Source organism: Aythya marila, assembly GCF_965140915.1.
Source record: "Aythya marila genome assembly, chromosome: Z".
NCBI lineage: Eukaryota > Metazoa > Chordata > Aves > Anseriformes > Anatidae > Aythya > Aythya marila.
Genome location: NC_139080.1, coordinates 12,721,181 through 12,865,359, shown reverse-complemented (window position 1 = coordinate 12,865,359; position 144,179 = coordinate 12,721,181). Strand labels below are relative to the sequence as shown.

General features: G+C 37.9%; 1 protein-coding gene across 2 annotated transcripts; it reads right to left on the bottom strand.

The window, feature by feature from the left end:
• Window positions 1–57,861: 57,861 nt before the first annotated feature.
• On the bottom strand, window positions 57,862–122,740 carry SLC1A3 (solute carrier family 1 member 3). 2 transcript variants are annotated; one of them, XM_082784097.1, is made up of 10 exons: window positions 122,638–122,740; window positions 120,842–121,116; window positions 99,228–99,365; window positions 75,509–75,713; window positions 74,069–74,111; window positions 66,232–66,527; window positions 64,103–64,336; window positions 61,828–62,022; window positions 59,613–59,747; window positions 57,862–58,345 (listed from the first exon to the last, which is right to left on the bottom strand). In XM_082784097.1, the coding sequence occupies exons 2-10, from the start codon at window positions 121,020–121,022 to the stop codon at window positions 58,141–58,143; spliced, it is 1,632 nt and encodes a 543-aa protein (XP_082640223.1). In that variant the 5' UTR covers window positions 121,023–121,116; window positions 122,638–122,740; the 3' UTR covers window positions 57,862–58,140. The 2 variants fall into 2 exon arrangements, with proteins under 2 accessions (XP_082640223.1, XP_082640222.1); XM_082784096.1 differs by lacking the exon at window positions 122,638–122,740 and having other exon boundaries at window positions 120,842–121,188.
• Between the last annotated feature and the right edge of the window lie 21,439 nt (window positions 122,741–144,179).

Genomic DNA, 144,179 nt, shown 5'->3' with positions numbered 1-144,179 from the left:
TCAAAAAATCATGTTTTTTTTTTTATTGGTCATTCAGTGCCACCACTGGTAATGTCCAATGCAAATGCCTTGGCAAATGAACCCCTGATATTTCCCTTGTTGTGTATTTTTATCAGTAATACAATATATTTTTTTTTAAATCATAATTTAGAAAAGAGATTACTGCAAAGGAATTTGGGAAGAATTTTGTTAATATTTTTTCTACCATCATTTTCCGAGAAATAGATTTATTCAGTTCCATCTTCTGAAAAGAAAAGAGGTAGTTTTATTTTTAAAGACAATATCATTTAGTACAAGAAAGTATGATTTGTCAAATATACGCTGAAAGCAGAATACCTCCCTTCTATTCATAGCTCTTTGCAGAACCACAGAACAGTTTGGGTTGGAAGGGACCTTAAAGACCAGCTAATTCCAACCCCCCTGCCATGGGCAGGGACACCTTCCACTAGACCAGGTTGCTCAATGACTTGAGCACTTCCATGGATGGGGCATCCACAGCTTCTCTAGTCAACCTGTTCCAGTGCCTCACCACCTCTGAATAAAGAATTTCTTCCTGGCTCGTGTTGAGCCTCTCATTCACCACTACCCCCAGGTCCTTCTCCTTGGGGCTGTTCTCAATCCATTCCCTGCTCAGCCTGTATTGGTGCTTGGTTTGCCCTGACTCAGGTGCAGGACCTTGCCCTTGGCCTTGTTGAACCTCATGCTCTTTGTACAGGCCCACCTCTCAAGCCTGCCCAGGTCCCTCTGGATGGCATCCCTTCCCTCCAGTGTGCTGACTGCACCACACAGTTTGGTGTCAGCAAAAAAACTTGCTGAGGTTGCACTCACTCTCACTGTCCACGTCACTAACAAAGATGTTAGTCGAACATTTAGATGTTAGATGTCAGTGCCAGTCCCAGTACCGACCTCTGAGGAGCACCACTTGTTACTGGTCTCTGCTTGGACATTGAGCTCTTGACCACAACTCTTTCAGTGTGACCATCCAGCCAGTTCCTTACCCTCTGAGCAGTCCATCCATCAAATCAATGGCTCTCCAATTTGGAGACAAGGATAACACGTGGGACAGTATCAAATGATTTGTGTAAGTCCAGGTACATGACCTCAGTTGCTCTTCCCCTATCCACCAAAGCTGTAACCCCATCATAGAAACCCACCAGATTTGTCATGCACAATCTGTCTTTAGTGAAGCCCTGTTGCCTGTCACAAGTCAACTCCTTATTTTTAATGTGCCTTAGCAGAGTTCCCAGGAGGATCAGCTTTAGTACCTTGCCAGGCACAGAGGTGATGCTGACTGGCCTGTAGTTTCTTGGATCTTCTTTGTTCCCATTTTATCCCCTCTTCCAGTCAGTGGAGTTTTCACTAGACTGCCATGACTTCTCAAATGTGATGGATAGTGGCTTAGCAACTAAATCAGCCACTTCATTGAGGACCCATGGATGTATTTCATCAGGTCCCATGGACTTCTGCACTGTCAGCCTCCAGAGCTGGTCTTGAACCTGATCTCCTATAGCGAGCAGTTTGTCATTGTCCCAGTCCTTGCCTCTGCCTTCTAGGGCCCAGGCTATGTGGCTGGAGATCTTGCCAGTGCAAGACTAAGGCAAAAAAGTCACTGGGTACCTTAGCCTTCTTCATATACTGGGTGACCAGGTCTCTCATTTCCTTCTGGAGAGGGTCCTCATTTTCCCTAGATTTCCTTTTATCACTGATGTACTTATAGAAGACTTTCTTGCTGCCCTTGATGTTCTTGGCCGAATTTAATCGTAACAGGGCTTTAACTTTCCTAACCTTGTCCCCAGCTGCTCAGAGAATTTCTCTGAATCACAGAATGGTTGAGGTTGAAATGGACCTCTGGAGATCATCTGGTCCAACCCTTCTGCCAAGCAGGGTCACCTAAAACACATTGCACAAGATGGCATCCAGGTGGGTTTTGAATGTCTCCAGAGGTGACTCCAGAACCTCTCTGGGCAGCCTGTTCAGTGCTCTGTTGCCCTCACAGTAAAGAAGTGCCCTCTCCTATTCAGCTGAAACTGGAAGTTTGTGCCAGTTGCTTCTTGTCCTGTCACCAGGAACTACTGCAAAGAGTCTGGCTCCAGCTTCTTGACACCCTCCCTTCAGATATTGAGACATACTGGTAAGATCCCCCCTCAGTCTCCTCTTCTTCAGGCTAACCAGGCCCAGCACTCTCAGCCTGTCCTCAAATGACAGGTGCTCCAGACCCCTAACCATCTTCATAGCCCTCCACTGAACTCTGTCCAGTAGCTCGATGTCCTTCTTGTACTAAGGAGCCCAGAACTGGACACAATACTCCCAGCATGGCCTCACCAGGGCTGAATTGAGGGACACCGCTGGACATTTCACTGTCCACTCTCTCATTTATCCCACGCTTCCTGAGGTTGCCTCTGAGGATGTTGTGGGAGATGGTGTTGAAAGCCTTGCTGAAGTCAAGGTACACAACATCCACTGCTCTCCCCTCACCTTCCTAGCCATTGTTTGCTTTCTCTAAAGTATTAGAGAAGGCCCAATCTGAGAAAAGATAATAAGAGATAGGAACCTGATTTTTATGCTCTTGTTTTCAAAAAGTTATCTTCAAACTGCAATTTGAACTGTTGGGAGGTGCCTGCTCAGTAACAGCAATTACATTTTAAATTTATTTGTATTGAATTCTGTGTGCTTTTCAGTCAATGGTATGTACCTAACATGTATTAATACCATATTTTTCTGATTTAAGGTACAAGTATTAAACAAAAGTGCTGTGTAGTAACTGAATTTACAGACTACATTTGTACAACTATGAATGCTTAATTGATTATGCTTCTCTAAAAGGAAAAGAAAAAGGAAGGCTGTTATAGGAGGTAACACTAGCCTGAAAATCTGTAATTGTCAGACTACTCTAGAGTAAATATTTGCATACTTTTTACACACTGTTGAGTTGTTTAAAAATGGGTTTCATTAATAATAATAATAATAATAATAATAATAATAATAATAATAATAATAATAATAATAAAAATTATGTTTATTTTTAAAAATTTAATAAAAGCAATAGCAGCAGCAGCAGCAACAGCAACAACAACAATAACAATAACAATAATAATAATAATAATAATAATAATAAATCACCTTTTTCTATCAAGGTCAGCTACCGCCCAGGACAGAGACTCCACAGCCTTTCTAGACACCCGTTCTGTCTGAGCACCCTTGTGGGGAAACTTCTGCTTTTTTTCTGTCTGGGACATCTCCATCTGGAAGCATGGGCCTTGGAACTCCTCAGCTTTCTGCCACAGAACACCTCTGAGAAGATGCAGGCTTCATCTTTGCTACTCCTTCTTCACCTACCTTGACTTTAGCAAGGCTTTTGATACTGTCTCCCATGACATCCTACTAGCAAAGCTGAGAAAGTGTGGGATAGAGGAGTGGACAGTAAGGTGGGTTGAGAACTGGCTGACTGGCCGAGCTCAGAGGGTGGTGATCGGAGGAGCAGAGTCTGGCTGGAGGCCTGTGACTGGCGGTGTTCCCCAGGGGTCAGTGCTGGGTCTGGTCTTGTTCTACATCTTCATCAACGACCTTGATGAGGGAATAGTGTCCACCCTCAGCAAGTACGCCAATGACACAAAGCTGGGAGGGGCGGCTGACACACCAGAAGGCTGTGCTGCCATCCAGCGAGACCTGGACTGGCTGGAGAGATGGGCAGGAGGAAACCAAATGAGGTTTAATAAGAGCAAGTGTAGAGTCCTGCACCTGGGAAGGAACAACCACATGTATCAGTACAGGCTGCGGGATGACCTGCTGGAGAGGAGCTCTGAGGAGAAGGACCTGGGGGTCCTGGTGGATGACAGGTTGACCATGAGCCAGCACTGTGCCTTGGTGGCCAAGAAGGCCAATGGGATCCTGGGATGCATTAAAAGGATCGTGGCCAGCAGGTCAAGGGAGGTGATCCACTCTACTCTGCCCTGGTCAGGCCTCACCTGGAGTACTGTGTCCAGTTCTGGGCTCCCCGGTACAAGAAAGACAGGGATCTCCTGGAAAGAGTCCAGCGGAGGGCCACAAAGATGATACGGGGCCTGGAGCATCTTCCCTATGAGGAAAGGCTGAGAGACCTGGCTCTGTTCAGCCTGGAGAAAAGAAGACTGAGAGGGGATCTCATCAATGTATATAAATATCTGACGGGTGGGAGACAGAGGGATTTGGCCAACCTCTTCTCAGTGGTTTGTGGGGACAGGACAAGGGGCAATGGCCACAAGATGGTGTGGCAGTTCCACACCAACATGCGAAAGAACTTCTTCATGGTGAGGGTGACGGAGCACTGGGACAGGCAGCCCAGGGAGGTTGTGGAGTCTCCTTCTCTGGACATATTCAAGGCCCATCTGGGTACCCACCTGGGCATCCTGCTCTAGGGAACCTGCTTTGGCAGGGGGGTTTGACCCGGTGATCTTTTGAGGTCCCTTCCAACCCCTACAGTTCTGTGATTGTGTCATTCTGATTCTCTCCTTACTGCAGAGCGAAGGAGATTCCGCAGCCAGCCCTTGTGTGCCATGTGCCCTGGCCCCACACCCCCTCAAATGCCCTGGGCTGGGCCCACACTACACACATCAGTACCTTTCCTATACTGGGGAGACAAGAAGGAGACATGGGAGTCCAGACACAGTCGCAAAAATTCCACCAACTAAGAGAGGAAAGTTGTTTTACTTTTTTGTTTGTTTGTTTTTTATTGTTCTTCTTATTGCAATTTGTGGCCCTGTCTTGGTAAGAACGGGTGATGAAGCATCTTGAGTGGAAATAATGCTGCGCTCTGGTGCTTCTTCCTGGTGGACACGAAGTGTTCTGCTTCTTGAGAGGGACAGCTGTCTGTGTTACTGTTTTGAGGGATCTGCTGCTGTTCTCTGTGCACTGCTATGGAAGGCGCAGCTTCATTTGCCAGCAACCTCTCGTTGGGCAGCCTTCTCGTCCTCAGGCTGAGACAGCCAAGCCCAGCACAGCCCTGTGAGTGGGGCCTCCTGCTGTCCCAGTGCAGCAGCCGAAAGGAAGCCAAGTTTGCTCTTGCCCTCTCCTTGGGACCCTGTGCAGAAGAGATAACATTCTGCCCGAGAGGTGGGAATGGGGGATGGGGAAGGAGGCCATCGTGCAGGCAAGCCTGCTAGATGGTTCAGGGATGGCCTCTCCCAGCTGCTGGTGGGGGTGGAGGTTGTGCCGTGTATACGGAGCTTTCCGGGCACTCCTGTATTGGCAATGTTGTCTTGCAGGCGGGAGCCCTGGCACGATGACACTGTGCCCAACCACATGGGTTGGATGCAGATCTGCGTCCATTGGGTTTTTGTCCTCTGGAGCTGGATCCACCTCCACTGGCTCTTCATCCTCTGGAGCTGGATCTACTTCCATGGGCTCCATATCAGCAGCCATGGTCGCTCCGCTTCTGTCGGCACTCTTCCACCTCTACTTCCTCTTGGGTTCCATGAAGTGCTGAGACCCACGGAGCTGTGGGCAGCTCTTCCCCCAGGACCTCGTAATGGCAGCCATTGCTGTCAATCGCTAGAGGGCCTGGAAGTTTAGTGAGTGGTGGGCCAGGCGCAGGGGGTTTTACAGGGCCCCAGAACGAACTTGAGGGCAGATGCCCTTGTGACATCAGGAAGCCTCAGTGATGGCCCCTGTGGTGGTGTGCCATGCCCAAGGCGAAATATGGCCATGTTGGGAGTGGGGTTCGGAGGCCTGCAAGAGGCCCTAACGTGGAAGGAGGCCTGGAGGTGTGGGGAAGAGAGGGAGGTCACTCTGAGGTCCCCCCTTGCTCTCACCTCTAGTGTTAAGGAGAAACCTTCTCACCACTTCTGTCATAGAATCATAGAATCATTAAGGTTGGAAGAAATCTTCAAGACCATCTGGTCAAACCATCACCCTACTACTAATATCACCCAATAAACAGTGTCCCTCACCACCACGTGCAAACTTTCCTTCAAAACACTCCCAGGGACAATGACTCCACCACTTCACTGGGCACCCGTTCCTGACTGCTCTTTCTGAGAAGAAATGTCTCCTTATTTCCATTCTGAACCTCCCCTGGTACAATTTGAGGCCATACCCTCATGTCCTGTTGCTAGTTACCTGTGAAAAGAAGCCTGTGAGAAGAGGCTGACCCCCAGCTCCCCACTCCTTCCTTTCAGACAGCTGTAGAGAGCAATAAGTTCTGCCCTGAGCCTCCTCTTCTCCAGACTAAACACCCTCAGTTCCCTCAGTCGTTTCTCACAGGACTTGTGCTCCAAGCTCTTCACCAGCTTCATAGCCCTTCTCTGGACACGTTCCAGAGCCTCGATGTCCTTCCTGTAGTGAGGGGCCCAAAGCTGAACACAGGTACTCGAGGAGCAGCCTCACCAGAGCAGAGTAGAAGGGGATGATCAACTCCCTGGTCCTGCTGGCTGCACTATTCATGACCCAAATCAGGATGCTGTTGGCCTTCTTGACCATGTTTTGACCACGTTTTGACCCAGTTCAGAAGGAGAACTGAGTCAATGACTTGTGAACAGCAAAATTTTTTCATAGATATTTTATACATAGCTGGCACTTGCATTTGCAAAGAAATTAAATTTACAGGAAGTACAATGGACCTTTGTCAGGGAGTGTAGTGATAGGATGAGGAGTTATGGCTTTAAACTAAAAAAGGATAGATTCAGATTAGACATTAAGAAGAAATCCAACCAGGTAAGATGGGGCTTTGGGAAACCTGGTCTGGTGGGAGGTGTCCCTGCCCGTGGCAGGGGGGTTAGAACTGGGTGATCTTTAAGGTCCCTTCTGACCCAAACCATTCTGTAATTCTGTGACCAGTGGAAAGTTATCTTTGATTTAGGGTGGAAAAAATGTGAAGCAAAATAAAAATATCTTAGTCATACCACTTTCTGATGCTCTGCATCAGAAAAGTATGATGATTCTTTTTCAAAGTCCAAAGGAAGAGCCTACTTTGTATTCCTTGTAGAATACAAAGAACCTACAAGAGCCTACTTGGAATTTCCAGGCAGACGAAAAATATCATCACAGGTTACAACAGTACCAAACTAAAGTGGCAGAAGTGTGACCTGGCCTTAGCTGTGGGCAGAATACTGTAGCTTTTCAACATCAGCTATTCCTTTGGAACAGAATTGGGATAATGAAGTATATTTGTGATTTTGGGAGGAAACACATTGTTCTTTGGGGGACTGGCTGAAAAATTTTGTTTTTATACTCTATGTTGTACAGAAGAGACATCAGTTTATTTAATATGAGCAGTTTTACAAATAGGTAGGCAAGCTACCTGAGAAAACTAAAAACTACATCACATTTTGTGATTGGCTGCTAATAAACGATACATTCTCATTACTTGCTTATATATTGAATAGGTGAGATGACTTGCTGTGTAGAAGAGGATACAAAATTTTGGTACATGCTATGTTTTAAACTGAAGGAGTGGAAAGACAGAGGATTTCTGGGAATGTTTACAACACAATTCTTACAGACAGATATGCAGTCAAGTAAAAGGAAACCCAAAACAAATCACATACACTTTCCTTTTACTGCTACCCAACATGCTTTTTTATGCAAACATATTTGTAAAATGATATTCATTTATTATTTATTTTCTTTTAATTTATTCCTGTCACAGAACAACGCCCTTTCAATATTCTTCCCTTCATTGCATTAGCATTACCAGTTATAACCCTAAGCTAAATCCTACTGATTTGAGCCATAGCAAAGTGCTTTTTGTAATCAGTCTTCTTAAATTCTACTTAAATTTGTTTGCTTTTTCGTTCCTATAAGATCTGCTGGGGTGCATAACAGATTATATTTAGGAGTGGGACTATTTAGCACACTGAAGAGAGGCATACTGCTAAAGATCAAGAGCCTTTGAAGTGACCAATTTGCCCATTTAAATCACATTATGGGCTGTGTATTCTAAACTGTGAGATTTATGAATTACACCATGTGAGAAATGTCAATTTACATTTCTTTTTGTATATTTGTGATAAGGAGGAGTTCATTACATGGATTTTAGCAATAAACTGAGAGTCACTGGAATAATACTGCATTTTGTCTCCATCCACCTGAGAATTATGTCAAATATCTGACTGTTTTATATTTTGGGGTGTCTCATAGTAATTATAGTGAATCATACTTTCATTTGGGAGAAGTAAAAAGAAAATTGAAAGTCTGTAAGTGCCTCATGTTTTTAAAATACTTGCCGTTTGTATTTACTCTTTGCAAAATATATAGCCCTTGGACCATCAGTTGTAGCACAGAAATCAGTACATGCCTTTCATTTCAAAGCTACTGAAAAGTTCCAGCTTAACTTGTTTCCTCCAAAGTAACAGAGTGAAATGTTTGAGGGGACCACAAACTTCTGCTGATGAGCCCTGTCTGTATGTGGAGTGTTTTGAAACTGTTATTTTGACTTTTTGTCCCTCGTTCTTCTCATCCCCACTTCAGACACAGTATTATATTATTTTTCTCTTTTCTCTGTCCTGTTTTCCCCTCTCCTGCAGCTACTGCTGCAGGCAGTGTTTGCACATGTCATTCAGTGTTGAATGGTTTGTGATTATATCCCAGCTGAGAATGGCTGAGAACTGATACATGGCTGTCCCAGTCAGCAATCAGACTGAAGCTTTGTAAAGCCAGTGTGTGTCATTGTGTTCTCAGCGTGGTGAATCAGAGCTTGTGGTTGCACTGGATAGATTTTATACATGTATTGTGGTATGAGAAAAAATGGTTACATATGAGAAAAGTGCTTGTCAAGCTCCTGGAGCCCAGACTTTCACCATTTACCCTGAAGATTCAAGACACAGATATCTCATAAACTGTTATTAATTGTTATCCAGTCCACATATAGACACATACAGAAAGTACCCAAAATATGAATGTGTACACATGCATTCAGTCTCTTAAGAATTAATGCTGGAGTTCTGCCAGATCTTTTTTTTCTCTCTGCAATTGTCTCTGGTGACATCTTTAAGCCAGTTTGTAAGAAAATGACTGACGTGTGCAAGGAGGGCTTTTTTTTTTTTTATTTTTTTTTTATTTTATTTTTTTTTTTTTCCCCAGCCTTCAACAGTTTCCTTTCTTGTGACTGAGAATAAACATTTTGGGTGCTCTAAGAGAAAAAAAAAAAAGAAGAAGTCACCTTTTCAAGGTATATCCATAAACATTAACTTCAGAAAACAATATTTATACAATATCTGTAGTACATGCTCAGTTCTGAAGATCCACAGAAATTGCCACCTGAATGCACATAGTGATATTTGGGATGATGTGAGGCTTCTTGGACTACTTGTCTCAAAAGCACAGGGCCTATGCAATAAGTACTATGGGAGCCTTTTGTAGTTTTTTACATATTTATTTATTTATTTATTTATTTTCTAAATCCCTGATGATCTTTCCAAAAGCTAATCGTTAACATATCGTATTGTTCAAACATGAATATATGTCAGGTTATTTTGAAATGCATTATACAGTTTAGACTAAAATAACTGCACTACCATCATGGTATTTGTTGACCGAAGTTTGGGGCAAACAGACAATTAAAGGATAGAGATCTTTAATGATGAGTATTATTACTTTTCTTGTTTTCTTTGATTGTTTTTGTTTTGCTTCCATGCATTATAGTGGTGCAAAAATTCTGAGAGTGCTCATAGAAGAACTTGTTGCCAAAGTTTGACAGCAGAACCAACTCTCAACATTTAAGATTCAGATGATAAAAAAAAAAGGGGGGGGGGCTTGTAACAGTTGTTTATAAGATGACTTATAAACATTTTTCATTAACTTTTCATTATACCTGTGAAAAAGACAGACGTTAGCATGCCATACATCAGATAAAGCATAAAGTAAGAGGAAAAATACAGGACACTTTTGAGCCCTAATCTGTACCACCTTAAGCATGACTAGCCTCCCATATTTAAGGGAAATGACCTGAAATAGGAGAAAATTCAAAGGTTTTTAAATATTGAAGAAACAAACTTTCATGTCAGCTTTCTAACAGCAGAGGTGGTACTGAGCAACCTGTCTCCTTTGAAAGCAGAGCTTGGTAAATGTATAAGAGAATATATATTAATACTGAATTTGAAATGACACTTCTAAATGGACATCACCATCTCTTAGTGCTTGGACTGCGGTTATGGTGTCTGTAAAGCTGTAATTTTTCTACAAATGTCCCTGAGATTTTGTCCCAGCCATTTTCAGTGCTGGCGTTTTATTCTTCTTAAGCAGTTCTTGATGTAAATTGGTAGATCTGGAAAAGGAATCAGTGCACTTACACATCTGTGAGACTTCTACAAGCACAAAAGAAATCTCTTCAAAGAATATATCTGAATTTGGGACAAAGGTGGTTTCAGAGTTGTTATATGACAAATTTAAATAACTAACCAAATTATCTTTGAATTTCCCTGTAACAACTTTGAAAGATTCTGCCTTTGTCATGCATTCCGATGGGAGAAGCATTCCAGGAGTCCCATGCACTCCATTAGTCTGTCAAAATGGCACTATCCTATTTTATTGCTAATTACTCTTTTTTGTTATACAGTAGCAAAGACATTCTGCATGTGATTTTAAAGTGATTTACTCTTCTTTGTAATTAGATGGTATGACTAAAATATGCTTTATATTATGTCACTGTTTCTTTTAAAGGATGACATTTATGTTGGGGGAGAAGCTCATAAAATAATGACAACCTGCTTTGATACGATCATCCCTTTAGTGAATTCCTATGTTATCAAAAGGCCAATAATTTTTTCTTTGTTCAGAAGTCACACTGTAAAAAGACGATCTACATTTAAATAGTGTACTGTAAGTTATTTGAGAGCTTACAAAAATGCTTGTAAGATATTGACTTTATTATCATTCTCTTAGGAAACACACCTTAGAAAGAGAACACAGGAAACTTTTTTTGGCATTCTCAGCTGGTTTACATGGATAGGTATTTTCCCATGAATGACTCATTTTCTGTAGTTGGGACTAGTTCACAAATATTAAGAGATGAATGAAGATAGAATCACAGAATCATAGAATATCCTGAGTTGGAAGGGACCCTTAAGGATCATCAAGTCCAACTCTTGACACCGCACAGGTCTACCCAAAAGGTCAGACCATGTGACTAAGTGCACAGTCCAATCTCTTCTTAAATTCAGACAGGCTCGGTGCAGTGACCACTTCCCTGGGGAGCCTGTTCCAGTGTGCAACCACCCTCTCTGTGAAGAACCCCCTCCTGATGTCAAGCCTAAATTTCCCCTGCCTCAGCTTAACCCCGTTCCCGCGGGTCCTGTCACTGGTGTTAATGGAGAAAAGGTCTCCTGCCTCTCGACACCCCCTTACGAGGAAGTTGTAGACTGTGTTGAGGTCTCCCCTCAGCCTCCTCTTCTCCAGGCTGAACAGGCCCAGTGACCTCAGCCGTTCCTCGTACGTCTTCCCCTCCAGGCCTTTCACCATCTTCGTAGCCCTCCTCTGGACACTCTCCAACAGTTTCATGTCCTTTTTATACTGTGGTGCCCAGAACTGCACACAGTACTCGAGGTGAGGCCGCACCAGCGCAGAGTAGAGTGGGACAATCACCTCCCTTGACCTACTAGCGATGCCGTGCTTGATGTACTCCAGGACACGGTTGGCCCTCCTGGCTGCCAGGGCACACTGCTGGCTCATATTCAACTTGCTGTCTACCACGACCCCCAGATCCCTCTCTTCTAGGCTGCTCTCCAGCGTCTCATCGCCCAGTCTGTACATGCAGCCAGGGTTTCCCCGTCCCAGGTGCAGGACCCGGCACTTGCTCTTATTGAACTTCACGAACTTCATTACCTGTTAGGTAATTGTACTCTTTGTTTTTTATTGTTACATTTATAATTTTTCACTAGTCTGCATATACTATATATATGACATTTCATTTCATACTCTTCTCCCAGCCTTCCCCTTTTGGCAATAGGGCAGTATACTTGATTTCAGACAAGATATTTATCTAAAAATTAATTTTATCTCTGTACTTGGTTTTTAGGCTAAGATTTCCAGCAACTGATAGCCTCTAATTCAGTTAGATGATAGTATGGTCAGTCTATATATTTTTAGCCAGTATGACATCTGTTGGAACCTATACTATCACAGCAGGAGCTGGCAACGCAGTGGAAGGAAGTATCTCAGTCATTCACTCATTCACCAAGTGATTGGAAGACCCTCTGCCAGTTCAGTAGGCCACAAGGAAAAAATGAGTGGCTTTCTAAGGAAAGAACTGATCCTGGTTTGAAGGACTGTTCATATATCTGTTCTTGTAAGGCCTTGAACATGTCACTCGGGGTGACATCAGTAATACTAGTGAGAGTTTCTTATTAAGGTCATAAGCACACTATTCCAAGGGAATTGAATGGATCACTGGTTGGAGAATCCTAGTTGGCTGAATATGAGCCAGCAGTGTGCTCAGGTGGCCAAGAAGGCCAACAGCATCCTGGCTTGTATCAGAAGCAGTGTGGCCAGCAGGGCTAGGGAAGTGATCATCCCCCTGTACTTGGCTCTGGTGAGGCCGCACCTCTAGTACTGTGTTCAGTTTTGGGCCCCTCGCTACAAGAAGGACATGGAGGTGCTTGAGCGGGTGCAGAGAAGGGCAACGAAGCTGGTGAGGGGCCTGGAGAACAAGTCCTACGAGGAGCGGCTGAGGGAGCTGGGCTTGTTCAGCCTGGAGAAAAGGAGGCTCAGGGGCGACCTTATTCCTCTCTACAGATACCTTAAAGGAGGCTGTAGCGAGGTGGGGGTTGGCCTGTTCTCCCACGTGCCTGGTGACAGGATGAGGGGGAATGGGCTAAAGTTGCGCCAGGGGTGTTTTAGGTTGGATGTTAGGAAGAACTTCTTTACCGAAAGGGTAACGTCTAAACGTCTTTTGAAGACTTCCAGGGATGGTGACTCCACCACTTCCCTGGGCAGCCTGTTCCAGTGCCTCACAACCCTTTCAGTAAAGAAGTTCTTCCTAACATCTAACCTAAAACTCCCCTGGCGCAACTTCAGCCCATTCCCCCTCGTCGTTTAGATGTAGAGCTTAGGGATATGGTTTAGTGGGGACTGTTAGTGTTAGGTCAGAGGTTGGACTCGATGATCCTGAGGTCTCTTCCAACCTAGAAATTCTGTGATTCTGTGATTCTGTAAACACGAAGCTAGAGCATTTTTTTTTTTTTTTTTTTTTTTTTCTGTTGCTCTATTCATAAATTGTGTCCTGAGCAATTTTACGTACTGCAGCCCCGCAAGGGTATCTCTGCAGGCCTTATGAGTTGTTAGGGGTTCAAGTCCTCACATTCTTATCACTTCTCCATGTCTGTAGGCCACATCTTCCACAGAGCTCTGTAAAAGCCTGTGTCTAGCAGTCCACAAGGCAGTTATTTTACCTTGTGTCTATGAGCTATAGTGCTGGCACAAAGTAGTACAACACTTGAGACTTGAGCTGTGATTAAAGTGTGTCTGGATTGTGCTTGGGTAGAGTTCTTTACTGCTGGGAAAGATCCTAGACAACATACATGTAGATGCTGCTCTGAAGCTGGAGATCTTCACATGAACTGACTAACACCAAGTTCAAGAAAGTCAAGGCTGCATTATATCTGCAAAGAAGACAAGAACTCAGCTTGCCTGCCAATTCTATGACAAGTTGTTGTGGTTTAACCCGGCCGGCAGCTAAACACCACGCAGCCGTTCGCTCACCCTCCCCCCTCCCTCTCTGGGACAGGGGAGAGAAAAGGAAAGTGAAGCCCATGAGTTGAGATAAAGACAGTCTAATAAGACAGGAAAATAATAATAACAAAATAATAATAACAACAATAATAATAATAATACAATGGTGATAATAGGAAAGTAATAATAATATGTACAAACAAATGATGCACAATGCAATTGCTCACCACCCGCTGACCAATGCCCAGCCTAACCCCGAGCAGTCCGGCCCCCTCCCCCCGGCTAGCCACCCCTATATATTGTTTAGCATGACATCAGATGGTATGGAATACCCCTTGGGCTAGTTTGGGTCACCTGTCCTGGATCTGTCCGCTCCCAGCTCTTACTGCACCCCCAGCCTGCCTGTTGGCAGGACAGAGCAAAAGGCTGAGATGTCCTTGGCTTGGTATAAGCACTGCTCTGCAACAATTAAAACATCGGGGTGTTATCAGCACTCTTCTCATCCTAAGCCAAAACACAGCATTCCACCAGCTACTAGGAAGAAAATTAGTTCTGTTCTAACTGAAACCAGGACACAAGTTGCGTGAGATATTCAGCAAGGAGCTGAACTTTGAACTTCTGACCCTCCAATACCCTGTGCTTTTGGGAAGTGGGGCCATAAGTAACTGACACCAAGCAACCTAGGATATAGGGGAAGGACCCTCATTGCCAAACCACCAGTGTCCATGTTATCTTCTTCACCATCAGAGACTGTGTAGCTGAGAGCAAGTCTCTGGTTTACCAGGAGCCTAGATTTAAAACATTTTTTCATACATAGCTTGCAGCATCCCAAATACAATCCTATCGAGGGAAGAGGATCCTGGCAAACACCTCATGCAGCAGCTAACTGTAGCCCAGTCAAGATAGTCCAAGGATATTAGCACACACCACTCTTAAATCCAGTCTAAATAGGAAACATATGTCATACATTATCTGCCACAATCAAGTGATCCCAGCTATTGCCAGAAGAGCACCTGAAGAAGCAGGAAGTTCTCAGTCAGTTCAACATTCGTATAGGAGCTCTAAATATGCAGGAAGGAACAGCAAGCGTAGCATCTCACAGAGAAGTTCTCGCATAGGAGGCTACATGCTAGTGGTCTCAGCTAAACTGAAATGATGAGCTGAAATCACTTCTACTGAGAAATAAGCGGAGAGAAGTTTTCCAACAGCATATTGAGGAGCAGCTCTTGCTGGTGAAGCACAAAGAGCCTCATGTTTATTTCTGAAAATCGTAGCACTAAATGCATGTAGCTGAAGCATCAGTGTAGAGAACATACTGGCTGTGGGAGTCAACAATATGGTTTATCAAACCTGGACACATACAAGGCTCCCTCATAGATGATGTGCTATAGCAAAGAAAAGCTTCTCTGTAGTCAGATGTGTTAGCTGCTCATGATTCCCAGTGAGTGATATAAGCAAAAAAGGGTAACACAGCCTCAGAAGGAAGGTACCTATTGATCTCTTTTGTCATGACCGTTATAATAATTACATTTGTTGATATTTTAAATCACTTTAAGCTTTATGAAAGAAAACAATTTCTCATAACGAAAATGTGAATGAATTGAAAACTGCCTTTCTGAAATGCTGTAAAGGACAAAATCTTTCTTTAACAGAGTGAAGCTTCCTGTGAGACTTAGGTATTAATGTAAAATATAGAGAAAAACTGGAAATGAATTTGGAAATAGCAGAATTTGGAAGGACAGTGAGAATTCTGCTTTGCAAATAAAGATCTCTGAGATACAAAAAAATGAGAACTGCATCTAATTAGAACATGAAAGAAAGAAGATTGGATACAAGGACAAACATAATTTCATTAAGAGATGAAGAAATCACACAACAAGTCAATGCTGTCATACAAGAGAATTGTTGTTTCAGCCTTTTCATAACAAGAACAAATGCATAAATCTACCTAGTTTTCTCCATAGTTTTCCAAGCACTGCAGAATCATTGACTCTGAGCACTATGACAAAGCTCTAATGAGCCTGGAGCAAAGAAGGCTTGGATGGATTTCTTAACAGATGTGTGGACTTTGACTAATGAGTGGTTTGTGACTCCAGTTTTTGACTCCAGCTAACTGAAACTGAGGTAGATAGTTTAGGTTGGCATAAGTTAGCATTGCCAAAACAAAGTTGTCTGCTTCTCTTAATTCATTGCTGCTATCAGCCCCTTGTCTGTCCTATGACAGGTGTTCAGGAAACCGTCAGCCAGTGAACTAACATTACTTTTGGCCTGTACTAGTCTTGCCAGGTACTTCACCTTCTGGCTTGAAAGGAGCTTGTACCAGGATGAGGAGAGTGTTACAGAGGCAGGAAGATTACAGTTGATTAAAGGTGTTATTTTATTTTATTTTATTTATTTATTTATTTATTTTATTTTTATTCAGTAACACAAAGACATCCAAATGTATAAGGAATATGATATGATTTCAAAAGAGGAATCCCAATGCTTTTGAGTGAGGAGATGTAAAATATCAGCACAGTCTTATCCAAAAGACCTAGAATTTGCCTTGTTGTCTGTACAGGATGCAAAACAACAACAACAACAACAACAACAGCCATTTAGGATTAGGTATCTTTAATAAACCAGGATATATTCCATGGAACATCACATGTCTCAAATCAACAAGGATTCCAATTGGATATCAAAATAATTGGAAGTCTTGTAATTAATTTCTTGGTGCTACACTGAAGTCATGTAAACTACGTCACAGCAAGAAATTAATTACATGATTTTCAAATGGAATCAAGAAATAAAAACATCTCTGTGTTTGCTAAGATACGTGACTACTATTAAACAAAGCTGTAGCAATATAACTGGACAAACATGGTAAAACCAGATATGCTAAGAATTACAGACAAGAATTTCAGAATAGGGTCTTTGAATATGAGCATTACATCAGGTGTGATTTTCAGCTGTGCATGAAAGCAAAAACTTTTGGAATCATCAGTTATATGAAAAAGAAAAAAAGGAGGGAAGGAAGGAAGGAAGGAAGGAGGGAAGGAAGGAAGGAAGGAAGGAAGGAAGGAAGGAAGGAAGGAAGGAAGGAAGGAAGGAAGGAAGGAAGGTAAGAAAACCACACACAAAGATTGTGGGTTTTTTTTTTTTTTTTTATATGTTTCTTTTTGTGTGTCTTTCCTTCTTTACAGCCTGAGTAGCAAGACACACTGACAGTTCTTGTAAGGTAAAAATAAATATCACTTAATTCTTGGCATGTGCTGTACTAGATGACAATAGTGGGCTACAGAATGTTGTGCTAGGTATGAAAGAAAAGAACTTGTCACTGAAGAGGAGCAAATGCCACAGGACTGAATGAGATTAATTTGAGACATGCTTAGCAACAGAGGCACAGGAGAAAGGTGAAGGGTATTGTACATGTGGAAAACAAGAGAGATTATAAAAACTTCATGATACCTATTAACTTACTACAGTTAATTCATCCTTTATTTTTTGAAACTACGTGCTTTCCTCAACATTCCTTGGACTGGTTTTACAAAATAAGGTGAATTACAAAGAAAAACACTGGATGAAGCACTATTTTAAAAATAAACTACAGCAGTGTATTCCAAATCTATTTTGAAATTAATCAATAATACACCTATAATCTTATTGAGTGTAAGTACATGGAGAATGGAAGTCCTTCTCATAACATCATCTAGTTGTTTATATTTGCAGAGCTCTGAATAAAATGGAAAAGATTGCTGAAACAGGAAAATTGACAGTTTTCAAGGGTCTTCTTGGATCTACAGTCACTGGAAGTCCCATTACACTTCTGTAATGCACTATAGCTTTCAGAAAATGTCAGTACAGAATTGTTTGCTAAATGTGAAAAGCAAGCACAGACAGGAACTTCTGAGGCTTGTTTTCAACTAACTACAAATAGAGAAAGCAAAGAATGGCTTGAACGGGAATCTGAAGGGTGGATAACTTAAGACCTCCAATTTTTCTGAGCAAAATTTGAAAATCTTAAAGGAAAAGCACCTAATGATCCAATCTCCAGAGCTTAAGAGAAAAACTGTAGATGGATGCTCAACAGAAAATTTCCAAAGCATCTGGAAGCAGAGCTAGTACTAGGATTATTGAAATGAAATTGCTCTCGATTATGGCATTCTGTACAAAGTAGTATTCTCATTTCACAATTCCCAGGAAATTGTTGTAGGGCTATGTTACAGTCAAAAGCAACTTAATTTCCATCAGATTTAAATAGTCAAATCAGAAACTTTCTGTAGCAATGAATGTGTTGGGTATACTGGTCTGGTTTCTCTGATGGATTCTTATCCCTTCTGACAACAAGACTTGGAAAACTACCATATCACTGGAAAAGAGGATTCTCTGTTCTCAAAGTGTACTGCTAATTATTCATTCCAATTTAATTTTGCACTCTTCTGAGCAGACACACCCAGTCTCTTGTGAAAGATTCAGGAAGTCTGTCTGACTTGCAAGTTCCTGTGTTAGAAATGTGCTTTTAGAATTACAGCTAGAATATGTTTACAGCAGTGATCCATTCCTCATAAACAGGAAGGTCATTTTCATTGTCGGGGTCTTGTTCAGAGGGTTTTGTGAACACCAAAGTAATCTTTTCAGTGCTCTGTTTTAGCTTTATTCACAGGAACTTAGCTGCAATAGGTGTTTTATACACATATTTATCTGAGTTACTGAGATACATGATAACCAGCAAGATCTGCTGGCATTAGTAATGTCTCTTGTTTGTTTTTTAAAGATGGAAATACCATTCTCCACCTTTTTAAATGGGATCTACATTATAATGAAGAAAATTCAGTGAAAGAACGTAAAGACTTTATTCTGGGTTACAAGCTACTCCTTGCAAATACTTGTACCCACATTTTTTGTGCAACAGTAGTGTTTGAATGTGGCACTTCTCCCTTTTGTCACTTTTGAACTTCAGAAGTGTCAGATTACTTTTTTTTTTTTTTTTTTTAAACAACGACAACAACAAACTTTTTAAACAATTTCTTAGGAAATGCTAATGTTCATGTTGTTCTTTGCCTGATGCCTTCCCTCTGGATACCAAAGTAATGTGACAGCAGGGTGGGGAAGCATTTTGTATTTTGAGTATAAGAAGTGCATCCTGCAGATTTTCATGGATAAGGTGTAGAGAAAAAATAGCATGATGGACAAGGAGGAGGTAGAGAGATAACATTGCTTCTTCACATGGGACATCAACTGCTGCTTTTTATGTTTTTTACAGCCATGGTGTATTATAATGCCAGTATATACATATCATACAGTCCCCTGTCATTTTGTAAATTAAATGTTGATATATCTAAAACCTTTAAGTATGTCAACGTTTATTTAAATGGTAAGTGGCCTACCACATCCCACATGAGCCCTCCACAAAGACAATATTTTAATATGCTACTTTCAGGAGATTTTGCTTTGAAATTTCTGCTTCAGAAATTGCTGCCATCTGCATACAATAAAATGACATACTGTTGATCACCACTGACCAGCCCGGATATTTGCAGGTCATTTATGATAGGAGAAGAAGACAGTTTCATCACCAAAGTGAGTAATGAAAGAGAAATGTAATGTTGATAGATAATCCTGTTAAGAGGGAAATTGGGAAGTATTTAAACATCCTGCTTGATACTAACAGGCTATTCTTTATGGTTAGATCTTAGATTAATACTCAGTATTCATAGACATAGCTTCCTTTGTAGTTATGGGCTTCTCTTGAGTCTAAGGTGACTTGCTTTTTTGAAGATGATAAGGACTGAACTTCATCAAAGCAAAACCACATAAGCTTTTAGAAAAAAAAAATATATCTTTTTTTAAGGAACTTCTAATAATGTTTAATTCTATTTGTATTCCATTTTGAAGATAAAATTGATTTTCTATGAAAAGTTGACCAAGTTGATTTTCTAGAGTGTCAAAAAATGAATGCAAATTGTCTTTGTCCAGTTGTAATGAAGGTAAAGTACCTTTCTTAGGGACCCAGAGCTAGGTTCTATTTTGCAGATGAATAGAGAAAAGAATGGTTTGGGAACTGGGCTGCCTTGGGCAGCTCATGATAATGCCAAATCGCAGCCTTTTTCAGCTGGGGTGGAAAGGGTTACACTGCATTCCTGCTGTTTACAGTGGAACAACACTGTAAGCCATCATTAACAGATTAACTCTCAGTGTTATCTTGGGTCTATCTCAATATTGGATCTATGCTAATAAAAAATCTATAAATATGTAGGACAGTCATTGTTTTTAACTACAGCTCTTCATTCTTCACTAGCATAACAAAGATTACATGATTTGGTTGAAATCTGCACAGCCATTTAGGTAGCTGAATGCATCCATCAGACTTAATTGAACTATATAGTTAAAATATTTTGGGGGGAACAGTTGTTTTAATTTGCTACTTTTTATGAGTCCTAATAATGAAAACAATTTTCACATTTTAATTCATCTCTTTTAACTACTTCAGTGCAAAATTGAGAACCAGAGATTCATGAGAACAAAAATACCTGCAGAAGGACACTACCAGTAAGAGGTAGTGGAAGAAGGAAGAAAGGAGTAGTAGAAGGACAATACCATGTTCTATTACAAGAATCTGATAAACTGTATTTTAAAATACACACTTGAGATTAGAGGCATATTTTTAGAACTGTCCTGTGCAATCTGTGCATTTGAATTGTGGAGAAAAATACAAATACCTATGCAGTAACAACCTGATTTTTGACACTATACTGAAAGACCTGATTCAGTGTAAACCAACATACATATTTGACTTCATGTACCTTGATTTACTCATGATACACTCCATTTATTTTTACTTTGCTGAATCAAGACCTGCCTTACAAACAGAGCAGGAAAGAGGGGAAGTCTTGGAGAGTCTTAGGTTCTCAGCTGGAGGAGTAAGAGATTTTTTCAGCATAGATGTGAGGAATGAAGTGAGAGGTCTGGAAGAAAAGAGGGAGGTGGTTTAGAGTGTACAACAGGTAGAATCGATATGTCATTATCCAGCATGAATAGCTGTAAGCATTATGTGTGGGGAAGTATTCAGATACTGGAAATAGGAAAGAAGCCTGGCAGAAGAATTCACAACATTAAGTGAAATTACATTATATGAGAAAACACTATAGAGATGACAAGGTATTTGGAAAATAATTTAACTACAGACATTACTGCTTTTATCTTGCATTCATAACTGAAACACTTTCTCCTTTTCTTCCTCTTAGCATCTTCTACTCTACACTACTTCTTGCTTTTCTTCTTCTTTTTCTTCCTATTGAACATAGAAAATTATTTCTAATATGTGATTTATATGATTTTATGGTATAATGTATTCCATATATTGTGTTGTTAACATATTTACTGGATGTTCACGTGCATTTTTACTGAAAACAGAAGGAGTAAAAACAAAAATATGTTGAGCTATGGATGGACATATTGGAAATGAATATGGGATTCAGAAATTAGTAGGCTCTTAAGGTTCCAGATGGAAAGAATGCTGTCAGCCTGCTCAAGGGAAACTGGCGTGGGACCTGAAACTAAAGAGCCACTGTAACCTTCCACCTTGAAACAGGAGATGCAATACAGAATCCTTTCATGAGGTTAAGTGTTATGTTTCCTGCAGACTTGAAACAAAGAGGTATACCTGGATAAAGAGAAGAACAATAACAACAGAAACTGCAAAGCTTCAAAGAGTCACCACAATGAATACGTTTATCTTTATGATTGCAGCTAGCCTGCATTTACACAGCCTGTGAAGCAAGTCTTACATGTAATCAAGCAACATATAGGGCAGCAAAGAAATACTTTAACCAACACCAACACCACTATTCTTATGGGAACCAGAAGAATATGGTTTTTTTTTTTTTTTTTTTTTTTTTTTTTTTTTTTTTTTTTTTCCTCTGGGGAAAAAAAGAGGTAAGATTTAAGGTGTATTTTAAGATAGGCAGGTGGAGAATCCCTCTAGCATGGGAATTGAAATTTTTCCAAGCACTTGAGGCAGTATGATAACAGTCACTGAATTTCACAAGAGACAAAGAAAGATCTGGAAAAGGGAGTGCGTAAAGCTTTATTAATACTGAAAAATGAATACAAATAAATTTCCTTGGCCTGTAATACAAAAATTGATTCATCTTCTATTCCCATGTATATTTAATTTCTGAGTTGAAGTCTGAGGAGAGTGTCTTTTTGGTGGTTTTAACTTCTGCAGCACAGAGCTACAAAGACCAAAAAAAATATTGATAGGTGTACCACAGAGGAAAACAACATGGTTAAAGAGAGCCAAAAGCATTTAATTTCATTGAGAAATGTCTCATTCCGAACACTTAGGATAACAGCTTCATCAACAGTGAACCAGGAAGCTGCCACACTTGCCAGCATTGCAAACTCGTTTCAATACTAAGAGGAGAGATGCCTGGTGAAACATCTTACTTCCTCAGGGAAAATGGACATGGAAAGGGTAGGAGTAAGCTCAGATTCTGATGATTATTTACTGAAAACAACTCTGAATCATTGGTGCTGAAGATGTCATCCTGACTCAAGACAATGAAGGCAACGAGGAAGTACCACCAAACATTCACAGGTGGGAATACAGACCACATGAGCAATTTCTAATAATACACATCTTTGACACACTGAGCTGTAGTGCAAGCTAAATGCTTACAAACTTGACTGGAGCAGAGAGTTTATAGTTAAGTTTATAGTCAAGTTTAAACTTGACTGGAGCAGAGAGTTTATAGTCATCTTACTAGCATTCTTCTACAGAAATGTAAACATTATGACATCACTAGTATCTTACACAGATTTCTTGACAACACAGTTACAAAGAAAACATAGAAAGAAATGTATTTTCCCTTCTTCCACAGTGATCAGGGATGATAACCTAGATCTAGCTAGTGGAAACTTTGCATTTTTTCTTTGCTAGCTTTATAAAAGCCACATCAGACCAAATCCACATTTAATGTAAATTGGCTTAGTTCCTCTGAAATTAATGACACTGTAAAAAGGCCTTGTCCCCTATATTATAGATAATGCCAAAGAGTCTGTCAGTGCTGCTTGGCTGTTTGAAGTTAGTTGCTTTTGATGAGTGATATATGATATTCCTCCCCCCTAGGTGATAAACACTGAACCTATACATCCCATCCATCCCCTGAAGGCACAAGCAGTGAGAGATCAGGACTGGGAGTCAGGACCTAAGTGACTGAATCTTTTACAGAGCATTGCACAGTGTTTTCTGCTTGAGATGCTCTTTGGAATTTCTTAGACCTTCTTTTATCAGTCTCAAGATAATTAAAGAATCTCTGAAGATTGGTTTAAGATTATTGTCTTTTATTATATTTCAATAGTTTTGCTTGTTTTTAATTTCTTTCTCTTTTATAAGCTAGGGTAACTAACTATATATGATAAGTGTTCATGAATTTATTAAGTGGGATAAATATCTAGGTACTGTTTTATTCTGAGTTTGCTAAATCATTGTGACTTGACTATATATACAACTGCTAAATTTAAAGAGCACGAAGTAAATTTATCACCTGTGACAGAGTACTAAGACATCCTCATAGAACGTTACAAACTAATACTGATGCTTTAAATCCTGTCAAATTGCAAGTTTGCTTATTACCTCTGAAGTATAAAAAATAAGGAAAAATAAGGAGATATAAGGCATGCATAAAATCAAATCCATTTTTTTTAACTCTCCTTCTACCCGGTCCTAAAAAAAAAAAAGCTTGTAGATAGAAACGCAGTTAAAAATCTTTTTTAGTTACAGCACACAAACAAACCTTTGAATGAAATTCCTTTTTCTTTAGTTAGCTCCCAACAATGTTTACATTATTCTATTAGGATATGGGACTCCAATAGCACTCAATATGAACGTTGGAAGTATCTGACTCTTTGCTATTTTTGAACCACAAGCATAATAAATGAATTAGCCTTGAAGATAGTGTAGGGATTCTAAACCACTAATTATGGAACGAATATTCCATCAACATTTTTCAAGAGATATAAATAAGAAAATAACCAATTCACTGGGATTACAGTTATATGGAACACTTACCACTGTAAAATAAATAATGTGGGAGAAAATTTCAAAGGCAGATCTGGGAAACAGGTCTGTTTTCACAGACTTGATGATACAATTGAATGTCAAATTGAACTCTAGACCATCCAGAAGAATATGGGGATGATTTTTGATGATATTTTTTTATTGAAGGTGTGGGAATAAGAAACCATAAAAACAAACATTTTATTGTTTACTAATGCTAGAGTAATAGTAAATTCTGAATCTTTGAAAAACATTCACATATTTTCTAGAGAATTTGATGGAACAGGGTGAGAATATCTGAAAAATTACTAGCTGCTATTCAATTTTTAATATTTCAAATTATTATAAACACAGTTCTTCAATATTTGCACTGCTCTGTTGTCCATAATGTATAATCCTATATTTGAAAAGACTTTTAACTCTGGAGAAATGAAAATAAAACATTAGTTGAGTTAAGAGATATGACATCAGAAAGGACTTACAGTTCATTTCATTCTTCCTTTCTTGATTTAACGGATTTTTATTTATTTTTTTTTTTCTGTAGTTACAACAGCTCTTCCATAACACTTTTCATCCATAGATCTTAGAAGACGATGAATAAAATTATATAATTAATTATGTGGAAGATATGCTTAGTCAAACACAAATCACTGAGTTTAATGTAACGGTCTCTTTGGCCTTGAAAGTCATGGGATGTTTGTACTTAGTTTACAAATGAAGGTACAGAGGATGAAAATGAGTCAGCAGAATGAGATGCAGCAAAGCTGAGCAGAGATGACATAGCTCAAGCCCCTGCCAAATTTAAACATAAGCAAACTACTCCAACAAAAGCTAATGTGACAATTATGGCCTCTCAGTGGCATGGATGACACCAGAATCTCCCCTTCTACTTAGGGAACTAACAACTTTCACGCTGAAAAGTGGCACTTGCTACAGTCAATTGTGTCAAAGTCCAATCGACAACATTTGGTTTGGACATCAATAACATGGAAGACCATAACTACTCATAAGCCATTGCAGTCTGTGGATCAATAAAGTGTTGTTTGCTGACAGGTTATAACAGTTAAGCATGTGATATTTTTATCTGTTGTACCAAAGATTATAGCATCAATGACTTTATAAAGTTCCTTGGGCTGTTATTATCTATCCAGACATTGACTGTGACAGCTGGATCAGAATTTTGCTGTTGTCCACATATACATGCACATTGTGCAGACTAAATGCAGATAAGTCCTGGTGTCACCCTGTACTCTAGGGAACAGGTGCTCCCCGTTCTCTCTCTCTTTCCATCACTTTCTTTAGTTTAACTGAGGAGATCCATGCTGATCTGTGACAGCGAGCAGGCACCACTCAAATCTGTTCCAAGATGCTTGGTGAGGAAAGGCTTCTCAGGTGCTGCTGGTATGAAGACTGAGGTACCAAACTTCATATTGCTGGGTAGCATCAGGGTAACAGGTGGTTTTACGTGTGGAGATGCCTCTCTTTTCCTCTTCATCTTTCTGCTCAGTACTGAAAAAGCACAAAAGTTTTTTTTTTTTTTTTTAGTAAATTATTATTAATGTAAACAGTAGGTACCTAGAACAGAAACTGACAGTCTGCAAAAAATGTCACATATGGTAATAATGTCTACTGGAATGCTGTACACAGAAACTATTTAAGTAATTTCCACCACATTAAAAAACTATTACCAGCCTTACATTTGAAAAAATCTTTGATTAACAATTCTATAAAATGTATTTTTATTATTATTATTATTAGTTCCAGGAAAGGGTACACAAATGTAAATACAACATATTCTAAGGTCTAACCTTTCTAAGGTCAAAAGAAAAAAGAGACCAGTCTTCCCCAGAACAATTCCTGTCCCAGTATCTGCAAAAGATGATCTCCTGAGGAACTAAAAAGAGGTCATTCGCTGAGTTTGGATATCAACACAAACTGTTAGTCAATTTAGAATAAGCTCATGTTGTGAATGGAGGTCTCTTGTGGAGAATGAATAAATAACAGCATCCTTACAAGTCTGAATAGGAAATTGTATCTTAAGGAACTATCTGACCTTAATTGTCAGATAGGTCAGTGATAGACAGGTGATATCTTACACAATTTGTAAGATGACATAGACTAGAACCTCAATGTGGAAGTAAAGAGGAAGTCATTGTAGCAGACAAAACTGGCTGGAAAATTGTTGTAACTTTGGCTCCTCATAAACCTCACTTAGTGAACACCCAGTGATCTCTTTGTAAATTTATCACTTCAGTGTCTTAAAACGCGTTTAGTGCAGTCACCTGAAGTTACTCAGTCCAGCTGTCGGAGGAATGGGGAACTGAAGGAGGTCTGTAATGAGAGGAGAAGCCTGCAAGAGATGCCAAGAGATCTGAAAATAATTAGAGCCACTTATGATTTGAGAAACAACTTAGATCTAAGAGCATATTGCTACTTAAGCAATTATTAATGGGAGTAGAAAGCTATGCCTGTCAAATGTAGGATATTGTTACGCAAACAAATGGCATTACTATAACTGTGTTCTCATTCAATCATGCCTAGGAAAGAGTTTTTCAGCTGGCTAACTACAGTCACTGTCTGTGATTTCTGAATGGAGAAAAGGGTTTCTGTTTTGCTTGACGTGCAGCATTACCACCAAAACTTTGCTCTGTTGCAAGCTGTTTGCAGGCAGAAATGATCCACAAGTGCCTGAGAGCAGATTGGCATTTTGGAGGTCCTTGAGTGATGGAAGAGCCATCCTAATGCCTCTGTGCAGGTCAGACTGCCTCAGAAGCATAACGGATAGACTGTTCCTAAGGTGAAGGCAGAAAGGTCAGAAACGAAATGAGGCTATTCTTGCCAAACCTGAGGTTTGGCCAGACCCAGTACAATAGTCAGGTTCAGACTGGGATTTTTAACATTCAGTATTTAACTTGGCAATGGAAGGAGGAGAGGGAAGGGAGTACATGTGCACCATAGCCAGTGCAAGGACACCAGGAGCAAGGGAAAGTGATCTTGCTCACTAGGCAGCTTCTGAAAAATGTATGCTTGTCTTTTATGTAAAAGAATTTGTGTTGTCACTACCTGTATTTGTACCTGCAAGTACCACAGCTGTTTGCACAGGTTCAGCTGCATGACTGTGAAGAACATATCTTTAGTTATGATGTTTACGTATGTAAATGCTCATAAGAACAGCAAGGACAATCTGAGGTGAGAACTAAAATGAACAGTATGCTCATAAGAATACTAAAGCTACTGATTTTTCTATAAGGCCCAACAAAAACATACTAAGCCATACTTTTCTGAGAGTTCTTCTGTAAGAAAAAAGAAATGTAGGGCACTTGGATTTTATTTTTTTTTTCCCCAAGTATATTTTCTATTAATTCCAATCTCATTCTGAAAGCCTGACTGTTACTATTCTTCAGTGTTATTAAATAACTTGATGCTTAATTTGAAATACTAGTCTGGTCAATTCAATTCATACCTACACGTTGGAGAGAGACCTATGAGACCTTTTAGCTTCCACTAAGATTTCTGTTGATTTCTGCTTTTAACTTTGATAGCATGTTTTTATAAACTCCAGCCCCTGTTTTTCTTAGTTGTCCTGCACTTCATGAAGCAGAGGAACACTCTTCTAGTAGCTGTGCTGGGTCACTACTGTGGATCAGTATCACCGCAGCCCTGTCATCTAAAGATGTGGGATGGAAGAAAAGCAGGACTGAAAGTCATCCACAGAGAAGATGCAGAAGCTAGAAGACCTGCGAGGATCAAAGTGGATTAGAGAATTCCCAATGTCTTTTCAGTCAGGGAAGGAAGAAGACATCAGTGAAGGAAGGTCCTGAACCAATGAAGAAGTGCTGTGTAAATAGTGAATGTTGTGGTTCTGACCATATTACACAGTCAAAAGTTGTGCCTAGGTAGGAAAGGGGTAGAAATTGGTCAGTCTTCAGGATCTGTGCACTACAGCTTCTTTGCCAGAACCTTTGTTAGGAGTATGTTGACCTGGTCCCCTCAATATATTAAATCGCAGGCTTGAAATGTTTCCATCTGTAGACATGTAGAGATGTCCCTATATTTGTCATGCTAATAGGAACCTCAGTAGACACACACCCTCTTGCCTGGAGAGTGAATTTAATGCATCATTCATTGTGATATTAGTAAATTCAGCATCTGGATTTTTGTAAGTTTTGCACTGTATTTAAAAAAAAAAAACAAAAATTTTAATGTGGGTGTCATAGGGTTAGCAGTGTCTAAAACAATGTATTTAAAGGTGCATAAGCTCTTAGTTACTTTTCAGTGTACCATAAAAGCAGTTACTTCCACAAATAATGATTGAGCAGTGGCACAAACAAATTGCAGTAAGATAGCATCATCCCAGAATGACACCGAGGGGGAGAGATAATGCAAATACACGTCTACTACATGTTTGTAACATAGCAGAATTTTAAATGTAATATTGCTGTTCCAAAAACTAGTAATCATGTTCATTATGTGGGTACATGCTTGCATGAGAAAAAAACATAAAACAACGAAGGGGGACTGAGGTCACCTATACAGCATCTCTCAGATTTATCTTCTGGCAAAAGGTAGAACAGGTTACATTTTTTCCCCTTACTTTGCCTAGTAAGAGGTCTTCTCTGATACACATTCACAGTGGCTACACTTTGAACTTTAAATGCAAATTCATGCACTTTGGTTTTTAGGTTGCTTTTCAGCTCTGTTAGCTGGTGGAGTCCAGCAGATAGTTTTGTTTGTACAGTGAAGTAACTATAATCTGCATTGGTTTTTTTGTTTTGTTTTGTTTTTTTTTTTTTTTTTTTTTTTTTTTTTGTTTTTGTTTTTTGTTTTTTGTTTTTCTTAATATCGCCTAGCACCTCTAGAATAAATAATTCCATTCCCTCTCCATCTTTTCCTCTTCACTGTGAGATTTAAGCAAGCACAGGTGAAAATTAAGGCTGTCATTTACAACTGAAAAAGCATACGGCTCTTGTTGGCCCTGTAGAAAAATAGTCATTAAAATGCTCATAAAAGTACAGTATAAAAACTAGGAAAATATATGCTGGTCAGGCAGGTGGAGCATTTGCAACATCTTTGTAATAGCTGCAAAATCTCATTACTTGGAATGAGAAACTATCTGTATGAAACCCAAGCATTTGAATTAGCATATGCTGTTAGAAGTCTTGGTCACCTGACTGAACATGATTAAAGCTCACCATATCTTTCTTTTGGATTTTAAGTCCAAAATCTATTCCAAAAACAGCCATAGACTACTACACATGACATCACTCTTCAAGCAGCTTTGTCCTTAGAAATTCTGGGACCTCAGAAAAATCTATTCCATACTTTCTCTATCTCTTTTACTCTCACGCACACTATTGTGTATCTTTTTTGTTGTTGTTGTTACATCTTACCAGAGGATCTTTTTAAATTATTATTTATTTATTGATTTATCCATTTATCTATTAGTTAGAGCTACATATTACCTTTATGCTCTGAAGAGAAAGCCTCTTGCAAACAAATTAAACAATTAAATAAATAAACGTGCTGTCCTGTTATGTAGTGACAGGTCTCCATTCAGCGTCCCTGCAACACATTACCATAGTGACAGGAGGTGTTGCTAGGAAGTTTTCCAGTGGTTCTTAGGATGCTGACCTGAATGTTTAAACCTTAAAGGGGCCGCTAATGTGTGCCTTTACAATGAGAAGTAAAAGAAATGAAATAATTTGTTGATACTAGCATATTGTTCTGTAATGCTTAGCAATTAAAGCAGTTTTGTAACAAGACCCCAACAGATGTCCAGGGTGATGGACTGGTTTTCTGCTCTGGTACCCTACAGAAGTTTGTAGAGCTCAGGGACAGAATTCAGACAACCTGGCTGTCAAATTGCAAATCTTTGCTGTGCCACTAAAGAAGATTTTCTGTTTTCTCTAGATAAGAGGAAACCAGAAAGCCTTGCTCCCCATGTAGGAAACATGACCAAAAAGCTCATTATTGTATTTGTGTTTGTGTCACAGCCCAAGGCTGGTATTTGACATGAGTTTGTTTAACAACTGAATAAGGGCTAAGCTGAGAACACATTAAGATAACAGGAGAAGAATAAAGCAAGAAAGCAGAATAGGAGCCCTCAATGCCTCTTCTACATGTACCTTATTCCAGCCCAGAAAAGGGATCCATTCTGTTGGTCACAATTACTCTTTGAGTTTTCAACTGTATTGGCACTAATTGGCACTTTGCAGTTAATATTGACACAGTTAAAATTTTTAAACCAGAAAGTATAAAACATTTCTTTAACTATGTTGCTTAGAAAATCAAAACTGAAAGTTTTCATATTGTATTTCTTTAGTTCCTTTTTTTTTTTTTTCCCAGATACATCTTGAAAAATTAAAATAGCTTAGCTATGTATATAAAAAAAAAACTATGTATATAAAAAGATATGATGCATAAGTTGCAAAATCTGCAGGGATTTTTTGTTGGTGTTTTTTTCTTCAATACACTGTTCTTCCACTTGGAATTAAAAATACCATCGAAGCATTCTGATAAATTTTGTGTGTATATGTGTGTTTTTTTTTCTGATAGTTTTTGTGCAAGTTCTATAAAACCCAGCTCAACAATTTCAAATTTAAAATATTAAATAATGTAGTGTTTGGAAATCTAATTTGAAGAGGAGAAATCTAATTATTTATGTTTTATTGCAGCAACATACAAGTGTTGGAAGCATTTATAAAAGAAACTCCTAAGCTTGCAGACAGGCTGAGAGCAATACCATCTGAAATAACAAGTGCTAAAGCTTGCTGCTTTTACATGCTAATGAGAAGTAATGAAACAATTATGCTATTCTACTGTAGAGTCCAAAGTTAGTATATTAGACAGGTCCTGTAAGAAAATTTGTATTTATAGAAGGAACAGTGAGCTGGATCATTTTTCCATTATTCCAATCTTTTCTTTTGAAAAGAGACATCTGTGGAGGAGGCCTACGTAACAAATTTCACAGAGAGATGTTTTTGGCTAGAGGTTACTGAGCATCTTCTCCTTCCAGGTCCCTTTAAAATTATATAATTCCTGATTGAATGACTTTCTCCCTCAGACAGGCAGAGAAAGCTGAAGTTCAACCTGGAGAAGGTTCCAGGGAGACCTCATAGTGGCTTTCCAGTATGTAAAGTGGTTAAGGTGGGGAGGGCCTCTTTGTCAGGGGGTGGAGTTATAGCACAAGGAGTAATGACTTTAAACTGAAAGTGGGTAGGTTTAGATTAGATATTAGGAAGAAATTTTTCCTAGGAACACAGTGAAGCACTGGAACAGGCTGCCCAGAGATGCTGTGGATGCCCCAACCCTGGAAGTGCTCAAGGCCAGGCTGGATGGGGCTTTGGGCAATCTGGTCTGGTGGGAGGTGTCCCTGCACATGGCAGGGGGTTGGAATTAGATGATTTTTAATGTCCTTTCCAACCCAAACCATTCATGATTCAATGACTGCAACAACAAAACTCTGCATCCTGAATTAACTGGTAAGGTTAGGACTGGAAGAGAGATTTGGGAAGCAAAAATAAATACAGTCAGGTTGTCCAAGTTTAATTAAGCTAAACTGACAGTACAGGAGAGCCTTGAAAGTGCACCTCTTTTACTCAAGTAGCCTTTAGGTCCCGTTTGCTGAGAGATGTGGCTATTCTGCCAGGATCATAGGAAGAGATTGGAAGGGGCAAGCAATACTAAGGCACCTAAACACCAACTGGTACTTCAAGCAAAGGACTTTAAGTCTCAGTTAACTCATGCACCTTGAGTTGCAGGTAGATTCTTGCAGATTTAAAGTACAGGTTTTGTAGAGAAGAAGCTGTGAAGAGCTCATAGTTTAGGCTTTATTTCTTATAAAGACAGAATTTCAAACTTAGGTTGTCCTTGGAGGAAGAAATACAAAGCTTTTTAAGAACTAGGTTCCTAAGTAAAAAGTCAGCTGAGATCTCGTGTGTTACTGGTACAGGTTCTGCTCTTTGTACCCCTGGTCCAGTTATTGTCATGTTCCTTGTCCTTAGAAATTCTGAGACCTACCTGATCAGTCACACTGACTACTGTGGGACATGCATAGTTCACCTCTGGTTGGACCATTTAGATGAGAGCTGGTTCAGTACCTGTGAGATTTCTGAACTTGCAGCCATAAATATACTATTTGTATATGGCTCTAAGTGTTGGCTAATTTTCCTTTCCTGCTGTCCCCACAATCTTGTTGTTACTAAAAAGTAATCTGCCTTGGTGGCCCTCTCCTCTATTCAGACTACTGCAAGGCTGACTCTGAGGAAGAACTTGTTCTGAAGTGTGACAGAATATTCCTATATTTATATACGGTAAATCCTGTATCTTTTGAGGAAGTTTTGCATTCAGCTGAGGGACTGTTTATATGTGAAAGAACAGAGAATAATTTCAGGTCCAGATCCTTTAAATAACTGCTCGTCTGCTATGTATATCATTACTCGTCAATAGGAGTCCTGGCTGCAGGAGACCTAGCACGTAGTCAGGAAAATAGAGTATTAGGAACCTCTTCAGTATTGCGGTTTTCTTCTCCAAACAGACTTAAGGAATAATAAAAAGCTGCTTCTGTCAAACAAAATCAACAGTACTTGGAAAGGGCATCTATTATGCACTATTTTGCAATAATAGGACTGCAATTTACTTTAACTGTCCAATGCTGCGCCCCAGAGGTAAGAGAGCATCATCAATGCTCTGAAATAAAAGAAACTGAAGCATAGTGCTTCAGTGCCTTTATGGCCCTTAGAGCTCATTTTGAGCATCATCTAGGACACCTTTCATAACTACTGTGTATCAACTTTGAATATCTTGGTTTTGCATTTGGGAATTACTGTAGGTAGTGTGCTTTGGCCAGGACAAAGGACTTAGCTGCTGCAAGTGCCTCTGCACTGCTATGAAACCATCACAAGATGTTGTCTGGTGATTAAAAGTGAGGAAGTATTTGGGTCTGTCAGCAGTTTCTTATTGCAGTATCTCCTGAGCATGCACCTATTTTGACCCTAGTCCAAGTCCTCAAACATTAAGTGGTGGGAAAATTCCAGGTACACACATGTTTCTAAATCTTCCAGGTACACATGTTTCTAAATCACTTTCCTCTTTTCTCCCCTTTTCCTCACATACTTTTAATGGCCATCAAATTCTGCTGGACTGAACTGAAATCTGAAACAAGCATGGAGCACAGACTTGAGGTCAGATTTACTTTTGAGCTGCTGCATGTTTCGGTAGCCTTTACAGTGACAGATGTGTTCTGCAGACATAGCACTGCAGAATACTTGCAAGCCTTACTTTTACATGGGATTAGTGAGCTCAAGCTTTCTGAAAACCTGCTGAAACCTAGGCAGAGTCTGAGTGTCAGGTGACCCCTCCAGAACCTGAACGTGCTTGTGCTACTCCCACAAGTCATTGGAAAATACACATATTAATGTGTATTTTACACGATTAACGGCTAAATAGAACCTCCTGACAGATGTGAGTTCAGTTTGTGCAAAATACAGTTTCAAATCACAAAAAACAATACCCTAAACATAACACTGCAGTATGCAAAACACTCACCTCTTGGTGTAACTGAGAGTCCAGTAGGCTCTGGTTTGAGTAGAATTAGTTTCTCTTAATGACAGTAAAATGAGCATGTTGTAAGAAAACAATGCTCTTCAGAAGATAAGTAGTGAAAGAAACACTGTCTGGGGAGCAGATCAGGTAGCTGCAGACATGAATTTCTGTTCCTAAAGCATTATTTCGTGGTGTGACCTTGGCTAAATCAGATTCTATGCCTTCATTTCCTCAGATATTTACCCACTTTTAGGAAAATGCTTTCATATCTTTAGATTTAAGATAGCTTCTGAAAGTAAAGCATCATTACTGCTGCAATTCAGTTGCCTTCTGAGCTATTTCTTTCTGTTTCTCTCTGGTAAGCCTAGTCTGATGTACTTCCACAGAGCAAAGCTTGCAGTCATTGTCATTATGGCTTTCTTCCTTTTTGATTGACAAGCAATTTTCTAGAAACTCTTGTCTGTCTGTACGAAAAAAGCACTTAGTATCAGATGTTTACAAAAAGTGGCCGATTTTACTGGCTTTGGGAACTCTGCAAGCCCATGAATGGAATATGCCTCCCATCCTCTTTGATGGTAAACTCTTCCTGGATCTTATATTGTCATTTTATAATGCAATAAATTACAGTTTCTTAAGTTGCAGAGAGGGATCCCAGCCTGTTCTTTGGGACTTCTTAATTATATTAATGTAAATGTTACCATACTGAAACCAAAGAGAGTTTCATTTCTGTAACAGTTTTTGTATGTGTGAAAGTTGTCAGCTCCTTTTGGATCTAAGCACTCTCAAACTTAGAAGAACTCTAAGTGGCGCTTTTGTTCTTGCGCCTGTACTGCTGTGGTTTCACTGGAAGCAGCCTAGAACTTCCTGCTGTTGTGAGTCTTGATGTAAAGGTCCTTCCTTCCTCATATGGGCTTCATGGTCTTAAATGGACCTTCAGACTGTCTAGATGTTAGTTCTGCAAAAAATCCTTCTTTCTGGTTATGGTAATTCTATCTTTTTTACAAACATCCTCTTGCAAGCATGCATTGAAATGGCATTCCTTTGTACCACAAGTCTGAGTTTTATTTAAAACCTAAAGTGGAAAGCCAATTACTCTGCAAGCAAATGACAAAATGAGTTTAGTGTCAATTTTGTAAAAATAAATAAGAAACACCCCCAAATTTCTTTTCCTTTTCCTTTTTTTTTTTTTTTTTTTTTTTAAGCTAACAATTTCCCTGTATCACTGTATCATTTTAATAAGTAATGTTATAAGTTACATATCAATATCCTTAGTTCTAACTGAATAGCCAGCTCTGCAATTAACATGGCTTCAGGTTTGTTCTGCAAGGAAGTATTTTGATATAGGTAGTTTGAATAGATTCTATATAGACTTTTCATGCTAGTGGGAATAAAAGCATCAAATACCCGATTGTCAAAAATCAACAGATGTTCAAAATTAACTTGTTTGTCCTTAGTTACAGTTAGTTACACACCTTTTTCTGCCTGAAAATGTACTGAAAGATCATAGTTCTATCATAGAACCATGATCTTTCATAGATCTGTGTCTAGATCCTCCACACCACTTCAGAGTACAATTTCAGTGAGTAACAACAGGCATTGTTACTGATGCCTCTTCATTTGATTGTTACTGATGCCTCTTCATTTTTTTGCCATAACCTCCAGAATGCCTTCTTTCACATATTCTGTTCAATCCTTTGTATATTTTTTCCTTCATATATTGATGTGCAACCCAGTTTCTTGTCTTCTACTAAAATTAGGAGGATGAAAATGTTGAATGGAATAATATATTTTCAGTTCTGTAAAAGGCTCTTTCATATGCAAGAGATTTTCCTTTAGAGCGCACTATTTCTTCGTTAACATACTTTGTAAAACCAACATCATTACATTGCCCTCTGGTGGCATGAGTTGGTAAAGTATCGTATGTATTGTGAGGAAAATAATTGCCTTGAGGAATTAAACAGATAAAATTTAGTTAATGAAGCAATAATATTATAGTTCAATATAAATGCAGAATTAAACAGCATTTGAATACATCACCATTTAACTGATAGAGATGAGTTTGATTAGAACAATAGCAAACATAATTTTGAAACAAAGCTATAGTCAGTTTGTCTTAAGAACTTCCAGTATGCTCCTTTTTTTTCTAAAAGTCTTACAATATGGTGTTTTAGAAGAGAAGATTGAGTTTTAAAGACCAAGATTATGAGAATAATCATCCTTTTTTGATGAGCACAAACAATATGCTTGCAATAAAAAATGAATAGACGTAATGAAAGGAGTCTCATACTATTTGTGTAAAGGACTTCAAGCTGCAGTAATCTATCTGCTGCAGACAGATTTCCATCTTCATCCATCTCATGAAGAACTCGATATAGATTATGACTATAAGGTCAGTATTTTAAGCTGTTTTATTTTAACCAGAATCCTTGTTGCCCACCCAAAGCTTTCTAGAATGTATTAACACAAAGAAATAATGAACAACCAATGATAATCTGCCACATTCCTTACTAAACCACAGTTTCTTATCATGACCCCTGAATATGATACATTCTGCACAAACATCTAGGAGCATGCCTAGGATATTACATATATTACTTTCTGTGAGAAAACAAAGTGAAATTTTCTTTTATAATCTGAAGTTATTTGATCTGTAAAATTTTACCTCAGTGTTCAAATTACTTGGCATGTGTGTATTCTCAGGATGCTGGTTCTGTACCTGCATCAGCACATTGTTTTCAGTGGGTTGCCCACTTTTTTTTTTTTTTTAAAGGGTGAGGGGGGGGGAATTATGTGTGCCACATTCTTCTCTCACATGGCATGCTCACAACCTGTAGCTGAAATTAAAACCTCTGTCTCTCTCTCTCAGCCCAGAGGCAGAGACTTCGTGGTGTACAAACAAAACATCCGGTGTCAGCTGTTTTCTCATCACATATTGGGGTAGCTGCTGAACAGCCTCTCTCCCCCTCACCACTCCTGCACTCAGCCCCTGCATGCAGACCATGACTTTGTGTGACTGGGGTTCATCTATAATATCGACATGATTTTATTTATTTATTTATTTATTTATTTATTTATTTATTTATTTATTTATTGTATGGGTACAGATACTTAACAGTAACGGGCCATATTTTCACACACACTCTTTCTTGCTGATGCCATGGAGGGAGAAATTTGGCATAGGAAGCCATGCAGAGACTCTCCCAGGAGAGGCAGATGAGCCTGTTAAGCTCATGATTTGGATGTAGAAATGCATTTCAGCGGCTTCCACATCTTCTCCTCCTGCTGCTACCTGCATCTCACCCAGCTACAGTGTGGCACTGCTCTTCCCCTCCCCTTCTGTCCCGGCAGGGTAGTGAGCTGAGGGAGGGCCTGCTGTGCCTAGCAGACCACCCTGCACAGGGGACAGGCAGTGTGCACAACAGTAAGCTTGCTTCCTCCTTTTCCACCACACCACTGCTACTTAAGTCATTTCAGGCAAAGCTGCATCTACCACATGACATCCTGTGGCCTGATCTGTGAGCTTGGCATGCCAGTGTTTTGCTTTACAAGGTCCCCACATCTTCTTGCTGCAAGCATTATGTAACCATTAGAAAAGAAACACAACTTGACCTAACTATACCTGATAGGGAAAAGTGGATTTAGAAGCCAAATTATGGACAGAAACAACTAAAATTAGCTTTTAGATTGCTTTTGACATGAAGCCTTGGGTCATAGGGAACTGAAAGCTTGCTTATGTGCCAATTAATCACAACCTCAGCTGATAGCTTTTAGAAATGTATTGCTTTAAAACATCAAGCAACGAGTTCTGGTCCTTGTTATTGCTTTTAGCATTTCTAGAGCATTTTAAGGTGTTCATTGGCTACAGGCAGTGGGTAAATCCTCTTCTCCAGAAAGAAGAATCACAAACCTACATATGGAACTATTCCAAAAACTATCTTCTAAAATCATCCAAAAAACGTCCACCTGGGAATGAAAGTGAAACCATCAAAGCAGCCAAACAATGCTGACACTGATCTTAGCTACGATTAAAAAAGTGTAGGAGTTTTGTATATATTTCAGATACTTGTGTACAGAGCCCAGCAAGTTATTTTTTCTTAAATATAAAATGAAAATATTTGTGTCATCCAGAAGAAATTAATCAGGTTATTTCTCATTTCTCTTAAAAAAGTGTACTGTACCCAAAGACATTATTTTTTTGAGACTTGCTTAGTGATTTTTCTCTTTCATTGTCAGTTATGAAAATACTGACTTTAAAATTAGAGAAAACAGAGTTGAACACACAGGATGCTTGTGTCCGTGGTCAGGTCAGGAGGTTGGAGTGGATTTAAGTTATATTTATGGTTTTGACCCTCATAGGTCACCCTGGCCACCAGTTTGGTCACCACAAATCTCTGCAGTGGGACTGGTGTCAGTGGAGCCTCCCAGCACATGGGGGAACCAAACACTTCCAGGCACCAGTGGGGGGCACAGGCACCAGTTCAAGGCTTCTGGCCAACTCATGGCTGCCTTGTGAAGTGAGCAGCTGCAGAGGATCTAACAGGTGAGTTTCTAATGATGCAAAGTCAGTAGAGGTCAATGTGCTTTTTAGATCACTTCCAGTCATGGCTTTATAGAATGAAAATCTGAAGAGAATGGAAATAGCCATAAAGTTGCCATAGGTTTTTGTGAGAGAGAAAAGCAAGCCTGTTTGCATTCCTTGTAATTGCTTCATCCTTTCTACGTCCTTCCTTTCTACCTGTTTCTGTTAAACTGAAAAGTGTAGTTAGTATATCTGAGGTAGGTGGAGGAATGCAGCAGTGTTGCATCAGACATAACTAGAAAAAAGCTTACCCTAGTACTTGCCATGAAGCTAAGCCTTTTGGAAGACTATTTTAAGATTATTGGACCAAATCTGAAGATCTGTTTTCAACCCTCCAGCACCTTACAAGCTTGGGCTTGCAGGAATATCATTTAAACTCTCCTTGGAAAGAACCAAACAACTGAGTAACACCATTACATAAAAAGCACAAATAAAGATGATTTATTTGATGTAATAAGTGCAACAAGCAGACCAAAATAAACAACCCTGTCATTGGCAGCACTTCCTTTTTGCTAGCATTTGCCTCCTACTTCTTCTGCTCCATTTTCCTCTCCTGAAAGCTAGGATCATGGCTGCTGCCATCTGGCTTAAAGCCAGCAGGAGATTTCCATTGTATCACAACAGATGTGTTCTTCTCACTTACTCTCTCCTTTCTCCCTTCACCTTCCCCCACTCTTCCTTATTTTTAATGAGCTTTACTTGGCCTGCTGAATGCTCAGAGCTTCACCAACAGCAGAGCAGTGGAGCTAGACCCTGCCCTGGCTTGAGAGATCACAGTTCCTAAAAAGCTCCCGATTCCAGCTGACCTCCTGCCGACCCCTGTAGCCTGAACATAGTACCCCATGTCTCATTTCAGCCCAAGTACCCCAGGATTTACCACAGCAGGATGTTAATCATGCCTGTGGGCAAATGGCTGCAGATGCTGCAGATAGAGTAATGTGTCATTACTGGCAGGACCCTTAGACTAGAAAGACTGATAAAACAAGTAGATCTGCATTGCTGAATTTCCTGTGCTCTTGGTTTCTGTGGGGTGCTTGCATTGGATTTGGGTAAGGAGGATTTTATCTAGCAGTAGATATTCTGTCCAACAACCATGTTTTGACATCATGGATGTGCATTTGTTCTCTTCAGCAGATGCACAATGAAAGAACCATGTGGGCTTTTCCACAAAAGACACCACTGAAGCAGTGAGTGGCAGACACTGGGTGTGATGCTTGCCCATTTCTCCTCCTTACTCTATGAATTGTGCATGCTCAGTGCTCTGAGCTTCCTCACGGAAAAAAAAAAAAGAAAAAAAAAAAAAAAAGAGGACTCCACCCTCAGTCTTCCAAGCAAGGCAGGACACACTGGAAGACAATCGTCAAAAAAAAAGATCTTTTACTCTCTGCATCTAAAGCTCATGGAGTTGAGTTGCAACAGAATGATACAGCAGCAGGAGGAATGAGACATGGCATGTATGAATGCTTTCTTCTGAGCTAAAGCATACATAGTCTTAATCTGATTTTACACTGCTAAGGTAGTAGAATTGGATTCATTCATTCATTATTTATTTATGTATTTATTTTTAATACCTGATAAGCTGTCTTTTTGATTATACTGTAACTTTTACATGCACTTTTTTTTTTTTTCTTTTTTTTTTTTTTCCTCGGATATGTTTCATGGCTATTATTTATCCCTGATGAAGAAGACAAGACTCCAAGTTATGAATCTGGAATACAGTGTGTTAGCGACACCGTACTCAAACATTTCACAAATATCTGTACCTTCCCACTGGAAACCAGCCTCTCCATAGCATTCCTCCTACTTCCATAGACTTGTCTTTGGTATGTTCTTTGGTATGTGAAGTATTTGAAGAGTTGGAAAGAAATCTAGAGGAAGAGCATGTTATACACCTAAGGGCTTATACATGCTTTTTTTTTCAGACTGCCAAGGAAAATCTTGCTTTTCCAATATATGAACTATATAGCACCTGTGTAAGTTCGGCCTGCAGTGAAAGAAAGTTGAACTTACAATTGCATTGCACCTTACAATTGCATTGCACCTAGAGCATTCAGTCATTTCCTGCAGCTCACCCAGGGTGCAAAAACTTGTTTGCCTTTGTCCAAAGGAATGATGTTACTGCAAAATTGATCTAGATGCAAAATATGAATTCTCTTTTCCTGCATGAAATCTGGGCTGAGAATCTTGTGGGGAGGACAGACATAATAGAAAAACTAGGCACAGATCTGCACAGCAATATCTATTGATTTATACTTTGCCCAGCTTGGATTATCGTTTTGTTGTTCATAGTATCTCCAACAAGAAAAACAGACCCCTGACATTATCGTATGTGTAGTTTGTATCCCCAACATTCTCTTCCATGTGAAGCAGCCTACAGGATCTATGTTGTATAGGGGTTGATGAGTAGGGACAGAAGAGTGCTTAAATTGTTTGAACAGAAGTGTCAATTAAATGTCTCTCAGGGCAGAATATATACTGTAATCTCACTAAAATCAGTAGAGGCTGGAAATGAGCTAGACTGTAGATGAACTCAGTGCTTTATATTTGCAATATTCTAATCTATTAATTAACAAGATGCTCTTAACTCTGCCATTTCACTTTTTGGTGATCTTTGCTGATGGTATGTCTTCAGATTCTATCTTCATATTGATAGATCAAAACCCAACCTGAATCCTTCTGATCCACCCTCCTATCATCCAGTCATTTCTCTCCTTGCTTTCTTATGAAGTTAAATGTTCACACACTCTCAGCCATGTCTCTATCTTTGTTCCCAAGGTATTGCTGCTCCCCAGATATTCACCCATTGACTTTATCCTTTTCGTGCTGCCTAACCACATAAATAGGGGCTGCTTTTACTTGGCTTGTGGAGCTTCTGGTTTCTTGGCATGAGTGAGACATAGCTCCACCAGCTGCTAATGATCCTGGGGGATAGTTTGCATATCAATGTGCTGTTGCAGCACTTCTCTCCCATGTCCAGCAACTATTCTGCAGGTTCCAAGTGGATGTGGTGAAGTCAGCCCACCATTGTTTTATATTCTCTCTGAAGAAACTACTTTGCTCTGCACCATGGTGATTTTAGAGGCACCAGTAGAGTTATATCAGACTTTGTGCGCAATCTAGACCATAGAAGATAGGATCTTCTGCTAGAGATCTGTGGGATGCAAAGCAGTTGAGTGCTTTTGGCAAGGCTGTTTCCTGTGGATGTGTTCATTTACAGTTTCTTAGCATTAAATTCTGAGGACAGTAATAGGTTTCCTGTTGCCCTAAGGTGGAAAGAAGTGCTGCAGCAGCCACAGACTTCCCCTGGGCTACAGGGAAGTATGCCAAAGTCACATGGCTGTTCTCTTTGCACAGAAGACCTCCTGGCCCTGACTATGCTAAGGCAAATTTCTGTGTTGATGAGGGTTACATGGCAATAATTTACCTGGCTCTGCCTCATGCTTTGGTTTAGTTGTCCTATTTGCATTTTTCTTCATCCATTTTCAAAGTGCACCTCTGTGTCCCTCTGTGAAGGGAGTAGAAGATCTAATCCTTAATTTTCACAAAGCATTTCAAAGATGCCAACACACGACTGCTGCTGCTATTTTAAAAATGCACTTTCCTCCCTGTCATGCATGCCATCTTGGGCACTTGCCTGTTTTGGGGTTGCTCCCATCAGCACTTAGTGTCCCATGTGGCACCACTGGGAACTGCTGCCCTGCTGGGCCTGCTTACCTTTCTACGTGACTCACGCATTTTTATGCTGCATGAATAATTACTCTCTGAAATTCAAATTGTTCCAGCCTATGTGCGGCAGAGATTTCCTACTTCAAATTAACATTAAATATTGCATGCATGAATCCCATATGGACTCGAAAGGGAGGGGTGGGGTTGCTCTGTGGCATCCACTTCCAATATCAGATGATAGGAAACTAATAAAGGGGTTGGTGACAGGAGCTGGATTTTCACTGACTGGCTAGAAGTGCAATGGAAAATCTTTGCTGTGGGGGAGCTGTGGCTGCAAACATGACTTGGGCACAATAACCTAAGAAGGCACAGATACTTACTTGAGTGAGCTCTAAAGGCTCCAACTGAGACAAATTTGCTGTTTCTGGCAAAAATAGATTCCCCAGGAGACTCCAGTCATTTCAAGACATCTGCTTGCAGATTTAGAGAGGGGATATTCTTAGTTTAGAGAACTCTCCTCCGCCTGATCTCTCCTGGTATAAATGCTGCTTACTTAAAGCAGGAAACCAGAAGAGCTGTGAAATGAGCAAACAACCTGTTCAAATTGCTAGTTACTTGCTGCTCAAGAGAACAATAAATACTTCATTGAAAATCCCAGGACCCACGCAGAAAAGTGAGCACACTGTCCTGGCTTAAAAGTGATGCTGGATTTCACCTCAGGCACAGGGGCTGTGTGTGGTCACATTCCTTCCCAGTTCACTGATGTGCTTAGATAAAACGGGGCAGTAAGCAGGAGATGTGTTCCCATGGATTTTGGAGATTTATAGGTAGATCCTGCAGGAACATCCATGATCGTACATAGGATCATGGTCAATGTCCTTATTGTCCACTCAGCACTTTCTGAAGCCAGATGATTTATTTCCCTTAGAAAGTTACTAAAGGAAGACCTCGGAAGGTCCTTGATCATGTGCAGGGAATTCAGCATAGCCCTCCGCTGCCACTGACTCTGGCAGAGCATAAACAAACATAATTTTGTATCCTGCTCTTTCCCATGCAAAATGTCCTGCAAAACATTTCTGCATTCCCTCTCTTACTTTCCCAGACCCCCTTCTTTTTCTTTCTCTCTCTCTGATACTCAACCCGGTTTTAATGAAGATGCTGCTGCCAGTAAAACAGTGGCTATATTTGTTTAATGAGCCTGTTCCAATGTGTTGTTTAATTGCTCCATTATTTCCTTTGTCAGCACTCTGGATAACAAAGTTATTGGTATTTGACTAATTTTTCATGCTTGAATTAAAATATATCAGTAAATACAATGTCATCTGCAAAGAGGAACTACCAGCAAACTACGGGGATTTAGGGACTTGATTTTTCCTCTCACTCCCTGAGCAGTAATTACTGAGATAAATGAAACTTCTGGGTACTGTTATTTCACATTGAGATTTAACTGCTTGCTTCCTGGACAGGAAGACATCAACTTACTCTTTGAGTGAAGCATAAACAAGAACAGGTGTGGAGATACTTAGTGAAGGATTCACAGGGAAGGCAGCCAGTGGGATGTTTGTGCTAAATGTTATGTCCCTCATATGTAGGTTAAAAAATTAATTAAATCAAGGAACCACTACTAATGTAATGATTTTATTTGGGACAGTATCATCTCCTCCTCTAAGGAGATGTGCTCACAGAGCACTTCAGGTACATATTACAAAGAAGCAGAGGTTTATAGCATAATCATTGGGAAATGAGAACTCAAGACTCCATGAAGAAAACATGCTACAGTCCTTATGGCTGGAGCTATAAGGGAGAGTATAGACCTTGCTCCTATGCTATGACTTCCTTCCCCACAGAGCACCTTTCTGACCTGCATCCATCTCTCCTGAGGGAAGGGAAGGGAAGGGAAGGGAAGGGAAGGGAAGGGAAGGGAAGGGAAGGGAAGGGAAGGGAAGGGAAGGGAAGGGAAGGGAAGGGAAGGGAAGGGAAGGGAAGGGAAGGGAAGGGAAGGGAAGGGAAGGGAAGGGAAGGGAAGGGAAGGGAAGGGAAGGGAAGGGAAGGGAAGGGAAGGGAAGGGAAGGGAAGGGTGTCATCCATAGTGATATCAAGCCTAGCAATCAGAAAATGGTGAGTGGATAAAAGCAGCTTAAAGGTCTTTTGACTTGTTGCAATAAGATACTTTCAAGTAGGAGTGATTCTGAAATTATCTCGAGTAACAAAGACAGGCTTTCCAAAGCCTTTTAAACTGCAAATGACCGTAGTTTCCCTTCTTGTGCAAGCCCAGGCTTCTATAACCCCTTGAGACATCCTGTCACTGATTAGCGTAAAGCATCAGTAAGCCAGAAACTTGGGAAGCGATCTGGGACTGGAACACACCCTCATTATAAAACTTGTGATTGCTGCAGTACAACATCCTTTTTAGCTCATTTCATTTAAGCACAGGACAGCAAAAGTTGAGAGGGGAGCAAATCACTGAAAACCCAACTGTCAAACTTAACATAGTGAACAGCAGAGGAGATGAGGAGACTGGAAACGATGATTGGAAGTTCTGATGAGACAGATAAATGTAGGGGTTCAGGTTAAGATGTTGTAAATCAGGTACAGATGCCACTTGTGGACAGTGCCCTTGCATCAGGTACTCAGGCACTTTCGTCATGGTTGTTCTGACAACAAGACTGGAATTCAAGCCTGTAAACTGATGCAATACTGCTTACAGAGCAGGCAGCAAGAGATTAGTTACCTCTGTGATGGAAAGAAGTAAAAGAAAAACTCCTAAACAGATATATTTTAGGCTCTGAATTATTATTAGAAAACAAAGAATGCCTCCAAAGGAAATCATTTTTGCAGGAAAAACAAACAAACAAACAAACCAAAAAAAACCTGTCAGGTAGTTGCAATTAGTCTAGTAAAATGCTACATTTAACTTAAAAGATAAAATCTAGAAAGTACCAGTACTTTTCCAAGATTTCTACATGGGGAAAGAATACATAGGAAAAGTCTAGGGAATCCATTGCAGCACAAGATGCAAAATCTTGGAAATGGCAAAGCTCAGGTTTCCAAGACAAATCTCTGACTCTGTATTCTAATGATTTTGTACATCTTCATTTATGTTCTTATGTTCTATCTTCTGAACATAACATATCTTTTGATTATCACTTGTTGAATCATGGAGTCAAAATATCTACCTTATTTTAAATGGAATTTTTGTGAATTTGTGGGCAGGCAATGTTAAGTGGCTGTTCATACACTTGAGAGAGAAAATCTCTTGATTTCAATTCTTGCTTAAAGCTGTGTTTGTGTGCTTGTACTCACTGATTGTTTAATATGAATATGGAAGTGTGCATTGAAGTAGAGACAAAAACATGCACATCCAAACCACTGAACAACAGAATGACAGTAGTTCTAGCTCAGTTTAATTTCTTTTCCATGTAGTAGCATAATTTCAAGCACAGGGAGAGACCATGCTGTCTCCATCTGTCCCCATCTGAAGAGCTTTCTCCAAGGCCAGCTCTCACCTCCAGGTGGGTGCACCCTCTGCAACTGTTTAATGCAAGATACTTTCCTTCTGCTTTATCCAAAAGTCATTCAAGGGGAGAACAGCACCATTTTTTTTCTGGCAAGATGCTTTTGGTGGAGAAGCAGCCATTCACAAAGAGCTGCCTCTTCCAGCAAGAGCAGGGTACGAGTGAGCAGTGAGCCAGTCACCACTGGATTAACCTTGTGATGAATACTTGCAGGGAGACTGGAAGCAGAAAGTTACGCATTGACTGAAATTTCATTTGAACATTCCTTGAATAGTTTGGAATACTGCAGAAACTGAAAGGAATCTTGTGCTGCTCATAGACATAATGGGTCTATTATTCAGTTGTCTAAGCACTCTACAAAAAATAGATTTGTATGTGTTAATAGTAATTCTTTTGAAGTAGTCATCAGAAACAGTGGGCATGAACCCCGCAGAGTCCTTGAAGTGACTTAACATTTTAAGTCTGTAGGATGTCCAGGAAAAAAATAAAATAAAGTGGAATAAATAAAATATTTTGAATGGGCAGCAGGTGTATCTATTTGACTGACACACAATGAAAGAATGGCTGCACTGGTTACCAGGCATTGACAGATCTTCTGTATATTTGTTTGTACAGGCACATGTGTGGTGGTGTACGTGTTGCACAAGAAACACTCACTATACTCGTTACCAAGTCTCATTCATGCTTGAAACAGGAATTACAGGATTGCAAGGAAATTATACTGTAAATTATAACAAGTAGGTTAGAACATAAAGTATTTATTAAATAATCAGGAGAAAGTCCCAGAGAGAACAAGAAGAAAAAAAAAATATTATAAAACATGCTGTCAGGGAAGGCTGAGGGAATGAGATTTACTTAAACTGCACGTACAGCTACATCTATCCGTACAGCAAGGGTATTCTAAAATGGAAGGAGATCAGTAGTTTTCTGTTCTAATGAGAAAACAGTAAGAAAAAAAACCCTCATGTTCTATTGATGCAGAAAGAGCTTGAATTGAGGGTTAGGAGATGCTTCTAAACTGGAAAGTAACCCTGGAAGATTTTCACAGCCATCTTAGTTTTCAAGAGCAGGTTAGAAAGACACCTGAAAAAGATAATGTTGCTTGTACCTGATCTTGCATCTACACAGACACTTAGATTCTACATAACTCCCAGAAACCCCAATTGCTATGTTGCCAGTTGATCCTGATTTTAGTAAAATGTTAGGACTTGGCAAAAAGCTGAAGGAAGCAAGATATGGGGAGCAAACCCAACAAGATAAAATGCAGCATGGATTCGCTAGATGTAGATCAAGCCAAATTTCCCATATTATGTTCTTTCTTAACATACCTAATTTTATTGACAAAAACAATTTACTTTGGTATTAATTTCTTTGGTATTCAATCTAGTGTTTGGTATGATGTCTTGAAGAAAATTATTAAGTGAAGTATGTAGAACTGCTCAGGAATTTGAAGCTCTGGTTAAAAGAGAAACAGAGAAGAGTAACAGTGAAGGGCGGATTACTAGTAAAGTCCCCCACTTGAGACAAATCTTAATAATAATTCTATAAATTACTTTAATTTAAAAAGAGGTCAGGTACTGATTAAATGTAGTGAAATTCATTTGTACAAAGTGCAAAGTCATAGCACTTAGGGAGTAATAACAAGTTTTTTTGCTATAAACTGTGAGATAATTAGTTGAAAATGTTTAAAGGATGACTGCATGTAGCTAGAATAAGCTGGAAGTAAAGTTGTAAATGAGATCTTGAAATGTGTCAGTGAGGTATTTAGTAGCTAGTAGGAAGAATTAATGTTCTTGTGCATCCCTAGCTTCCTCTGAAATACCATTTGCAATTCTGGTCACTTATGTGCGAGAAGGGTAAGGGCTTAAATGTAGAAGAGGACTGCTAGCACAACCAGGGGAGCAGATAAATGTAGGAATAAACTAGAAAAGGTTTATTCTTTGTCCAGCAGAAAGAGGGCTGAGAGAAAACAACAAACAAAAAAAACAAAATACAACAACCTCTCAGCAGGGATGGGGATTACAAAGAGCTACATATGTGGACAAATAGATACTAAATGGATAAATGGGTATTAAAGGACAAATGGATATTAAATGGTTTTATGAAAACAGGAAATAAAAAGGAAATTCCTAACTATTGGATAGGTTAATAAACAGCTTCCCAATTATAGTGATAAAGGTGAAAGAAATAGAACAACAACAACAACAACAAAACACAACAACAACAACTAAAACATCTTAATAACTCATAAGTAACTAGAGCCTTGGTAAATTCATGCCAGGAGATGTATGAAGTAGTATCACTGACAACAGGGCACCCACATCACAAGATCTTGCTTTCTTGCCTCCTGTCTTCCAGTAATAAAAATATAAGTCTTCCGCTTTACATACTGCTGTGGTGGTTGGGAACATAAGGACTAACATCCTGGATCAGACCTCCAGTTCATTTCATTTGATAATTTGATTTTGGCAATAACAGCAAGCCAAAGCTTCAGAGAAAGTGCAAAACTGCTAAGGAAAGCATGTGATCTAGCATACCCCTGGGCAATTTTCCTCCTACTCATCACACAGAGACTGGTGGATGCCCTGAGGCATGAGAATTTCTCTTGCTTTTAAAAGTTTGTGTATGAATTCATCTGATGTGAGTATGGATGTTTGAACTGTCTTTATAAACATGGCAACTCTTCTGGATTCTACTGAAATCTTCACCTCAAGATAATCTGAAGTATCTGACTGTAGTATGTGATTTCATAGATTCCCATTTTGCCTTTTCATTACAGAGAAAACATACATGGCATATCTTTCCACTTAATGGAGGTCTTGGACTCTTAATGTGTTCTTTAATAGCACTCCAACTGATGCTGCTCCTGTGATATTTCTGTCTGGCAGGTTCTTCCTGCTGCTAATATAATTTCTTTGGCCAGTCATTAGTGGCATTCCCCAGGGCTCGGTACTGGGGCCGGTCCTCTTTAATATGTTTATCGATGATCTGGATGAGGGGATCGAGTGCACCCTTAGTAAGTTCACAGATGACATCAAGTTAGGTGCATGTGTCGATCTGCTTGAGGGTAGGAAGGCTCTGTAGGAGGATCTGGATAGGCTGCACCGATGGGCTGAGGCCAACTGCATGAAGTTCAACAAGGCCAAGTGCCGGGTCCTGCACCTGAGGTGCAATAAACCCAAGCAGAGCTACAGGCTGGGAGATGAGTGGTTGGAAACCTGCCAGGTGGAGAATGACCTTGGAGTATTTGTTGGTAGTTGGCTGAATATGAGCCAGCAGTGTGCTCAGGTGGCCAAGAAGGCCAACAGCATCCTGGCTTGTGTAAAAAACAGTGTGGCCAGCTGGGCTAGGGAAGTGATTGTACCCCTGTACTCAGCTTTGGTGAGGCTGCAGCTCAAGTACTGTGTTCAGTTTTGGGCCCCTCGCTACAGGAAGGACATGGAGGTGCTCAAGAGAGTCCAGGGAAGGGTGACGAAGTTGGTGTGGGTCTGGAGAACAAGTCCTACGAGGAGCGGCTGAGGGAGCTGGGCTTGTTCATCCTGGAGAAAAGGAGGCTCAGGGGCGACCTTATTGCTCTCTACAGATACCTTAAAGGAGGCTGTAGCGAGGTGGGGGTTGGCCTGTTCTCCCACGTGCCTGGTGACAGGACGAGGGGGAATGGGCTAAAGTTGCACCAGGGGTGTTTTAGGTTAGATATTAGGAAGAACTTCTTTACTGAGAGGGTTGTGAGGCATTGGAATGGGCTGCCCAGGGAAGTGGTGGAGTCACCATCCCTGGAAGTCTTTAAAAGACGTTTAGATGTTGAACTTAGCGATATGGTTTAGTGGAGGACTTGTTAGTGTTAGGTCAGAGATTGGACTCAATGATTTTGAGGTCTCTTCCAACCAAGACAATTCTGTGATTCTATGATTTGTCTTTCTTGGAAAGCCCTGTTGCTGCAGTATATTTTTTGATATAATGTGGTCAGATATGAACAGAGAGGAGCTGCTATTCAGTCCATTGGGGTAAAAACAACTACAAGAACAACAAAAAAGTACCAAAGTAGAAGTATTTTCTGCCTTTATCCATCTTCTCTGAGTATGATTTTTTGATACTGCTTTTTGAAAGGTGTATTTCTGAAAGTTATAGTTGAAAGAGTTATTAAATTGTTGGATCAGAATAAGGAAAAATGAAGAGCAATGCACATAAAATCCAACTTGAATTTCAACATATCATTTGTACTGAGTGCCACATGTCAATGTAATATTATTATTTTAAAAAATCTACAATTTAACAATTTTTCAAGAATAGGAGTATTGTATTGCATAGTACAGTTATTCTACTTGTCAAGTGCCAGAGCTGCTAAGCTTTCACACCTTGTGCATGTACATGTGGAAGACTCATGGCAAGACTCTGTATTTTATTTATTATTTTTTAATTAATTAATTAATTTATTTTTATTTTTATTTTTTTGGCTTCCCTTGCAATAAAAACAGAATTCAGATCAAAATTCTAATTTAAATCTTTCAGGGAAAAATGCTAGAAAAGGCCACACACCTTCAATCTTAAACAGTAAAGTTTCATATGATATTTACACTATCCAAACAAGGATAAAGACCAAGTAACAATGGTTCTGCTGAGGACCACTAGATGTCAGGCTGAACAAAGAATTAACACAGCCTGTTCTGTGTGAATTTCGTCGTTGTGTACGGGATTACTGCAAAACCTATGAATCCTCTTAAGAACACGAGGAGGAAACAAGTTCACAGTCCGTGGACTGTCTTTCTCTTTAGGTCTGTGTATCACATCCATCACTCAAGCTCTTGAACATTAGCAACTATATATTGTAGGGACAGCATATCTTCTGGCCCAAAACACTTTGCTGGAAGGTCTTGAAACTTCACCAATTCACTGCAGCTTTTAGATGCAAAAATTCTAGTGTGTGGAAGCTGACAAATTCAGTGCTGCTTCTTGTCTCAACCAATTCCATCACACCAGGAAGGATGGCTGCCGGCCAGTCTCCAAGAGGTACTTCATGAAGCCCCCTTGCTGAACAGGCAATGTGCACCAATGTACAAAATTTGCCACTTCTAGTTCCAGAGAGCAGTAGACAGGAGGGAAAGCAGAGTAAAGGAGGAGAGAAATGAAAAGGGATAAAAATTAAATGAACAGAACTGCTGTATACAAATGGGTGATTTATTATGTGATGTCAGCTAAATGAATGTTTAGCCCTGGCAAAAGTAGCTGGTCAGGTCAGTGAATGATGGCCCAATGATGAGCTTATAATAGTTTACAGCCCTGACCTGTTAAGGGAAGGAAATCACCAGTATTCCCTTGCATCATTCTTGGCACAGTTGTTAGAATGGAGACATCACATCACATCTGAAACCCCCAGCATATTAATATTTATGATATTTGCAGCTATCATCAATGCTCCCAAAAGAATGTATTAGAGGGGTGCAGAATTGACTCATAAGTCTGAATTGCCACATGCTGCAAAATTTCTGCATACTTTTTGTTAGGGCCCCTTTTCAACACAATAAAAACAGAATGCTCTGTGTCTCACAAGAGAGAGAAAATGTAGCAACTTCATAGCACACCATTGTAAAATATCTTTCTTCTGTTTTTTCTAAGTAACATATTTAATAAAATGCTTTCATAGATTTTGTGGCTTCCCTACTAGGGCACTTAGAGAGCTTCATCAGATCCACAGTGCAGGATTTCCCTTTGCAAAAACTGTGTCAGATTCTTTGAAACATATTTTTTTTATTCACATACTGAGTAAATTCATCCTACTATCTTACACTGGAAGGAAATCAGAGCTGCTGCTCCATAGTTCCCAGTAGCCCCTGCACCTTTACAATACTGTATTTCTTGTGTCCAGAGCTGTGCTTATTTCTGGAGAGTGCTTTACCCAACATGCCACAGTATACTGTGAAAAGTCATGAATGAAAGGAAAAAAGGAATAAGCAAAACTTGACCCCAGTTTTGGTTTTTGATTAGGGCTCTAAAATAGTATCTCTGCTCCAGACTGACTGTAAACAAAGTCCTGCCCATGTTCCTGGAATTATGTTTTACAATTCTGTAACTCTATAGTTTTAGCAGATCATGAACTTTTTGATAGCAGTGGAGTTTCTGGGTGGCTTTGTTGTTGCTAAACTGTGAAAATCCTCATGCAATTTGATGATGATGTTCATTGACAGAAAAGTCAATATTTGATGGAGTAGCCTTTAAGGGATGTTATTTTAATAGGATTCGGTATTGCAGACCTCAGATGTTCAAAAGCATGAGTTGGGCCATTTTAAGGCTGCCAAAAGCATAATTAGGGGCTGTTTTTCTTCTCTTTGTGGTTCTTTATGACATATTGTAAGCATGTTTCTAAACAGCCAGGAAGGCCAGAAGTGTATTTTAAGACAGTGTACCCCAAATTCTCCTGATTCTTACTCCAGGGGTTTGCAAGAGATTCCTGTAGGAAGACTAACATTTGATTTGACTTTCAGGTCCCTTCAAAATGCATGATGTCTATGTACTGTCAATATGTGTCAATAGTTTCCAAGTGTGGAAATCTACCATTCTCACAGTGCTTTGGCAGATGGCAGATCACCAAAGGAAGGCCCCCTTCAAAGTGGACCAGTGAGAGTGGAGGAGAGATTAACAGTTACATTATACTCCACTGTGTTAGCAATCAGTTAGAAAATTAACACATACACCAGCATTCCCCCAGTTCTTAAGAGTATTTCAGGAATGGTGGCAGACTTTTTGCTTAAGAGACATTCATCTCACCTGAGGTGCTTGGATAAAGCAAGGAGAAATGAACACATGCACAGAAGTACCAATGTAACAAGAATGAAGGTGTTCACAGCTGAACCTCTTTAAGGCTGTGCTAAAAAAAGGACAAGATGAAAGACTATATTATTCATGTGAGTAAGCTGGATTGCAATAACAATAACAGTGAAGTGAATGTGGCTTTCTTTTTTTTTTTTTTTTTTTTTTTTTTTTTTTTTTTTAAGAGGGGGGAAATGTTTATTGTAAAAACATTTGCCACACGATGGCGGCACTATCCAATGGGACCAAAATTTTGGCTGTTATTGCTGGGAAACATTTCGGAGTTTTCAGGAGGCTGATTGTTACTGGACCACAGTACAGCTAAAAATGAAGCATTGGCAGCATCTGAATAGCTCTTTTGCACTGTGGATGCTAAGTGGCACAGTGGGTTAGTACCATAGTCTTTTTCTCCTGGAGACTGAGCCCTGCATCCTGACTTGGCCTATAAATGCAAACAAGCTGGGTGGTCTCATCCTGGTCCCTGTTTGTGCATATCACAAAAACACCACACAATTTGGCACGGCCAGGAGCTGCTTCCTGGGAGAGGAGTGGGCTTCAGCTGTGCAGGGAACGGCAGGTCCAGGGCATGGTGAACCATCAGATCTGTGAAGGGAAGCTTGTGTAGCACCTGCTCAGACTGAACTACGGTCACCATCTGGAACCAGTCCTAATCATATTCAAAGTACATTTGCAGTGTAGTTTATTCCATGTGCATGAAATTCGAGTTAGATCTTTATTTTATCCTTCTCCCTATTGCTACTTATGGGACTTTGGTGCCAGCAAGCACCATGGGATTTGACTTCTTTTTATGCACAATTACAGTGAATAAATTTGTTTTGAAGTAAAAGTTGCTTAAACATGTTTCAATTGTCTACAGTGCGGGAGCTGCTGGTCCAAAGCTCCTTTGCTTCAGGGCAAATCCCAGGGTCTGGAAGGCATATAAGGCATGACCCAGATGTCTGCATCAGCTCTGCCGAGTGGGTGCTCCAAAACCTTTATTTCTCTATCAACAAACCTGGTGCTAGGGTGATGGTATTGCTCCAGTTTTACTTACTGAGAACCAAAACAAAGAAAAGATGAGAGACTTGTATAGGTTTATGAAAGAGACAAGGACACTATTGGGACAAGAATTTGGGTTTATGAAAGCCACAGCAGTGGGGTTTCTGGAGTGGAAGCTGTACAAATGAAGAGAAGAGCTAAGAGAGAAAATGGGTGGGATGGAAAGAGGAATACAGTACTGGAGAAAATGGGAAACTGGTTGGGGCACCGGAAAAAAAAAAAAAAAAAAAAAAAAAAAGCAACAAAAACAATGCAGGAAAAGAGTAAAAGTTGGTGAGAAATAATAACTATAGAACTGGGAAAAATATCAGTAAAGGGAGAGGGTTTTTTATTACTTAAAACAAAACAAAACTAAACAAAACCGTAAAAAGTCAATGATACAATCAAGAAAAAAAAAATCTGAACAATCAGGAAAAGCAGAAAAATGTGCAATACCTGGAGAAAAGAAGTTATAAAGAGCAATGAAAAAGTGTTCTTAAAAAAATAAATTGCTGAAAAATGCAGTTTTTGAGGCAAGTACTTGTGAAGGTGTGCCAACATTTATAAACATAACTGATTTTAAAGTGAGGAGCTATTACAGAAAAGTTGAAATATTTCTACTTGATATTTTCTTAGCTAAATTGTTCAATCTCTTATTTCAGAGTAACCATTCATTTTACAGCTATTTATTTTAATTTAGAGTAGACTAAAATTTATCCAGAAATGAGATAAAAGTGAGACGTTTGAAGAAGTGGAGAATGAAATATTTCATTCTTACATATTCTCTTTCATTCTTTCATACTTGAGGCTGACAATTTATTTTATTTTATTTTATTTTATTTTATTTTATTTTATTTTATTTTATTTTATTTTATTTTATTTTATTTTATTTTATTTTATTTTATTTTAATTTCATTTCATTTATTTTATTTTAGCATTATAAAGAAAAAAAAATGTTTCATGATGACCCGGAAACATTATACCCCCCCAGTCTTTCAGTTCCCTCACTGAAGTATAAACTCAATTATTTGTGCAGCCCTAGTTGTGTAATGAGGCATGCTGAAGAACTTCAATTAGATATGCAAGTGCTCCTATAGTAAAATTTTGGAATTTTAGATACATTTGAGTATCTTAGAGACATCTGAGGAGACAGGAGGAAGGCAGAGGGACAGAAAAAGGTTCACGATGCAGGATGTTATCATCTGACTACAGTTCTTTTTATTATCAGAGGGAATCTCACTGCTTCTCTGATGTTGCAAGTCTGGGTTTTCAGCTTGGCATGGAGGTGTAGACATCTCTCTCCATCTCTCTCTTATTCCATACTCCCAGTGTAAGCCGATCTCTTAGTAGAAAGATGCCAGAAAGCCAAAGAATGAGTGAACTATCAGTTCATCTCAATTTTTTATCTTGTTCTGGGAAAGAGGTGATCACACTGGGAGCAAGTTGATCACACATTGTTGATCACAGCAAATACAATTAGCACACTTGATCACACCAGAAGCAGGGTATGCTCTTCTGTACCATTTTCATTGTAACTTTTTTAAACCAAGTACATGTTATAGTGTCAGTTGAAAGAAATGCCCTCAGTTTCTCTTCAGTTGTGCCTGCATTGGAACACAAATTTTACTCATGCAAACCCAGTTCTTCTGAAAGGAAGGCAAAAGTACTTTCTGTGCCAGTAGCTGATTTTCCACATGCATGATCCCTTTGCTTTATATGGGCCACACACTGTCACAGAGACATAAATTCTTCCCTAAGAACAGCATGGCTGTATTGTATCCCAACTTCCATGCCTGTATTGTATCCCAACTACTGAAAAATTAAGGAATACAAGAGATCTTTTTTTCTGGGTGGGGTGAAAAGTGAGTGAGACCACCATGCCAGAAACGCCTCCAAATGATACACTAACCCTCTTTTCTATAGCTCTTCCCATTATAATAGGAATTCTAGAAACAAAGATACCTAACTGGATAGAATGAATGAAAGTGTAGATAACTTGGAGAAAAATGGGAAAAAATATGCTTATGCACTTTATAACTCTATCTCTTCTTTGATTTATTTTATTTTATTATGTTTTAAATCATGTTTGTATTTATATATGGTTGTTGCTCAACGTACTACAGGTCAATTAATAGAGGTCATTGTCCAGTGGTTTGGTGGTGTATGCTCAGGAAGGCAGGGCATCTCCCTGCTGCCTCCATCTGCTCCAGGCAACACAGATTTCCAAATTCAAGTGATTCAGCTCATGTCTTTTACTTCTTCCCACTCCTTCTGGAAAGACATTAATTTCTATAAGATGGTATCTCTGCTAGCTGAAGTTGTTGCCAAATAGACCTTAACACCATCCCAAACCACTTCTGTGAGAAAAACAGTGGATTGTCTAGGACGACTGCAATGTAACAATGCTGTAATATCTTAGTCAAATGACTTCTATTGATTCACATGGCACTATGATATTTCTGCATTTGGACCATGTAATTACACATCCAGAATGAAATGACTACTTCTCAGTTGTTGAATAAACTCAAATATAATTTTTTAATATTTTAATATTTTGCAGATATTAATATGAAGTTATATACCTGAATTTGACTGAAATTAAGTTTGATTAACTTTGGTTCTTTTTATTTTTAATGTTCCTCTCTACCCACCCTTTCCTTTTTTCTGTGCTTTTTTTTTTTCTTTTTTTTTTTTTTCTTGAAACTGTAAGCAGATTTTTAAAATGAGGAAGCTTTGCTATAGCCAGATCCTACTGTATATAATGGCCTGTAATTCCTAAGTTGCATATTATGTGTTTGTTTGTATTGAATTTGTGTGAAGATTCTATTAGAGAGCCTTTGAAATAAATCCCCCAATAAAAAGCAGTAATGTAAAACTATTTTTATTGAAAATACATCTACAAAGTAATGTTTCTCAATCCACTCGGGGTGCATACCAATGCAGAACCAATAAGGGATGGGAAAAGGAATCTTTCTATAATATCTGATTTCCAAAAGAAACAGTTAGTATAAAAGAAGATCACATACTTTGTGACACAATTCATTTTTCTCAGCTGATGTCATAGAAAGACAGCCATTTACATTAAGCCTTTGCAATGTATTTCCAAACAGAATCTTAACAAAAATTAAATTGTTATGCCATAAATTCTACAGTTAACATTTACACACACATTCTGAATACAGTAGCTATATAAAAATATCTCTAATTACATATCAGAAAATGTCTGAATTCTAGATTTGTGTTCTGTTAGAAAAAAATAAATCATACTTGCTTTCTTTCAGCCAGAGATTCATTTAGAGCTTTGCAGGTTTGACTGCTTGATAGTCTGGGTTAAACCCGGCTCACTTCAGTCACTGAAGTCTTCCTGCCCATGCTGTCTCGGCTACTCAACAGGAGAAGCTGGGCAGGAGTTTTCAGTCCTGAAAAAAAACAGTCTTGCCTTGTTACTTTAGACATGGAAAAAGATTTGCCTTCTGTCAAGATGCTGACATATTCACTACGGTCAAGCACACTGTATTTATATTCTTTTAGTGACAAAAGCAACATACTATTTTTTTGATTAACAACTGTGACATTGCAAGGGAATCCTTCATTTTTATTTATTTATTTATTTTTAAACAGGGAAGGCAGAAAGAAGAGAAACTTATGTTTGAATAAAAGTGATTGCTCAACATTATTGTGCCTTTCAATTAATATTTCTTCATTCCCTCAACCATAAGTGTATTATTAAACTTTCCAGTTTAACCTCTATAATAATAGAAGATAAAAAGTAAAAAATATTTATAATTTACATTTCTAGAACAGGGCTTAATCAGAGAATAATATTGAAATGAACTAACAGCCACAAGACTACAAGTGAATTATCCCCTTTTTTTTTCATTCTTTGTTTATCTGTTTCCTGAAAGAAACCTACAATATTGCGCTTTAAAATTCTTTCTAATTAAGTTTTCAATATTTATTATAGTATTTACTATTTTGCATTTTATATATTTTTTTTCCTAGAAAAATGTAAAAAAGCACCCATTAGTTTTGCTTTCTAAAGGGTTGTTTTTTTTATTATTATTTATTTATTTATTATTTTTGAGATGCTGCCAATAAATGCACAAGGATTTTGAAAATTATCATGTAGTTAGGAAACATTCTCCTTGCGAAAAAATGTAAATCCAACTAACAGCTTTATTGCTGTCAGTAGAATGAGCAAGCATTTGGAAGTTTTCCAATCAGAAAGTCCCTTGTTGTCATCAGGGATTCAGATTTAGAATCCAGTCCCATTAGGATATGATCATCTCACCCTTCTGCACTTTCTGCAGAGGGATACCACTCCCTCATAGTCTCATTATTGCTTATTAAGGAGATTAATTGGCATACCCAGAGCATTATTATTATTATTATTATTATTATTTTTCCTCCACACATAGATGAAGATACATTTCCAGTCCCAGAGTCAATACAGCCTAGGGCTTTGCTCCTACAAGCACTTACACGCATCTATTGTTCAGCTGGGTCGTGGTGTTGAAATTATGGGGGCAAATCCAGAGTGGAGGTACATACATAAATGTTGACAAGTCAGTGGGAGCTGACTAGGTGTCTGTCAAGATCAGCTGAGGACAATGCAAAAAACTGCGTCCAGATAAAATCACTTTCTCTGAAGTATTTCAAGTCAGCTGATAAAAGTGCTGATTGTGTTTGTGTTTGTTTGTTTTTTTTTTCTTTGCTTACATCTCTCTTTTTTTAATCCTTTCAATTACAGTCCTTTTTATTGTCTTGCTAGTAATTGAACAAGGATGTAATGCTAGGACAAAAGAACATCAGATGAAAAAAACAAAAAATGTTGTTAATTTACTTAGCTGAATGCAGTTATTAAGTTAGAAGTATTGATTGTGTGCTTATAGATGTTAGGAATTTCACAACAGGTATTTAAAAAAATAAAACCATTTTCAGGCTCTGTTATCTGTTCTTACTTTCCAGTTCATAAAAAAAAAAATCACATTTACAGGACCGAGTAACACACACACTGATTTATATTTTTATTTTTTAACTTAATTGATTATGATTTTTTTATCCCCAGTTATCACTTGTATAGCAGGACCAGTGTTGTTGCCTGTTATTTTATTTTATTTTATTTTTTTTTAAGTGGGAAGACAACATATACCTTGATCACTGCTAATTTGGAATATATTTTCATTAATTCTTTCCAGTGCAAGCATAAAGGGAGATTACAGGGAATAAGTGGACTTGGTAAATGCATGAAATAAATGGCTGGAATAAGTGTGTATTTTTCACACTTGTAGTGTTGGACTCTTGCCTTCTTTACCCTACATCTTGGTTTCACTATCTAATGGTTTCTCACTCTCATTTTCTTGTGAGATCAGCTGGTAAGGTTTCTTCATTTCATTTTCCTCTATCACAGAATTACCCATCTCAGCATCCCTGTTCTTCAGCTCATGCCGTGATAAGTGTTCAACAATTCCTGCTCCGATGGAGTCTCCCAAGACATTGGTGGTGGTACGGAGACGATCCCTAAGAAGAAATGGTAAATTAGCCTTGGCTTTACCACTTGTTCTGGGAAGCATGCAGACTAGTTTAAAAAACCTTTTCATAGCTACTTATTGATACAGTCATTTTAGGTATATTCATTTAACATAACTGTTAATGCCATGATTCCTTCTGTAGTAATATACAATATACTAGGATTTGGGGGCACAAAATATGTAAATACTGTTGGTAACCTCATAGCAAGAAGTAACTGTAATGAGCATGACAAAGGGAGAGTATGACAGATGCTTCTCAGAAGTATTTCTATACACTGTTGGTTTGGGTTGATATCCTCTCAACATAGAAAGCCAATGAAAATGTATGTTATCGTCATTTCCCTCCTGACTATAAAGTACGGTCAGTAATTTAGTAATGAAATCCAGCTGAAATGATTCAAAGTAAACTACAACTCATCCCTCTTAGAAAGCTCTGCCCAGAAGATGCAGGAGGCAGCTTGATGAGGAGTGAGTGGTACTGTTAATGGATGGGTGTCTACTCACTTATGGCTGTGGCATGTGGTTAGATAATTATTTGAAGATATTAACATTCTGAAAAAAGACATAGGCAACTTCTTACAGGGATCATTTGGGAAGACTGAAGGGTAAAAGGCTCTGGAAAATGGGCAAAGAGAAGTTGGAAGAAATTAGTTGTGATTTGGTTCTTGGATTTCTCTATGAGATTTCCCTATATACCTACAAGTGTAGCCATACTGCAAACAGAGGAATAGAAAATCTGAAGGACGCTACGCTGTGGTTGCTGGGTAAGAATTACATGACTGTTTCATTTCTGTGTCTATGGGGAAGATGTAGATTCCTGGATTAGATAGACAACAGGTCTGTAATGAAATATGTCAGGTCTGAACCAGTCAACTTTGAGCCTGATTGATGGAAAGGTTTTCATCAACTGCCCACAAAAAAACAAAACAAAACAAAACAAAACAAAACAAAACAACAACAAAAATCTATAGCAATTCTTTTCTGGTTGAATTACAGCATATCTGAAAGTTCTAGTACGGTAAGGATCTATGCTTCTAAGTAAAGCTTTTGCACACAAGTGGAACCATCAATAAGTAACACCTCTTACCATCTGGTCTAAGAATATTCATTAATTGCAATAAACTGTGATTCTTTTCAGCATTTCTTTCCAAATACCTTCGACAGCAAAAGTACACCACTGGTTGCAGTATTGTCAAAATATCCCTGGCTACTGTACATGTGGTCTAAGCTCTTAATGATGCTGGAAAAGTACTTACAAAAACCAGTCCACTGCAATGATAAGAGTGATATCATCTGTAGGCAAACCAACTGATGTAAGCACAATGACCATGGTGACCAGTCCAGCTTGAGGAATGCCTGCAGCCCCAATACTGGCAGCAGTAGCTGTGATGCTGAGAAAAGAGACCACAAGAAAAATTATTTGATTTTCATAGTAAACACCTTATCATCTGGCAAACATTAACAACACATATGAAGCAAGAACCCATTTACTCAGTAATAAAGAAAAAAATGACTCCATTCCTTAATCCAAGCACTTCACAGATGCAGGGCTGTGTGAATTTTAACCTAAAACGTATACACTAAACCTTTATCCAGAACCATGGACACATGATTTTGTGACTGTAAATACCCTGGAAGATGATAATGGATGGTCAAAAACATAGGTACATGCCACCACTTGCTGAACAAATGCACTCCAGCAGCTCGAACACATTAAAAGTGAATTTGAGGAGATAATTTTGTCATGGAAGACCTAATGCAAAAAGTTTTTTTCTCTGTCTACCTCACTATAGAATCATAGAATCATGGAATGTCTCAGGTTGGAAGGGACATTAAAGATCATTGAACTCCGGCCCCCCTGCCATAGGTAGGGGTGCCACCCACTAGATCAGGTTGGCCAAGGCCCCATCAAGGCTGGCCTTGAACACCTCCAGGGATGGGGCATCTACAGCTTTTCTGGGCAGCCAGTGCCAGTGCCTCACCACCCTTCTACAGTGAAGAATTTCCTCCTAATGTATAATCTAAATCTATCCTCTTTTAATTTAAGACCATTCCCCTCTGTCCTATCAATATATACCTGAGAAAAGACTCCTTCTCCAACCGTTTTATGAGACCTCTTTAAGTATGGAAATGCTGCAATGAGGTGTCCCCAGAGCCTTCACTTCTCCAGGCTGAACATCCCCAGGTCTCTCAGCCTTTCTTCACAGGAGGGGTGCTCCAGTCCTCTGAGCATCTTTATAGCCCTCCTCTATACCTGGACAGGTTCATATCCTTCTCGTGCTGGGTGCCCCAAACCAGGATGCAGTACTTTATGCCAAGTGAATTATAATCTGTCCTCTGGCTGTTGGCATTCAGCCATCAAAAACCAGAAAGCTGGCAGGAACCCTGAATCATACACTCTAGTAACTTGACATAAATATGCTTGTTCACACCTGGTTTAGGAAGAATTTGTTTTTTCAGGTGATTTGGCAGCTAGCAGCTCTAGTATTAATGTATGTGGAATTATTGCCTCAGAGTGTGGAGGCAGAGTTACGCCTTCTGTTGATGAATATTGAATTAAGCTGTTTTTTGTTTGTTTATTTGTTTGTTTGTTTTTTAAGGAGAAAAGCACTTCTGCTGGAAAATCTCCTACATTCCCCATTTACCACTATCTGAATGTTCACTACTGAGTGATAAATACTTTTCTCTCCCTGTCCCTCCCTGTCCTATAGTGTCCCTTTCTCCCCTTGTTGACATTTCTTTCTTTTGCACAGGTACCCATCACCCTTTTCTCTTAAATTGTTTGAGTTACATAATGACATTAATGCAGATCGGTTACATCAACTGCTATGTAGCGTGTTTGTTGTTGTTCTTATTGTTGTTGTTTGTTTTTCTGTTCTATTTCAAACATGAAGGCTTTTGTGCTTGAAAACATACCCATCTTCTCCACTTCTATCAGCTGAACTAATAAAAGGTATTTCTACTCTAAAAGGTATTTCTACTCCTTACACAAGTTGCTCTACTTGTATCCTGAGGCCATGAAGACAAGGAAGACACCACCCCTCCTAGCCTTAGGTTAGCCATGGTACCATGCCACTGTGCTGCTCTTATGCTATGGTTTGGTACATGCAAAGTAAACTATCCAGTTCTGATATCCAGTCCACAGCTCCCAGCAGCTGCATGAATTCTTAATAAAGAAATTTTTAATGACAAAAGAAATTAAAAAGTTATTAAATATTGTTCCTGTTGACTCAGTGTACTAAGTTCAGTGATAGATGTGTTATGCTCTAGTTTTTAAATGTTTACCTAATGGAGAATAAGTGCTGGGGGGGGCTCTTCTGTGCAGAAGATGTAAATCATTATAGTTATTCAGCTACTGTAGCAGTTCTTGTTTTTAGCTCTAGATGCTTTTGTTTAATCCCTCATATAACGGCAAGAAGGAGTCATCACAAAGGTGCTTTTAGTAGATGTAGGTAGTAATGGCTTCTGTACCTGATTGTGATAATCTGCCCAAAGTTCAGATCAAAGTTGTTAACCTGTGCAATGAAAATTGCAGCCAAAGCCTCATATAGAGCAGTTCCATCCATATTAATTGTAGCACCAACAGGGAGAACAAATCTTGTAACTCGTTTGTCCACTCCATTTATTTCTTCTAGACATTTAAATGTAACAGGTAGTGTAGCAGAACTGAAACAAAAAGAAGATAACGCATGATACACTACTTGGTACACATTTTACAAAGAGGAGTGCAAAGTGTCATATGTTATTATAACAAGAAAGATTGTTCTGATTGTCTTTGTTTTTATGTGATCTACCAGAATATCAAAAATAAATAAATAAATAAAGCCAAGGCTTAATTTAAACATTTCTAATAATGCAGATTCTCATAATGTGTTTGGAAAGATTTTCCAATCATTCATTATTGTTACTATGTAGTCTCTAGTCTGAATGTGTCTAACTTCAGCATTTGTCATCAGATTTTGTTATACTCTGGCATGCTAGGCAGAACTATCTATTTTAAAATTCCCACTTCCCATTTTTGATGCCATGGAGTTATGACTGAACCAATCCTAAGCCTTGTTTTCCTGAAGTTGTACAAATTCATCTATTCAAACCTTCACTAAACAGCATATTTTCTCCCTCTTTATTTAATGGCTCAATTGCAAGGGGCATTCTGATAGATGATTACACCACTTTACCACTTAATCTTTACACTCTGCTACATCCAAATAAATAGTCATCCCAGTTAAAGATAAATCTAACTGTACAATTTGCTTCCTATACTATTACCCATTCAGCCCACAGGTTGACAAGTTACATTTCAGAGATACTGTCTCAGAAGGAAGGATAAGGTGGCTATTTTGTAAGAGTGGACAGGGCTCTTTGAAGATGTATAGCTACACCTGATTACACCAAAATAAAGAGTTTTTTCAAGACTCGGTAATTCAAATTACTCTGTTTCTGTGACGTCTTCATTGCCAAGTACTTCACAGACTTTCATGTCTTTGTAAACTTTATCAATCCTGATAAAATAAAAATACTGATAAAGTATTAAATAAAGAAGGGCTGTGGGAGGTTGTGCTAGAAAATGTCATTGATGGCAGTCAACTTACTGTTGAATTTTGAAGTTTTTAAATGCACTTGTAGTGTGCTCTCTTGATCCAGCATCAGTCTATGTTCTTACTCAGAATCTTGAGTAGCTCCAAGTTGAACATTTCACAGACATTGGAAAATATCCTCTTAAAACTATTAACGTTACCCACCAAAGTTTTAGTATCGTAAAAATTAGATATTAATTTTATTTGGCACTATTTATTTTCTCCTAAACTGTGTCACTTGTTTTCAGTTGTATCATCTTCCTATTAAAATCGTTATTAATATATTTACTTTTTAGGCATTCCACAGATTGCAAGGATTGACATCAAAATGCTCAATAAGAAACTTAGTAATCATCACTCTTTACCCACTAAGATAAGGACATTGTTCCTTAAAAGCATTTTTATTGATACAAAACTTAATCAGATTCTACATTAATAATCCTAGTAGCTTCTAATCCAGATCTTCAAAACAAACCCAAACACTAGTGTCTTGAATTTATTTATGCAGAATGGCTGACCAAAAACATCTGTCTTTATGAGATACTTTCAAAATCTATTGAAATGGAAGGTGCTTTATGAAAGGCCATATGGTATAGGAAACATTCGATCATAGCAATATTTCCTTTCATCATAGATGCAAACAGGGTTTTTATTCACATGAGGTTCCTCTGACCTCATCAACAGGTAACAATAGGGGCATTTCTGTTGCAGGTCGTACTATCCATCACTGGCTACCAGGATCTTTAGCACAGAATATCATGTGCCAAGAAGGATTCTCACACTCTCTCACACAATCCCTTCTGAGCCATCCAATTTGCTGTTTTGTTTTCCCATGCACAAATGCAAAGCCTTGTTTGCCAGCTTCAGCCTTTTGTTTACCAACTTGTTTACCAACAAGTGGTTACAAACTACCTACAAATCTCAAAGACCAAGGCAATGTCACAAGGGTTCCAGCCATAGAGTATGCATTGCCAAACATGCCTATTTAATCTCTGTTCAAGCAGTCTCATAAAAAATAAGGTTCAAGTCAGCATAATAATAACCATCTCTATCAGAGAGTAGTGGAACTGCAATAAAGTGCCCAAGTAAATATTGGAATATGAAGTTAACCAATTATATTACACAACATTTTTTCCCCAAAAATATGGACTTAAAATATTGTGTTGTACCTGGAAGATGTTCCCAAAGCTGTGACTAGTGCTTGGATTAGGCCTCCAATAAATACCCAGGGGTTCTTACGAGTGATCAGGAAGTACAGAAGAGGTAAGACAATGACAGCATGAATAAGCAAACCAATGATAACTGTTACAGTATACATGGCAAGCTGACCACCAATCACACCCATATCTTCCATCTCAACAATTTTTCCAGCAATTAAGAAGAGGATTCCAAGTGGTGCATACCTGCAAATAAGAAATTATAATTGATATTGGACAAAAACCACTTCTTCAGCCATATCTTTGGTGTTTATATGCAAGCATGAATGTAGCATTTACTGGTAGGATGACTATAATTATTCAGAAGCAATCTGAGAGTTTAACTGTTTAACTCTAAACGGGTCAACCTAGATGAAACCACAGCAGTGAATATTTCTAATAGGCTCTGGTAAGAGGAATATAGGAAGAGGAGATGTATACTGCACCTTTCATACATGAAATCTTAAAGAACTGCTTAAAAAGCATGAAAATCACATAGCAAACCTGGGTTGGATAGACACCGGAAAAAAACTGCCATGTAAAGATGAGCCTATAGAAGAGCAGTCTCAATTCAAATTCTTCAGTAACTTTTTTAACTTGTAGGAAGATGATCTACCTTTGTAATTCAAGTGTCATCTAAAAGCTAGTTTAGCCAATTCTGGTATAATTCTGCCTGTTTGAATGAAGGCGCATCCAACATCATTGCAGACTATGCCAAGTGCCCAGTTCTGTTCTCTCTCCACTGCTGTTTCCCATGTTACTGGGGAAGGAACTCACACTTCCAATGATTTAAGTGGCTTCTGGCCATTCCTACTGGGGCACTGGATAACACTAGCATGGAGCTGTGTGTATGGCAGAGGTTATGGCTCTGTGGGGCCCTGACAGAGTAGTCTAATCTGCTTTTTCTTATCAAAAAACACAGCTACAAATGAAGAAGGAGCTAGACATAAATCTCTTAAGATTTTCAGAAACACAAATCTGTTACAGCTAGACTTCTGATACAGCATTATTTCCATAAATGCTAACCCATCTTTTCACACTAAGTTATCAGAGCACACCATCATCTAGTGTATCTCAATTGCACTTTTAGCCATAAAATCCACGTAGAAATTTCTCAGATACTACTCAGTGCTTTATCATCTTAAGTTTGCCAGTAAATAATGAGAAAAAGTTTTTTCTTTATATAGATTTTTAAGATAACTTTTACTTATATGTATATTTATTATTATTTAAATATTATAATAATATTTAATTCTTTATATACTATGTATATTATTCTTTATATACTTATATGAAAAAAATATAAGCATATTTATATACTTACATAATTATATATACATATATACTTTTTAGTTTCGCATTTAATACTGCAAAATAAGAGTGTGTGTTAGGGCTTTGTGGTTTGGTTGTGTGTGTTTGTGTTTTGTTTTTTTGGTAGTTATTTTTTCCGTAGTAAAGAAGGCACCAAGACATTCCAGACTATTTTCATAATTAAACTTCTACCTGACAAAAAGATGAAACTTCAGTGTTTAAAAGACTTTATACCTTGTGTTTGAGGGAAAAGTTATTGGTTTTATTTATCTATTGAACACAACAATGAAGTAGCAAAAGTTATGTATGTTTGTGTGCAGTGCAGCTACAATGCAAGGACGTATTTACACTCTACACAAGAACCAGGAACCAGTTGTGTTGGAAAGTAAAGATAGCAAAGTCTTGCTGTGTAGAAATGTGATTATGGGAGACATTTGTCGGTTTCCTTTAATGAAGTCTAAGTAGATCATAAGGACTCTGACAGCATGTTGTTTTGATTACTATCTTTATGAAGACATAGAATGGCCCTGTATAAGCCTGGCAAATTCTGCCATATATCCTGATTTTGCTCAGGGCCAAAAGCCAAGCATTCAGAAAGACCAGGCATTTTTTAACAAATTACTTATTTATACAGAATTACAGTTCTTGGGTTCACTTACCAAAAAGGCTACAAGGAATTTAAAATCTTGTTGTCTGACTTTCTGCCAGACAGATTCTAGCTATTCAGTGCATGACTGTGATGAAAAAAAAATAGTTAGTAACTTAATGCAGAATTTATCAGAGGCACTTACCACATGATTAGAGCTACCAATCTCATGATAGCCTCATTAAGGCTATCAAAGAAGTCTTTTAATGCCTGACCTTGCTCCTTCATGCTTCCGATCACTAAGCCAAAGCTAATTGAGAAAACCACCAAGCCAAGGGCATTCACTCCATTTACAGAACCTGGAACAGGAACCATTTCCTCTTTCATTTGGGTGAGAGTTTCCATTGCTTCAGACACATTGTTTATTATGGAAGCCACTGTGGATGTGTCATTGGGTGGAATATCTACTTTAAACATTCTCTTTTCATAGTTAGTTTTGAACTGGTAAAACAAAAAGAACAGAAATATGGAAATCATGTGAATTATAGCAAATAAAGTTAAAAAAATCACACATTAAATTACTACTATAGGACATTTGAATTCTTTGTGTAGTACTTGTTAGTAAAATGTACTGTGATGAAAACCTGACCTTCCTGAAAACAACAAAAATCTGTATTGACTTCAAGAGCTAAATTTTCGCCCCTTTAGATTCCAATATTTGCTCTCTCTTAAGTATGTTGCAATCAAAGACATTTATCATGCTCATAAGCCTTGTGACAAAATTATTGATACTTAGTTTGCATTTTTATAAATTGTCATTTTTTCATCAACTTTATTTTCAACTGTTAAATAAATATTTTTTGTGTGTGTGCTGTTGGAATACTTTCATGTGCTCTGGAGTTTCCTTACTTTTTCTTCTTTTGAATTACATAAAAAATTAGATGGAATGCAACCTAAACATAACATACATTTTTTTTTTTTTTTTTCCATATTTTAAAACCTGAAATTAGGAATTTGGTATGGCAAAGCCATAGCAAAAATAGGAAAACTAATGTTTTCCCTGCTTTGCAGTAACAATTCATTAATATTTATTGTTTTTGTTGTTGTTGTTAAGGAAAGGGTTCTACTTTAAATGTTTCCATTATGGAATGGACAAATCAATTTCAAGATCTCAGTATGCTACTAAATCTCTTCTTTGACAAGCTGTATTCCACCAAATTATTTTTCAAGGAGAAATATGTGCCCAGAATACTTCCTCCAGGGTTCAAAAATCCCTTCAACCCTGCCCTAATTAAGTTATTTTGAGCACAAAGAATCAAAGTATATCACTTATAAAATGCTTTTAATATATCTCAGGATGCTAAATATTGTTTTAAAGTAATGGAATGCAGGTGTCAAGGTTATTTAGCAACTTGGATTTTTATTTCTTTGGTCCTACCTACAAAACTGAAATATTTGGTCCAAGAGCTGTAGTATTATTAGTAACATTGGGATACTATTGCATAATAGGAGAGTATTTGAGTGAAAGTGAGTTTATGGACTAAGGTGGACCTGAATATCAACACCTAGAAACACTGACCTAAGTTTCTGTTATTTTCCATGCCTGAATAGTTTTGATGTACACTTACAACATATTTGCTGTGTCTAAAGCCCAAAGGCTTTAAGTCTTTCATAATTTCAGGTAATTTTTTCTTACAGGAGATATATGGAAATATTCTGAATAAGATGTCGTAGGATGTAAATCTCTATGGAGCTCAAGTTTTCTTGAGTTTTAAATGAAATTTCCCTAAAAGCTTTAAGTCTTGGTCTGCAGTTAGAAGAGGCAGCTGAATGGTTCAAACAGTTGGCTGGCACAGAAAAGCACAGCTCTACTCCCTCACCCACTCTATCCAATTTGCGATAATTTCTTCTCTGTGCCTGCTCAGGTTTGATCTCCCCACGAGCCAGTACTCTTTCAGCAGAAAACTGATCCAGTAAAAAGATGGCCATTTTTTTGTACACACTATGGAGGTAAATCAGCTTGCTGAGAAATCAGATGCATGCCAGAAGTGGCAAAACACTGAGAGTGGGACTAAACAGCCAGGGAAGGAGGGCATGGGATTACCTCTTTAAGAGACAGAGAGGTATTAGAGTTGAAAATGAAATTACCTAGAAGTTAACAGCAAAGAGATTTTATTTCAGTCCTGACAGGAGTGTTTAAGTATTGCCTAATGCTATATATCTGATGCTTCTAATTATTATTTATTTTTTTAAGTGTATGGATATGATGATTGTATTATATGTATATTTGTATTTCTTTATCACAGTATAAGCAAAACACAAATATCTGAAGTGTGTAATTATGCTGGACTTGTGGGCATGCAGATTAGAAAAACATGAAAAAGTAATCTCCTACTGAGGACTGGAAGTAAAGACTAATAGTCTACAGAATTTCCTGTTTGCATTTTTTGTTGCTGTTTTTTTCCTCGCCTTCTTTCTCTAGGCACACAATAACTGACTTCTGCCTGATTCTCCTCCATTGCCTTTAGATTCTTCTCTCATTTCTATATGAGTAGGTATATGAGTATGTTAAAAGAAACACATTATATGGCTGCTAGACAGTGTTAGATATGTGTTGGCTGCTGACTGTTGGAACAGGTTAGGAGTGAAGTAATAAACTGCTTTTCTTTCAGTGTTACCACTGTCTTTGTTTCTGCAAGGCATTCCCCCCCATGCTGTGTCCCCTATGTTGGAGCTACTAGACTCAAAAATTAGGATGGGGGCCTGAGAATGACTTGGGCAGCAAATACAGTCACGTGAAGTTTCTGACCTTTGAAAACACAGTTAGAGATCATCTTAGGTTGCAATAGGCTTATTCCTTTTTTTTTATTATTATTATTATTATTATTATTATTATTATTATTATTATTATTATTATTATTATTATTATTATTATTATTATTATTATTATTATTATTATTATTATTATTATATTTAAATTTATCTTTAATTATTTCCTGATGATTATGGAATTCTTTCCCAATGGGAGGAAGTATTACATTGTAAGTTAGGTAGATCTCTCTTTAGGTGTATAATATGGATTGTAGGACCTCTCAGCATATTCTGTTTCCATTTCAACTACTGCTGTGCACTCTGTATTACTGGTACACACAGCTGTAAACCTGTTCTGTTGACTCACTCTGTTGGTCAGAGTTAAGTATTCAGAAATGTTAGCTTTAGCCTAGAGAGAACAGTCTTTCTAGAATCCTTTCCAGTGTGGAGAACAGTGGAGAAAGAGTTTATTTAGAATGGCACATTCTAAATGACATATTTTTATTCAAAATTGGAATCTGAGCAACAGAAGTAGAACTTTATTTGCTTTTATTACTTTGTTCACCTTTTCTTCTTTTTACTTGATTAATTTACTTTTATTACTATTTTATTACTATTATTTTTATTTTACTTTATTTACTTTATTCTTATTACTTTATTTGCTGTGAGACAGTCACTTGAGCTGGTGATTCTTCCATTATTGATAAATGAGGGTAAGGATAAATTTGTGGATGTATCTGCCTTCCTATACACAACATTGTCTACCAAAAGTCATGAGAAGATTCCTGGTGAAACAAAAGAAATTAAGAAAAAAACAAATACAGGAACTGCCAAGGAGATATCTACCAAGGAAAAAGTGTAGGTTGAGGTTTATTCTTGTTAGTGATTTTTCAGATGGCACAAAATACTTGAATGCTTGATGACTACAAAATCATTTTTCTGTATGTGGAATGGTGAAAAGCCAACTTTTTATAGAAAGTGATGGGGCTAAAGAGCACTTTCAAGAGGATAGAAGATATCAAAGATTTTGAACTAGGTGAGTAATAGCAGAGCTGATGATTACCACTTTGTCGAGAAACTGGTGACAAACATAAATTTGTGAGTTTTTGAGATCCCTATTTTCAGGGAGATCTCTACTGTATTTTGCTGGGAATCGGTTATCCAAGATCCTGGGACATCTAAGTAAAAATACTTAATTCTCCTAGATTTTTATTTTTTTAGCTCAAACTGACATTTTAATGGCACACTACAATTCTGCATATCCTCACTCTTTTCCATCATTCAATAATGGGTGAAATGAGATAAAATTGCTCACATAAAGCGCTCAGTAGGCACAACTATACAGGGCTAAACAACGTCTTGGTGGTGCTGTCATTTCTGAGGTTGATTGGCACATTTTATCTCCAGGCAGAAACATTTCTGCCTTGTAAGACTTCAGATGCAAAATACTCACAATTTTTCCAGTAATTCACGTATAGAGAGCAAACTAGGAGAGAGGCAAAATACTATTTAATACATGTTAGTACTAATAGTTTTATATGAACTACCTTATCTGTAAGTGAACTATAAAAATTTATATCACTGATCTGATGCCAGGTTAAAATATATCTCAACCAGCCAAAACTATCATGAGGAATAGACAGTATATACTAGTACTGATGTCAGGATGTGTGATTTACAATTCCAACCCCCCGGTAAGTATGAGTTAGGGAAATAATATTAATGAAAAACAGAAAAAGCAAAACAAAACAAACAAACAAAAAAACACTAAAAACACAGTTACTTGATGCACCTTTTAAGTTCTTTAAGCTTTGGCTCACACCCAGTTCCACCTGTGTTGTGAATACAACACAATAACCCTCCTCAAATTTGTAGACTGATTATTCTCCTGATGTCCCAAGTTTGTTTTTTGTTCTTTTGTCTTTTTATGTATTCCCAGAGTACAGCACAAAGAATGATCAGTTATAAAGCGCTTTCTGCCTAACAAGCAGACTGCTCGGCCACATGATAGATAACGTTGAATTTAGCAAAGAAAGAGAAATTAAAAGCTAGTGGCTAGAACTGAAAGATATATCCAATTATTTATTAACATATCCTCTAACTGGGGGTGAATATAGGTGTATGGAGAAGATCTTGAACAAAGTTAACTAATTTTAGTTGTTTAGTTGCATATTTATCTGCAGTTAGTCTTTTCAGATTCTCCTGACACTGATAAAAATCACAACCCCTGAATAGTGAAGGTAGCAACATATGTCATATGGAAATGACCAGCACCACAATAGTGGTGAAAAATTGGTGAGTGGTGAGAAAGAAAGAGAAAAACCTTCCAGTGCATTCTAATTCACATATCTGTCATGAAAGAAGCTTCCTTTTGGAAAAGGCAGAATGTGAGCACCTAATATATCAATAGATGTGATTTGAATGTGGAGAGTGTATGCCAGTGATGGTTTCCATGTGTGCAAAGCTGTTGATCAGTATTATGCATCTGAATTCAGAGAACTATGAGTATTCTGTGTATGAGACAGTGAACTTGGTGTTGCAGAAGCAGATTAGTGACAAATGGATAACCATCCTTCATAAATCTTTTAAGATACTTAAGAGAAATCTGATATGAGCTTTTGGAAAGAAAGTTTGGAGTCAGATGTACAAAGGTATCTAGATACCTATGAATCACAGACATACTTGTTTCTCCTGTAAAATGATTTATTGTAACATACCTAATACAACAAAAAATCCAGGTTTTGCTACCTGATTGAGAAGATAATTCTACCAGTATGACTGATGTTTCAGTAAGCATATCTGCTGACGAAAGGCAGAAGAAATTTTCATTAAACAGTTCCTGTTTATTGAACTGTTTTAGGTTTTAAGCCATTTCTAGCCTTTAAGCTGAAATTAAGCCTTAAGCTTTTAGCCTGTAAGCTGTGAAGTGTATGAGAAATACAATATATGTAATATAAACAGAATCTACAGGACATCTTTAACTAACAACTTAGATTTATGACTGCTAGTCACTGTGCTGAGTTTCTTGCTGCTGTAGGAAATTTTATTGAATGATTGTTATTTTTATTTTTCAAGCGATATATTAAAACTGTTGAGCTAGTTCATTCCCACTACTCCTAATTTAAGATTTTTCCAGCACTTCACATTTAAGGTAATCAAAGGTAAAAATCTTACACTAATTCCCAGTTTTAATTCAGTCATAGTAATTTCCTTGCTCATCTCTGCAATGGCCAATTCACTTCGTTATTGTGCCTTATACTCTTTCTTAGGGTTACACTGTGCTAGGGCATACTGACTTCTTTTGCTTTTGTTGGCTATCTCAGTACCAGGTGTTTCAACTTTCAAATAAAGTAAAGTTGTATATTTCAAACTGTAAATTCACTGTGTAAGTGTGTAAGTGAATTTCAGTTGTAATTTTCAAGTTGTAAATTTCACTATGTGTATCTTGTGGCAAGGTCATTCATAAAAACATCAACACACCCAACATCTCAATTCAGCAACTTCCATAATTTTGGAAGCTGGGCCTCCCCTCCCCAAATTTTGCAGTTCTTAAAATAATCTTATCCCTTGCTAAACTATTTCACTTCCCTCTTAATATTAAAAACTGTGTTCTACAGAAGTCCAAAGAGATTAGAGTTCTTGCACTTCTGTTGTACCCCCCCACCCCCCCTCCCTGAGAAAGAGAAAGAGAGAGAGAAAGAAAGAGAGGGAGAGAGGGAGAGAAAGGAAGAAAGAAAAAGAAAGAAAGAAAGAAAGAAAGAAAGAAAGAAAGAAAGAAAGAAAGAAAGAAAGAAAGAAAGAAAGAAAGAAAGAAAGAAAGAAAGAAAGAAAGAAAGAAAGAAAGAAAGAAAGAAAGAATTACTCTTTTTTGGTTTGTTTTGTTTTTGCCCTATGTATTTTTTATTTTCATTTATTACTAAATCTTTTCTCTTTCCTTCAAGGTAGCCGTAGCCTTCAGTCAAACTTAGATCAGGCTAGTGGATTATCAACAGCTAAAATCAAATCCTAAATATTTTTGCAGTTGCAACTCAAAAGGCTGTATAATTGCTTTCACTGGTTACAGATAATAACTCCTGTACTTGACAGATTTATTAAAAATACTTGCAGCTAGATATGTAGCCTTAAGCCTTAACTCTTACATTATTTTGAGATGAAGATGATTTAATTTCCTGACTTCTTTATGTTCTTTTAATATTTTTTTTCTATTTAGGTTAGATTTTTGCATTTCCATACTGTCCTTTTGCATCATTAACCTGACTTCACCATCATCCCTGCTAAAAACAAAATGATAGTATTCGTTGGTTTTGGATCTGCATCTTGTTTATCTTCAACTTAAAAAAAAAATCTTTAATGTAGAAAGTCACTACTTTTTATTGGTCATGATTTATGCAACTAAAGAAAATGTCATTGTTTCTTTTAAATTCTCTCCTTCTGTAAATCAGCCTGTATTTGGAAGTTTCTGCTTTGTATTTTTGCTTTTTGACTTCCACATTCCAGCTTATTTAATTGCTACAGCAATAACTGTTAAATATTATCAGGTCAAGATTTTCTGGGGGCTCAATATGAAGCAATTAGATTATGATAATACACATTATAGGTTTCCATAATGTCCCATTTTAAAAAGAGGAATGTAACTAGTTACTATCATATATATATATATATATATAATTATTATTTATTTATTTATTGTAGCTTAGTTTAGGATAAGCTAAAGCTAATGAGAGAGGAATATGGGAAGCAACATGGAAAGAACATTCCTACCACAGGCAACAGGATGTTCCCTTGTTTGATTTGCTTATTGATGTCCACAAAGTTGTCTCAGTTTCTAACCTATGCACATTTTCCATGAGACATTCTTGAACACATTCCAGTCTTTGTATGATGGTGCATATCTCAGTATCTCACAACATAATAGAACACTTTTTCTGAAAACTAAATTCCCTTTAGTGATGATTGCTGTATACTGATGACTTTGACATTATGAAAAAAAATATTGCTTTGTTTTGCCAGGTGGATTTTCTTCCCTTCTTACAGCAAATACTGAGATGATAAGATTGAAAACAAAGATCGGACTTGGTTGGGGGTTATTTTGGTGACAGATGGCAGGACATAAAAGGTTTGTTTCTGCTGTAAGTACAAATAAAACAATAGGATATTATTAAAGAGAATGCATTTACATGAAAGTGTCTTACTTTATTATATGTTTTAGATGGATTTTTTTTTTTTTTTACCTGTTTAAAGCAAGCTTCCACCAGATTTGGAGGGAACATATTTCTGTGAAAGAGAAAGAAAACAATATGAGAAGTAATAGGACTCTAGTAATACCTTAGGCAGTGGCAGAGCTAACAAAAGGATTGACCAACTAATTTTCAAAGGAACCCTAAAATGAATATATATTTATGCATACAGTGAGTAGAGCTTTGCATACATCATTGGCCTGGTTAGCTTTATCAGGACAAAATGCTGTAGAGTGGGATAGACCATGTCAATTATAATTTCTGGATCCAACTTTGCATAGCAGGTTTTTTTATGAAGCAGGATATTAGCAATTTACCAAATGAACAAAGCTCTGTGGGTCTGTACTAACTTTGTATTTATTAATTAAAGTTTGTATTTATTAATTCTGTCTGAATCCAGATTAATAAAGAAGTTATTAATATTTAACTCTTTTCTACCTCTCAAACATTTTTTGCAGTCGCATAGCACAGCTTGAATTTCATTACTCAATTTATTGCCTTGTGATTAAAAAATTAAATATTTCTGAATTTGGAGTATGCTTTAATAATAACACGGACATATAGTTACATACATGTGTGTATATTTGTTACATATGGGAGTCTGTTTGTTTGCTTTCCAGAATGGTGATATTTCTGAGGGAATTGGAGGCAGCCTAACTGAACAAATCTGGAGGAATCTGAGTGCAAACCTCTTCATGGGTCTTTCTGAAGTCCCCCTTCCTGGCAGCATGACTCTTGGAGGCCTTTCTCCATGTCTCTGGCTTCTCCAAATGGGTTAGTGGAACACAAAATTTTGGTGGCTTTACCTGTGGAAAAGCTCCTGAGTTCAAAACCTCAGCTTCCCTACTCCCTGGAATACATCTATGACATATTAGCTCTACAAAAGAGGTATTGCAGAGTCTCTGAGCAAGGAGAAAACAAGCTTTTATATCTGTGCCCCTCTATTTCAAGCATTTTATTTGCATGTTCCTGGAATTTATTTCCCATCCATATTATTTAAGAAAGCTGAGTAGATGCACGCAAATTGGCAGCTACCATTCAATATTAATAGCTAAATCAGTGATTCAAGTGAAGTGAGAAAACTGTCAAAAGTTGGAAGTAAAAGAAAGCAGAGGAATTTGGACAATAAGGATTGTGATGTGGAAAGAGGGGAAAAGACCCATGCAGAAAGCAGAAATGTTTCTTTTGTGTGTGAAAGCATCTTTCTTTCTTTGAATATTAAAAGCAGCTTCTTCCCTTGCAACAGCCTCATTTGAATATAAATCCATGTATTGTAGCATTGTAGGGGATAGAAACAGTGATATTGCATAGCTGGAAGAAATTTGGCTAGTTTACACAGGCACTATCTACAATTATCCACTATTTTTCTCATGCAAATCTAAATATTACTGTTGTTGATATTGGTACAGAAAATGTGCAATATCTTAGACATACCTGATTAAATCGAGAAAGGCATCTGCTGCTGTCACTTGCACAATTTTGCCTTCTCTGTGCATGTTTTCTTTTGTACCTTTCCCAGGGTGGATGATGACCACAATGATTATACCAATCAGTACAGCAATGATCGTAGTACTCATGTAGTAGACTACTGCTCGGACTCCCATCTTCCCTGATGCTTTACTATCCAGGGCAGCAATTCCTAGTAAATTTAAGCACAAACATGTTCACCTCATACAGTTGTGAGTAATGACTACAAACTCAGCATAATGAAAATAGGTTTGTGGGAAGAAGCAAAAGGAAGACCTTTACATTTAAAGCTATCCAGCATAAACCATCGCTCTTTTGCAGCTCATACTGCCACTGTTTTCACATCCCACCCCTAATACTTGCTACCACCCATAATACTTGCTATTTCATTTTCTATTGTAAGAATTACAGCTTTTTGTGCTTTGTTTACATTTGTAAAAGGCAACAATTGTTGGTCTGACATGGTGTGGCACTCCCTAGATCCAGTGAGCCAACTTTTATCTTTTTAATAACATAGTTACCTTAATCTGAGAAATGTGACTTATAAATGTGCTGCACCTAACTGGTAATGGTAAAAAAGAGAACCAAGTACTCTCAAGAAATTTGATAATATTTGCTACAGTTAATGTTTATGAAGAGTTTTCTTCAATCCTTAATGGAATGACCTGAGTTTACCTCTGTCCCAAGCCATGGGAGTTTAAAATAGATTAAGTGCTGATAGCTTGTTTCAGAAAATCCTTGCTATTTTATGAATATGCATTTAGAGTCCTTTATAAGCTTTGCAAAACTTTTGACATTAATCCTAATTCTTGGCTGTTCTCAATGTGTCTGGTCTAATGTGAATACTAGGGTGCTCAGTATGGCATCTGCTAAAGTATTTGTTCACCAGTTTGCACCAACAGGGCTGCACAGTGGTTTTTAAATGAAGGTGCAGTTCTGCCAGGGAAAGAGCTCTGAACCTCTCAGGAGTGTCTCATGAGGACTCTCAAATGGAAATGCTACTTCTCTTTCCAAACAGGTGCAATTACTGTTTGTTTACCTAAAGTGCCTCTTAGCACCTTCTTCTTAAAATTTCAAGTAGTCAGTAACTTCACCATTCTTGGTGGCTATACTATCTGTCCTACACCAGTGCTGTTTCTTTCAGAATAATGCTTTCAAAGGGCAGAATGAAGAAAGGGGTCATGGAAGGATCTCTTTGCTGTATTATCTTCTTCAATGCACTGCTATATGGCATTGTCTGATCCAAAATTTTACTGACCACTCACATATTTATCTAGGTGCATCCTCTGAACATAGAGGATATAATGAATGTTGCCCAGCTCCTGCTCTGAGTACCAATCTTAGAAGAGAAAACATTTAAAATAAGGCAAAAGGAGCATGTGAACATGAATAATACAGAAATGTAAGACCAGAATCATGACCTGGCAAAACTAAGTGTTTTCTCAAAATGTTTGTTACTAGATACATTGTACTTCTGTTTTCCTTTTAAATGAAGAAATACGTGCTACTGGAGGTACAGTGAAACTACTTTAGATAGTCACTGATGTAACTGAGGTCAAGGCTGCATTTCAGGCTCTGATCAGTAAAGTAAAAAAACCAATCTCATGCTTCATACTTACCCTTTTAATTTCACCTAGGGCTCTCCTGTTCTCTCAGCAGAAACCATTACAGCCAGTAAAATATGTACCCACAAAATAAATTACAAAGAGAGACCACTAGATTTGCACTCTGAATGGCTTGATTTATGTGTTATTGTAACAGAAGAGTGAAGTGTTAGGAACACAGTAAGAAACTGAAAATGGCAATCCAACATTTGAAGCCCTGGATCCTTCATTTCTCTGCTCAGCTCTTCCATCACTGTCATGGATGATAATATTTATGGTAAGTTTTCATTCATACATTTTGAAATTTTGCGAGGAAAATGGTAAATGCTACAAGTAATAAAAAGTTTTCTTATTTTTGTGAACAAGAAAGAAATCTTGTGGGTGGATGGAGGATAGCTTATTGTTTTCTGAGTCCTCAAAATAATGCAAATGCAAGCATAATTAACCAGTATAGAAAAATACAGCTAACAATTGTTGCAGTCTTTCAGATCTGCTACTGAGTTGTAGTGTTTATATCTGACAGCATTTGTTAGAAATTTTATGTTTAAAGCATTACTGTATAACTTACAAAGAACTGTAATTTTAAAAGTGAAAAATGAATGCATGCATCCTAGTCCAGCCAACTTTGTTTTTATATATTTTAATACCAGTTTTACATTTTTACTTGTTATTTCTAAAATAGAAGCAGTGGGTTGTACATTTTTTCATTTTAGCTAAGATCAGTTTTAACCTTAGTTTACATCTTGAAGATGGAAAGGTGAATTTAATCTATATAATTTGAAGAAAAAAAAAAAAAAAAAGGAAACGCACAGATTTTAAATCGGTTTCCAGAATCCTTCCATTTCCAGGTAATAGATTCAGGATCAGATGCTGAGCACTGCCAGTCTACGTGGCTCATAGGCATACGAGCCTACTGCTTTAACCAATTCTTATCTTTCTTTGTATTCCACACTTGATAGTAGGCTGAGCAGCCTGCACTGCAAAAATCACTAGGAGTCAGTGTAGGGCACTGAAGGTTGCTGTGTTGAAGGATTAAAGCTTGTGATCCTATTTCTTTCTTGGACTGATTCTGGGATCAAGTGGTGAACTGTGTGTAACTGATATGTCAGGGAGCAAGAGTCATGCTCTTTTCTTTGTAAGCTGCTTTCCAGCTTGGTTTCCTATTATGTGCTCTGGCTGTGACTACATGGCCCCTTGCTTTAGGTTGCTCAGTCTCATTTCTGCTCTTGCTTATCATATAAATGACTTCTCAGCTTGAAAGTAGGGAACAGCAGTTCCTCTCTTCTTGGGCTCTAACTGCTCATGGCATGTATAGCAGGAAGCATTCAAAGCAGAGGGATACCAGGCGTACGTATGAACAAAAGCTATATGAGGGGGAAGTAAGCTCTCACTTCGGAGAGTCCTTACTGGGGAGCTGCTGGGCAGCCTTCCCTCCCACCCACTGGAGGTAATGGGAACCCAAGGATGGACATTTGGTTCCTTCTAGGGCCAAATCTGCAAAAGCTTCCAGCACACCAACAGCAAGGCTTAGCTAAATAATTTTTAAAATCTGTTCTTAAAACATGAGAAAATGAAGGGGGTTGTTTTCTTTCTGTTTTAAGATGTTGACGGGATTTTTTAGAGCTGAATGAGTCTCTGGAAGTGTCCTTAATGAAGAAGCAATAAAGTTCGCTCCAAAGCTTTCATGTGTCACAAACCATTGTATCCTCAGCGTGTCTTTTCACAGCCAGCCAGCAAAACTCCCGTTGTCCCACAGGAGATGTATGTGCCCCTTTCATCCCTCTCGCTGCTCTCTCCTCCCCATGGCTTCTGGCTCCTGCCTCTCTGCCTCTCACTGCCTCCTCTCCTCCTCCTCCCTCCCCTCCCCCAAGGGGCCTGGGAAACTTTGCTGGGCCACCGGTCCCCACGCACAGGGATGCCCTGGAGTTGTCAAGGCAACCCCCAGCAGAGCGCCTGTAATTCCTCCTAGCGTGTGCTCGCAAACAACGTGAATGGGAATGATTTTTTAAGTGTTGATGGGGAGGGAGGGAAGGAAGGGAAGAAAGAAGGGGGCAGGCATAAGTCTGTGAGACTGCAAACAGACCCATACCCCTGCCTGTCCTCTCCCTTCACACACTCTTCTCTCCTGAGAAATAAGTGATGAATCAGTCATGCTGTGGGTGAAATAAAGATGTAATGAGGAGTTTCATTTGCCAGGACAAAAAGCAAAGCCTAAGTGGTTCTTCAACAGAGCTGTTGGAGAAGAAATGAAAATATTTTGGGACATAGAAAAGGCAGCAAGCAAGTAAGCAGGGTAGTTGCAAAAGAAGGAAAAAGAGAAAGAAAGGATGGAGGGAAAAGGAGAAAAAATCTAGTTAGGTGATTTGTTAAATTGTGAATTGTTAATTTGATTGCTCTGATTGTACACTTAATTTCATCATGGGTCTACAAATTATCACGAAATGATCATGCAGCAATTTTCTTGAATAGCTACCATATTACTGATTTATGTTAATTATATTTTTATTGTACGTTTGAGTCTAAATTATACAGAATACTGAAATTTCTAAATCTGAGGTGTCTCTATTAGTATTTGCTTTCCTAGACAAAAATTCTTGTGTTTTGTATAAAAGATATATGCAAAATATTTTAAAATTTTGATTACTTTAAAATTAATTTTGATGCACAATAAAGAAGGTTTAAAATACATAAAATGATGAACCAGTTCTGAATGTGTGTGTAGAACAAACTGTGTAGTATGGTCCTCATAAATATTCACTGATGTGAGTAAAAAAAGAGGTTTTCTAAGATCATTATTTTTTTATTATTATCTTTTCCTTATTCAATATCTCAGAATTGTACTGATAGTACTTTCTTGCTAATGTAGATTTTTGTATAAATTTCCCGGGACTAATGTTTCAGACTAAGTTTTTGAAAATAAAGCATTATGAACGGAACATCTTTTTACGGCTAATTATTTTCCTGTTTATTATTTGGAGTCTCTTCATTAGGAAATTGCATTTGCTTGTTAAGACTCCTATGGTGGAACAGCAATAATGGTAACTGTTGATTCAGGAGTGTTGCCCTAATTTTGTTTCTTTTAGGTTGTCTTTCACTCTCCTAATGAAGCAGTCTTAAATGGGCTACTCCCGACCCCCTACATCTACTAACCACTGTGTGATGAGTAAACGCTCAGTATGAGACCATAAGAACAATCTCTTTTGTGTATGTTGATGAGGATTTCTGGAAATGAATAACACTGTGCAAGGTCATAGTAAAATATCCTGACAGAAAAATTCTAAGGAAAAGCATTAGTTAGGAAAAGACAGTGGCAGTATTGCCTGACTTTAATTAACACAATTAATTAAGCTCTAAAGCTTTATTCTAATAGCTGCTGAGCATTCCCAGAAAATAAAAGTCAAATAATATTTAAAGTTTTGACAATTGAGTCCTTCACTGGATCAGGGCCCACATTAGTCCAAACTCAAGATTATTTCTTTTAGAAGCAATAGCAGTAGAACAAAATTGCCAAGAAAAAAACTAAACAATATTTTCAAAAACTTTATAAATTAGTGAAGTTAATGAATTTTAAATTAATACAGCTAATGATTTCCTGAAACCCCATAAAGTACAAGTCTGAAATATAGTTCTGTATGCATTTTTGCATGAACCAATGGGACAAGCTGTCCCCAAATCTCCATTTAATTTATTCTTATATGAATATGGAAATTTAAATAATGAAATTCTATGTTTTAATAATTTTTACTGATCTATTAAGAACATTTGACAAATCTCACAGGAAAATTAGTAATTATGTTTGATCCAAAGTTACATGACTGTGATTAAGCCAAACTGACTAATGAAACCCATGGCTGGGATGTAGTAATGCAATTTAATGAGCCAATTAAGTGTCTAGAGAGGCTCTTGAAGGACCAGTAATGCCCCACAGCTTTGTAGTCCAACTCCACCAGAAAGCTATTCACTTTGCTTTTTGTAGGGTCATTTTTTCTGTCAGTCTTCTGAATCACCTCAGGATGTGGTGATTCATCCTAAGGTCATACAAACACCAAAATTTTTACAAGGGAAGCGGAAGGAGCGCATGTCCAGAGGCAGACAGCTAGCCTTTTTGGCAGCTCTTGGCAGCCATTACTTCAGGTTGTCTGTACTGTTAGACCACATCCTTTGCTATTTGGTAGCAGTGCTTCTAAAGTGAGTTCTGTGTTCCTCACTTTGCAGTGCTTATCTTTAAGCTGTCTCTGTTCTCACCACACAGTTGAGCAAACAACATGCACCAGCTGAACGACAAGGAGAGAACAAAAGGTGTGTAAAAGAACACCTGGGCTCTGGAGAGGTATGGAGGGCCATGGCTTCTCAAGCCAGCACTGCCTTCCAAAAAATCTGCATAAAGATAATTCCAAGAGACCACATAAACACTTAATTGAAGTGTTGTGCCTTTCTCTGTGGATTCTCTACCACTAGAGCAAGCAGAAAGGTTGCATATGATGAGAAAAAAAAAAGAAGAAGAAGAAGAAAAAAAAAACTTCTAGAGGATTCCACCCTACCATATGTATATATTTCTGGTATTCATAAAGCTATTGGCTTGAGTTACACCTGAATGCGGATGCTGGATACCTCTCAGTGATCACTGATGGTGAATCACTCAAAAATTCTGAAAGGTTTTGCACATGCAATAACACAGTGATGCAGACTGAACATCATACTCCCATTGGGCCAATACTTCTAGACAGATACAGTGTACAAAATATGCTAGCAAATAGGTGTAATTTGTGCTTGGGGCAAATGTATTTCCTCCATCCCTTTCTAACTCTAAGGAAAAATAGTAAATACATGTAACTGACAATGTTCCTTTGGCCTTCATCCTCCTGTCTGCAGCTATGCTCTTCCAACTGCAGTTGGAGAAGGGTATGTATACTAAAACACAGTAAGATACTGTCAGAACAGTACTGATCAGTGTCAATGGTAGAAACCCAAATAATCTCCATTGGCTTCACAGTTATTTTTACCTTTCAGTTAACCATGGATAATGAAAGATTATTTTGTTGTCATTCATCACCAATATTGCTTTGTCAGTGGAATAAATTCATTTTAATGGTATGAACCTCTTTTTGGTTTCAGTGCACCAACAAAAGATGTCTTATTTTTAAAAAATAAGGTAATTTATGTTGGAAAGTGTTTCCTGGTCAATCAAGTATAGTACTCTGATATAACAGGCAAATACATTATACAGTCTTGTTTATAAATTTCTCAAGCTTGAGGTTCAAATCAGTTGCTAATTTTACCTTAGCTATTCTTGTGGTAGTTTATTCCATAACCTTGCTCTCTTACTTAGCTTGCTTCCACAGTACTTTTTACAGTTGCACAAACAGCTTCACTTTCTTACTTTAAATTTCTTCTGTCTCAGGACTGTCAGTCACTGAAGGCAGGGAAGAATTCAGTAATCTTCCCCAGACAGTGGTTGTTGTTGCTAAATAATTTTAGACACCAAAGTATTACAACCCCCAGTAAAAGGAGATATGTAAATAGCACTTAGATGCTGCATTTATTGAGTGTTAGTGATATTTCTGTTACTGAAGGAAAATGGTGTACTATTATAAAGACCATAGTTTATTTACTCTCAGGGGCTGCAAGATACCAGAGTATGTTTGGAGAAGTACATTTCCTGAAACTCACATCTGCCTGAGAAGAAGCCTGCTGTGGGTCTGTTTAGATACCCATTTAACTCTTCGCATTATTCCATCTTTTGCTCACAGTGTTGGAATGTGCCAAACAATATGCTTTTTGAAGGGAAACTAGGGAGTAATTTATCTTCTTTATGTGTGCTAAGCAGAGCAGGAGGTAGAGGCAAGCAGGGATTCACAGCAAGCCATGGAGCAGTGATTAGTAACAGCTGACAGTCTCAAACCAAGACTCTCTTTCTTTGGTTACCTCATTGTAATAACAGAGTACAAAGGACTGACTGTCTTCAAGCCAAGAATCAGAGACCCAGGAAACCAGAAAATAGCAGCTCACATTTTTTATTTTATTTTATTTTTTTTGGTAACAAAACACTGCTGCTACCTGTACAGTGCAATTCTAAAAAGACATCATTTTATATCCAGGCATTTGGCCTAATCTTTCCTGTAAATAGGATTCTTGTTGGGCATAAAGCTACTCATTTTCTGTATCAGGAGTGAAACAATGAGCTCAGAACATTTGCCTAAGAAAAACATAATGTAATAAAATAATATAATAAGTAAGTTATTTCAGTTTGATCAGAAAAAAGTTCATTGTGGTAGCTGATAAGCCAAAGCATATTAAGATAGCTTGAATCCTACAGATAATGTTGTTATAAGACTGAAATAAGTATGCAGGTAGTTAAAGCAGACTTCTACTTTATTCTTCAAGGATAAAAATGCCACTTTTCACTTATTCTGAATATATTGCCAAAAATATCTACTTTAATGACAAAACATACTAAATTCTGGTAAGATACAATTGATAAAGATAACCTGCCCTTCTGAATGCTGTTAAGTATGTTATATAGTACTCCGTAAACTTCATAAAACAGTACCTTAAAATACACGTGGAAGCTTTTAATCTGCTAAAAGGCAGGTCTGCGTTTTGGCAGACTGTGCCTGGAGCCCTTCAAAGACATGTTTTTGTATGTGCAGTACTTATTAAACAACATTCCACAGATGTATTGGGCTTCTGTTATCTGACTGGCTCTATATCACATGATGAAGCTGTAAACTATCTACTATGCTAACGCACTCCTGATCTAACTTAGCCGCTACTGCAAAACATAGTACGACATACTTTGGAATCCAGATGTGAGATTAAAGGTATCCCTAAAGGAACAGTAGCTAGTAATGCAGTCTAAAATGCATTTTGCTTTTACATCTTTAGTATGTAATAGATGTCTGAAGAGGCACATCTATTGAACTGCTATAAAAATGAAATGAACACAATTCTAGTCAGTGAAGTGCAAGATTTAAAAAACTGGAAAATTTAGGTTGCCTGACTTAAAAAAAATAGAAATATAAAGGTAGAGATGGATAAATCTTTGTTTGCAAACTGACATAGGATTTGAGGTACAAAATCTGTACCAAATACTTGTACCAATTTGTAATTTGTCACTGCTCTATGAAGGAGGCATCACCTTCTCACTCAAAAGGTGATCCAGCACTGATGGCCAGCCAATTTTTGGCTGTTCAATAAAACTTCTAATAATACAGTGATGGTATTTCTTATTTGGATGATTGCACACTAGAATCTGAAACTGATTAAGTTCATGCAGCAGCAATCATTTGGAAAGAAGTTTTGCTCACTTGGATGTGACTCAACTAAGATTTGAACCAATAGTGATGTGCTCCTAGTCTGTACAGTGACAACCTGTCCATCAGGTTTCTGCTCATATTTTAATTCTAGCAAAACTTTTAAAATATTGAGACTTCATCTTTCTTTACTAACTCAGCAATACTAGGGCATTTTGGGAAAGAACTGCATGACATTGCCTTTAGATATGTTAGCAACATGTGATTATTTTTTTTTTTTTGAACAATTTGCTTTCAAGCTAGCAGTTTAATCATCTGGTGCAGTTTTATCTATTGATCTTGCACAGAATTTATTTGAACTGCTCATGGAGCTGCTGCTTACTATCTGTGATACAGACACTATACTGGTGTTTACGTCTTCTTGTAATCCTTTTAGTCTACTGTATTATTTCCCATTTGTCAGGCATTTTTCTTAGTTTGTACTTCTTTGCAACACTCCGTATACTTTTATAAGCTGTTCTTGATTGATTTTTACTTTGCTCCCTTCTTTTCTCTTCTCACACCTTAGGTATAATTTTAATTTCTGCCAAGTTGTAGTGCTATCTGCATTCACTTGAAGCACCACAAATCAGCTTGAATGGAGCTCCACGTTGCTGTTGCTGGTCTGTTCCCCAGACTGATTTAAAAATATCTGTTATCTATTTATGACAGTGAAGTCAGCAGTTTAGACATAACATTCTCTCAGTTTGGGAAGTTTGTCCTGAAAGACATTGCCACCAATACCACAGTGACTTTGGTGCAGCACCTAGTGTAGTGGGGCCTCAGTCTCTGATACTACAAATAATATGTACTGCTAGATAGTAATTTCTGTCTGTCAAAAGGAAATACACAGGATTGGTCCTTACCACCTCTTTTATGTCACTATTTGCATTAGAATTTGAACTTATTTGACAATATAGATTTTATTTAGATTCTTCTTTTTCAAAGAATAACATTAACTTGGATTTGATAACAAAAATTCTGCATATTTCTTTAATACCATCAAGACCTGAATCTTCCTTTGATAATGAATCTAGAAACAATCTGAGACTTCCTTTATCAATTATACAGCACCTGTTTGAAGCATATGGGATCCAATGTAGACATCATTGCAGAGAAAATTGTAAAGACACTTTCAATTTTATGAACTGGCAGCTTTTTAAAACACCACTTATAATCTGCCTGCTAATATTTTAATAATAAATAAGAACATCCTAATTTATGAGATCACTAGCATATTTCTATGTATTTATTTATTTATTTTTACAGACCATAGGAGGAAGGAGGAAACAATGATTTAATTACACCCTATCTCTGTGCCAAGAATTTAAAAGGCAATGAACATGAATTTTAGCTTTTTTTTTTTTTTTTTTTTTTTTTGGGGGGGGGGGTCGGGCAGTGGGATTTTAATGCTATAGAATCATAGAATAGAATGGCTCATGTTGGAAGGGACCTGAAGGATCATTGAACTCCAACTCACAAGGTCCACTGGTAACATGCCATATGTATACCACTAAGGAGTCATTACTTTCACTGCAACTAGTCCATTACACTTTAAATTGCCATTACACTTTGGATAATTTTTTTTTCATAGTTGGGTAATGATGTTAAGGCTGTTCTGAGAACTCATTATGAAAGTGTGGAACTGGAGTTTCATGTGAATGGGCTTTTGTTTTACTTCTCTTCTCTCCTTTGTTTCTGTGACCTCTTGAACTCTGGGTCACTGATTCAGTTACAGCCTTGCAACATCAAAGTAGTACATTTTTTGCTTTGTCTTTCCCCACCTTACAGACTTGTAGGAGGCAGTAGGAAGAAGTTAAGTCTTCCTTTGGAATGCCTGACAGTAGCAATCAGTACTTTTTAATAATATTATTCAATTATTTTCTGAGATATTTAGGTGCTAAGTGTGGCTGAAAAAAATTTTTTTTGGCTTCTGTGATTCAAATGATATACAGAGCCATCTATGCATCATCTGTTTACAAGTAGGACTTAGGATGTGAATTTCTGTGAGAGGTATGAGGTACCAAAGAAAATAGCAAATGCTTTAAAACTGAACAGATGAAAGAGAAGATTTTTTTAGGTTTTGTTTTGTTTTTTAGGTTACTGTTATTTTTGGACTGTGATGTTAGCAGAACAGAGAAGAAGCTTATTTACTTTTTAATGATCTATTAAACATTGGACATCAAACATCTTGAATTTGAAAGCTTTATTTTCTCTGTGGTTGCAGGTCCTTTGCACAGCTTCATTAGCTGTGAGATAGACATTAGCAGGCTTAGTAAGCTAATGTTCTCTAGCTTTGTTTTCAGGGTCTGGGGAGTTAAGTTACTGCAATTGTAAATACTAGACAAAGCTGATTTTCAGTGCAAGAATGTATTCATTAATGAAACAGCCATTCATTAGGTGAACCCTTGACCAAAACTTATTTTTTCACTAGCTCTGAAAAGGAAATACATTCACTGGAGAATCTCTGATTTTATCAAATATTCAAATCTAAGTTAGAAGTGGGTGGTGAAACGTTAGAATAGAGTAAGTATTTAGGTTTGCATACAAGTAGACTGAGCTGTTTATGGAGGGAGGAAACAGTATCAGCATGTTAATTCTAGTGCAAATATTATACTTCTACTACTATGTTGTACTTTTCTTTTTCTTATTGACCACCAGTAAAGAGCTAGTGGCATAATTGCCTAAGGTGGAAAGGTGTAATTATCTGAAAAAAAATTGAATTATCTTTAAGTACGTTACCATTAAAAACCTGCTCCTGAAAACATGCTTAAGGCAACTTCATGAGGCCCTTCAAACTCTTCCATGAATAAAGAATACTGTTTAAAGGATAATACTAGAATTGACAGCTCTAACTACTCAAGAATTACATGTCAAGCTCTCTAAATATTGGAATAACTTAAAAATCAACATTTTGTAGAATACGTACTTCTTGTCTGACTCACAGGTTTTCAGGGTATAGTCTGCTGTTGAGTTTTTATTCACATCCAAAGAATAAAAATATACTTAGATATTTGACATTCAGAGAGGATGAGTCTTTAAGAATATCATTAAGATCTGAACACTTCTGATGGCAGGAGAGTAGATCACTCCAATGTTTTCTTTATTTCCATATTTCATATTAGGTATTAGAACTGAATTGTTATTCAATTATGTAAAACTGGAAAGAATGTGATCTTTTAACTTCTTATATGGTATTGCCCCATAAATAATGAGATTATTTTTTTTTTCCACAAGTAGTTCTGTATCATAATTTACTTCTCTTTGTAGACGATCATTGGTAAAACTCCTTCAGAGAAAGAAGTCCTTTCAAGAAAAAACCTATAGAGGTACATGGGACAATTGTATCTGATGAACTGAGGAGACAAAAGTTAAGAGCTAACTGTTCCAGCGGTTTTTCTTGACATTTTGCAAGATGTGCTCACAATAGCAGGAATTGAGTTTGTGATGCACTAAACTGCCCTGTTCTTCTAACTGTGCAAATGTCTGAGGAATCTGTGTTTGCACAGATTGCACATGTCCCTCTTTCAGATGGCAGTGCCATGCTTTGCAGTAATTTACTCTGTGTCAAGATGAGAAAAACTAAACACACCACCACTGTTGACCTGAGAAGTTCTGAAAGAGGCCACACAAGAAAAGCCAGCCTTGAGAACAATCATTGACCTGTAGAAATTTCTTTCTCGCTATTTCTGGAACTTTGATGGTACTTGCTACCTTCCAGGGACAGACACATGGGGCTTTTAAGTGTATTTGACTGTGTATTTGACAAAGTCAATGTAATTGACTTTGCTGTGGTATGTTATGTATCAGTGACAACTGTGCTCAGTCAGACCTATGGAGATCAAGTTCTAAAGAGAGTAAAAGGAAAAAGGCTTTGTGTAAATGGGGGAAAAAGTCATCAGGGTGGCCCAAGTAAAATATCTGAGGCAGTACATAGAAGTGACAGAGTATGCCCAGACGTAGACAAAATTAAACTTCCTAGAATAAATGATCACCAAAACCAGACCAAACCAAACCAAGTAGTGATTTCTGGAGCTGGTGGGTTGCTGTGTAAATTCTGCATCAATCTTCAGCAATATAACATCACCCTGGACTTACTTACACGAAGAAAACTAGATTAGACTCGTGTGAACCTGAAAAAGTCCACATCAAGAGATTTTCCACACAATTAAAACAGGCTGTCAATTCTGTAAAGAGATTCCATGTTTCAGCATACATTTTACTGTGTTCATGGCTGCCTCAGGCACTAATTTAGAGACAACTTTGCAACAGACAAATAAGGAAAAGATACCATACCCTATGTCATGTATCTGTAGAAAGCTATCAGCTATTAAAAGTAACTGTGACACAACTGGAAAGCAATTCCTAGCAACCAGGCAAGCTCTTAAATTGCAATGATATCTTCTGAGAGAGTCTTCACTGCATATATGATGGCACTATTTACCTTTTGTTGCATTCATTTCTCAAGGTCTGAACCAGAGGATACAAAATATATTCAGAAATAACTAGGAAGAAAAAATAAAGAAGAAATATGCACTAGTAGAGGCACCTGGTTAAAAAGAATTATAGTGGATGCAGGATTTGCTTTGTGACTGTAACATGCAGCTCAAATCCCAGACATTGATGATTGTTATATCTCTAGTCTCAACAAATCTTTCCCCAGCTAGAAATTTCTGTCCTCACTATCTGTTTTCTCCTCCTCAACTTCCCTCACCAGTGAATGGCGATGAATGACAAACTGCTAGCTGAGCAGTCTTCCTCCTTTTCCAGACAATCAAATATTTCAATGGAACTCAGACCCCAGGCTTGAGTCTTGTAGTTTCTGTGGTGTGCAATGGCATTCCTCATTATCAATTGCTCAGGTGGGGCACTCAGCAGCACTGTCCAGAGACAGGTGTTTAATATGTCTGCCCCCAGTAATGATGACAAAGTTGAACCTGTTTTAGAGAACTCTTTAATCCAGATATATAGCTAAAGGGCAGCATATAGCAGATCCAGTCATTACATTTAATTTCCCAATTAAACTGGAATAATACATTAAAGGCCAACAATTGCCCATTATCAAAACACGGAAAAAGAATAATTGAGGGTGAAAACAATGGTAGAGTACCTAAGGAGAGCATTAGAGTCTCCTGTTTTCGAGAGCTGACAACCTTCTGCTTATACACATAGGGTTTGGTCTGCAGATGGCCCTTCTGCAGCAATCTGTGCAGCTAATGCAGGAAGTAATTTGTGTCTGTCAGATTTTATAATGTTGATGAAAGGATGATGTGCATTACTCCTGCTGGTGAGCAAGTACTCCCAGTAGTCCTGGTGTCCCCAGAATGCACCCTCAGGAACATTCTTGATTGAGGGAATGTTCTTGGTTGTTTAGATGTTTCTGTTCTACACGAGTGGTTATGGCAATTATCTTTGTGCTGCCTGTGTTATATCAAAGACAAACTGACAAAGAATCAACTATGATGGAGTTGCACTCATGCATGAGAACTAGGGATGCAGACCATGGCATTCCAGCTACAGGTAAAGATGTGAAAGCAGTAGAAAAGCAAAAGCCGCAAGCTTAATAGTCAATGGTGGCTGTATCTGTGAACTCTCCAGTTTCATTTTGAAACTATTAACCTATGGCTTGTACCAACATGCAGCACAATTTAGTTGTGTGCTGTGTGAAAAAAAAGTACTTCTTTTATTATAAATGTGCTCCCTGATTATTTTCATTGGACACCCCGTGTTTCCTTTATTATGAAAAATTATTATGAAAAATCATTATGAGATATAATAGTACTGCTCCATCTAAGCTTCTACAAATGATTCATGAGTTGTGTAGACTTTTATGGCAATGTTCCACACCAGTTGTACCTTTTCCAAGCTGAAATGCTGTAGTCTGTTTAATCCCTCTTTGCATGTCACTGCAACGCCTTACAACTAGTAAGCCTTGTCACCTTCTCTGTACTGTTCATAGCAAATCTGAGAATGCTTTCCTCTGTACTAATGACCAATTGAGAGCTAATGATTAGGCATATTATAGCTGTAGTATGGTTGCCTTTCCCAGGTGTATTACTTTGCACTTGGCACCATTCTAAATCATCTGTCATTTTATCACAGTCATTCACTATTGAAAACATAATTCTTTACAGTTTCAGTCTTCAATACCCTGAATAAAATGCTTGCTCTCAGTGTCCTAATTCCTGAACTGCTGAGGAGACATGTTTTTTGTATTTTGTACTAAAAATTGTACAAAATGCAAACCCAAGTCTTTTCCACTTACAGTCTAGCGTAGCTAATTTTATGTTTCATGATATTTTTGTGGTTTTTACTTTTCATGTATGTTGTTTTTGTAATCAATTCAAATGTATTTGCATTAAAATAATTTGAAAATAATTAAGAAATTGTTATAAGTTGTCTCTAAGATACTTTAAGTCCTCTTGCATTTGATAGGAACAGGAAATAAATGGAGAGATATGCAATTATTAGTAAAGAGACAGTGTGGGTTTACAATGTTCCATTAGTGCTCAAGCAAGAAGTGTTGTTACAAGCTCTTCCTAGTGGTTTTTATTTTATTTTATTTTATTTTATTTTATTTTATTTTATTTTATTTTATTTTATTTTATTTTATTTTATTTTATTTTATTTTATTTTATTTTATTTTATTTTATTTTATTTTATTTTATTTTTATTTTTTCCCTGCCAGTGACTTCCTGTCAGCAAGGAAAGTCTTGATGTAATGTATTTACATAAAAAATCAAAACAAAGCCTTTGTTGGTGGGAGTTAACAGCTAAATTGGAAACCTATGGAGAACACAAATTGAATAACAGTGTGTAGTGACCTGTGAAACAGGTCATTTAGTTGTGAAAAGACTAAAAGTAGTGGTTCTCTGAGAAAAGCTATATTTTGTGGTGAAATTTAAATCAGTCTTTTATTAAGATCTGTATGCAAACTTAAATGACTTTAGAGAGTATTTTGAATTTTACTTTCTTTAGGTATAACTGACTTCTTCATGAATAACCCTTGCTGTTTCTGTATTACTGTTTTTTAGAGAATAAGACTTCCAAAACTATGTTACTGCTTACTTTCCACTTTTTAGGTATAAACAGATTTTATTTTATACACTGTCATTTTATGCAGTAAATTCATTTCACTGAGTTCTAATTTTGAGTGGTATCTGAGTTCACTTGGGATTGTTCTCTGAAAATCTTGTGAGGAGAAATTCTGGATATTTCCTATTGCAAAAGTGTTTAGAAGTGAGATTATCATTTTAAGTGTTCATTTTATGATTCTTTTTCCTTCTGTAGCTCCTTGCTTTCAGTGTTTGCATATATGTAAATTAAGGTGTATAGGATTTGCTGAGTAAGAAGCTCTATCCAAAGATTTTTTTTTTTTTTTTTTACTTTACAAATACATATAACATGTCAATCATTATTATTTTCTACCATTAATGGTTAGCAGAACGCTTTCTGACCTACAACTGGGTTTAGTTCATTTCTTGCTGGAACAATTTTTATGTAGAAACATGTTGAGGAAATATGTTTTGAGGAAACATATGGGGAAACCTTGAGGAACTCATAGTCAAATTGAATTCCAACATCTTGAAAGATGATACTTCTAGGTGCTGAATAGGTTCCAGTCTACCTTTTTATTTTCTTAATGATATTTCAAAATGCAGCTGCCCTGTTAGACTCATTTTTTAACTTCTAAAAGCGTTTGTCCAAATTGTATTAGAATTACATGACATAATTATTAAATGTATCCTGCCAACATCCCTTTAAAAACTGTGTATAGGAGGGTTCCAATGTTTTCATCTTTTAGTACTTGTCTAAATAATGATTATTAGAGGTTATATATCAAACTTGATAGACATTTGGTTTAAACAGTAGTACAAGTACTAAAGATCTGGTGTTTGCAGTAGTGGTAGAGTAGTAAAATGTGCATAAAGTGTCATCCTTCTTCCTTCTACTTTTATGAACATAGTGTAAAAATTACTTCTCTAGCAAAGTGCTTGTAGATTTGTAGGTGCTGTTGGCCCTAATCTACCATACACTTCAAGATGAAATTGTAGAACTTGGATCTATACTAGTACTGATATTTCTTCTTATTTATTTATTTATTTTTATTCCTGCAATTGATTGATCCTATTTACAAGATTAAGTATTTTCAGAAACTTATTAACCTGCATGGCCATATTTTCATCCATGGTGAACATGTGTGTCTCTTTCTGGAGACACACAAATCAAAGTGTGAGTTTCCCTTTATTTGTGGAAAAAGTATTTGTCATCCAGTTATGCAAACTGCATATGTAAATATACATATGAATGCATAAACTGATGTGTGCATGAAATTTAAAAGTAAATAAAATTAAATCTTCCATACAATTCATTTTTCATGGCAATGACATGCTTATATAATACGGGGGAGTGGGAAGATGGAAAAATTGCCTGAAAATATGTTATTTGTTTAATAAAATATTTTGTATTAAAAGAAAGGTATAAGAAAAAAACAACAAGTTCTTAGGATGTTCATTGATTGGTTTCTCTTAGCAAGTTTACTACTACATATCTACAGGCAACTCAAATACATTGGTAATCCAGAAGGTGCTTTATTCAAAGACAATCTGTCAGTTCTGTTCTGTCCCAACTAGACTCAACTAAGATCAGTATAAAATTTCCCATTGATAGGTTTTGATTGTTCTTATTTCTAAAATAATTTTGTGAGGACATACAAAATCAGTGAATTTTGTAAATGTTGGAAAAATTGCAATTTTTAGAATTTGGACGTGGATTTATTGCTCTGGTAACCAGCTAAATTTAACAGACAGGGCCTAATTGTTTTTCAATTGTCATGTATGTATTATATGAACTGAATCAGTAATATATTTCTTAAGCTGAAACATGGAAAAGTAAGACTGATTTTTGTAATATTTTAGGCTTCCAGCGTTACTGTGGGTGCCCAAGGTGTTTATAGGTCTGTTCTGGTGGTATGAATTAAAGGGAATTCCTTTTTCTTCCTGGGAAAAGAATATTGCTGACTCCAAAGTATTTGTTCCCTCTCTGGAATCCTGCTAGTGCTGTGCTAAGACTCAGTAGAACAGACATAAGGATTATGTACATGTTTATACATACGGAAATCAGGAAGACATTTCCCATCTGTTGAAACATTTCTGGGTGAAAACAAAAAGCACCTGGGACCTTGTAAGTGATAATATTTTTTCCCACAACAGACTTGTCAGTGAGAAGACAGGAGAACACTGGAACTACTTGGAGACTTTATGCAGTGTGGCTTCTGCTTCTACAAAACTAGACACAGGTTGGATTCCCAGCCTGTTCCTTGAAGAGTTGATGCAGAGGCCTCTTTATGAAACCTTCCTATTATTTTTTGTTCTCTGATGTGGGAGGTTAGGAAAAAAAAAAAAACAAATTCAAAATTCTGGCACTTTATGTTCACTGCTACTGATTTAAAGTGTTAATAAGGGACATTACAAATGTCAAAATGAGAAATGCTTATAATTTACTGGAGAAAGGATGATATTTAATGGTATTTGTATCCAGTTACACTTGATGGGTACTGTCTCATATATTGGAAAGGCAGATATAAAACATCATTTCTTAAATTTAATAAGTTGGGACTATAGTCTTTTCTAGAATTATGTCTTTATGGATACTTGATACAGCTTCTATATGGATGTGGAAGGCTGTGCTATTGTATTACAGTTCACTGTCATACAACTTAGTTTAGGTCCATCACATCATATGCTATCTTCAGGAGAAATTATATTTAACATCATGGCAAATACATTCTTGTTAAACAGATGGATCTACTAAAACAAATAGTCAATTAATGCATATCTGTTTTTTGGTGATATCATCATAACTAGCTGAACATTAGGTGTAACATTAGGTGTAGCTTTTCTGTAGCAACTGGCTCAGTGGTGGCCCCATAACATTCTTGCTGTAATTATATGCTCAAGTTTATTTCCATCTCCACAGTGATATAAATACAATAGCTATACACTTTGTGTCTGCTGAGCCACGAAAACTTAATGTACCTGTCTCAATTAAAATTTTCAGCGTATAGTCATCTCTGCTATGCAGTAGATATAAATAAATAACTAAATAAAAGAAACCAACACACACCTTTGCCAGCACTACATCTGAAAAGAGAAAGAAAGTACAGATACAAAAAAGTAACATGATTTGCCCAAGGTTACACAACGTCACAGCATTAATTTTCCACATTTTATATCCCTAAGTTGCTTTGAGCAAAACTGGGCTTTTCACCAGTTGAATCTGTGTTCATATCCAGATGCTGCATTTTTCCTGAGCTACATAAGGGAGTGGCTTAGAAACTATTTCTCATTCAGTTATTTCGTTGAATATTATCTTTGCTTCATTATAGGTATTTTCAAACAATTTAGCATTAATGATGGTCTCTGCTTGTGTTTCAATTTTTTACTTGAGGCACTCCACGTGCCTTTGCTTTTATTTTGCTGAAGTGATAGACCATGTTCCTTGCTACTTGCTTTTAGCATTTTCACCATTTGTTGCACAACATTGATAGCTGAAATCAGGGGCATCCTACTTACATCTGTGGTTAGTTAACAGGACAGTAACAAACCACACATGGAAATTCCAGCTCTCTGTACTTTATAAACTTCTTCTGTAGTTTGTGTAGGGGTAAATACTATGCACATGTTGAAAAAGTCTGGGGACAAAAAGTGTGATGCCTCTGGCTTTGGGAAAGGAAAGTCAGTTGTGTCTCCTGCAGTTGTCGGTTTTGCAGTCTGACATTGAAAGGCTACATCAAAGACTGAGAAGTTTCTGTATCTTCCAGAATCCATGGAAGAGGATCATGTCATAATTGGAATTAGAATGGGAAATTAATATCAAAGAAGACATACTATGAACTACAGATTGTTTTAATCTTTGAGGTAATTTTTCCACACTGATCCTTGACATATATAGTAAAACACATTGTATGTTTTACTATACAGCCTGCATTTGTATAAGGTAATTCACAGTCTTATTTTTTTGTGCACACAAAATCCTGGTCTGTGATTGAACTTCATTTATCAGCATTGCTCCCATTAACACTTCAGGCAAACATTATCACCTACTGCACAGTGTGTTTCATTGGTACTCATGATCACAATCTTTGCTTGATTCTATTGCTGACCAGATATATCATTTTTGGCAGTCAGTAGACCACTCTGTTTCATTATTTTCACATTCCTTTTCTTTGAGCTTGATTTAAGATAGAAAATATTCCAGGGCTGTTTTCTTACTGTGTTTGACTGATGTGCAGATTGACTGGGCTTTCATGCTTTGCTGGACTAACAAAGGTACCTGAAAGAAATGCACTGGATTTAATCTTAGTTTATTTTCATTAAAAGTAGTGGTCCAAGCTTCCAAAATTTTGGGGAGAGATGGAGCATGTCTGTTAAACTGAACTGTGATAATAATTGTGCAAAATGTTTACAAATAAGTCTTAGAAATCTTCTTTAGTTTTATTCTTTTTATATACATTATGATCTAACTACGCTTTTTAATGACTGGTCATTAGTAATTTTCATAAACTTTCTGCCTAAATGAAGCATGCAGACAAAACTTGTGGGCCACTTATTAGAGCTGGAATTTTAATGGCATGATGTTCTTGCTGTAAACAGCTCAAAAAAAATGTTAACATATAGTCTTTGTAATGTAAATCTTGCAGCCTTTGCCTTTTTCATGATGAGTTGAATTGTTAGCATATGCACATACATTTCTTTTATAAAATTATTAGGAACAATGTATATTTTAAAATAATTATGTCAAGTAAATCGTTTATGTCAAATGCTTCGAGTTATAATAAAATAAGAAAGTATAAAATATTCTGAACTCCTATAAATGCAGCAAATTCAAAACAGAAGTGGAACAAAACTGTCAGCCTTGTGTTTGTACAAGAATTCAGTCCAGACTTATTTGTAAAATAACCCAAAATGGGAATATTCTCTATGTCGTTGTTTATTTTTGTTGACTCCCATATACTATGCCTTAACTTTGCCCTAGGCTTTGTAAGAAACACTGATTGGGAATGCTGACTTAGGAGTTCTCACATTTGTAAGACTGTAAAGACCAGCATAGAATATGCATAGGATTTGTGCCTAAACCACAGAAGATGAAGAATACAGATATTAATATAATCTCATTTTCCTATAAACAATAAAAGATGGTGAAAGGTATGCAAATAACCTCAATTTTCTCCCAAGCAGATGTTAGTACATGCCTGGTAACATAAACGTCAAAAGATAGAATCTCATGGAGAAAACTGTATACCTGCTTGAGCCACATGCAACAGTGGTAAGTCACAAGTCAAATGTGAATTAAAACTAAATGGGATTCTGAAACTTTTCTTTAGTGAAAGCACCAAAATGGTCTTTAGAGAAATGTGTCAGAGCTGACTTAACCATTGACTTCACCATGTTTACCTTGTGAGAGACTGTGAATGAGACTGTCAGAACTGTTTACCTGAAGAACAAGGCTCCTCACTTAATCCATTTATCTGTCTCTAATGTAACAACCCATACCTTCGATAACTATTGCTTCATTTTTATTCTAATTTATTTGCCTTTCAAAGAGTTTGCAAATGAATGTCAAGCCTATTTCTAATACTTCAGACATCATATGTTCTGATACCTGTTATATTGCACACGCTTACATGAATGCAAATGGAAACCCAGAACATCATCTCTGGGAGATATTGTCATGTCTACAAACAGTAAAAATATTTATTCAGATAATTTGCAGTGGGAAGAAATAATTACATTATCAGCATGTAAGACCCTGGAGGAATCTTATGGTTATGGCTTTGCCAAACAAAATACAGGAAATAAGAGACTTGGCTCATGGATTCACCACAGAGTGGTCTTAAAACTGATTTAAGAAGGATAAGACTTTTATCCAATGAATTAACCTGTAATGTGTGAAACAAATACCTTGATAGTGTCTATGAAATTGTACAGTAGTATAGCTGTAATGGTTATAAATAATGTGCTAAATAAGGTGTCACTCAGTGTAGAAAATAATTTTTCTAAAGTTTTTAGCAAAAAAAGAGTGAAATTTTATCCAATAAAGAAGGATGTGGTATTGTTGTATTTATGATTTATTAACTATTATTATTATTTTATTTATTTTTTAAGAATCAAATGCTTCATTTGGAAATTGCTTTGAGTTTTCTGTGATAATTCCCTTCCTGACTAAGGAAATTTAAACTCTTGTTATTCACCCTGATAGTAAGTGTCTGTACTTCAAAGGGAAATTCTAAGAATAATAGACTCCACAAGGGAAACACTGTGAAGCAACTGTATAATAAGACAAATCTTACAGGTAGATGACATTCTCTTTGCCAGAAATCTTGATATAGTAATGTAAAAGAATGTTACCAAAAACAAAAGAAAACAAAACAAAAGTCAGAAAGAAGGGTATTGTTTCAATACACGGATGGAAGATTCTTTCCAGACTAGAATTAGCTAGAAACTCATTGTTTTGGTATTTTGATATTTGGTATGTTTTTTATTGCAAGGCCACATCCTTGTGACACCTGTGACTCTGGATCTGGAGATCTATACCTGAACAAAGGGTTTCTACTTAGAATTTTGAAAGTAAGGAAAGTAAGTGAACTCAAGTCCTTATATAGGTTGATCTACCAAACTTCCTGTTTTTTTTTTTTTTTTTGTTTGTTTTTTTTTGTTTTTTTTTTTTTTTCTTCTTCTTCTTCTTCTTCTTCTTCTTCTTCTTCTTCTTCTTCTTCTTCTTCTTCTTCTCCTTCTCTGCAGCTCTTTCAGGGAAACATTATAGATGTAGGTTTAGAAGGAACTGAGCAGGTAATTTCTGCTGCAATAACTCATCCTACAAAATGGAGCAGCAGGAGTAGCAGCAGGAATCTCAGCTGACACTGAAGAAAGGTAAATGTCTCTTCCTTTCTATTTTCAACAGTTCTTCTATCAATGCCTAGCCAGCTTGGGGAGTTTTTTGGAGGTGAAAGGGGCGAGAAGACAGTAAGGAGATATGAGAAATAATGGGCAACAGAATTATACACTGGTTGGGAATAAAACCTGTTATTGTTTCTACTACAAGATTCATAAATTTATCTAGTTTCAGTATTCATATAATACGTGTATACAGAAGCAAGCTTTTCCTTCTCCTTGAAGTATGTGAAGGCAAACAATTTTACAACTCCGAATACCCTAGTTTTCTGCTGTTAGATTAACAGTTTATATATGTACGTAGTCTTAAGTGTCCTTGAAATTAGGGTCTGGACTCATTTGTATTTTACAGGAGATCCTAATATTAAAATGTTTGAAAATCAGTGGAATAGAGTAAGGCTTAATTTTCAGAGGATCCAGAGGCAATGAGGTAATATGTTGGGTGTTTAGGCCCTAGAACAACACAGCAAATGCTATGATTAGTTTCTCCAAGATGTACCACTAATTTGCTGATAGTGTAAAGTATTTACTTTCTTTTTTTTTTTTTTTTTTTTTTTTTCTTCAGATAATTAATAGGATAAACACATCACAGTTACATCCTGAATATCCATAAAAGAGAGGTCTTTCATGAAACTTAGGTGGAATGGCAAGACATAAATGATCACATGAAATTAACAACAGAAACAGTGTTTCCTTCCTTCCCTCCTTCCTTCCCTGTAATTCTTAATGCTTCTGTTCTAGCACTTGGAATATTATTTTCTGTTGTTTTGTTATTCACTGTGTACATGTTTATCAATGTAATTAAAAGAAAACTTCAGAATAATTTTTTTTTGCTTACCTGTGACTAAGCTGGACACAATTAGTGGCAAGACCAGCATTTGCAGCATTCTCATGAGTAGTTCTCCTGGAAAGGAAAAGTACTTGACTTCCCGATAGCTCATCTTGTATGAACGGAGAGAAAATCCAAGAATTACACCTGGAGAGAGAGAAAAGATAGTCATAACGTTATTTTATAGTAGTAGTAACATCTAAACAAGTATATGTATATATTAGTTAGTTGACATACCTGATTGCAATATGCATTTTTTACTATGCTCTGGATTGCACTCCTGATTTGGTCTCCCAAATATCAGCTACTTATATGAGTAGTCCTACTGAAGCCAATGAATTATTTTTCACTGTAACAGATCCAGAAGGTTGATTGCATTTCAATTTTATAAAATCAGGATTTGTGTAAAAGGTACATTTTGAGTGTTAATGAAAGGGAAACAGTCTCTACGACTGCAGCAGAGTGCTTTGACTTCTGAGATTTTGAGTGTAATCATATATGAAATGCATATGTATACTAGTCACCAACTCTCAGAAGTCTTGTTCATGCCTGTTTTCTCTTTGGGCCTGATCCTGTAGACATGCTTCAGATTGGATGAGATAACCAGGAGAGACTTAGCTGAGAATCCCCTTGTGGTTAGGTCTTTACCCAGCAAAACAGCACCAGGATATAAGTAGGCTTTACACATGCCTACCTTCAGACACACAAGTACATGCAAAGAAGCATTTAATGGGTGTTACAAGGTCTTGCTGGATAATTAAGTGGTGGGTTTCAATGCCTGAGGCTGTGGGGTGAGGGAGTGCCTAAATCCATTTATCTTGCTAGGAACAGATAAATGGTACTTGACAGATATTTAAAAATGGAAGCCATAGGCAGGCTGATGTGTGGCAACTCACACTTCTCAGCTGGGACTTCCTCACCTGGCATGAATTGCCTTATTTTCTTACTTCATTATTTGCTTAATTAACACTACTCATTACAATGTGCTGAGCAGTAAGTAGTTTGGTGCCTATATGATGTAGGTCTTCTATATCCAGCTGAGCAACACATAGCTGTATCTTGAGCACTCCTTAACGATAAAGGTAGTGAAATTCAACTATCTGTCTTTTGCACTCCTGACTTCTTGCCCAATGTCTAGCACTGTCATTTATGCTAATTGCCCCTGTATAGAAAGTTGGATCAGAGAATTGTTACTGTTGCAGAAATAATTTATTTTACTGGGTTAATTTTCAGCCAGGTCAAATCACTGAGGTGACTTGTTCGCATGGCTGCACAAGATTTGGTAGCTCCACAAAGGAATAGGTAGAAATGTGCCTTGAAAAAGTGTGACTGCCCTTTTTGGCAGCCAAGTAAACTCAGGTGTCCTAAAACTTTTAATGGAACTGCATCCTCAGTGATGATAGGCAGTAGAGCACTCAGGTTCACTTCTAGAGCTGATGGTGCAATAACATTGACTAGGTCCAGTTCTTATCACTTCATGCTTTTTGTTGTTTTTTTTTTTTTTTTTTTTTTTTTTTAAACAGGATTTTTGATTTGTAAATCTATAAATCTATACAGTAGATAATATATTTGTGTCAAAATTTTGCAAGGTAAAATATACAGTTATGCCTCCTCTACACCAGCTCATTACCATCTGCTGGTGATAAAACCCTCATATTAGTGACCCCTGTCTGTCTGATCATGCTGCTAGGGATTTAGCAGATTGTTTAGGTTGGAAGAGTCCAGAAAAAAGTAGGACAGAAAACTCCAATATTACAGGATGGAGGAAAAGTGATTAGAGTACAACTGGAACAAATCATGGAGTTCACACTACAGAAGAGAGGTATGGTAGTGGAAAGTATTTATTTTAGCCTCATTCATATTCCATGGACTCAGGTAGTTAAAGTGCATTTTGCATAGATTATTTTTAAAGTAAAAGTAGATCACAAACCACATAGAGAAAGGGTCTCAGAAAACCTGCATTAATGTTCCTTTATTTTCAGTAATATTTTAAATTCCACTGCAGTGTTACTGCTTATTTTCTTTTTATATGGAAAACACATTTCTCAGATATAAAGAATTCATCTGGACCCTTTGTTTCTGCACTTAATGAGCAGTACATTTTGACAACTGGATAACAAGCAAATAGAGATAGACCAGTCTCTTACTTAGGCTGCAGTCCTGCAATTAGTTCCACATGGATTAATCTCTGCACCAGTACAAAGCCTCTGTGAAGTTAGTGAGGGCTTCTAAGGCTGCTATAAGAACTAGTCCTTATGCTATACTGTAAGGGCTTTATTATCTGGTCCTCTACTGTCCAAGCTGTACAAAGTGTGTTAAGAAAGAATCAGGGCCCAAGCAGATGGCCGTTTCATTGAATACTGTTGGTAGTGAGAGTGAGTTCCTGAAGCACCATGCAAATCTGTTGAGCTTTTTTTTTTTTTTTTTGTCCTAATATGTTTTGTGCATTATTACAGTATTGCCCACCACTGCAGTTTACTAGAAAAAAATTCTACTACATGGAAGGAATGTGCCCTGGTGACCTGGGCTGACATCTGATGGTTACTAATTCTTTAGCCTTAATCTTAGCATTGATCTATGTGAAGCCAAAACAACTTCCCCTGACTCAGTTTCCCTACCTGTAAAATATAATTACTATTGCTTCAAAGGCCTGAAAATTGTGTTAACATAGTGATCTTGAGTACAGAAGAAGGAATTTAAGAAATGAATTTTTTGTTTTTAGTCTGTTAAAGAAAGAAGAATAGCATGGTTTTACCATCCTCTCTTGATTTTAGAAAATATGAAGAATAAATTTCTTTTTCAGTTCTCAGTTTAAATATCTAGGTACTAGATATTAACTCATGTCAAAGTTTTATTAACAAAAAAATATAAGATTGAAACAGACAAGTGGAAGTTGATAAGATAGCTCTAAATTTAGGGCCAACGTTCACAGGTTTAAAACCTTTATGATAACATGATAATTTAAAGACAGGCACAAAGAAAAGTATCAACATGAATTTTGGAAATTAGACATGGTATGAGGTACTAAACTTTTGGAAGTTGTACAGTATTTCAACAAACATCCACGCCTGTGCATGGTTAGTGTTGTACTGATAAGCGAGCCCCACAGTCAAGACTGAGAAGAGTAAATACTGGAGCTGGCCTTTCTCTGTAAAAGTTTCAAGTTTCTGATTAATTCTGAAAATTGTAATGAAACAAAGCCTTGTGTGAAATATGCTCCCACAACCTGTTGTGCAGGTTTCTGTCTGCCCTCAATAACAGAAAAGGACAACTAATCTAAGATATTAGAGCCTAACTTCCCAAATGGTAAATGGTTGTCCTGGTTTTAGTTAGGACAGAGTTAATTTTCCTCCTGTGAGTGTATCACATCCCCTATCATGCACCAGCTTCTGGGAAAGTCGAACGATACAGTGGACTATTAAAGATTACACTGAAAACAATGGGTGCTGGGACATTCAACAATTGGGATACACATTTGGCAAAGGCCATCTGGTTAGTCAATACTAGGGGATCTGCCAGCCGAGCTGGACCTGCCCAATCAAACCTGTTTCATACTGTAGAAGGGGATAAAGTTCCTGTAGTTCCTTTAAGAAATGCGTTGGGTAAGACAGTCTGGGCTACTCCTGCCTCAAGAAAAGGCAAACCCATTCGTGGGATTGCTTTTGCTCAGGGACCTGGATGCACTTGGTGGGTAATGCAAAAGAATGGGGAGGTCTGGTGTGTACCTCAAGGGGATTTAATACTGGGTGAGAATAGCCCATGAGTTGAATTGTATCATGTTAATTATTATATAATACTGTACATTGTCAATACCATGATTGCTATATACCCTAGATGAAAATGGTGACTAATTAGAATGTATTAGAAAGAGTGTAACCTGAGCATGACATAAATGGTATGGAATAAGGGGTGGATATATGTCCTGGTTTCAGTTAGGACAGAGTTAATTTTCTTCCTAGTAGCTGGTAGGGTGCTATGTTTTGGATTAGGATGAGAAGAGTGCTGATAACATGCCTGTGTTTTAATTGTTGCAGAGCAGTGCTTACACCAACTCAAGGACGTTTCAGCTTCTCACTCTGTCCTGCCAGCGGGCAGGCTGGGGGTGCAGCAGGAGCTTGGAGGGGACAGACCCAGGCAGGACAGCTGACCTAAATTGGCCAAAGGGGTATTCCATACCATCTGACATCATGCTGAACAATATATAGGGGTGGTTAACCAGGGAGGGGTGGGCGGTTGCTCGGGGTTAGGCTGGGCATCGGTCAGCGGGTGGCGAGCAATTACATTCTGCATCACTTATTTTGTACACATTATTATTAATAGTACTATTATCATCATTATTGCTATTATTATTGTTGCTATTATTATTTTCCTGTCTTAATAAACTGTCTTTATGTCAACTCATAGGCTTCACTTTCCCATTTCTCTCCCCCATCCCAGAGAGGGAGGGGGAAGGGTGAGTGAACGGCTGTGTGGTGTTTAGCTGCTGGCTGGGTTAAACCACAACAATGGTGTACCATATCCACACTGCAAGAAAGCGTAGATTTCTTAACAGAATCCTTTTGTTTGCTTGTTTTTTTTTTTTTTTTTTTTTTTTTTTTTTTTTTTCCTAAAGTTCATTTACAAATGAACTTTAAAATACTTCAAGGAAAAAGTGAAAAGTTTCTTAACTACATTACAAAATACCTTGGTCTTACAGAGGTAGAAAACTGTTTCACACAATTCTTTGTGTTATATAGATGAAATAGATAAATGTTGTACACCCACTCATGGGTTTAAAACACCACATCAGTTAAAAAAATTAACCATAACTCCTAGAAGATGATAGACTGGGTTTTACCCAGATCTAAATGCTTACTTAAAAACTTTAGGGAAGTCTCTATCCTCCTCCTTAACCTATTTAGATGAATTAGGTATGAAAATTTAATAAAGAGTGGAGGACAGCTTTTTGTTTGTTTGTTTGTTTGTTTGTTTTTTCCCTGATTCAACTAACTGATTATTTCAAGGCAATAAGGAAGCTCCTAAGAAATGGCATGGTATTTTAAGTGAACAATAGCAACAATTCTGTTAAATAAGTGAATTCTGAATTTTTATAATGAATCCTTATCAGTGTTTCCTCTCTCTTGCATCAGAAACACACAGGAAATAAACCCATAAAATTATTTGGTGTGTATATTTTTATAATGCCTATGCTCTCTATATTTTCATGCAGAAAGTACAAAATCTAGCAGTTTTATTCTTTAATTGATCATAAATCACTCAAACATCTTTCAAGGGGAAATTACTAGATGATATATTAACAGTGTAAAAATTGCCCTTTAAATAAGATCTTCTGATTCTTACCAGTAAATCTCAAAACACTGCTAAATGAGATCTGTGTCAATATCCTTTTCTTTAACAGTGGGCATATAGACTTTTTCTTTTCAAGCAAGAAATAAAAAGTTTCATTATAATTGGGAAAGATTACCTTAGACTAGGTAGAATGATCACTAAAATAACTACTGTTAAGAGCGATCTTTCTGAATATCTTCTAACCAGTGAGCAAATAACATTTTGTTCTATAACAGAAGTTGGGCTACAGCCAGTAAGAGAATCAGGCTCCTACCAGTTTAATGGGACATTGTATATTTTTGTTAGCTGCACAACCATTTCATTCTTATGTTCTTGCAGAGCCTTGGAATGAATGCTTTTGTTCTTTGGGTCATTTGTTTCTGCTTAATTTAGCATTTTGTTCTGACACCTTTTCTTCTAACAGCCATTTTCAGATAAGGTTTCAACTGTATTTACTTGAGGCAAACAGGTAAATAACCTCTCTAAATGATAAGAAATACTTTAAGTTGCCGACAATAATAGTTCATAAGCTCTTCATCTATTTTTGCTTTCACAAGTTTATACTTACCCTTCTCCTCGCTTCCTATTCCCCTTACTCTCCTTTATACTACCTGATCCTTTCTTCCTTTCTGGTTTTCCTTATGTGGGCATCCTTTTGATGCCATTTTGATGAACCAAAATGCTAGGTGCCTAACATAAATATTAGATACTTAAATACTGCAGCAATTTTTTCTTTAGTACTATTATTTTGTGTGTGTGGTGGTGGTGGTGGGGTTGTTATTTTTACCAATTTTATCTTAAAGATTGGCTCATTATGCTAACTGTTGTTTAGTAGCTAGATGGTTACTTTTAGTTACTTATTCAGTTTATGTTTGTAGCTGTTACTGCTCTTAAGCATTTGAGAACTATATCTTTTATTATACATGTATAGTCATCAGTGCTGCCTTATTACATTTCCTCAACCTTTTTTATCCTAGACGCGTAAGATCTCTCTAAAGCTCTTTAACATAAAGTGTATTTGGTGGGATAACTGAAAAAGCTCTCTGTGAGTCTTCGTTCCCAAAATAGGAAAGTCCCCTTGGTTCAGGAGAGGTAATTCCAGGCTGTTTACTCCTGGAAGTCCTGTGGTGGGCAAAAAAGCAAAGGTAAGGATGGGCACATATGGCATCAAACTGAGGGGGATTATGTTGTAGAGAGCACCAAATTGCTACAGGTTAAACTGATCCAAATTTTTACTGCTTTAGTGCACTTGTACTTGTCAAATACTGAGATGATCTAATCTGGGAGCTGAACTAGAGAGGAACTATTTTTACTGGGACAGTTTTCTGCCAGTTTACTTCTGTGGACTTGTTTACTGCTGTGCTGGATGGCAGGAGTGCTGGTGTAATTGAAAGTGGAGAAAACAAACAAACAAACAAACAAACAAAAAACAGTTGGGGCTATAAGTATGCAACCTATGGCAGAGTAAGACTGGATTAATTGATCACAAAAACATACCCTTAAGCAACCTTATCAGTTACACTTCCTCACAAGCCATCCAGAATTGGGGATAATAGGTATCTTGGAGTTCCTTCAATTCTCTCTTTCTGAGGACTAATTATTTTCAACAAGCACTTGCTGCTCTTTTTGAGACCTGAAGAAGACCTGGTATGAATTGGCCTAATAAATTAGCTGACTTTTCTCTACAGCTCTCAAATGATAGAGGCCCATCAGAGAATCTCACATCTATAGCTGAATATCCCTGTGATGTGTTCCTGCACTTTTAATGCCATGATGTTCATGAGCTGTGCTCAAAGTAGCTCTCACAGGTCAATATAGTGAAGCAGATTATGGGTCAATTTGGACACAAACAGTTCTGTTTCCTTTGCTGAAGAGAGATGCTGACAGAAGTCAGGGGAGAAGTCCTTTGAGAGAGACAAATATCCTAGACCTGCTTGGAACCCAGAAGCCTGTGATATGAGACTGTGGTGTGGGACAGTTCTAGAAGCAAAATATTAACTTAATTCTTCTGGGAAAAAAAAAAAAAAAAAGAACTACCTGGTTTATCTGTGTATAAAAACAAACAAAACCAAAACCAGAACCAAACCTGTTTGAGTCAGGATGCACTATACTATTGTACACAAGTGGGCTACCCCTGGGAGTCCTGGGTGGCATGTAGTGGTGGTGGCAGGCTGGTCATTACCTACATCCTACAGAGTCTGCTGCGCATGCACCCATGAAACTTGGGGCTTTCTAAGACTCCCAGACATCAAGGGATTCAGCTGAAACTCCTGCTTCAATTAAGCTGTGAAAGATCAGAAACAGCAGACAAAAAGCCTCAGATTCCTTCTGGATAGAATTCTAAGGCTATAAAAAGAGACATATCTGGAGAAAAACAAATGTAAACTGGAGTAAGAGTTACACTGATGTCAAAGAGTTGTTCCCTGTATCAGAAGAGAAGTTGCTGTGCTACCCTTCCTCAGGCATCACACGTGTGCCATGGTGCTCCCAACTGTACCAAGGGGAGGCAGAGTGGCAGTGCTGCAGCCATTGAGTCAACAGCGCTTGCCTCCTGACCCTGACCCTGAAGATCTCCTTCATTCATTGAGGGCTGTTACCTTCCAAAATCACACCAGATTTGTAACAGACTTGTAACTTGTACCTCTGCGGGTACAATTTGCAGAGATCAAGAGGCATTTTGTAATTTTCATGTATTTTATAAGCATTTATAACTAAGTTAATATAGTTTTGCAGGGCACTGAGTTTGCATCTCAAACTTAGGAGACTCTAATCGTCTGCCTGTTAATGACTAACTTTAGGGGCCTGAACTTCTGAAACACCTTGATAGCTATGACTGGGCAACTCACACATTGTTTTCAGCTGCAGACATAGCATCTCTTCCTTGGATTTTGTGGACAGAAGGCATATGGTGTGAATGAGGTGTATGGAGCTGTGCAGAAGAATTGATGTAACTAAGCAATAAGTAAAATCACTGCTTTATAAGATACAGACTATATGAGGATATTTTGTGTACTAAATCTGAGGATATAAAAACATCTGAGTGCTGTAAGAAAATTTAAGCAGACAAAAATGCCACCAGCACCACCAACAAACCATTGAAATCTGTGCTCTGCTGCTTTTTGGCTCCACTGTTATCCTTGTAACATTGTTTCCATGTTCTAGTTATTTAGTTCATTTGCCTTTCTTCCCCACTCAATTTTCTCCCTTTGATAACACATCAAAAATATCATTCTCTTTTTGTCCAACCTAGGCTTCTCTGTTGGTCTTTTTTTTTTTTTTTTTTTTTTTTTCTTGATTTTTCCCTTGTCTTTCTAGAAGTGTTTCTGTATTTTCTATATTCCTAATTTCATTCTCACACAAAATACTTTATTGAAAGACAGACTACAACTGGTTTTGCTGCATAAAATGACATATAATTCCAGTAAAATTCATGAATTTTGTCTTTCTCATAAAAAAAAGATCCAGCATTAAAAAAAAAATGTCAGGGTACATTTTCTGAAGTATTGTCTAGAGTTAAGATATTACTTAGTGTTTTACAAAATTACTGTCATAACTTTTTTCATGCCTGGGTTTACTTTGCAGCTCCACCTTCTTGACTAATGCTCTTGTTTTTACTCCCATAAAAAATAATTCCCAACAGATAAGAAGGCTGATCTCTTGTAAAGTTTACATAGTTACTTTCCTGCCTGTTTTTCCTCAACAGGAAGCTGACATAGTCCTTAACAGCACCAAATTCCCTTTTTCTCTTCAACAGTTATATCTGCCCATCTGTATTATTATGTTTTTTTTTTTTTTTTTTTTTTTTTTTTTTTTACAGTACAACAACACTCAGGAATCAGTCAATGAGATTGAGATCTCTCAATGCCAAGAACGTTGTGCAAATGTACTCAGAAAACAGTTCTACTCTGAAGAATTTCTGGTGTACTCTAACAGAGAGCCTGAGGTTAGACCTTGATAGTTGCCTTTATTTGAGTTTTTAAAATTCCACCTTAGACATATATCTCAAAACACTTCATTACAGGCTTGGCTTCCTTGATGTGCAGTTTTATATGATCATTTGTGGGAGGTTCACATTACGCATTCATATCTCTGTGGAGCTAGCCCAACTTCTCATTCCTACAAAACCACCTGTTAATTTAACTTAGTGCTGATAGTCTAAATCTGTAATTGAGGTGTTTGCCACTGAGGATTAAGTTTTTGTTGAATCAAGATACGCCTGTGCCAGAACTGTTTGGTCATGGAACATAACTCATGTGGCAGACTTCACTGGAAGATTTTAAAGATTCTTTCTCATCCAGTATTTTGCTGACACATGCAAACAACCTGGACAGACTGAGAAGGATTTCCTGTTCTAGAATACAAGATTTCTGCAATATCAGGTTTAAGTATTACTGTAATCCCTTATTTAGATTTATCACCCAGTATATTCTTTCAATAACACATTTAGGTTTGTGACTGAAATTTATGGAGTCACATAATCTTTTCAAAAAGACAGCTAGGATGCTTTCAAGTCTCTAGCTATTTGATTTTGTTAAGTGAGCCTCTCTTTCCCTATTATGACTTCAATGAAAATATACTTAACTAGCATTTCCCATCTATTCAGTATGCTGTTCAACAGCCTCTTTCAATAAATGAATTTCAAAACTGTTTTATTTCAGTTGATTCAAAAGAAGTCTCATATGAGCTTTTTAACTGACTGACTTCTTACAAGTTGTCATTTGAGGGATACAGTGGGTGGTCTGTGATTCTGAAAATGTACCACAGAGAATTGATTTGGATATAGCTGGCATACAGGCTATATATATAGTTACCCTCTTCTTACTGTTAGTCATTATTCAGAATGGAAGAATTTCTCTACCTTAAAGGTCACAAAAACAGCAAAGGGAAACTGGCACCTGGAACAATACTTAATCACAAAGTAAGTACCTGAGTCCAAATTGTGACCTTCAAAGTCCCTCTAGGTAAAAAAGCTTAGTGCTGGGAATCCATAAAGTTAATAACATTAAAGTTAATCCATTCATTTTGGAAGACCCATCACTTCTCACAGTTCTGTTTGTGTTTTTCTCGGAATTGCCATAACCTAAACATCAATTTGCCTTTACCCAGTATAAGTACAGGGGGCCTAGAAACTGATCTGAACATGTCTGACACACACGTGCAGAAAATCAGCTGGATTTGGGATGCTCTGTGTTACTGTTCTTGCTTCAAGTTTTGCTTAACAACCTGGGGCTCCTTGCTTGTTTTAGCCATTAGGTATATGTATTTGGTATACACATTTGCCTTTAGAAGTCTTGCATTTCATTCTGCCCAATGACAGAACTTTGAAACGAATGGTGGAATCCATCCTGTAACTTCAGTTTTTAAAGGAAAAGTGTGAGCCTGTTCCTCAAGCACTGTTGACACCATTCCCAAGGTGAGGGTTCATCTGTTTCTGGATCTTGATTAGGTGAAAATATCTGGCATGGTTCTTACTCACTCAGCAAGGAGTGGGAATGTAATCTGCTTCAATCCTGCCTTCCTCCTGGCAAGTTTTAAGCATTTACATATTTGCTTTGTGCACTTGTGGGGTCACCTTTTGAATCTGCCCTCTCTCATCCATGCACTATAAAGACATCTGGGTCTGAGCTTTGGATTCCACATGTAGCTTCCCTTACATTTCAGACTTTGAAAAGCTAGGTAGTACATCCTTTTTTGTTCCATGTATGTAAAAATAAAAAGATTTCAAAAAAACATCAAAAAATATGCAGCAGTCTAATTCATCAATGGTCTTTTGTTAGTACTCCCAGAAATTTCTTTATTAACAGCCCTGTTATACTCACACAATTGTAACTTCTGTATTTTTTAATCTGGTCCTTGTGAATGGCAGAAATACTTACTACAGCCAGTTTGAAGGATCAGTGTAAATTATACTTATCATGTAAGTCCCACCTTTTATAGACCTTTCTTGAACAAATGAATTTTCTGTTATACCAAGTTATCAAAATGGTGAATACCAAACACAGAGTGTATAACTGCTAAGCTGATTTCCATTTATGATCTTATAACAATACCAATAAAGAGTAGGTAGCCATGTTAAATGTAACAAAAGAAAATTAATTTCTTCAGTTTAAGGAATTAGACGAGGTTCAAAAGGTGGATATAACTACTGCCAGAGAAAGATCATGGGAGTACAACTACAATGCATGGATAGCAATAACACTTTTGTATCCTTCTGATTCTCATGTTGTCTTTCTGTTTTTCTTTGCCTCCTTTCCTTTTAAAACATTTTTAAATGTTTTCCTTTTCACTCTTTTATAGTTCCATGGACTGATTATTATTATTATTTTTTAATCCAAAAACATTTTATAAAATCTCTTATCAAAATATACTTACTTTGCGTGGCTTTAAAGAGCTTATATATTCTGGGTTTTCATCATGTTGTTTAAAAGTACACACAGTGTCAGTACAATTCCAGCTCTCTTGGGTTGATGTAATAAATGGAGTAATCCAGCACTTACTGAAATTTACCAGGAATAATTTCCTTTCTTTCCCTATTTTTCATAGTATCTTCCCTATTCCAAACACTTTTTTTTTTTTTTTTTGGGGGGGGGGGTCATTGTTGTGTCAATGATATGAATTAAAACTGCATGTTTAGGAGCCTATTTGCTTCATAATACACATTATAGACATTAGCATACTCTGTGAATATGGAGAAGTTTCAAGAAATTATCATACAAGCAAGAAATCTCTTAGCTCTTTACATTTATTATTATTATTATTATTTTAATTTATCACTTAGATTATCTTATTGCTTGAAAGGTCCAGGCTGAACAGGGCTATATTAATTCAGGCAACAAATAGATGACAAAACATGGTAAATCCCAAGGATACTGAGTTCTAATCTGAAGATAAATAACATACAAAGTCTGAATGTAATGCACCATAAAAGTACAGAATTTGGAGGATTGACAGAGGATATATACAGCTAATGTGACTGCATGTATTATTTTATGCAGTTGCTGGTTCTCACTTTTTAAAGAAGACATGAAAAAAAATGAGAAAGATAATTAATATCTCCCAGTAGCTATTTATCCTGACCTGAAAATCAACACTGCAGTACAAAACATCAGAATGTCTATATTTGTCTTTTCCGTTTTTTTTTTTTTTAATTTTCTTTTTTTTTTTTTTTTTTACCTTATTCAGAAGATTGAATTTCTTTATTTACCTCATTCATATTGGGTTTCTTTGCATACTTTTTCAAACACACTTTATCTTGATTCACCTAAAAATACAACTACTTTTGCTTTGATAAAACCCACAGAATTTTTTAGATGCGTGATTATTTCAAGAGTACTATGTAACAGATTCACACTGGAAGAATGAAAGTTTCAGGAATAAATAACTGAATATGCCATCTTCATCTATACCTTCGTTTTGGCCAACTGAAAGACATGCCAGTGCAAATGACAACTCATTTGAGTCTTTCAAATAGCTAGGGTGCTGGTAAGAAGCTGATGTTAAACATTTACTCAGCATACAAGTCAGTAGCACCATGCTTATGATTTTGTAGTGCTTTGCAGTCACCATAGTGACTACAGTGCACACATGTTGAAAAGTGGAATGGACTGGCCAGCTCTAACACTAGATGATTTGCTGCTGAAAATGTCTTTTTTAGTCCTCTCTGATGCTCATACAACCCCAAATTGTTTCTTAATGGTCTTTAATATAGCCAATTTTTCTATTGTTATTTCTGCTTTGATAATATGAGTGTTATGTTGTACTAGCATTACACGGAATTTTTTCATTAAATCTTTTAGAAATCACATGAACACTCTAAGTGGCTCTGTTAATGTTCTGAATTCCACCCATAACCATGAAATCTGCTTTTATGAAGTAGTATTACATAAATCAAATTAAATTGAATTTCTAGAGAGAGATTTGAGAAGGCCATCAATGCCTACATTTCCACAGACTGTATGGAGAGAGCAGTGAATGATTGTTTATTTGGATTGATTTATGACCACTCAGAAATGTTACTTTTCAGCACCACTTCACTAGACCACTGATTTGTCAAATTAGAGCAAATAGGAAATTAGTAATATAATATTTATCATATTTTGTATCTTTAATAATATCTGCACTATTACTGAGTGCACAGCTGTGATTCACAGAGCAGCCATGTGTACTGATGTTACTACACTATGTATGGCAGTCTGACAAATAGGGTTGTTTCATTTCATTAACACCAGAGTGTATGATAAGACATTAAGACTGTGATAATAAATGTACATAATTTTATTTTACAAGTACCTGTTAAACTAGCTTAACAGTTTCACCATCTGACATTTATTACTGGATACTAGATAGCAGAATTACACTTCTTTGTATTTCTATACTTCTTACCCCTTTTTGAAGAAGACCATGTTTTAATTTTTAAGTGTTGCACCGTTTAAAGGACCATACATTGTCTGTTTATTTATTTATTTATTTATTTTCCACAAAACTATAAATATTTCTTAACTTCAAATAAAATTAATCTTGGCTTAGGGATTTATTGCTATATATTTGTTTTCAGTATATTGCTAGTAAAGTTCACAGGAAAAAGGAGCAATCATGCTGGACAGGTTCTTTAGGAGAGCATGGAGACAAAGACAGCCTCTGAGTTCAGCATAAATAGAATGAATTTCTCCTTAGCTGTTTCTAAGCTGTCTTGATTTTCTTGTATACGTCTTATCCTTTTGTCCAGTATTACATTTCTCTCTTTATATTTTACCATATTCTCTCACCTAGGATTCACCTCCCACAGCTGTTTTGCTTACAGTGATGGATCTTTGCTTTGTTCTCATGCAAATTTTACCAAGGCTGCCTTGAGCACTGTCACAGTGCACATTGCCAGTGTATAATGGGGTCAAATTCCCTTCTCTTCATTGGATACAGAGGACCTACCACTAGCAGAAAAGATGTCATTTTAATACACAAGAGAAAGTCTTTTTTTTTTTTTTTTTGTGGGTGTTATCCAGTGGTTCCATCTAACCATGTATCACAGACTTATTCCTCTTAAGACACATTTTAAATTGCTGTCTGGACAAGTTGTGTGTTGAAATAGGTGAATTTGCTGCTCTGCACAGCTTTTTGTGGTCCAGATCTTTTAGATCTTTCCCCCCATTCCCTCCCTCCCACCACTGCCCCCTTCTGTATTATGAAGGATCACAGAATCACAGAATCACAGAATTTTCTAGGTTGGAAGAGACCTCAAGGTCATCGAGTCCAACCTCCAACCTAACGCTAACAGCCCTCCACTAAACCATATCCCTAAGCTCTACATCTAAGCGTCTTTTGAAGACTTCCAGGGATGGTGACTCCACCACTTCCCTGGGCAGCCTGTTCCAGTGCCTCACAACCCTTTCAGTGAAGAAGTTCTTCCTAACATCTAACCTAAAACTCCCCTGGCTCAACTTAAACCCATTCCCCCTCGTCCTGTCACCAGGCACGTGGGAGAACAGGCCAACCCCCACCTCGCTACAGCCTCCCTTGAGGTACCTAAAAAGAGCGATAAGGTCGCCCCTGAGCCTCCTCTTCTCCAGGCTGAACAAGCCCAGCTCCCTCAGCCGCTCCTCGTAGGACTTGTTCTCCAGGCCCCTCACCAGCTTCGTCGCCCTTCTCTGCACCCACTCAAGCACCTCGATGTCCTTCTTGTAGCGAGGGGCCCAAAACTGAACACAGTACTCCAGGTGCGGCCTCACCAGAGCTGAGTACAGGGGGACGATCACCTCCCTAGCCCTGCTGGTCACGCTGTTCCTGATACAAGCCAGGATGCCGTTGGCCTTCTTGGCCACCTGAGCACACTGCTGGCTCATATTCAGCCGACTATCCACCATCACTCCCAGGTCCTTCTCTGCCTGGCAGCTCTCCAACCACTCATCTCCCAGCCTGTAGCTCTGCTTGGGGTTATTGCGCCCCAGGTGCAGGACCCGGCACTTGGCCTTGTTAAACTTCATGCAGTTGACCTCAGCCCATCGGTGCAGCCTATCCAGATCCTCCTGCAGAGCTTTCCTACCCTCAAGCAGATCAACACACGCACCTAACTTGGTGTCATCTGCAAACTTACTGAGGGTGCACTCGATGCCCTCGTCCAGATCATCGATGAAGATATTAAAGAGGACCGGCCCCAGCACCGAGCCCTGGGGGACGCCACTAGTGACTGGCCTCCAACTGGACTTGGCTCCATTTACCACGACTCTTTGGGCCCGGCTATCCAGCCAGTTTCTAACCCAACGAAGCGTGCGCCAGTCCAAGCCAAGAGCAGCCAGTTTCTTGAGGAGAATGCTGTGGGAGACGGTGTCAAAAGCCTTGCTGAAGTCAAGGTAGACCACATCCACAGCCTTTCCCTCATCCACCCAGCGCGTCACTCTGTCATAGAAGGAGATCAGGTTCGTCAGGCATGACCTGCCTTTCATAAAGCCATGCTGACTGGGCCTGATCGCCTGCTTCCCCTGCAAGTGCTGCATGATGACTCTCAGGAGGATCTGCTCCATGAGCTTTCCTGGCACTGAGGTCAAACTGACAGGCCTGTAGTTTCCCGGGTCTGCCCTCCTGCCCTTCTTGTAGATGGGCGTCACGTTTGCTAGCCGCCAGTCGATTGGGACCTCCCCCGATAGCCAGGACTGTTGATAAATGATGGACAGTGGCTTGGCCAGTTCCTCTGCCAGTTCCCTCAGTACCCTTGGGTGGATCCCATCCGGCCCCATCGACTTGTGCACATCTAAGTGCCGTAGCAGGTCACCAACCAGTTCTTCATGGATAGTGAGGGCCACATCCTGCTCCCCATCCCCTTCCACCAGCTCAGGGTACTGAGTATCCAGAGAACATCCGGTATTGCCGCTAAAGACTGAGGCAAAGAAGGCATTGAGCACCTCCGCCTTTTCCTCATCTCTTGTAACTAAGTTTCCCCCCGCATCCAGTAAAGGATGGAGATTCTCCTTAGTCCTCCTTTTTGTGTTGATGTATTTATAGAAACGTTTTTTGTTATCTTTAACGGCAGTAGCCAGATTGAGCTCCAGATGAGCTTTGGCCTTCCTAATTTTATCCCTGCACAGCCTCGCTACTTCTTTAAAGTCCTCCTTAGTGGCCTGCCCACTTTTCCAAAGCTTATAAACCCTCTTTTTCCTCCTAAGATCAAGCCACAATTCTCTGTTGAGCCAGGCCGGTCTTCTTCCCCGCCAGCTCGTCTTTGGGCATGTGGGTACAGACCGTTCCTGCGCCATTAAGACTTCCCTCTTGAAGAGCGCCCAGCCTTCCTGGACCCCTCTGCCCTTCAGAACCACCTCCCAAGGGACTCCACCAACTAGTGTCCTGAGCAGCTCAAAGTCAGCCCTCCGAAAGTCCAATACAGCGGTTTTACTGGTCCCCTTCCTGGCCTCGCCAAGAATAGTGAACTCCACCATTTCGTGGTCACTCTGCCCAAGACAGCTCCCGACGATCACGTCCTCCACCAGTCCTTCTCTGTTTGTGAAGAGAAGGTCTAGCGGGGCACCACCCCTGGTAGGTTCACTAACCAGCTGAGTCAGGAAGCTATCTTCCACGCTCTCCAGAAACCTCCTAGACTGCTTTCTCAGGGCTGTGTTGTGCTTCCAGGATATGTCAGGGAAGTTGAAGTCCCCCACGAGTACAAGGGCTGATGATTTTGCAACCTCTGTCAGCTGCCTGTAGAATTCCTCATCCGTCTCCTCAGCCTGGTTCGGCGGTCTATAGCAGACCCCGACCAGGACACTAGCCTTGTTGTCCCTGCCGATCCTAACCCAAAGGGACTCGACCTTGTCATTCCCAACCTTGAGTTCTACAACCTCGAAAGACTCTCTAATATAGAGAGCCACACCACCACCCCTTCTATGCTGCAGGTCCCTTCTATAGAGCTTATAGCCAGGCATTGCAGCACTCCAGTCATGAGACTGGTCCCACCACGTCTCCGTGATGGCAACCAAGTCGTAGCCTGCCTGGCGCACGATGGCTTCCAGCTCCTCCTGTTTGTTACCCATGCTGCGTGCATTGGTGTAGATGCACTTCAGCTGGGCCATTGCCTTATCCTCCGGCCTTGCCATTGTTCCCCCTGGCACAGCCCCAACAATCCTAGCCTCAGCCCCATCCCCCTTCCTACCTAGTTTAAAGCCCTCTCAATGAGCCCTGCCAGTTCCTGGCCCAGGATCCTTTTTCCCCTAAAAGATAGGGACCCGTCTGCGGCCATCAGGCCAGGTGCTGAGTAAAGTGCCCTATGATCAAAAAACCCAAGATTTCTGCGTTGGCACCAGCCCCGGAGCCACGTGTTTAACAGGTGGGCTTTCCGTGTCCTCTCTGAACCCCTCCCTGCCACCATAGGGATGGACAAAAACACCAATCATCTGCAGACTTTATAATGCTACTTTTTTGGGGCCATAGGGACATTGGAAATGCCTTCATCACTGCTATCTTCACCCTGTAATTTAAGCTAGCTTTTTCTTTTTTTTTTTTTCTTTTTTTTTCTTTTTCTTTTTTGTTTGTTTGTTTGTTTTTGTTTTTAAGAGGATATTGGAAAGTTTGGGGATCCTACATATGGTACATGCTGTTGTAGAACAGACTTGGTATAGACGTATGGACCTCTCACATTCACTGTGAGATTGCCTGAATTTCAGAGGACTGGAAGCAGTTTCACACAGCCAGAAACCCAAACCAGCTTCCAGAACATGCTCCATTCCTGTCCCCTTTGAAAGGGGCTATGATAGCTTCTGACCTATGCAAAAACTACTTTTTATAGTACTTCACATCCTTCCTCTCTGTGAACAGCTTCTCAGGACCTCTGTGCACTGTGATCTTTCCTTCAGTATAAGTTCAGAATTCACAAGAGATTCTTGGGCATTTAAAAGTCCTTCCAGAATAAAGTCTGGACTTTAGCAGTTTTGGAAAAGCAGAAGGTAGCAGAGAATCAAGTGTCTGCTAGAGGAAGGTGTCTGAAAGGACGGTATTTTGGGGACTGGATGATGAAGTTAAGTAACATGGGAGAAAGGGCAGCCTCTGTGATTTTTCCAGTAATTTGGCTAACACTTAAAAGTTTGTAAGACTTCCTGCAGATTTTCCATGAGCCACCAGACCTCTAGCATACCTAAAATTGCTCCTGCTCATTGTGATGCCCTGAATTCACCAGTGGTCAGCTTCCCCAATTCACTTCACCCATCTTTTGGCTTTTGCCAAGGTTCACTTCAAAAAAAAACACAAAAACTAATTTAATATTTCTAGGTGGGCCAGCAGAATTTGAAAAATTTCATTGTAACTCGCTTTGCTGAGCACTTTTTCTCAAAGTTTTTCAAAGGCTTTGAAATTTCCCTAAAATTGGCAACAATTATAATAATGATGCATCATAATAATGATGCAATAATGTCCAAAATGTGAAGTAAGAAGATCTTTCTTTAGGTTTTTGGGAAAGAGAGAATGGTGTGCAAGTAATTCTCAATGTGAGTTATAACTTTTGGCATGTTTGTAATTACGTTATTAAAGAGTAATTGTTTTTGTATTGGAACAACTAGTAAATTTACTTTAGAAATTAGTTCAGAATTGGATTACCAGCAGAAGTTAGGGTAGGTGGTTATATTTTCCTTATTATGGGCATGCCAGAAATTCTCTGCTTTGTCTGTAAAATAGCCATATGCAAAACAAAAACAAAAACAAAAATAAACAAAACATAACCAAAAAAAAAAAAAAAAAAAGCATGTTGCAGCTTCATGCTTATTTCCACAGGCACAAAATTATCTGGCAAACTCAAATGCCTACTACAAGCTACAGTCCTAAAACCGGGCTAAGACACGATCTTATACACCTGACCACTACTAGCATCAATCCTGCCCAGCAAAGAATTCAGAAATGCTTTCTATTAAACAGGCTTTTTCATCTTAATCCCTTGGCAAAAGTGACCTAAAAGAAATGTTTCTGAGGAAATGTTGCACTCTTTTAAGATAAAATTTGAGTTTTCCTGAGTTGAGTCTTTATGAACATTACCGGACTGACAGCCTTAGAAACTGATGTCTCTATTTGTTGACTACAGAGAGCATTAAGCATATTTTCTTTTAAATGATTCAACCTTGACCTGAGTATAGTTTGGTTTCCACCTATATTTACATATGAGCGTCTTCGATGAGGCAGTTAGAGGTGTTAACTGGTGCATTAATTTTGCGATGTTAATTACTGTCTGCTAGAAAAGCCCATCATCTGATTTTGCATAGATCACCAAACGCCTGAGAGATGGTAGAAGTTTTGCTCTTGCCAAACTAGACAGATGCAGTTCAACCAAAAATACTTTTCCAAACCAATTTTTCCCTACTTGTTCCCTACTTGTTCCCTACTTCTGAATATTTCCACAACAGTGAAAAATTTCCCAAAATAGAAGTTTTACCTTTATATGAGCTGTCAAGTGTGAACTTACTGTTTTAGTCATGAGTATACTATAAAACTACACCAGAAATGGGAGAAAATTTTGGAATATTCCATAACAGTAATGAACAGATTCTTTTCTGAACATTACACCAGATATGTCTGGTTCACGAGCATAATTTTAGCAGCTTTAGTCATCTTAAGATGCATATTTTCAATTCTCCAGCTTGTTCCAGCCTTACTAGTACTCTGAAATGGTTGTAGGTGCTAGCAAAGCTATGGACTCTCATTTGTCACTACTCATCTAAAGCTAATTGGAACATGTAGTTACTGTAAACACACTTGTTGAGACTACATTTCTGTTCCCACATTGCCAAGTTTATGGAGGTCTGTGACACTGGAGCTATGTGACAGTGAAACAATTGTAAGTGCTTTGGTCTTGTTGTCCAGTAAAGACAGATATTGATAGAAGAATTGTATTTCTTAGCAGTTGGAGGGTGTTTCAAGACCTGCTTGGTTTGTTCTGCTTTCCTGAAAATTGTAGATAGAATGCCTACACTTTATATCCTTGATATGAATGGTAGGGGTTCTTTTTTTTTTTTTTTTTTTTTTTTGCATTGAACAATTTCTTAGTTAGGAATGAAAAGCACTTTTGATCAAACAATACAGATAAACATGAGAGAATGGTTTTTCTGTTACAGCAACAAAGTACTTCATTTTACCCTTATGCAAATCTCTCTTGTAGAAAAAGACTATGAAAGCTGAAAGTAATTTAAAATAATCTTGCGGTAGTGGTGTCAAACAAAATAATAATAAATCCCTGAAATGTAAATTCCTTAAGAAAGACATAGAACAAGTAGATCTATGCTAAACAGCATCATCATTAGCATTAGGGCCTATGTAGGTTTAGGACTTATACCCTTATCTTTAAGTGTTAACATTTGGGTTTTGATGATCAGATTCACAGTTTCATACCTAAACTGATCAGAAGATAAAAAGAAAAATGTATGGTAAAATAATAATGCTCACACTATAAGGAATATAATTTCTTGGAACATATGGTGGTACCATGTAGAAAATTAATCTGTATTTAAAGCAAGATGACCAGACGTGATCACATAATTATATTAAGTAAATTTTGATTTTTAAACATTTTTTGGTCAGATTATTCTTTTTCTTATGTGAACAAAATGGGTAGATGTATTTTTATTCTCTTATGTGAACAAAATGTGTAGCTGTATTTTAAATACACACTTTTTTTGCATTCCAAATCTAAGTGCTATTTAATATTCTGGATTCAATATGTTCTAAAAAAGGTATTTAATCAGGTGATATCTTGCAGTCCTTTGAACAAGTAGCATTTCTATTGTTGCCCCAATTGCATCTGAAAGATGCATGTGTAAGATTGTGAGCAACTGAACAAGCATAAGCTTGTACTTAGGTTTGATAGGTTTGTATTTGTCAAGGGAAAACTAGAAAGATTGAGGCTCTGATAAAGAACTTTGCTCAGAAATGTCACCCTTTAATTTTAAATTAATTCATTTAGGACTTCTGTTTATGATTGCAAGGTTTTAGTTTTGGCTAGATTAGGTAAATAAAAATTACGTCTTAAGCATTTTGCTGCAAATTTTTTTGGTAGAAGCTTTTGCTGAGAATACTCCATTCAGCTATTGTACCTGGTTCCTTAAGAGGGGAATCCATAGAACAGCTGATTTCCTTCATCACAATTTTCCCTAGAATAATTAAAATGGCTCTTTGCAAAAGTTCAACGTGCTGGTGTCAGAGCCCAAACTCTCCAAGCCAGAACACTCTTATCAGTTCAGAAGAATTTGGGATCTTTTTTGTAATGCAAATTGCCCAGTCAAATTGTCACTGTCAAATGCATTGGAGAACAGAATATTCCTATTGAACAAATTACTCACCAAGAATCACAGCAACAACGGTGAAGAGCACAAAGGCATTCCTCAATAAGTAACTTTTAACATCATCCTTTGTTATGCTCTGCACCTTTTTTTTGGCCAGAAGTGTACGTTTCCGGACTCCTTGTTGAAAGCGTTCCATCCTACTTCCACTTTTGGGATCTTCTCCGTTCCCTTTAGTCATCTGTCTTGCAGAAAGTTTTCTCTTACAATTAACTTCTGTCAAAATCCCTTCAGAAAAGTGAGAGACCCTTTTCCGTGGGAGGTACTGGAGAAACCTGTAAGACAAGAAATAAGATTTCAGAGGAATGGTTAGCCATATGTTTACATGGAAGTGGTTATTCTTCATGTTTCAGTACAACTTGTATTATTTGAAACATCTAAGCTGTTGGCTGTGAGAAGAACTCTTTGAAAATGATTTTATGAGCTGTTCAGATAGGTATCCTGTCTTCAGAAATTAATCTGAATTTGCTGTAATTCTGTATTTTTTTTTCCAGTTGCTAGAGATATAGTAACATAAAATGGGTACAGCACCTGGAAGTATAAGTAATTACAACGTTTAAAACTATCTGTCAGCCTTACTTTTCATTGGTCCACACCATCTTAAAAAAAAAAAAAAAAATCAAGCTCACCTTTACTCTAACCAATGGAGAGAGATATTTTGCTTGAAATGGAACATTTAAAACGTTCTGCATTTCAGATGTTTTCAAATGGTTGACTGCATTGTCTGAATTCCTCCTTTTCACATGGCAAAACCCAGCAGGAATAGTTTATTTATCCCTCAACCACAATTTAGAAGATATGCCTTTGACAGTTTTATGTTGATAACGTTCATGTTTGAAGTGTATAAACTATTTAGACCACATCTGTAAAGCATCATATGTTATATCCCACTTAGCCTGTCGCTTCTGACCATAATACAAGTTCACATTGCAGAGTAATGTCTAGCCTGGTCCAACAGCAACTATGGGGACATAATCTGATTTTAAGAAATCAAATACTGAATCAACCCTAAAATGTTTTAGTATTAAAAATCCTTCATTAAAATATTATTTTTGTTTGTTTGTTTAAAGATTAAATATTTATGTCTCCTTAGTATGAACTTATTTAATAAAAGAGTCTGCACAAAGTGTTTTCCTGGCTGAAAATCCAGTTTTCTAAGTGTTCATTAATCATGCTTTTATGATGAAATTAGAAATTCATAAATGTTCAGAGTTAGTAGTTTCCAGTGAAATCTGTCTCTATTTATACACAATGCAACTGTAACATCATAATAAGTCTAGTGCTTAAATACCTTTTTTAGGAAGCGGTTAAACTATAAATACACAGGGTTTTGAAACAGTCTGTCTTACAGAAAATACCACATTGTAACAAATTTATTTTGGTGGGATTTTATCACTGCTTTTTGAATTACCTTATGTTGGAACATTGGCACTTGAGTACAAAAATCTGTGTGATGGAATGATGCATGCTTAACTTGTTAGAGTGAAAGCATTCATAGACTGAACTAGGTATTTACATTACTACATATTCCAGCTTGGACACAACTACTGTGTGCAAGAAGGATTTTTTCAAACCAATTAATTTTCAGTATTTTGTAAAACACAGATTCATTCACAGTGCCTTTTGTTTCCAAGACAATTCACACATCTAGTCTGTCCTCTATAGTTTAACAGTAAGATCAAGAGAGAACATGGTTGTAGGCAAAAGTATCATTACATTAAGTAACATACAAAGGAGGAGAGAGAAAAAAGAAGACTCCGTTCCCCAAGCCCCAGCAGATTAATGGATCAGCTCACCTTTTCAGATTTGCAGTGTTGTACACAAATGGAGGTGGCAGATACGGCAGGAATTTCCCAGCAGATACAGCAGTTCAGCGAGTGGGAGACAGAGAAAACTGACAATCTGCATGTGCTGGGAATACAGCAACTTACTATCCCTGTAAGTTAAGGAAAGGGGAGGAGACTCAGCCCAGCTCTGAAAAAAAAAAAAAAATAAAAACACATCAGACAAGAGAGGAAAGCCGAGCTGCTGGAATATTGATGAGTCTTGGCACAGTGAGAACAGGGGCACTTTCTTTGTTTTTCCTTTTAGACCACTTTCACGCTTTGTCAGTTCAGCTTCATTAGAAATGCAAAATCAGAACCCAGGAAGAACTGGAGGATCACACACCCACACACGGAGCAGGGACGGCTTCTTCATTCCATATTCCGGACTGGGAAGCTGAAAAGCCTCCACATGATTACATAACACTGTTCCTGTGTTTTTCCAAATAAATGATAAAATACATGAGTATGCTAGCTTGTACTAAAAAGAGGCATAGTGTAAGGCTATCAAATATTTTATAATCCTTAAACACACTTATTCATGAACTCCCTCTTTCCAGGGTAGGAAACCAGACATCTTTCAAAAGCGACTGGAGCATGGTCAAGAATTGAGAAAAAATGTAATCAGCTATAATTATTTGTATGTTTCTTGAAGATACACAAAATTTGTGATGAGACTTGCCTCTAATTCAGCAATTTAAAGTCACTGGATGCTAAGCCCCATTATCCAGCCTATTTCCACAGCAGGGAATGAATGATGAAGTATAAAACCTCCACTTCTGGGAAATTAGTGGCATTCAGTTTTTTTAGCATTTAAAAGTTTGCACTATTGAAAAAATGCTTGGGGAGCAGAGCTGGGAGAACTCCTGAAGATCTAAACTTTTAGAACATTTTCATTCTAGAGTCAGTTTAAGTTCTTCAATAACTATACTGCAGTGCATTTTTCATGAGATTTTAAGTGCATTTTCCTAAAAGATTAACAAATACTATGAATAGAAGCTTATATAAATGTATGATAAATGTAAAAGTTAAGAATTCTGCTGATGGATTATATTGCTTTTATTTTTCTTTTTCTCTATAAAGCCATTTCTAGTATGTGGAAACAATCTTACGTACCAGGCACACAGAAGACAGTGAGGTAAGAAATAAAACTGGAAGCAGCGTTACTTTCAAACAGTCACAGCAATGGTTTTGCTAAAATGTTTGTTAATTTAAAACAGGCTTCACATAATGTGTAACACAGAGAAAAATAATTCTACATTTTAATGCAACCATGCTTGGGATCATTGTAGGTTTGTACTTGTATTTAGAACTGCAGTCTTGATCTCAAGAAAGAAAGTAAACATCTGAATTGCCTTATTTGTTATTCATTTATTTTAAAAAGCAAGAAAAAATGTTGACAGCTTGTGTTGCAAAGATAGAAGCCACGTCTTGTATTTTCTTATATCTGTCATCTTAAATGTCTATCTCATCGTTATTTTTCCTGGTTCAGTTTTTACATACTTTCACCTTTTTGCCTGGAGATGGGGATTGACCTATTTACTGACCTTTGGCCTTTAGTGATCTGCTTGTTTGATGCTTCCTTTTGGAGTATGGCATGTTTTCTCTGAAATCTCCCAGATAAGGACTTCATTCTTCCTCATGTTCATATGAATGGTAATGTTCCAGTTGCCTAACGGGACAGGGGTCAGGCCCCAGTTGAGGTGGTCCCAAAGTATGTCATCATTTAACACTTTAATTAATAGTAGAGTCTGTGAGAAACAAGGATAATCTAATGAGAGAGAATTAGCTATTCTATGAGACAAAATGTAAATAGAAAATATGTAGTCTTACAGTTTGACTTCAGTTTGACTTCAGCACCAATATTTTTATTAGCTCTTATTGAGCAACAGACAGTGCTTAGAAAAATAAAATACTAACTGAATCCTTTTTGGCAACATGTTCCTTTTTTTTTTTTTTTTTACCTTCTCCTTCCTTTCCTGACATCCTTTCCTTTTGTTAATTTATTTATCTTTGGTGGTGAAATAAAGAAACTTATAAAGAGCAAATAAAGAATACTATCCTCCATATTGCAATAAACATGTATATTAGGTATCTTTGGATAAGGATAAATGAGTCACTGTTAATAGTACAATGTCTTTTGGTCATACATAATTGCAATGAACCTACTTTTAAATATGGAATAAATTTAACAGATATATTATACAATCCTTAATTACCAGGACTAGGATGAGATTTACAATTTGACTGGATAAGTTCTTATATCTGTAATTTTCAGTAGTACTATTAGTGACTAGGAAGCACAACTTAAAACATAGAAGTTCCTAGAAATATTGCAGACTTTAGATCAAACCAGCCAATACCAAGAATATGGGAAAACATCGATACACTTTATAGAGTAACAAAGCAGCAGTGATCTGTTCTACTACCAAAGTCACATCGACATAATCATTTCTACATGCTTACTTTTTTTGTTTTCATTTTTGTTTTTCATAAAAAAAAAAAAAGGAACACCATGAGGCCCTGAAAAGCTTGTCTGTGTTGGCATTTAACTCAGCATACTTTTTTCTGCTTTGGGCTTCATTTCTAGTACTTGACAGTGCACCCAGTGGCTGACAAAGCAGGAGATGCACAGATCGGGTAAGGCTGGCTTTAACTTGAACCTTATTCTTACAAGCAGCATGGATTCAGTCATCTGAATCCGTGTATCATAGTAAACTCAAGCCCTGTTTCGGTTTGGCTAGCAGAATCAGTCAGTAAATGTACCTTGCATGTCAGCAAAGTGCCTTTTGTAAAATAAGTAAAGGTATCAGAGTGGAAGCCGTTGTTCAGACACAAAGTATTGTTATTTTCAGCTGACTAGAGCTATCAAGCAAAATCCCAGGGAAGTCAAATGCAGCAAATGCAAAATGTGGAAGTGAAGCAACAGGTTGTACGACTATTTCATTTTCCAGAGGGTAATAAACCCAGTATGAGAGCTCATGTATCCCAGCTGAGATAGGCATTTTAACACTCCGGGTAACCAAGTTTTCATGTTAACAAACCAGCATTATCAGTTAATGCTGGCTGTATCTTCACTGTCACAAAGTTTTAGGTAGAAGCTCAGTGAAATACTATTATAACGTGTTTGCAATCCATGTTGCAATGGCAAAATAGGAGTGATATGCTTGTGAAAGAATATGTTTATTCATATTAAGTTGGTATGTCCCCAGTCTTCAATTGAGTTGAACAAAACGAGAATATATTTTACTCCCTTGCAAGTTCCAACCAGTCTTAGAACAGTTAATTAGACCGTTAGACCCTGTTTTGCTAATGAAGAAAGTGAGGCTCTGAGAGATCAAATTTATTCTTTAAAAGTTAGCAAATATTTGGCAGAGTTAAGACACAGCCTTAGGCTCCTGAATATTTCCACTGGACCATGGCATGTTTTTTTTCCTGAGATACTAGATTGGCTCTTTCCTTTTCTGACCATGCTGAAATGATGTGAAATTGAGGTTTAGTGTTTCTTTGCTTTCTGTTTATCACAGTGGGATTTGAAAAATACTTCAGTTTTCTCCAGCTAAATATGAAAAATATACTTCATTTTTGATTAAGATCTGATGCAATGAAGGTTAACACTGTAATGTGTATGCTTATATGTGCTCTAGACACATCAAAGAGAATATAGGCTATGTTCTGTTAGTACACGTAAAAAGAAAAAGATCTGTGGGTCCATAGCTGGCACTGAGGACACAATATTTGCAGGGTATGTACTCCAAAAGTGTTACTGTGAATTGCTGTTAACTCTTTTTTTTCTGACCCAAACACCCATTAGTGCTTGGACTGTAAGATCTGGTTTTGTCTTTTCCTGAAGGAATCCAGATCACACCTTCTAAGACCACTCCAGGATATGAATCAGAGCATGTCGCTATTGGTCAATTTTAGTGGAAATTTTCCTCTGTTGGTTACTCTGAACTTCAGCTTATCTGTGCTGCATAACAAGTCATTGGCCAAAGCCAATTATCAATAAAAATGATGTTGTAAAATGTTCTGTTGATGGTGAAGATTAAGTGATAAAATGCTACTCTTCTGATAAAATAACATTTAAAAGCAAGGTGTTTTTTCTGAGATTAGGCTGAATGATTAGTAGTAATGGGCACAGTAGCCAGCAGGACTCAGACTTCCAGTAATCTGTACCTACATCTCTATTTTGTGTGCCACTACAGTCTTAACATTGTTGACTCAATCCAGCCAACAAATTCTCTTGGTCATTTTTATTCCTACATTTTGAGATCTTTTCCCATGAAAATAATTGTAATTTTTATGCTTTAGAGCTCTGTCGGTTTTCAATCAGAAGCTGTGTAACAAAAATGTGGCATTACTTTCTGCTTGGTGATAATTCCCAGCAGAGAAACATGAACCTACAGTATCTTTATTCAGCATTGTCAGCTTCCTGGGCCTCATGGCATACTGTGTGTCTGACTGCAGCTTAACAGACAACCTTGTTTCCTTCCAGCACCAGGAGTCTGCTCATGCGCCCACTCCTGGGAGAAAGGGGAAGGGAAATGAAGTTAAATCAGCAGAGGACGCGGCTTATGAACTTTTCCCCTGAATGTCTTATCATGATTGTGAATGTACAATGCAGTAATTCTCGTCTCAGCAAAGGATAGGCAAGGCTGCCTAGGAAGGGATGGGAGATAGACAGGCATGTCACTGTAACAAATCTAATGGGATCGCATTGATAGCTGATTGAGTTTCAGATCCAAACTGCTTCACATTATGTCTTCACTAGCTCCCCCACGGATAGTAGCAATGACTCAAATGGGCTCCGGGGGACAGACAGGTTCATTTGAAAAGCTGATACAGCACTCTGGCTCCTTACAAAAGAGCACGGTATTGGAGCCAAAGACCTGCTTCCCCCTTTCTCTCAGGTCCCCTCTATTTCCTCTTCCTGATTTTTTTTTTGTTTGTTTGTTCAGTTTTTAAACCTTTTCTCCAACCAGCTGTAAACTTTCCTAGCCTGTGAATTGACTGAACTACTGAACATCCTGCGGGGAAGCCCTGGCTGGAAGCACGCACTGTCACGGATACGCTGCTGCCTCCGATCCCTGCTGGTCACGGTAGCAACAGAGCAATGACACCACATTTGTCCTATTTTGGGAAAATAGCACTGTTGGTGGGTGTCTCACTGGCTGAGCAGTTTTCTGTCTTTATTCCCTACTGGACTTGTTGTTAAAAGAGTCCATTTCTTGGGTCCTGTGATGCTCTTTATACTGGATATTCTTTACACAGAGTAGAGGCTTAACACTAGAGCAAGGAGCTAGCTTGTACAACAGACAATTCCCTCAAATTCCCTCCTTTTTATATTCCTTTATTTTCTCAACACGAACTCCTTAAACAAAGCAAGGACAAATATGTGAGAAATAAGACTAAAGAGCAACACTTATTTCTAAATTAAATATAGTATTATCTACGTGAAACACATATTGTATGAAACATTATTTGTCTGGTTTTTTATATCTTTGCCCATCATTATTTTTATAATGAAACAGTGGTTTATCAGCTATTTAATATGTGCTAGTGTGTTGCTAGAATAGCAAGTATGATAAATACAAAGAAAACCACTCATTTGTGTGAAGTTCAGTTAAGGAAACTAATTTATTTGGAGCAGTAAGCTAACATGACTTTTAAAATACACATTTACTACTGTAGGATCATAATTACTGCAATCAAGACACATAAAAATCTTTTGTAAAAATAATTATAATTTAAAAGCACACAGCTCAAAGTTGCTGTTATAATAATGACTATAATAGCAACTGCTTAGCATTTGGACATTTTTTTGGCAGGAGGGCCTTGCATTGTTTATTGTGAGAAAGAAACAGGCTCTGAGAAAATATGCAAATTTTCAGCAAGGGAAAAAGCAGCACCAGGTTTGGAAAACCGAATGGGAGAAAGTCTTCTTTGCTTCTATCTTGCTGTATAATCAGTCCACACTGGTTGAGATGACGTAAAGTCATTAAATTCTTCTGGACAATTTTTGTTTCTTATACCATGAAAGATCTTACAATATCTGTTTCATGGTACCCCTGGCATCCAGCATCCAGATATTTGGGCTGTGCAGTAGTCAACATTTATTTTCTTGCTGTGTTTCTCATTCTGAAATACCAATCTCTGCATCTCTGCTATGATCCGAGGCATACAGAACTCATTGGTTATCTGTGATTTACTTGAAAGAAAGTAGGAGCAGTCCTTTAATATTTATTACTCATTGTTCTTCTTGAAATATTACCAAGTGACTGTCATCAGATCTATTGAAGAAATAAGCCTATGAAGATGTTAGATGGCAGGGTGAACAGGGATGTTACATAGATTTGCTATACAACATGTAACTTTGCTTTTTCATGCAGTCACTCAGTCCATCCCTCTGCTCCTTTCTGAATTTCAGCCCCAGCTGAGGGCTGCCTTCTCTCTTGTCCTCTTTGGTAGAGCAACTGTTCTCCATGTTTATGCATGTTCAGCACTCTATTTCCATTAAGACTCTCTCCCCTCTTATTCCTTGGTCCACCAGCACTTCTCTTTGAGTCAGAGAAAGATAATTAAGGATAGGTCTTCTTTTAATTTGATTCAGTGAATTCAAGTTTTGAAGGAAGCTTGGATCTTGGCCTATTTGTTTCCTCAACACCTATTCCAAGTCATTGCCTATTTTGTGCTCCTTTTGTGTGTAGACAGTAATTCTCTTTTCTCCTTAGTCACTCATATTCTCTTTCCCAAATGTACATCTGGGGTTGGTAGATCAGTGAAGATGCACTCAAACAGCATCTCAGCATCAAACAGCAACATGCTGAGAATTGGTTAGACAGAAATCTCTCCCTCCTCCAACTAAATAATCATAGAGGGTCTGCACAGTAGAAGAGATTTCCATTTGCAGCTGCAAGGATATCAGTTCTTCTGCTCTAAACAGGGATGTCTCTTCTGCCTACAGACTGAATGCAAAAAGGAAATTATTTTAATTAATTTGTTAAACCAAAGGGAATGTCAGTGTGATCAGCCAGACACCTTTTGAAACAAAAAGGTTTATACCAAAACAGGGGGAAATAGGAGACAATGCTTTTCAAGTGTGCTTTATACAAGTCTTTCACATAGCTCCAAAAATGTCTGTATTTCTTCCAGTTATGCCCACCACCTAGTCTTAACTTCAAAATAGTGATGTATTGGGTGTTTTACTTAGCCGCTCTGTGAATGGCTCCCATTCACCACCAGTCCCAGCTCACTCCATATGCAGGCAAAACTCCCAGTGAAGACAATGGGAATCCAGGTCTCTTGACTCACATTTTGCTCAAGCAAAACCACCATTGTCCAGTGATTGCTTTGCTCAGTGAGCAGTGATTCAGAAGTGCTGAATAGGAACCCAGTCAGCTGTGCTTTGATATTAATTTCCTGATGATTCATTAATTCCATAAAATCACTATTGAATTCTATGTACAGTTACCCAGCAATTTTGGTTTAGCCTATAACATTAAAAAGATATCACCTATGAGAATGTGTCACCTTGGGAAAAGCATCTCTATAACACCATTTTATCTGAGATCTGAGATTCCTGCTAATCCCAGTAATTTCAAAATATTAATTTCTTTGATCAAGTTTCTGATATGCTATTATAGGCAGAATTCCAGTGATGCAGAGACTCAGAATGGGAGAATAAAGTAAGAGATGAATGAAATGAGTTGATAACATTCAGCAGATTTTGTCATGCTCTATGCAAACAACTTAAATGAAGATACACAAACTTTGCACAATCACAAACTGTTAAAGTCTTCAGTAGGTCAGGAACTAATGAATCTCAGAATTCTTAGAACTATTGAAATCGTTTGAACTTTATGAAGTGTATTTTACTTTGATGGAGCTATGTGAATACCATGAAAATAAAATACGTTTTGCTTCAGGTTAAATTTTTCATATTCTGCATTTCACTTAGTTTATTAAAGAGGTGTGAATAAATTCATTCTTGTTTTTCCTCTGATACCTAAAGGTTTTTTATATGTTGTGCAAAAGAAATGTAAAACATGACTAGTTTCTTTAATCCCACCAACGTAAATGCCTGTCTAGATCGTGTTTTTAAAGTTTATTATGTAAACGTTTTGAAAAGAGGTTGTTTTTTAAACATTTGCAATGTACTAAAAAGTTATACTCTAAATAGATATGAATCATAAGCCTTAGTAAACTTTATTTGCATTACCAGAAACTGAAGGAGCCATCTGTAATAATAAGTTCCACCTTCTGAAAAACAAAACCAAAAAAACACCACTCTCAGATGTGGGAGCTGTATTCAAAAAAATTTATTACTCTGCATACCGCAGAACTTCCCTTGGACTACATTAAAAATGTGGGCCTTTAGTACAAGTCCCTCAAGGCCTCAGAAATTACTAATAGTATAGTTTACAGAATCACAGAATCACAGAAGTGTAGGGGTTGGAAGGGACCTCGAAAGATCATTGGGTCCAACCTCCCTGCCAAAGCAGGTTCCCTAGAGCAGGTAGGCATCCAGACAGGCCTTGAATATCTCCAGAGAAGGAGACTCCACAACCTCCCTGGGCAGCCTGTTCCAATGCTCTGTCACCTTCAACGTGAAGAAGTTCTTTCGCATGTCAGTGCGGAACTTCCTGTGTTCTAACTTGCAGCCATTGCCCCTTGTCCTATCCCCACAAACCACTGAGAAGAGGTTGGCTACATCCTTCTGTCCCCCACCCCTCAGATATTTATATATACTGAGGAGATTCCCTCTCAGTCTTCTCTTCTCCAGGCTGAACAGACCCAGGTCTCAGCCTTTCCTCATAAGGAAGATGCTCCAGGCCCCGTATCATCTTTGTGGCCCTCTGCTGAACTCTTTCCAGGAGATCCCTGTCTTTTTTGTAGTGGGGAGCCCAGAACTGGCCACAAGGGCACAGTGCTGGCTCATGGTCAGCCTGTCGTCCACCAGGACCCCCAGGTCCTTCTCCTCAGAGCTCCTCTCCAGCACGTCATTCCCCAGCCTGTACTGATACTTTGGGTTGTTCCTTCCCAGGTGCAAGACTTTACACTTGCTCTTGTTAAACCTCATTTGGTTTCTTCATGCCCACCTCTCCAGCTGGTCCAGGTCTCGCTGAATGGCAGCACAGCCTTCTGGCATGTCAGCCACTCCTCCCAGCTTTGTGCCATTGGCGTACTTGCTGACGGTGGACACTATTCCCTCATCAAGGTCGTTGATGAAGATGTTGAACAAGACCAGACCCAGCACCGACCCCTGGGGAACACCGCTAGTCACAGGCCTCCAGCCAGACTCTGCTCCTCTGATCACCACCCTCTGAGCCCGGCCAGTCAGCCAGTTCTCAACCCACCTTGCCGTCCACTCATCTATCCCACACTTTCTCAGCTTTCCTAGTAGGATGTCATGGGAGACAGTATCAAAAGCCTTGCTAAAGTCAAGGTAGATGACATCCACCGCTCTCCCCCCATCTACCCAGCTGGTGATGCCATCATAGAAGGCAATGAGGGTGGCTGAGCATGACTTCCACTTGGTGAATCCATGCTGACTACTCCTCATAACCTTCTTCTCTTCCAATTGCTTGGAGATGGCATCCAGAACAATCTGCTCTAATACCTTTCCAGGGACAGAGGTGAGACTGACTGGCCTGTAGTTTCCCGGATCCTCCTTCCTGCCCTTCTTGAAGACCGGAGTGACATTGGCTATCCTCCAGTCTTCAGGCACCTCACCCATTCTCCAGGACCTTTCAAAGATGATAGAGAGCAGTTTGGCGATCACATCTGCCAGCTCCCTTAGCACACGCGGATGCATCCCATCGGGACCTATGGATTTGTGTGCATTGAGCCCACTCAGACGCACCCAAACCACTCCAACATCCACCAGGAGGGAGCCCTCCATTTCCCAGACCCTTTGTCCTATTGTTGGGGGTGAGGAGTCCTGGGGGAGTGTCCTTGGAGCAAAGACTGAAGCAAAGAAAGCATTCAGTATCTCTGCCTTCTCAGCGTCTCCCATGACCAGGACACCTCCCTCATTCAGCAAGGGACCCACATTATCCCTAGTCTTCCTCTTGCTGTTTAGATACTTTAAAAAACCCTTCTTATTATACTTTATCTCTTCCACAAGCCTCATCTCCAGGTGGGCGCGTCCCTGCAGGCCCTGACAACACTTATATACTCCTCCCAAGAGGACAGGCCCTTTTTCCACATTTCATCCTCTTCATTTTGATCTTATTGATGAGCTCCTTGCTCATCCATGCAGGTTTCTTGCCCCCCTTCCCCAATTTCCTGTTCCTCGGGATGCGCCGATCCTGAGCATGGAAGAAGTGCTGCTTAAATGTAGCCCAGCTTTCACAAGCACCCTTGCCTTCTAGCAGCCTATCCCATGAGATACTCCCAAGCAGGTCCCGGAAGAGGTCAAAGTTGGCTCTTCGGAAGTCCAGGGTAGCAATTCTGCTTTTAGCCTTACTTCCTTTGCCTAGTTCCATCTGGAACTCCACCATCTCATGGTCGCTGCATCCCAAGCTGCCCCCAACCTTCACATCCCTAACAAGGCCATCCCTGTTGGTAAGAACAAGGTCCAGGAGCACCTCATGCCTCATCGGCTCCTCCACCACCTGTGTCAGAAAATTGTCCTCAATGCATTGTAGGAACCGTTTGGGGGGATGCAAGAAGAAGATACTGGACAGGGGATTGGGAAGGCTACCTTCTCTGAGGAGCCCTCAGACAATCCTATGGCAGAGCTCAGAAGTTTTTCCCTATGTTCAACAGTGACAGCAGTGACGACTTCCCCCAGCCCTTCTCTGTCACCTTTAGCTCCCCTCCATTCCCCCATCAAACCTAGTTTAAAGCCCTGGTAATCAGCCCAGAGAGCTTGCTCCCCAACACACTTGTGCCCCACTTGCTCAGTTGGTGTCTGTCCATAGCCCACATACCCGGCCTCTCAAAGGACGGCCCAAGATCAAAATACCCAAATCCCTGGTCCAGACACCACCCCCTCAGCCATTTACCTGTCCTGTTCTGCTCCTTCTATCTGCATCCCAGTCACCCAGCGGAAGGACAGAGGAGAACACTACCTGCACCCCCGATCCCCTCAGCAACCTTCCCAGGGATGCAAAGTCCTTTTTAATATTCTTCATTTTTCTGATAGCGGCTTCCTGGGATCCAACCTGAATGACTACGAGAGGATAGTAGTCCTCTGGTTTAATGAGTCATGGAAGAGCCTTCCTAACATCTCTGACACGTGCCCCAGGAAAGTTTAGGGTCATGAAGCACACTGTGCATTTATCAGATGAATTTTGATTTCACTGGGATCCTGGTTCTTCCCTTTTTCTCATTAGGCATGATATAGAATCACAGAATCACAGAGTGGTTTGTATTGGAAGGGACATTTAAAGATCACCTAGTTTCAACCCCTCTGTCATCATACTCTTGTATAGGATTATTTTTAGATAGTGTATTCATATAGAATATTCATGCATTTTCATCCTTCGATTGAAAGCTCTAAGCAGTTTTCAGGGCACACTATCTTTCTGATTTCCTTTGTATCCTTATGCTCCTTAAAAATAAACATATGTTACACATACGTAAAACTTGTTTGTAAGTAATAGTACAAATGCATATAGTATAAGTGTAAAGTAGAACCCCAGCAGCTATTTTGAAAATACTGTTTGCAACAGCATGCAAATGTTGTTGCATATTATGGTACATCAGAGTATAGAAAAATGGGTATAAATTTTCAGTTATTTTAAATGATTTTTTGTCTTTCAGAATAGAATAGTTCAGTTGGAAGGGATCTTCAAAGATCATCTAGTAGTCTAACTGCCTGACCACTTCAGGGCTAACCAGTTGCTTTAGACATTATAAATAGTAGTAATAATATTTTACTGAGGTATTTCTAAAATTAAAATAAAATAAATAAAATAATAAAGTAAAATAAAATAAATTGCTATATATGACACTTCAGAATATTTATTAGCAAAAAAGTGTCCACCCTTCACATCCATCCATAGTAAAGTTTTCTGCAAAAGAGTCAAGTTTTTCTTCCTCTCAAAAGTTTTTCTTTCTCTCTCAAAAGAGTCGAGTTTTCCATAGCAGATTGTCCTTGAAAAAAAGAGTAACAAAAAATATATTTCACGTCTTGTAACATATTAAATATTATTGCCACAAAAGGAGCTCAACACAGGCAAATGTGTTTAGTTTGGCTTAGTTTAGTTTAGTTTTGATTGATATTTGTGGAAATAACTGTGAAAATTATATTAAAATCATTCTTGAAGTTCTCTTTTTTTTTCAGATTTTAAACTTAAGCGTGTAGCAGGCTGAGATGTTTTGAGTAGAATAAAATAATGACTCTTACAATAAAAAACAGTAAAAAAGTAATGCAGCATAAAGCTTCTGCATGAGCTCATTAGAATCAAATAGTAGTATGAAATCTCATTTTACTGTGTAATATTGAAAATGATACTTTATATATGATATAACTTACCTTCTTCACATTGTAAATGTTGTATGAACCAACCACACAAGTGTCATTCTGTCTGGATAATCACACTCAACCTGAAAATGCAACACGTTGACTATATGTGCCGCTATTTTGAAAAGTTTCTGAACAAGAAGACATGAAACATATCCAGCTGAGGGTCTAACTATTGAAACTGTCTGACCAGATATTAGTCAACACTTATATGGTACAAACATTTCCTTTTTATTCTAGTAATTCTAGAAATTATTCTAGTAGCTTTATCCAGATGCCAAATTAATTGTGAGAGAAGTTTTTGAAATAATTTTAAACTATCATAAAAGTAGTGGAAACTATCTGTTCTTCCAAGTCAGATGAACAAACTTGTTCCTATACTGTAATCACGTGTACATACAGACTTAAGATTTTAGTTAGTATTAACATAAGTCAGTATCTGACTGTGTTGAAGTTGGATGTTTTCCAAAGGTGTCATTGTAGAGAATCCTTTGCAACTTCAGTTTAGTCATTGATTTTTACCTTGTTCAGAAGATATAATTCAATCTGAGATAACATGTTAGGATATCCACCAACTGACTTAGATATTTCTTAAAAAAAAAAAAAAAAAAAAAAAAATCTTTTACAAGATTTTTTAAAATGCCTGTGTCACAGACATTCAATCACATTACTTACTCAGAACATTCCACAGAACTGAAGACTTTTCTGACTCCTATATTGGCCATTTATGAGCCAACACAATCTGCAGTTTTGTATCAAGAACTATATGTGGCTTTGGAACGAATCCTAGACCAGCAAGTGAGACTACAGGACTACAATCTGAGTTATAGCTATATATACAAATCATTTAGGAACTTTCCTATTTGGAAACTCCTTGTTCCTGTGTAACTTCAATCAACTCCCAAAATAATCCAACTGAGCCAGATAAGAACAAAAGTCAGGATGGTGTAGTGAGGGCATTGCAAGGTGGGCAGGGTCAAGAGAAGAGGACACCTTGGAATTGGTGAGGTTTTTGATGATCCCACTCATCTTACAAAATAAAGTGGCATAGGTATATAAAATATTCCCAGGGATGCAAAGGAGCATTCTTAAGCATATGTTATAGTTAATGACAAATATAGCACTATTTTCCCATTGTTTATTCATTGTTTATTTGTGTGTCAATCCTTGACTACAATACTAGAGGCTTTCAAAGACTTAGTCTTAACAGTTCTCAAATGTCACTCATGTAATTTTGGGAATGACTTTTGGATGAACATCATTTTGGGAACAGCTTTGGTATCTTGCACAAAGCAATTTCAATATATATTTCAGAACGGCATAAACTGTTCATTAGATGTCCAAGCCCATTCATTCATTATTTAATATCCTTAGTACAGGTTTTTATCATTAGAGATGTAGCTACAATATTTCTAAATGCCAAGTGCTGTTTTTTGTTGTTGTTGTTTGTTGTTCTGTTTTGTTTTGTTTTTCCATAATGAAGATAATGTATACTTTTCTTATGATTATAGTAAGTTTTAATGTCATAGATTTTGGTTTTAAAAATACAGTAAATGGAAGAAGAGTCATATTCTCCTCTGTGAAACAATCGCAACAGCAGTCCAAAGGTAAAAGGAGCTGATGAGTGGCTATGGCAAATTGGCTGGTGCACAACAAACATCAGGCTGGAGGGCTGACGGGTCATTGCTGGTGGTTCATGTGTCTATCAGAAGCAGAGAAAAAGAGAAAGCAGGAGCAGCATGGGTGAGCACAATCCTGGTTGGCAGCTGAGAGTCAGACCTTCTTTGGAAAAGGGTTGTCACTGAGAATGCATGCTTTCCTGAACTTGGAAATGAACTGTTATCTCATATACTCAGTACTCAGTGAAATAGGATCTGCAGTACATTTTTGAGAAGGAAGAAGAAATACCTAGCTATCATCTTTCTAGTCACCAGTCTGCCTCTGCTCCATAAACTGGCTAAACGCTTAGGCCAAGAGGGCTCTTAATCTTTAAATGTCCCTCTGCCATTAACAACATATCAAATATCTTTTGAGTGAGAGAAATACTCAGTAAAATCTGGATGCTGTTATAGAGACAGTACAGATGTAGTGATTCTAAACACTAGGCTTTGATATTTAAATGAGCTATATGTGTTAATCTTAAAACTATTCTTTTCATGCTGAGATCTTTGAAGTCTTTCTCTGGACGGTAATGTATAAATTCTACCACACAGCAGAGAAAGCAGACAGTTTTACTTGGAAATAATGAAAGCAGACAGGCCAGAGCAGTTTGCATTCTACCTACCTTGCTACCACAATAATGTCTTAACCTGGTCGTACACAGAATGGCCTTTCCCAAACCAACAAGCAAAAAGAGCCTCCCCTATACAAATTATGCTTTCTTCTCCAACAATCTAACGTGTCAGAAAATTCCCTGGATTTCTTCTATACTTGTAAATGTGAAAGTCAGTACATTCACTGACTTTTACAACACAGCAGTTCAGTGTAAACAGTGCAATTTATTAGAAAATATGCAGAGAAAAAAGCTTCTTATTGAAGGTGTTGGGACAGAAAAGTCTTAAAAAAAAAAAAAGACTACTATTGCATATTATTTCTCTAGTTATAAATTATAAATTATTCTGTTAAACTTACTAAATCATGTTATTTGGAAAATATTTTTACATCATTTATGGGTCACCAGTATTTGGATAAATCTTGCAGACAGGAAAACACTAACTTCCTTCTTGATTTAGGAATCGAGGAATCCTGCATTTTCTCATTGTAAGTTCTACCAAGATTAAAATGAAAATGTTATAAGAAAAGTTAGATATAGCAATATTTTGCCAGAGGTACTCTCAGGAAATTTTGGGGGGGAAACTGTTCTGATTAGCTACAGAATCCCTTTTAAACCAAACATTCTTCTGGGTTCAGAACAGCTTCCAGACCTCTCTCTTGTAGCATGTTAATCAACTGCTGACTGTATTATAGACATATGAAACTTGAGGGACAAATCTCTCAGCTACATTTTTGCAACCTCATTAATGTCAGTCTGCTTTTCCTCTTTATGCTTGCCTCTCCCTTTTGTTCACAAATATGCCAATGAGTGAAATCTTCTGGGTATGAGTATACAGTGGCTTTGTCTAGTTAAAGTGGTTTTGTTTTCCTATTCTTTATTGTTTTCTTGATAAATCTGCACTTTGATCTTGAAGCCACTTTCCTCCTGGCACAATTCTCATTCCGGTGGTTCCTGTGGATTCTGTGTGAATGAAGAGTGAAAAGCAGAGTGTCAAAGCATATGAGGATCTGAGAGTTCAGATTCAGATGAATTATTAAAAAAAAAGTTATTTTGTTTTCAGAAAAATCTTCAATCTCTGGGCAAACTCAGAGAAAAAAATGACATTTCATGTAGCCGGCAGTAACAGTTATGAATTCCTTCCCAGGGTAACTGTGAAGAAATTTCATATGAAACTTAGATATAAAGTAACTTAAAGAGTAGATCAAACTGACTATGCCATTTTTCCCCAATCATCAGGATAACTTTTACCAAAATTCAAAACTAGAACAATGAAAACTACTTTAGAAAACTTTTTTTTTTCTTTTTCTCAAATCTGTTTCAAACTAAGGTTTTAATTAAGTTATAACTGGGAAAATAAAAAAATTCAAATAATTAGAATTCCTTTTTCATAGATGGTTTATGTGAAATTTAATTCCTATAGTATGCACCTTCTCTGCAACTCACTTAGCAGCAGGAAATTGATGCCTGAAGAAGCTGGGACAGCTGTTTTCCGTAAGCATCAGAATACAAAGGTCTCTTTTTGATACAATTCAATGACTGACAGTGATTCATGATACACCATAGTTAGAAAATGAAAAAAGGAAAGACATTAAGAAAAAATATATATATTCTTAAGCTAGTTTGTTTGTTTGTTTGTTTGTTTGTTTTTTGCATATGATCTTTTTTTTAACTTAAAAAGTACTCTAATCAGCTGTTGTACATTTGGAAATGCCTAATTTTGAGGAAGAATGCCAATGGAACCCCTGCAACGATCTTTTTATTCAGAACATATGCACTAGAATAATAAATATGGCATGTACTGCTGGCATGATACATTCTTGACTCTTCTTATTTTTCATTCCATGTTTATGTTTACAAAGGTTGATATGTTGGCACAGTGGGAATCGTATGTTTGCCCTCTGGCCATATACAGTCCTGTGATACAGGCAGCCATGCTGGGAGCGCCCTGGTACCCTGCCAAAACACAGAACCCTGTGATCAAAAGCAATTATTTTCTCCATGGGCAAGAGGTAATTCAATCTCTGCGCTTATTCAGTTTGGGCTGAGGGTGATGAACAGTTTAGAAAACACCTTTTCTATTTTCCTGATGATTTGGTGACTCCATATGGTTATTGGAGTAACCCTTGCATGAATTTCTGGTCTACATGCTTACCACTAAGACTAATTTATCTGCAATTTCATGTGTTCAGAAATCCATGTTTCATAGAATATGAATTTGGATATATTTGGTTTCCAATTGGCCAGCTCACATTATGCAGCCTGCAGCTATAGGGTCCTGTGTGCAGTGTGCATCACAATCAGTGTGAGAGCACAGATTCAGCAATTTTAAGGGAACTTTTCTTGTGCTTAAGCAGATGTGCAGAGAGAAGAAGAGGGTGTTTTTAAAAGAAGAGAAAGAAATGTATATTCTTCTGCATATGGGTTTAATGTATGATGACAAATGTGGAAGAACCTCAGCAGTTTGAGTCTCAAAGGGATGGCCTGATAATGGAGGGAGATCAAAGCATCTGTAAGAATCCAGATAGCATCCAGCATTCCCAGAGAGGGCTGGGCCTTTTGTGTTGATTAAGCACAGAGAACAGACAGTCGGTGCCCTGAGGGGATTTCTATCTGAGTACAAAGAATGAGCAGGTTGTACCAAACATATCAATTTGTTGGAGAATTGGTCCTGCTGTCAGAGTCCTATGAAACATACTCATTTCTGTTATTGTTCTGAGCCTGGAGACTGGGAAGGAAGGAGTATTAAAAGGAATGCATGGATGGGAAACAGACACAAAATCTTATAGCTGGAGATTTGCCAAGAGTGTGGGGCCTTATGGAGGCATTTGGTTGAAGATAAAAGTATCTTCCAATCAGTTACAGGAATTTTAAGAGGAAAGTTTTCCAAAGCACAGTATCATCATAAAGGAATTGTAATCATGTTTAGGATTTTGGTGCTGAAAGGAAAAAGAAGAGAGTGTAAGATTTTTACAACAAAAGGTAATATTTTCAGTGTCATGATTTGGCATATTTCGTTTTCTATAAATTATCCCAGGCCCATAACACTTCGAACTGCTAAGACTTAGCTGGGAACTTGATGTATATGTAATACTCCCACTAATTCCTATGAATTTCCCATTGCCTGAAATGTTTTGGAGGTGCCTGCACAGGATATCTGCAGGCAGGACTACTGCAAGGGGTAAGCACTGCTAGGGGTGCACCAGAATGCAGCCAGGGTATGAAGAGGACTCATAGCTGCTTGAGCTGGTACAGCTGCAGCTGGAAAGGATGCCTACCTTCTGTGTGCACTAAAATACCTGCATTCTGCTGCTGTGTGTGGTAAGTATCTCCAGTGAAACTTGCAGGAAATGAGAGGGAAAAGCAACAGCAAAAGAGCAGAACAATCTCCTAGCCCGCCCAGAAGTACAAATGGCATAATTCAGCTCAGCTGCAAATCAGTCCTGTCTGTATGTCTTCCAGGCAGGGTTCAACATCTTCATATTCTGACACTGACTAACGAGCAGGAAGAATCTGTCTGGTATTATGCTATCTGATAATTTAAGATTGCATGGCTGTGCAGTATACTGCTGTGGCTCAAAATTAATTGTTTTTCTGGATTATTCAAGTAACAAATGGAATAATGACTCCTCCCCCCTCTTTTGTCGAGTGATGTATTTCGAATAGTTTATTAATGCCTGTATAAGAGACCCAACAAGGCTGAACAGAAATTGAGTGGTCTTTTTTTTGTTGTTGTTTTTGTTTTTTAATTCTCTGAAATTTTGTTGTATTTTTTTGTGCTGTGTTCCACTTGTGACAGTGAAAAAAATACACTTTTCTACAGTAACTAGTAGGAAAGATAATTTGGTTTCATTTTTATTTTTGTTCCTGCTATGCCCTCACAGTAACTTTTGCATGACTTGATGGTGGTGACTCTAATAAACTGTAAACTGTTCTCATTGCTGCTAAGTAGTTATGGCTGAGTGTCACAATTCTTTTTTTCTTTCACACCACAGTGACTTTCACTGTGACACAGCATTTTTTGGTTCCATTGGTAGGTTTACACACTGTCTCCACCTGCATTAGCCTCTAGGGCTGACTGTAAAATGCTTAGATATGGCAATAAACAGGCAGGGCATGCAAAAGCCTTGGTATATAAACTCCACTGACCTTTTTGGACAGTGCATCTTTGATCATTTTATCTTGCTTTTCTCAACAACTCTTTTTGTTAGAGTTGTTTTTTCTTGGCTCTTCTCTTGGCAGAACAGCTGCTTCTCTCTGGCCACTGGCTATGGCCTTATTTTATTTATTCTTGTCTTTAACTTTTGTAGGGCAGCCAGATACATGGGGATGGGTGTTATATAACAAATACAATAAATAAATAAAGCCCTATTTGCTGTCCACAGTGAAAGCTGTGGTCATGGAGAAAGCAGTTCATTACACAAAAATGCCCTGTTTGATCCTGTTGGGGCAAATGGCTAAAAAATAGGAGGGGTAGTTAGAACAGTTTGAAAGTTGAAAAGTGAAATTAACAGGAAACCAGCCAGTTTAGGGACAACTGGTCAACTTGTTGAATGATTTGGTTGAAAAAAAAGATTGAAGCATAAAATGTTCCTTTATACAAAACAAGCCACTGGATTTACATTTAAATTCTTAATCCTTCCAAATTTAAAATGGTTGAAATTCAGGTTGCTGCTGGCACTGGCCACTGAGAAGTAATGCCAGAATCTCAGTGCGCTGTGGAAAGTTGATTATGTGAAGCCAAAAGACTGATCAAGGATTCACGCACTGCAAGCAGTCAATGAGTTTACTTAAAACACTAGGATAAATTTCATAGCCTTTAGAACTCTAAAAGGGTTTTAAAGAGGAGGTCAGCAGGATCTGGCTTTGCAGTAGGCTCTAGAGCTTGAGAAGATGTTTTTGCTAGTATTGCCTGTTTTTCCAAACATTATAAAGACTTTAGACTATTTCTTCCCTACCTTTCACCTCTAATACTCATCTTGCACATTCCCTTTCCATTTCTCATTTTGCCCTTTGATTAGTCCCTCTTACTTACTTCCCATGACATCGCTTCACCTCACTCCTTCTCCTTACTTCTCTCCCCTTGAAGAGTTTCTTTCTGTGATACTCTCTAGTCATAGGAATCAGATACTCTTTGTATTATTTTTCCATTAGGGGCTGAAGTGTAATAAGTTGCCATTAATTGGAGAATGTCTCCCAAGCTGGACAGTAAAACAGAAGACAAGCCAAACTATTTTGCTTGCATTTTCGTTAAGAAACTCCTGATGATACATTTAAGCATACCATTAAAACAGAATCTTTTTTTCTTGGCCTGGTACTGCAGTGTTTAGCACACATATGTATCTTCATCTCTGTTAGTAGTAGCATATTTGCAAAGATATTTTAGTGTGTCCTTGCAGAAGGACAATCACATTCAGAAAATGACTTTCATCAACAAGAGTGCAGCTGATAGGCCAAGGGAAGTTAATTTTCCCCTATGTGGCACTTGTGAGACCTTATTTGGTTGAGAGCATGAAGTCTTGGGCTTCCCAGTACAAGAAAGACATGGACATACTGTGAGTCCAACAGAGAGCTAAGAAGATATTAAGTATGCTGGAGCACATGACATATATGGAGAGGACAGGGGTTGTTCTGCTTTTAGAAGAAAATACAAAGTGGGGAGATTTTATTGTTGTCTCCAAATACCCAATGGGAGGGTGTAGAGAAAATGGGTACAGACTCTTCTCAGAGGTGCACAGCAGAAGGACAATGTGTGCAATGGACATAAACTGAAAGAAGGGAAATTTTTGACTTGATATCACAGAATCACAGAATTGTCTAGGTTGGAAGAGACCTCAAGATCATTGAGTCCAACATCTGACCTAACACCAACAAGTCCTCCACTAAACTATATCACTCATATCATATGAGATATTTTTTTGTACCTCAAAGTTGATTAGACTTTGGCACAGGGGACCAGAGAGGTGGTGGACTCTCCATCAGTAGAGGTATTCAAAACATAACTGGAAAAGGCCTTGAGCATCAAAGCCCTAAACCACACACACACTTCCATGAATATTTTAATGGAGTGTTGACATTGAATAGTGTCATTGTGTCTTGAGGATGTTACTATGAAAAACATAGTTGTATGTTTTGGGCAGCAGCATACTACAGATAAAGATTATAAACCAGCTCCAGAGTAACAGGGATCTAAATTCTCTTGAGCTACTGAATTTCTTTATATTTTGCAGAAGTAAATGCAATGTTATTTAAACTTGACCTGAGATGTACATTACCATAAAATACACTCAGTGTCTCCTTCCATGAATGTAAGTGATGTGGTAACAAGATTTCAACATTGTTACATGGTGTCAATATAACAAAAATATAGTCTTTAGATGCTAGGAACATCACCCCCAAATTTGGATTTATATTTTTGCCCAAATTTCCACTTCTAAAGCTATTATGACCATCTTGATTCTTTGCTCTGTTCTTCCACCTTAGGCATATCTGTCAGATCAAAACTATGAAATGATAACAACTCCTTTGGTTTGTTGGTAACTTCTTTCAGTCTATTAGATACCTGGGTCTTTTTCAGCCATTTATGCATGTAGGTTGGAATAACACATATAATTCACAAAAATCTGTATGGAGTTTGTGTAATTTATACATTTATAAAATTTATTTAATTTATAAAAAATTATGTTAAAAATTTGGACAGAGACAGCTCTAAATATATACAAAACTGATGCTCTGCACAATCAAGTTTCAACAGGATTTAATCAGAAAACT

Coding starts and splice junctions, on each gene's coding strand:
- SLC1A3 (XM_082784096.1), bottom strand. CDS start 121,187: ATGAAGAATAACCACTTCCATGTAAACATATGGCTAACCATTCCTCTG. Junction 75,714..99,227: donor TGTGTCCAGCTTAGTCACAG/GTAAGCAAAAAA, acceptor TAAATTTACTAG/GAATTGCTGCCCTGGATAGT. Junction 74,112..75,508: donor GCCTTTCTCGATTTAATCAG/GTATGTCTAAGA, acceptor TCTCTTTCACAG/AAATATGTTCCCTCCAAATC.